Consider the following 122,693-nt stretch of genomic DNA (forward strand, 5'->3'; position numbering starts at 1 on the left):
TAATGAACATTCCATGTATATGTGTGGCTTTGTATTAATGCCTAGCTCTGTGTGGTGGAGTTCAATGATTCGTGTTTTTACGTGCATAGCCCCCAGCCTCACACCTGGCCTGGCAGGAGCTTTGGTCCCACCCCTCCTCCTCTGGTTCCTCGATTAAACCCACCAGCTCCACCCCTCTACACCCAAAAGAGGGAGGGACAGCACAAGACTCCCTCTGGGTTCTTCAATCACATAAACAGAGCTCTCTGGTCTGAATGAGACCTGTTGCCTACATTCAAACACAGTTTCGAGAGAGGATGTACAATATGTGGATGTATGGTGCAGATGGCCTGGACGATGAAGGCATAAATTAGCCTGTGCAAGGAAGGGAGATCCCCCATTGTTCCGATGAATTGCACACACACACACACACACACACACACACACACACACACGCGCACACACACATACGCATGCACATGCACACAAGCCCTCTGAGTCTGGCTCAAGCAGGAAGATCACACACACTCTGTCACAGCCTCTCAGATCAGGCTGCCCAGAGCTTCCTGTAATCCCTCCTCTGTAACATTAATTATAAACTGGTGCTTTGTGCCCCGCGGACCAACCGTGACTTTCCCAGGACAATTAAAGTTACTCAGTAGAAGAAGGGGGATTGGGTAGAAAAGGAGGGAAAGGGGATCAGGGAGTGAGTCAGGGGATTTGACTAGAGTTGCGTCTAAGGGTGCTGAAATAAGGCAATGGGTGAGATGAGAGTGGGAGTTTGGGGCTGGGCGTACAGGATGTCTAACTTCAGTCAGAGCAGGGATAAGTCATAGGCACTGGAGCTTTTATATTGTTCTGTAAGTGAGGTTTTTAGCATAAGCTTCGGCCCAAAAGTCGAGGGTTGAACAGGGTAGGGTCTGGGTGGGCAAATGCCTGGCCGGGGTGGGTGCGGATTAACTGCTATCTCAGGGTAGCAATTGGCCGATGTGTGGGAAACATGACCTTGTTTTCCTTCTTCACCCCATTAATTAATTAATTGTATTAATTAATTTAATAAAAATGTATCCAAACACCTTTTTAGTTTACTGCTTCTCATCAAAATGTATTTTTTTTCCTTTGTGACCTTCAGTTGCTTCTTTAGCTACCACGCCAAAATGACTGCACAGTACAGCACTGTCCCTGGGGGCCTGCGGTAATTGCCTGAATATCTGTCCCACTGGCCTCTGACCTTTAACAGGCCTCTGAATCACTAAATCCTGTTTGACTGTTTTTTTACTTCCTGCCAAGCGTGACTTGCTCTGCTGAGGATACCTGTGCTGGGCTGTGCTGGCCTACAACAAGTGGGAGGAAAAAAACCATACAGCAAGCAGACAAATAGAGAAAATACCTCTATTCAGAGTGTGTGGTTAACCAAACTGTGTCCCTGCCCTGCCCTTTGCCTTCTGCATAGCCCTGAGAGGACTTTGTTTCTGCAACTTACTGTGCAAAAAGCAAACCCTTTCAAGTTGCTCCTGATCTGTTTGCAACAAGAGGGTTGATTTCCAGATAAGTGGAGGCATGCTAGTTATCAGGCCAGCCAGTGAAGTGGTTCATTTGACAGATGTTGTTATCCCAAATGGATCTGATAGGCTGCTGTTTAATCCTGTTAAAGCACCTTGCTTCAGGACATGCGCCCAGCTTCCTCAGTAACGCCCTTTCTCTGAACCCTTGACCCCTCGCTGAGTTAAACTACTCTGATTCATATTCAATGGAAGCATTCTGTACCAAAATGGGTAAAAACAGCTCATCAGACTAACTGGAAGAATCCCCTTCACCAACGTGTTTCGGTGTAGGCCATTCGCCAAGGAGCGTTACTTGAGTCTGTTGCTGAGTTGTTTTATTCACATTTGGTCCTTTGCTACTTGAGCAGCTAGCTGGCTGGTGAAGTACCTACAGCACGCAAGAAAGGATAAGGTGGTGATGAGCATATAAAGCATTATTTTTTTCTTTTCTGTTTGCATTATATCTCATATTTGCCATTATTGTTGACATTTTTATTATTTCACCATAATCACAATCTTTATATAACTTTAAGTGAATTTACTTGCCATATCTTACCTGTAGTTCACCCACACTGTAGTTACTAGAAAAATAAAAGTGTCGGGTTAGTTGGTTTTGACAATAGAAACACCTGCTCCAGAACTGAGAGGTTACAGATTCAGTCCTGTGATGATGTCCTGTGTGTTCTTTTGAAAAGTCGTCTCTGACTTTATCATCCCCAGGACAATTTCCTACCGGTCACTCCCCTGCACATCCCTTCTAGGTTTCTTAAATACACTCGACACTTTTACATTACACTTACATCTCACTTGTTTATAGTCCTGTTATCTGTTAGTTTCTGCTCTTTATTTTATATGTCACTTTATTTTTTTATTTCACTTTATTTTATATTTTACTCTAAATTTTAATATGTTTCTACTTTTTGCACTGTGTTAATTGTTTAATGTTATACACCACCCGCAATTTCAAGTCCCTTATATGTGCAACATACCTTGGCAATAAACAGTTCTGATTCTGATTCTGAAGTGGGACATTGTAACGATGACCTCGCTTGTCTGTATGGATGTTCAAAATTATAAAATGGAAAGCAAAAATGTGAACGACCACACAATGAAGTCAGAGGACAATGCAGTAGGTTGAGGAAGCGTGCCACAGGCAGAATAGCTGCATAACAACAGATGAGAATATCATCTTACTTGGCTAAAGAGAGCAAGGACAGGTATTGCCTCTGTCCACAGAAATATTTTAGAATTGTAAACAAGGCCATGGCATAATATTACCGCTTTCTTCTTTGCTTTTGTTTACATACCCTAGATACTTTGCAAGAAGGGGAGAATGGTGTTTTTGTGTTTTTCTCCTTTACATCCAGAGAAAAGGCTTGTGGTCATTGTTGTTCTTGATTATTATTATTTTTGACCTGTTGGGATTAAAGCAGTGCGTCTCCTAAGTAACAGCTGAGTGTTTATGTTTGCCTCCAAGGACTCCATGCAGTTCTACATAGGATAAAAATTAAAGGAACAGTCCACCCCAAAAGGAAAATGCAACACTGTTCTCACCTCAATCTCACCTGAGCCACTGAACCTGCAGAGAGTTAAGTCAGGTCACACTGAAATCTATATCCTGCTGCATTTGATTGTCCTGTGAAGTTTGATTGTGTTTGAGTGGAGTTTCAACAGAGAAGATAATGACTGACGGTCTCCTACATAATGCTATCAGCCTTTCAAAAAGTTATACATGTTGACGCAGTCAGTTTACTTTAGCCCAGCATGTGATGCATTTAGGTGGAATAAAAGGAATGTGTTATCCAATATGGATTAAGTTGAGTGGAAAGGTGGATGGGGTGGATAGAGGTAGTCAGCACAGTGTGGCTCTGTTGAATGAATAACGATTATGTACACTAGATATCATTCTCTTCATTGTTAGCCCACTCTGTGAAGAAAGTAGCACCTAATGGCCCTTGAGGAGCTGTGGTGAGCAAACCAGCCCTTTTTAAATCACGGAAATTAACACTGCAGCCTTCACTTGACTCCAGCCCAACCACTTACATGTCAATGGCCTTTCCCATAATCCTTTGCCCAGTGGTGGCTGCGTGCAGGCTTGAGTGGGTGGAGAATAGAAACTGATTTCTGAAACCAGTGTGATGCTGAGAACTGTAGCCAGCAGGCCTGCAATCTTACAGCGGCAGCAGTAAGCTCATCTCGTCGTTGAAAGCTGAAGCTCTCTGATGAGGAACAATGGAGCCCGAGATGGGTGTGGCAGTAGGGGAGGTTAGGGGGCAGATAGGGTGTTAAAGTGACTGAAACTATGGCAGAGAGGGAGGGCAGCAAGGTGAAACCTGGAATGTGGTGGCGATGAGGTCACACCTGTGTGTGTGTGTGTGTGTGTGTGTGTGTGTGTGTGTGTGTGTGTGTGTGTGTGTGTGTGTGTGTGTGTGTGTGTGTGTGTGTCTGAGAGAAACCTTAGAGAGGATTCGGTTCACAGCGCCTTGAGGCCTCATCAGTAGTGATGTCATGGGAAACCATTACAAAGCCTGTGTTTGTAAACTTCCTCCATTTCCTTGTAGAAATCTTAGGGCCACATGAAAGACTCAGTTTTGAACTTCTGAATAAAAACACAACATTTCTGAGGACAATCTACTGTAACATTACCGGACCTGAGTAAAAAAAAAAAACTGAGCGCAAAAGTACTCCAACATGGACTTTTCCTTTGATGTCTCTTCCTCTTCGTCTCAGTCTCCCTCTCGTCTTCATTACTTATCATTTCTCTCGACCATAAACATTGAGAACTGATCCCTGTTGCTATCCTGCGGGAACACGGGGCCCCTTTCTGTGCAGCGTGGTGAAAACGGATCAACTTGGAGGAGCTGGGAACTTGAAAGGAAGGAGCTAACTACAGGGGATAAACACATTCCTCTGCAACCCGGCCTGCCACCATTGCTGCCACTGCCGCTAGCCGGTGGCAGTGCAGGGGAGCTTGCAGCAAGAAGCATTGTTGCCTCAAAGCGAGGTGGAGGGAGGCAGCTGAATATCCCTGAGCTCCCTCAGATCTCACAGGCAGCAAGCAGCACTTGACCTTTCCAGCACTAAAGGAATATGACAGCCGTGAAGCCGACAGAGAGAATGGGGAGAGAGGCAAAAGGGGGGGGAGTGAGAAGCAAGAGACAAAAGCCACACAAAGTACAGGCTGCCACCAAAACAGTTAGTTTGCAATCAGCGTCAGTCATCCCTCTTGTCGGGACAGTTTGATTTTCACTTTTCAAATGAGGCGTTTATTTTTGGCCTGATAACAGGGCTGGCTAAATTGAAATTGGCAGCTTGACAATCTACAGATAATAGTCATCTACGCAGGAGATTATGTGAACAGCTCTTTCTTCCACTTTACTTGGGCCCCCATCCTCTCTCTCCTGTCGAAGACGAGAAAAGAGGAAACAAGGGAGGGAGAGCAAAAGGGCTAATCTTAGTCACAATAAGAGGAGGCTGAGAAGGCAAAAAAGGACCTAAAAATGAAGGGGAGGAGAGAGAAAAGGGGGCACAGGGAGTAAAAAATAGAGTAATGTCCCGGTGATCAGGAGGAGGGCTGGAGGGGCAGTGAGGTGGGGTGGGGGTGTACAGGAGAGGTGAGGATAGAGAGAGAAAAGGAGGGAAGGAGGGAATTTCTTTAATGTTTCTGGCAGTGAACCAGCTGAGGTCTCAAGGTTATCCTGGCTTTGCAAACTCCCACGGGAAAGGTGGAGTGCTGAGGGCCGAAGGGGGGGAGACGAGGGCTTGAGGTGGAAGAAAGGAGGGAGAGATGGCTGCCCTTTTTCTCCAGGAGGGAGGCTAATGCTCTGGGGGAGAGTAATCCTCTGGGCCCTCTTGTCTGATAAGGTTGGTCTTGGCCCAGGTAGGAGGCTCTGGGGCCTCCCGGGCATCCTCGCACACAACTTTGCACGGGAATAAAAACGTGTAATTATTACTCAAGCCATTAGTTATAGTCATATAGTGATAAGAGTGTAATACCCCATTGATTCCCATAGTAAATCTCATTCTTCCCTAAAGGGAGGTCAGAGGTCAGGGGCAGCTATAGAACAGCTGGATCCAGTAGGAGTTCAGCACCTTGCTCCAGGACACACGTTTTGTCAGGTTCATGCCAGGTGTCAAGCAAGGCCCTGCTCTACTTAACAATATGCTGCTGTGTTGATTTATTTATTTATGAGTATGTATTTGTTGTAACATCAGGCTTACCTCCTTCCTCCATATCTCTTTTCAGGACTTTCGTACACCTGGACATCTTGCCAATGCACATTTAACTTCTTCTTCAACCAGCAATTGCGACAAGACCGTCCACTCTAATTTCCTCAAACACCGCCACTGGAATTTGAAACAACTGTTAGGGAAAACAAATGTGTTTCAGTTCTTTCATTGTTACTATAACCCGTCACATTTCCAAAGTATTTAAACTAATCACCTTTATGCAAATGTGAGTGAACCCTGAATTTGACGTTTTATCCTGGGTATGATGATAGGGGGATCAGTGACTGCATGAGAGAGATCTGCATCGATACTCTGCATGTGTTTGTTTACACTAAAGTAGGCCTATTAGAGATAATGATTCACAGCATTGAGCTGTCAGTTTAAGGAGCTGTGTGTGTGTGTGTGTGTGTGTGTGTGTGTGTGTGTGTGTGTGTGTGTGTGTGTGTGTGTGCCTGCCTCTTCAAAGGCTGTCCTTTTTATCTACAGTCAACAAACAGCCTCCTCAGGAGGAAATGGGGAGGCTTCGTGCACCTGTAATTCAAATGTCCCAGTGCTCGAGAGTAAACAAGCAACACTCACAGATTCTCCCCCACTTAGTTTTATGTGGACCCGACGGTTAATGGGCAGAAAAAGAAAAGGGCAGACCTGTTCAAAGGCTCAAAGAAAGTTTGTGTAAATCTGAGAACTGGCTTTGAGAGAAATTGAAAATCATTTTCTCAAGATCAGTCCTGTTTGGCCAATGATTCTGCTCTTAGCAGCTAATAGTAAATACATAGTAACCCATTCATATTTAGCCAAAGAACCAGAACCTGTAGATACCTCATCAAACTTGGGTTTATGAAATGTAACTATATGGCGGTGCAAATAGGGAACATCTGACCCAAATCTGACGCGTCATTATCTTTTATCTTTCTTGTAATTCAACAGTTTGAGCTCTGCATACAAATATGTCTACAGTCAGAACTTCCAGTAAATGGTGGTTGCACTGCATTTGCATGAGTGGCCCTCACCCACACCCGCACCACCACCAGCAGCAGAAGCAGCCGTATTCCCAGTTTGCTCTAGCCTCAGGCAGGCTAACTAGAGACCCAGGCCAACTCGCTGGTGCTCTCCCCAACCGCTTCCTCTCCACCGCTGCTGGGTTTGACTCACCGTGACCTCTGACCTTCGGCGCTACACCGCCTCCCCCACACATGCAAATATCGCCGGTCTGCTCCAGGAGGCATCAGAGAAAAGGAGAGGGTCGGATGGAGGGGAGGAAGAGAGACTAGGAGGAGTGACGTGGAGATGGATGGAAGCTAGCGGGGTGGTGTTGGTGGTGGGGGGGGGGCGAGCAAGAGGGAGACAGAGCAAAGGAGAGAGAGACCCCTAAAGGAAGTGTGAGCGTCTTGGTCTCTGAAGTGAAGGGGGGCAGTGGCAGCTGCCTGGGGAAGCTCCCGTCTGCAGCCCAGCACTGAGGCCTTAAAACATTTCTCTCTCTGTTTAAGCCAGCCAAAACGGACCCCTGCGCGCTCTGTCTGCGAGGCTTATAGTGACCCATGCTGATCTTTGTGTGTGTGTGTGTGTGTGTGTGTGTGTGTGCATCTGTGCATGTGTGTGTGTGTGAGAGAGAAGAGAGAGAGAGAGAGAGAGAGAGAGAGAGAGAGAGAGAGAGAGAGAGAGAGAGAGAGAGAGAGAGAGAGAGAGAGAGAGAGAGAGAGAAAGAAAGCGTGAGTACATTCACTGTACTTATTGTTTTCCTTGCTCCCAGGCTGCTCCAGGCACCTCAGTGTGTGTGTGTGTGTGTGTGTGTGTGTGTGTGTGTGTGTGTGTGTGTGTGTGTGAGAGGGGAGGTAAACGATGTGTGCGGCTGTATCTGGAGAGCCTCCAAACCCCCTCATCTCCTCTCCTCTCTCCTCCTTCTGTTCTCTCTGCTTGGAGGATCTGTCAGTTCTCCTTCTCTCTCTTTGTCCCTGCTTTGATCCTGCTCTCCAAGCCTTGGCTGGCCTCGCTAACAGCAGCTGAGCACAGGTCCTACTCCACTCCCACTAATAACACACATTCATGCCACGCTGGGATGATGCATGTGCGCACACATACTCACACACACACACACACACACACACACACACACACACACACACACACACACACACACACACACATAAACGCTCTCATTTGTTGTTCCACTTACTCCCCCTCTTTGCTCTCACACACTCCAAAATCTGTAACGGCTCTGCTATCATTCAGTGCTTTTCTGTAAGTTGTCAGAGCTTATCACTTTCATACAACCCTCTCTCTGCTGTAACCCTGTGCTCACACTATGAGCAACTTGGGTGATGGGTCACTCTACTCTGACTGATTGTGGGTAGTGCAAGAGCCTCTAAACGCAGCCGTATAGTGGATTCTGGTAGATACAGTATATTTTTCACAGGCAAATGTAGGCCGATGTAGTTAGCCGATTTTAATAAATCTTCATCAGGTTCTTGCATTGTTTTAAGATTTTTGTTTAATTATTTTTGAAGATGCATGGCAAAGGTTTTCAATACAAACTTACATATTTTGATATGTTCGAGGTCTTTCTCCAAAAAGCATTTTGTTTTCATCAAGGCCAACTTTGATGCATTTCATAAATCATTTGCAAAGCCTGTTATTGTCTGATTAGAAATATGCATTGTTAACAATAGTTTGTAATCGCCATCTTCTCTTTTCTTCTCTTGCATTTTCTTTGGAGAGCATCACTACCAACGACAGTTACAGAAATCAGCGGAAATATATATAATTGCCCACCTGTGCAGGTTTTGTGTATGTGCATCCTGGTGTTCATGACAATAGCAAACACATACTTCAGAGACTCAATAATCAAAACAGTGTAGCCTAAAACCTCTACACAGAGTAGTTTGACAAAAACAAAAATATGAACTCAAATGTCACATTACATAGTCGTCCTCGCCTGATATTGCAGTCTCACACCATATTTGACCACCTGTTATGATGAGACCAAAGTTCCATACTTGGCTCATCTCTATGACAACTGAGCCAACTCTTCATCGGCCGAGGAAGAGTGTAAGCTTCGTAAAAAGCTAGACCTTCAGGTAAGATTACTTTGGAAACAGTAGTTTGCAGTTCACACAGAACAGAACCTTCAAGCCGGATCATTTGAAATTCAAAATACACAACACATGCAACTATTCACCAGCATCTTCACTTCTGCAGCATGTCATGTAAAAGTTGTCTAGAACGGGGAATCTTTGACTGTTTGTAATGAGCTTCTTATGCAGTTTGCAGTTTCCAAGCAGAGCTGCAAAGTTCATACGCTGTTGACACGCAGTGCACACATTGGCCTCTCAGCTCTGTAGGAAATGAAAGGATGTCTGGTGACTTGTTGACCATGCTAATCACAGTGTGAACTGTTGGATAAGTCGAGTCAGTCAACCACAGTGTGGCAGGCTCTTGGGAAAGCAGGCTGCGTCAACACAGTGCCACCCTCAGTTTGGCAGCGGCAGCCACATGACACCTCAAGGCTGGCCTTGATACATCCTGTCTGACTGCCTGCCTACTTCCCACTCTTTTTTGCCAGCCTGTAATGAAGCTCTAAATGCCAGCAAAGGCATTTAAGCCTCGACCCCACCCCCCTGAACACGCATACACACACACAACAACCGTGTCACCCTTGTGGCACCAGCAGCGCCCGTTGGCAGCAGCTCTGTTCACCAATGGCTTACACATTAAGGCATGAGCAGTGGGTGACAGCCGGCCAGATTGTTTTGTGAGCGGAATATCTCACACTTTCACACACACTTTAGCCCCACAATCTCCCTGCCTAATTGCATTATTGCTGCATTATTGCAGTGTGTTGAGGTCCATGGTCGAGGGGCCTCAATAAAGATATGAGTCCTGGGAAAGACTGGGAGCGGTGGACTGAAAAAAGAGGAAGAGGGAGATAAAAGGAGGAGGGAGGTAAGGAGGGGCACTATAAAAAGAGAGATAAAAAGAAGAGAGGATAAGATCAAGAGGGATGGGGTTGGTGTAGGGACAGAGGAGGGTGGTCACAGGTAAAAAAAAAAGAGTGAGGACAGTGTGTCCAAAATAAAAGATGCAAAATAATCATGCTTGTTTGTTTTCCTGTCTGCAGGCCAGACAATTTACTTTGTTATCAGTAAAGTATCTCCAAACACCATGTGATCAAAAGCCTTTACAACAGAGAGCTGTGTTCGTTGTTAGTCAGCCTGTTTCCCACAGATTTCTTGCGATAGAGGAGTTGAGACATAGCAACAGGTAACACTCCGGGGACCGACGGCAGCCAGGTGCACCTGATAAACTTGCAGGGAGAAGGGAGGGACCGACAGACCCAGGTCTCTGTGACTCAGTTCACCGCCAGAGACCTCTTGCAACATGAGCGTGAGAAAGTCATTCAGGCGGTGAGCGTTTCAAAACCAACACTGCTTCACATCACTACATTTGTTTTGGAACTCTGTCAGTGCCATTGTGCAGGTAAAATGACTCAGGTGTGCAGTGCACAACAATGAGACATGTTAGTGATGTGTTTGACAGAGGCAGCGTCGTTGTGCATGAAGGATATTTAGGATTATAACTGGTTTAGGCACATGTACAGACCAAACTTCCTCATGCCAAAAGCAAAGTTTGCAATTACACCCAAGACACTTGTGTGGTTTCACCGATGTCTTCACATGCCAGTTAATAATTCTGACATCATATCTGGAGACCTCATTTTAACCAGCCATATAACAAGATCTCATCTGTCTTTTGAGACTTAAATATTGTCGATATGAACTAAGCTATTGTCGATAAATCAACAATAGCTTAAAAGTGGTGTGGCAACATGAGAATAAAATGTTTGCAGCAAATAAATGCTTTATCCCTCTGATACCATAATGCATCACGCCTGCGTGCTGATGGTGGGGATGTCATATAGTTTTCAGACATTGTAATATACAGCTGCATGCTCAAGTGCAGGCTTTCAGACAACTCAAACCCATCTCCGCGCCTCTCGCATGTTCAGCTGAGGATCTGGAGCCCCGTGCAGCTCAGCGCTGCTTATCAAATTCACGATCTTGCGGCCAGGCGCCGGCGACGCCCCGCAGATCCAGGCGGCAAGCCGGCGAGAGGAGCGCCTTCCCCTGGTCGCCTGCGCGCCACGTGTCGCGGTCTCTGCAGCAGCTGGAGGTGTGTGAGCTCAGTGGAGAGCCGTGCTTTGAGCTCCTTACACTCAAAAATATAGTAGGTCCTAATGGATTGCTTTTCCCGATCACATCCTATCAACACATTGGCGTATTTGTCAATTAAAGTCTCCAGAATTGAACGTGGTTCATGGTGTTTTCTTACTTTTATTCGGGAATTATTCCACCGGGAGAAAATAAGCGTGTGTGTTTGTTTCTCAAAAATAGAATATAGGTTTAGTTAACGATATAGTTTGAATCAGTCAACTTCAGTACTTTGTTCGTGGCGAAGTGTTCTTTTTTCTGAAATTAGTACTAGTTGGGTAAAATGATAATGGAGGAAGCAATGTGATTATCACCTCACTTTTCAAACTTTAAATACCCACAGGACTCCTAAACACAGTGTATATTAGTCAGACAGCGCACGTTAATATAAACTTCCTGTTTGTGAAATCAGTCGCACAACCTGGGAAGCTGCTGTCCGTCAATAAACGGTACATGACGCAGTTTTGATCCCCGCTTTTTCTTTTCTCTGCACCGCTCGTCTGCTCTTGCGTCTCTCCAAATGCAATAAAGATAATGAAACGAAATTATGACCTGAAATCTAAAAAAGCCTTGAACGCTGTGGGGCGACCAAAGGCGGGGAGGAGGAGGAGGTGGAGGAGAAGGAGAAGGAGGAGGAGGAGGCAGCGGTCTGATCGTGTGAGCTCTCCGGGCTCAGAAATATCTCTGCTCTGGCTCACATTCCGATAAGGGAGCCCGCTCCAGCTCTCTCTGTAGGCGTGGTTTTCCCAGGCTTTTAAAACAGCAGCTGCTATTTACCTTCCCCTCTAATGTAAACCACCGCCGCCGCCACATACCCTCCCCTCACCCCTCCACCCTCCCCCTTGGCCCGGCGGCCCCCCGGCAGCCCGGCGGCCAAACCTCCAACCACCGCGCTCATAAAACATCCTGGCACGTGCTCCACATTCACAACACCGACAGATGATTAAATGCCAAAATTTGTACCACAAAGTTAGTGGTAAATAGCATGGAAATGGAGTGTGCGCATTTAATGTGATTTCCTTCTCTGAGGGAAGGCTGAATTAGCATTACTCCATTGGATATGATGGTTGTGTTGAAGGCTGTGTGTATCTGAGTTTGTCACATCTTGTGGTTTTGAGTTGTCATCTAAACTTGTTTCTTTTACTAATGGCATTATAGCCGAACAGCAACTGTCTGTGAAGTTTGTTAGAAAAGAAAAGAAAACTGGTCCCTCCTGTGCCTCCATGCCACATGACTGAAACTCTGATTGTCAGATAGCCTACCACTTCCTACTGGTGGTTTTTAAACGGTACAGAAGTAGAACTTTCTTTTTTTCTTTCAATTTAGGACACCTACATTCTACAAGAGTTAGAGGGCAACTTTGTGTGGACAGGCCAAAACATAATCGGCTCCAGTTGGTTTGATTGTGGGTGTAAGAGTGTTATTATAATTTGTATTATTATATATTATTGTGTATAGTATTCATAACACCTACTATTTTTTGTATCATAATGTTATTATGTTCTCTGCTGTTATCGCTTGTCTGGGAGATAAAAGGTCCGTGTGCCCGCTCCTGGTGGCGGTGCCAGTCAGCGGCTCCACTGTTAATATGTAAACGGTACGATGATTGAAGACTGCAGGCAGTTTCCCCGGCTGTGCCCTGAACCCGGGCCTCGCGCCATTGGCCGCCAGCTCTTGCGGCCAAACAACCAATGGGAGGGCGCCGACCACGAGCCGTCCTCCCTTGGGCCGCGTGTCCCTCGCCCTGATTGGTGGAAAGTTACTGTGGGAAAGAAAGTTTGGGAAGTTTCACACGAGCCGTTCGCGTGCAGGGCGAGATATAAATACAAGCCACACGCGGAGCGACCAACAGAGACTCTGCATCCGCTCGTGATAGCTGCCGCTGCTGCTGCGCGTCGCTCAAACGGATTTTAACTTGATACGCCACATATCTCAGGATTGTTTTGAGGGAGAGCGGACTTTTGAATATCGCAAACTGAAAATATTCATCATCCTTTTTCCTACACCACTGGATCGTAATTTGCTGTGGTTTTGTTGGATATTTCCGATAAGAAAATGCCTGCCGATATGATGGAAAAAACTTCATCCTCTCCGGTCGCTGCAACCCCGGCAAGCATGAACACAACTCCAGATAAACCCAAGACAGCATCTGAGCACAGAAAGGTTGGTATAATATTCATCTTTAAAAAAGCAAAATGTTTGATTTTGGGCAACATTTTCCTTAGTTCCTCATCCAATACGAGGATTTTCACTTTTACGCATGAATCAAAGAGAAATTTAATAGTTAACGTACATTTTTTTTATTTTTAGTCATCCAAGCCAATAATGGAAAAGAGGAGAAGAGCCAGAATCAACGAGAGCTTGGGGCAGCTGAAAACTCTCATCCTGGATGCACTCAAAAAAGATGTAAGTACTCACTTAGCGCCTTGGTTATTAATAGATTTAAAAACAGACCCTGTCACACGCTGAAAAAGTGAGCGCGTAATTCTAACCATGTGTGTTTTCCGTCCTCTCAGAGCTCCAGACACTCTAAACTGGAGAAGGCGGACATCCTGGAGATGACGGTAAAGCATCTCCGGAACCTCCAGAGGGCTCAGATGACCGGTAAGTCGCATTTTCCGGACTAATCTGTGTCATGGCTGTGCGTTTTAAAACATATCTGGGCTGGTCTAATAATCGTGTTTAAAGACCCCTGTCTAAATCTTACACATTTTACACATTTTTCAAATAAAACATATCCTGAGTTAAATATACTTGTCTGTTTTCTCTGCAGCTGCCCTGAACACCGACCCCACCGTCTTAGGAAAATATCGTGCCGGTTTCAGCGAGTGCATGAATGAAGTCACCCGGTTCCTGTCCACCTGCGAAGGCGTCAACACCGAGGTCAGAACGCGGCTCCTCGGCCATCTGGCCAGCTGCATGACCCAGATCAACGCGATGAACTACCCCAGTCAGCATCAACACCAGCACCAGCTCCCCTCCACCGCCGGACCAACCCACCCCTCCTTCGGCCAGTCCATGCAGATCCCCAGCTCATCCCCGCAGGTCCTGCCCATGAACCCGGTGTCCTGTAAAGGAGGCTCATCGCCGGTTAATTTACCATCAGACGCCACCAAAGTGTACGGCGGTTTCCAGATCGTGCCTGCTACAGACGGACAGTTTGCATTCCTCATACCTAACGCGGCTTTTGCGCCAAACGGCCCTGTTATCCCCGTTTACGCCAATAACGTCGGCACGCCGGTTCCTCTACCGGCTGCGGTTTCCCCCGGAGCCCCGTCAGGCAACACGGACTCAGTGTGGCGACCCTGGTGAGAAGTTGGAAAGGGCCACGAAGACTTTAAAATGACACTTAATAGTTCTCTCTTTGTTCAATGTTAGAAAGTTGTTTTGAACCTGTTTTTTTTTCTCGTAAAATGGAAAGAGAATGCACTATATTTGTACAGCTATAACAAGGGAGTAAAGTTCATATTGAAATGAGATTTGTATTGTGGAAGTCCGTTCACTGCATTTTTTTTATATATTTGAGTTGTCTTTTTTTACTGTGTGATGCCAAAGATATGTTCAATGCTCTTATGATGTTCTTCGTTTTGGAAGACAAATAAATTTGTAAAGATATTGAAAAACATGCGCTTGAGTTGTTTGTTGGGGAAACTAAATAAGATCGTATTATTAATGCTTAAAACTGCAAATAATACAAATTTCCACCTGTTTATCCATCTTATTTGGACCTTAAAATATAGTACGTTGTCTGTGTGTAGAAGCAAAACTGAGCAGTAGAACACATTCACCTTTTTGGTTACACTATTTGTTATGTGATCACTTTGAGTGTGCTGTTTACACACAAAATCAACAAGTGTTTTGTTGGATAGAAAATGTAGTAACACAGAAAAATACAGAAAAGGAAGTATTGCTGGGTGTAAGAGACTCCTCTGCAGTAATGTTGATGGTTCAATCTCTGCAACAACCAGTGTGCTATTTATTAAGAGAGGCACACTTCTTTCTAAAGTGTCTTTGAGCAAAAACAGTGTTCGTGCTCAGTAACTGTAAGTCACACTGGACCAGACTGTCAGTAACTGTTGTTATTCTATTAGCTCAATAATTGAGTCAGGAAGGAGACTGTAGCTCTTTAATTCACCATGCAAAAGAGTTAGACTATCTAGTGCTGATAGTCAGCAGTTTCACAACTTCTGGTGGAAACTTTGGAGTCTTACAGAGGCCACTTACGCCATCTAGCAGTGCAGAAGTGCATTGCAGTGTTATTGGTATTTGTTTGTTCAACGAGTGGAGTATGAATGGCTGCTGTGGTTGAGCTTCTTAGATGAAAAAGAGCAAAGCATTTGGATTATTTAAGAAATGGTTATGGAAAAAGGAAAATAATTGAATTATTACTCGCTAAGTCAAGACACAGGAGCCTTTTGTTGGAGAGGCTTAGGTATCATCTATGAGTAAAATGTGCTTCTCCGAGCAGCCGTATCAGAATTTGATAAAAACATGTCACTTGAATCTTTGTTGTTACATGTTTTGAAACTATTTCATCAGGACATGAAGCTAAATGGCCACTCATCAATGATCAACTCAAAAGTTGGAAATTATTTATTGAACTCACAATTTGAAGCAATTAAGCTAAAAATGCTAGAAACTCATCTTAATGAGGATTTCTGCTGATCAGTCAGCTTTAACATCGCCAACAGCATTAATCTCCTGACAGTATGAAGCACAGAGGAGCCTCCGGCTGTGTCTTTAATCAGAGCTGAGGGAGTTCCTTGATGCCAGGGGATGGTGGGTTGACAGCAGAAGGACACGTTAAACACCTAGCCACTGAGCCATGTGGTAGCGCTCTGCTCTGCCCAGGTGTGTGTGCCCCCTCCAGCTATCCGAGTGTGGCCGTTCTTTGAAGGGGGTGTGTGTGGGAAGGGGGGTGCAGGTGTTTGCAATTATCAGTGTGCTAAGAGGCACAAAGTGTGGATAAGTGCCATCATTTTGAATTTCCATCACACCTTTTTACGGGGGGCCATGCATCCCTGTTTGATTGAAGCCATGTGTGTGCTCGCGCCTGTGCGTGCATCCGTCTTGTGCGTGCGTGTTTGTGCAGGGTGTTGGGTGAGGACATGCCTGGCCAAAGGGCACAGTGGGTGAGGTAGTGGAGAGTTAAGTGTGGGGGGGGGGGGGGGTGTTCAAGGAAAGGCCTACCACACAGGATAACAGTCGGTCTCCTGTGAGCCAGAGCTTCTCCACACAAATACGCACAGTCGCACACACACCTACACAAAACGTTCCCACAGCATTCCAGCTGTGCTCGGACCAGTGTCGAGCTTCCTGCCCCGAGCCCCAGGGCCACAGCTGGACGCGGGACGTCTGGGAGGCACGTGGTGTGACCCGGACGACACCCAGCTGCTGAGCCCTCCCACCCCACCTCACAGCCTTTCCCCCCTCTTCCGCCCTTCCTCCCCTCCACCGCCACGCACCCACCAACATCTTCAGTGGTCTCTTCCCCTCTGGAGAAAAGCTTTACGAGCCTCTCCAATTACCCAGTGCAGTGGCCGAGCTGCCGGAGTGACCGCACACATGTCACAACACGACCGGGGGGTTAGCTGCCATGCGTGTCCATTAACTTTTCCCACACTCCGCGTGCATGCAGAGAGCAAAAGGAGGGAAAAAAAGCCCCTCTGCTTCCTCCTTGGCTCCCTAAGTGCTACCATATGGTCCACTCTCTCCCTCTCTCTCTCATGGTTCCTCTTTCTCTCTCTCCCTCTCTCTCGGCCCGTCACTGGGGCTGTCTTTGATTGCAGCCCAGACAAGCGAGAGCTTTATGATTTAAGCCCAGGGCTTGCTGTACCAAGCCCTGGACTCATTTCGAAGCCAAACTCCTCTCCCTCTCCCTCCCCTCTTCATCCCCCCTCCTCCTGCAGTTGCAGGGGAAGGCTGGTTTCTGGCAGGAAATGAATAGCTCCCAGATGAGCGCAGGAACCTGAGAGGTCGTGAGAAAGAGGCGAACCCCCCTCCGCAGGCCCGGCCTGCTGCCAGCCGCCGGGGGAATGTGGGAGAGCGCCTCTCTGACACACGCATCAACCCCTCTGCCCTCCACCACACCGCCTGACTGACTGACTGCCTGCCTCTGCGCTGGGCGCTGAGCCTGGAAATAGACTGATAGACAGGGCAACCGCCACCGAGCCCGGCAGCACGGCTCGTCAGCCAGCCAGCAGAGCAGCCAGGCAGGGAAAGGGAAAGCTGTGGGAGGGAGAGAGAAGTGTTGGATCTGTGTGGGCGGAAGTGGATCGGTATGTATATGCAATCTGAATCCTGATCCAAGCATACAATACAATGGAAAGTTAGATTTTTAAGCTCAGTGTATGTTAGACTCATGTATGACCCTGACTGGGTATTTACGCATATTTTCTGCAGAGAAATACACATGCATACATACTCACTCATATGCTTCCCTCCTTCTGTCCCAGAGGCTTACACTCATTCCAGAGTATACACTCACTCAGACAGGTGTTCCTTGTCAGGAGCAAAGGGTTTTTCCCTTTGGTTCCCTGTGTGTTGAACTAACATTTATTCCTCCTGAGGTTGACACTGTTATGGTTGGACGTGGTCAGAAGTTTAGCTACAGCTGTCAAGGCGTATTTTAGGATATTTTAAAATCATTGTTCTGCATCAGTGTGACATGTGGAGATCAACTAATTACAGACTCAAGGCCAGACATTTTATTTTTGCCAAGTGCAAGAAATGCACATGGTTCTGTCAATTGGCTCAGAGACATAACAGCTAATGTAGAGCAGTGGTTCCCAACATTTTTGGCTTCTGACCCCTTAAAATTACACAATATCTATTTCTGACCCGCAACACTGGTTATGGCCTTAGTTAGGGGATGGGTCGTGAGCAGTGCAACCAACACTTCACCTGATATGTAAGCATAGATTTTTTTTCTCACTACCTGCATGTAAGGTTGTAGCTATTGATCAGATTCATATAAAGGTAATGAACAGCAATGTACTACTTGGCTCACCAATTCATAAAAGCTACCGGAGTCAGGGAGCTTGAATTATGTGTACTTGCATACAAAAGGGCATCCAAGTCTCATGGACCCGATCTCCACTCCATTATTTTTAGTCTATTACTCATGTGAGTTGTTCTGTCCTCTGTCTGCAGTGCACCCTGTGACTCGGTACCCATCTAACTCTACATGGTGTACCCTTCTTACGCTTCCACCTCCCGGTCTCCGTATCTTTCTCTCTCACACTCTGTCTTTGTCTCTCAAACACTCAGATTGTGCGGGGCTCCTATGGTAACCTGTGGGCCTAGTAAACACACAAATCCCAGCAGTGTGCGTGCCCACTTTCCTTGGCTCACCCTGCATGGCAACAAAAACCCCACCAGAGGCTCCCACCACCAGTCCATTCAAATGTCAGCCACCTCGTTTGAAGTCGCAGACTGCTATGTAAATCCACAGTGTTTCTCACCAGCCCAGCCTCTCACACACACTCAAAAACAAGAACTCTAGCAAAGGTGGTCCTGTGATGCTGGATTATTGTTTCTTTTATGGTCTCCAGCCTTTAGAAGCAGTCTTTTTCATCCCTATAGCCCATCCTCCCAGTTTTAGTTCGTAAACATGTTTTTGGTGTATGGTCACAGGGCATGGTGACTTGAGGAGAGCAGGACATGGCAACCATACGATGCCGTCAGTTACAAAGTTGGCACATCCCCCAAATCTGGGTTGTGACAGAGATGACCCCTTCACACTGCGCCTTTGTATGACCTGTCCTCCAGTTTCTCTGGAACCCAGGGCCAATTGAGTGGGAGGGTTTCCCCCCTCAGAGACCATCACAACAAACAAATAGACCAGGCAAACAAGTTCCCACCACACCAACGTCCAAACAACTGCCAACGGTGACAGTTTGGTTGCTTTTGATATCACACAAAGAGGTTCTTCATGAAGCACTTCTGAGCCTCTTTCCCAACTTCAGGGTCAGGGCCCCCAAGAGTTGAACTGGAAAAACTGGAAAGATTATGATAAACAATACACCAATAATTTGAAATGTGTAAAATGTAAGTACACATAGGATATTAATGTTAAATATTGTTTCTTGTGAGTTACTCAATGCGTGCTTTAACATTGGTGGAGTTGGGTAAGCTCAGCTAATTCAGCCATGTCGTTTTGCGGGTCCTAAAGAGCCAAAATTGAATGAATGAATAATGCAATACATATCTATTACCAAATTTAAATGTTTGAATTGTGCATAGTAGTCATGTAGCTTATTCTGTAGTGATATGAAGATGTCCACCCCATGACAGTATAACGCAGCTGTCCTGAAAACCACGTATCACCAAAATGTCAACTTTTCTCAAAAAACCACTGAGTTTTCAAATGTTTTTTTTAGCTTAAGACATGGAAGAATTGTCTCACTCTATGTAGGAATAGTTCATACATTCTTCAGTTTCTGAAAAATTTTAAATTACCAAATTTTGGGACATGTTTTTCACTGGACAGCGATGGTGCTGCGTTGACCAAAAAGAATGGTTGCTGTTTCTATTGTCAGTCTCGACAAGAAAGTCAAAGGTCAGGGTCAGCTACAGTTTACGTGATCTTTTCTTATGCATACAATAACACTATGCAGCCTGAATCTGGTTATGTTCCTTATGTGTGTTTTCATATGACAGGATGTTGAGAAGATTTACTTAGGCTGTATATCGTGCTGCCGTCTGTGTGTGTTTCTGTGAGTGTTTGTGTGTGTGTGTGTGTGTGCGTGTGGGGGTGAGAAAGAGAGAGAGAAGTTACAGTACCTGCTCTGAGTTCATCTGCAATATATCTTCATGTATGTGTGTGAGCATGCTTGCAGCTTACCAGCCACTACTTTCACATTACAGCATCATTTTGCGTGGGGTTCGGCCTCTCTTTGCACATGCGAGCGAGGCTGTGATCAATTAACGTGGCCTAGGGAGACTTGTGAAGTCCAGCAGGAGAGCGAAACACACCCCTAACACACTCAACTTACACACTTGTTTGGCTGTATGATCTACGAGCTCTGCCCTCGCGTGGCTGGTTTTATTTTCCTGCTTTTAACAGCCCCTCTGCGGAGGCTTGGGCCCCTCTGAGATGAAGGGAAAGAGAAACCAGATTTTTTGACCCTTGAATACATCAAACAAGTCCGGATGTCCAGCTCTTTTTCACTCTGATGGAGCTGGGATGGAGTCAGCGAGTTTGATGTCAGTGAATCAAAACACTGGCCATTGTTATTGTAAAGTCATGAAGATGGTGTTAATGATGTAATGTTAATGTCAAGGCCACACACACAGGAGATACAGTGGAGGGAGGTGTCTGCACAGAAACTGATGGATTAAAGTCTTGACTGTGCAAACAGTTTTGTTTGTGTTCTTTGATTTAATGGCTCACATTTAATGGCAGTATGCTCTGAAAGAAGAAACTCGAATGAGAAGTCCTGCGGAGAAACTTGTTGTGATGTGTTTGATTGTTGGGTGTGTGCAGCTTTGCAGACAGATGTATTACAGTCTACTGTGTTTCCATACATACGTTTTCATCACTCAGTCATTCGTTTCAGGTACTTTTGCGTTTTGCATTGCGTTGACGTTTTATTTCCTTCCAAATAAATTTAAATATCACAGGTCATTTGACTCAACATGCACACTATGTTACATTATTTCTGAATGTAATTAGTTATGGTAATATAAATTATCAATGAATATGCATACTATACATATAAAACAAATCTAATGGAACTTAACAGTGAGGTAGGAGAAACATATGTAGAGCATGCACATATACTGTATTTTTTCAGTCTCCGTCCATAGATTAAATTGTATAATATGTCCATAAATAGTGAATAATCCAATGCAAAACTCAAAGATATTCAGTTTTCTATCAAATCATCATATCCTCACCTTCTAGTTGGAACCCCCCAATTGCTAGGCATTTTTCTTGAGAAATATATGGAATTGTCAAATTAGTATCTAATAAGTAGCTAATTTCTGTGATTTGACTAATCCACTAAACAACTATTTTATATAGTTTTGATGCACACGTTTCCATTTAATTACCCACTTGCAAAATGTAGACAACTTAAGATAGACTTGTCAACTTTTTTCTGGAAATAAAAGTGTATGATTTTTCCAGAAAGTTGCTCTTTCGGCTTGATTGCAGGGATAGCATTAATTGCTGACCTAAATAAGGCAACATGAAAGGGTTTGCTCTATTATATCCAGGATTTTTAAGAAGCCAAGTTGAGTACCATAACATGGGAATAAAACAACAGACAACACAGACAAAACACCTGAAGAGGCTCTTAAGGGGCATTGACTACACATTCTTCAGCTCTTATGTAATTGCTGATCATTAATTGTTGATTTCTACAAACCCTTTGCCCTTTTCGTTGTTATTTGTTTTTCATCTATTCTGTATATATGTTCACATTTATCCAGAGAGAAATTCAAAACATCACACTTCAAACCAGCAACTTTTTTTAGCGATTCTCCACCCCTCAATTTCACCCAAGGATCCTTCTGGTCCAGTTTTCTCATTTGTTTCTCTCGGCTTGTTTTATTGTTGGCATTTGTTCCCCCTGCACTAAGTGTTTCAGCACTGAGATACATTGCATCATGTCGGTGCTCAGACACATGAAATGGCATTATCCCACCTCCCTCTGCTCCGTCCACGCAAAAGCAGCCTAAACTGTGACGTGGACCAGCAGTTAATCCTCTTTCCCTTTTTGGAGCCAGTGGCGGGAGCTGCAGAGGAGCTGGCCGCAGAGATACGACCACGAGAGGCCGTAGACACAAAGCAAGCCGTGTGTGTGTGTGAGTGAGTGTGTGTGAGTGTGTGTAATTGTTTGAGGGTGTGCACAATAAAAGAGTTTGTTTATGTCACTTAGAGTGTGTGAGTGTGTGATGGCGTATGTGTTTGTGTGTCATTGCTTGTGTTGTCTCTGCCTTCCCAACACGCTGACAAAGCCTAAGTGTGGGTTTATTCGAGGCTGAGTGTGTTTTTCTAAGCGTGTGTTCGATGCCGCCCACCTCGTTTGTCTCTGTAACTTCACCTTTGTGGAGTTTATTCTTAAACACTCCCACTAGACACTGTTATCTCAGCTCCGGTTTGCATCATGAATGAGACAAATGCATGTGTGTGTGTTGGGGTACTGGCAAGCTTGTCATGGGCATGTAAACCCCCGTTACTCTGGGAAATGAGTCCAATGTGATTATCCCTGAAGCTGTAAAGTAGCCACCTAGAGTGGGCAGAGGAACTGAGACCTCGGAAGAATACGTAACATGTTTCTGATGGTATTGTCTTGGGTGGTCAAATACATAAAGCCTCTGGTTCTCTTTGTTTTCCTCAGTTGCAGCAGTTGTAAGGGAGGCAGCAGTGTGTCATTCCTGAGAGCTAAGATAAGTCATTGAATGAAAAAGATGACTGACTGAGTAAGACAGCATGGCAACTATGCATTATAGGGGAGCTTGTCTGACTTCTGCCACCAACATTCAGTGCCAATGCAGGATCTAGTGTGCCCTTTAATTTGTGTCACAATCAAACATGTTTAACCGTAACCACAATTTTCCCACCTTGTTTATGTGTCCAAGCCTAACAAAACTTAAGCCATACTTTATTTGCCATAACCACCATCTTTCCCAAACATTAACCGTACCGTTAGCAGGTAGAGGATGTTAAAAATTGACTGCAATCATCAGCTGTGTGAAATAGTCCAATATGCCCCTCTCTGGCGATACAGATGTTTTATCACAGATATCCCACCCAAGATCTTACCATTTTGGTATGAAACATTTACCCCCATAAAGTAGGTGGCTGTAAATGTAGTTGTTATAAGTACTGACTTTGTCCCAAACATATTTTCACTAACACATACAAACAGCCTGTTAAGCTGTCTTTGACCATGCTGGTTTGAGGAGTTTCAATAGCTTTGTTCAGTGTTCCTTTAAAACGTGATGTCTTGGCATTTGGGCAAAAGTTTCCTTTTTTTCCCACTATCAAAGGGGCTCCATCTTACCAGCATTTTCTGCAGGTGTGGTGAGACCAAAATCAGAAGTTGAAAGGTTAAAATTGTCACAGAGGATCGGCGGTTCGATCCCCAGCTCCACTAGTCCATGTCGATGTGTCCTTGGGCAAGACACTTAAAAGAGCTCAAATTGCTCCCGAAGGCTGTGCCTGTGGTGTATGAATGGGTATGAACGGGTATGAATGGTAGTTAGTCCTGATGGGCAGGTGGCACCTTACATGGTAGCCACTGCCATCAGTGGATGAATGGATGCGAATGGGTGAATGTCATGAAGTGTTAAAGCGCTTTGAGGGGTATGCTATGCAAGTACAAGTACATTTACAATTTATCATATTTAAAGTATACAACTGGAAAATGTGATGATATAATTTCTTCTAAATGAAAAGACATCAAGCAATTGTCTTCATTTTGATGTGAAGTAATTGCAACTGCAATTTACCACTTTAGGGAGAAAAAACAGTCAAGCTGCATATTCAGTCACAATAAAGTATGAAAGTATAAATATGCCATTTGCAATGTGGGCAGATGCACCAACACTTCTGAACGACTATTGCAGTGCTATATTTATGTTGTCAGCTGATAACATTCTGCTCCTTTTAAGCATAAGAGCTGCTTTTTTTCAATTTCATTTGTCCCGTGCTTAATTGGTCCCTTATGGTCTGCTGCTTTCTTTCTTAGAATAGACATATTGTCTGAAGACCTGTGTTGAAACCTTCAGAATCATCATAGGCTAATTACTCTGTCTCTGTGAGCACTGAGTGGTAGAGCTGTCATAGATCTACGGAATCAGATGATTTACATTATCCACTAATCTAAAGCTGGCATGTTCGCTTCCTCCTTAACCCGGCCAATAGGCATTAGTGTGATTAGCGTGTGGCATCCTCGGCTGTCGGGGGCTGACGATTTGTTCTGAAGATCACAAAATCTATCTCTCTCACACACACCCACACACATGCATACATCATCTCTGATTTTCCCACATGCTCCACAGATCCAGCCACCAGTTGCAGGGCGCTCTCTCTTTCCCGCTGCAGCGCTGGCTGCATGCGACCCTCCACAGACGATATCAGGGTAATTGACAGTGACTGGAAATATGCAGCATCATTGAGCCCTGACCCGTGTGACTAACAGGGTTAGGGCCTCCCCCCTTCGAGACCGACCCTTCCTCCAAAGCCATCAGTGATTTTCAATTTGTGTTAAAGCTCCCTTTGAGGGGCCCCCAGGGGCCCGATTTGATTAACATATTTTATGGCGAGGCCCTTGCTTCAGGCCCAGTATTAATAATAGTCAGAGCCCATTATGGCTGACTATGTGACGACAGTGACAGTGAGGCCTGACAGTGGTTCCTGAACGCCTCTTTAGTGAAGCAGCGAAGTGACTGGTCTTTAATGGGACGGGGATTGCTGATTTTTGGGAGGCCTCTGTGAGTTTCGCAGTTTTGCTGAAGGCTCGGCCATGCCAGCTTGAGGCTAATCAGAAGTGATTCATGTAAGCGAGTCACAATGCTGTATTGGATTGAATTTGTTTCATCTACGGTTCTCTCCATCACTTATCAGCGGAATGAACCGCACCGCAAATAAATGGAGGGTAGACAATAGATGGCATTTGTAAGGGCACTTTTCCCACAGTCCTATCTGTCATGAAAATGGACACACACTGACACAAGGACAAAGCGACAGACAGTCGCACACTCGAACCCGACTTCCGAGAGTGTCTACAGTAAGGACATTCCTGCGCTCCACACGCCTCGATCATTGTCTGCTGCAGCCGTACAGCAACAAAAGAGACGTCCTCTCTGCCTCCTCTGCCTCAATGCCACGGAGCAGTTAAATGTTACCCCATAAATGAGACTCCTCTCCCCTCAGTTTTTATAGCTGGTTGATGGAATCTGTATGTATGAGGAGCCCTTTTCACTGTCTCCTGTTAAAAACCCCAAAGTCCTTCAATAAATTCTTCCATGACACAGTTTATTTCAATAGGCTGGCACAAAGGAGAACCCCTGTAAATCAATGCTTTTGTTTAAAAAAAAAAAAATACTCCCTAATATCATTCAGCAGCAGTTAGTCTTGTGATACTCATGCTGAAACTGTAAGATAGAAACCTATAGAAAACAACAAGATAACCCTTTTCTCTGTTTTAATTTCCCTCACACGAAGACAGACACATAAGCAGCCTTTTGAAAGGAGACTGTATAGGTTCTCATATATGGGGGCAGCGAGGGAGAAATTGGCAAAAGCTTAAGTTTCGCCCTGGGCCTGTAATGGTTTGTAAGAATGTAAAGCCCATGACAAAAGCGACTACCAGGAGAAACAGGGAACAGGTGGTCATCGCTGCGTCCCCCAGCCTTGGCCCACAGACATGAAATCAGCCGAGAGGTTTAGATTTCAGTGATAAAGACCCTGAGGTTTGTTTGCTCTTTATGTCTGCAAAGATGTGTGAAAAGATTTCAGACCTCTAACCCCTCCCCATGTCTCCCACCAGCCTTGGAGCTGGGAATAAGAGGTTAAGGATTCCAGTGCACAGGAAATCGTCTGTCGCCGCTCGTTTGGGAGCGACAGATTGGATACGTGGGTTGACGACGAGGCCTTGACTTCTGTTTTTCTTTGTTTCTGTGGTGTTATGAGATCTTAAGGCTGTGCTTCGGAGGAAATGAATAAACAATCAAACCTTGTGGTATGTAGTTGAAACGCAGGCATACAATATAAAAAGATGAGATTATCTTAATCATCAGCATGGCAGATTAATTCCAGGTCCAAGTAGTAAAATACCTACTCTGCAAGTACAGACGTCCAATTCAACTGAAGAACATTTAGTATGTTGAATATATTCCCAGTGGGATAAGGCCTTGTAGTTACATTTTTACTTACAATCTCTTGATGACTCCAGGAGAACATGTTGATGGGACAAGAATCTCTCGTAAAATGATAAATCACTCATGCAAAAGTTTTCTGTAGAAGTGTCACTAGACACAGGAAAACAAGGTATCTTGTAGGATTCTGTAGGTCTTAGTTTCATTACATTACAGTCATTTAGCAGACGCTTTTATCCAAAGCAACTTACAATTCAGTATCTACACACCGTAGACACAGCTACAGGAGCAATTTTGGGGTTAAGTGTCTTACTCAAGGACACATTGACTAGCAAAGCAGAGCAGAACCAGGGAGCGAACCGCCGACCCTCTGATTGAAAGGTGGCCCTGCTCTCCACTTAGCCACAGTCACCCGTGCTATCCAGTAGCTATCTATACACCGTAGGCGCAGCTATGGGAGCAATTTTTGGGGTTAAGTGTCTTGCTCAAGGACACATTGACATGAGACTAGTGGATCTAGTGGACTAGTGGATCGAACCTCTGACCCTCTGATTGAAAGACAGCCCTGCTCTCCACTTAGCCACGGTAGTTTCAGCATCTCAAGGCTTATTGATACTGGGGAGCATTGCAAGCTCCCAAGAAAATGTTGTAATGCAAAGTTTTGACCTACTTCATCAAAATTCAGCATCAGTGTGCAGACAAGCCCTGCTTTGCCTTAGCTTGCTCGTCCTGCGACTGTACTGGGGTTGGTGTGAACACTGGCTACTTCTTTTCCAAAAAACATTCCATCCGTACAGCATGTACATCCAACAAATGCCAGTATCCATTCCTGCAATACTGATGAACCACTTTCTTACTTTTTAGTGATTTTTTATGTTGTGTGGTGCATTGACTATCTCTCTAATTATTACATGGTCATGTTTTATATGCAATTTGATATTTAATACTTGGGGGTACACTTAATCGACACATGTATGAAATAATAAGAAATAAATTGAAACGCTAATTTATTCTACAGGATAGGTGATGGATATATGGTGGTAAGCTGCTGTAAAATTAGCAGAGAGAGTAAACGAATAGTTAAATGATAAATTAATCTGAATGGAGAAGTAATTACACCTCAATTCCTTCACATACAAGCTGAGACGGGCTGATTTGCCAGCCAGGGGGCCATGCAGTGTTTAACTGTGCATGTGTTTGACTTTCAGTGTGTGTGTAAGTGTGTAGCCATGTGTGTCCTCTCCTTATCTATTTCCATCTGTGTGTGTGTGTGTGTGTGTGTGTGTGTGTGTGTGTGTGTGTGTGTGTGTGTGTGCACTTTAGAGTTGTTGTAACCATAGGGGCATGATGACAGACAAGTGGAGGGGAGGGCATGCTGGATAATCAGGCAGCAGGCAGCTTTCAGGTGTGGGATAAAGTTGAGGTGGGGTGGAGAGGATGTGGGGGGGAGCATACGGGAATTTTGTGGGTTGGGTGTGTGTGTGTGTGTGTAGCCGAGTTCCGCTTGGGTGAGCTTCAAGAATGCCCATGTGGATCCTGGCAGTGAAAGAAGAAGCTCCTTTCATCACGAGTAGCTCGGTGCCCCAAACCCCAGCCCATTTTTTTCTGCTCTGTCTTCCAATGACCCTCCACCCCCTCCCCATGTATTCCTCCTGCGCACTTCCTCCATTATTTGCAGGAAACATTTTTAAAAAGAATAAATGAATGCAGGCTTTCAAGCAAATTCCCAATCCGCCTCATCCTACTTTTTTTCTTTTACCTCTCTCTCTCTCCCGCGTGCTATCTTCTCTACCCCTTCCCTCCCTCCGTCTTCTTTGTAGCGTGGGAGCTGTCAGTGGCGTTTGCTCTGACACACACTCAGGGCCCCGGCAGCAGGCAGGTCCCTGTGCCTTAAAGGGCAGCAGCTAATTAGCCATAATGGCTTCCATTTTGTCCCGGCCTTGTGTCATGCCTTTGATGCCGTGATTGGAAGCACTCAGGGGGGAATACCAGACAATTTTCCATGTCTGATTTGTTTGAAGGGGAAGTGGGTGTGATAACAATGATGTCACGGCAAAAGAGAAACCATGTTAGTGTTTTCCCACTGAGTGTTATGGACTTGTATGTCCTTGTATCTTAAAGTAGGTAATTACTTCTCACACAGTAATGGAAGGTTTGTTTCCCTTTCTGTTGTAAAGAAGTTCATATTGAGACTGTTTGAGGCAAAGAAACAAAGTGTGATTGTACAAGTGGCTTATACATGGTGTCCAAGGATTTTAGGCTCTTTGATCAGATTCCCAGGGTCATTTAGAATCTTAATGTGTTAACTGCCAAGTTATGGAACATTTTGAGTTTTCTAACAATGCCCATCCATCTTTTCTAAACTAAAACAAATGAACTATTTCTAAAAATTCAACCCTTGCAATGAACATATATTTTTCAAGGACTTAATACGCTGTTGGAATGCTTTGAAAATACAGAGATTTATGAGTTTTGAGGATGAGTTTTACATGTTCATACATGTTCAGATTGTATGTTTCAGAACCTTTGTGATCAAATGTTCCTTAATTTTCCTCACTGGAAAGCATCACACACCTGAATACCATGCTTGGGACCATCCTGCAGGTTGAGGGGTGACATCTACTAACCTTGGCAACTTACACTTAAACCCCGCAAGTATCCCTTGCTGTCACCCCCCTGCCTCCTCTGCCCCCCCATGGATCAGGTTGACTGGTGAACTATAGAGGCAGAACCCTTTGAACCTCCTCAACACACACATGCACACACACAAAAGACAAACGCACATAAACACAAGAAGATACACACCACTGAGGCGCTAATGGTGCTTGAAGCCCAGTGCAGCACAGCTCTCCCTGGGAGAAAGAGCAAGAGAGAGAGATGAAGGGAACAAGGGGAGGAGAGGCGGGGAGCGTCAGGTTCCCCCTCGGCATCTCCAAAATAGGTTTATCTCTGCCAGGGAGGTGTCTCTTTGTGTCGCCACGCCTGGGACTGAAGAGGGAGAGGATGCAGGCAGCCAGGGAAGAGAGACAAGAACAGGCAGAGGGTGAGAGAAAAAGAGAGCCTTCACTGGGATGGGACCACCTGCGTCGCCTCCTTTGCTGGGAGATTATGCGGGCACACAAAGCGATGCTGGGAGGAGGGCAGGGGCACCGGGGGAGCCCGGCGTCAGGAGAGTGAGCAGCGTGGAAAGTGGAGCTGGCGTGTGTGCCAGGGGTCTGCCACATACTGTACCAGCAACCCTCCAAACCTCCCCACAACTGCCTCCCATAGGTTCATGTCTCTCAGGATACCTCCATTCCTCCTCCTTGTCCTCCCCCAGTCTCTGCCATATTGTTAAAACAGTGTCCGATGTGGCTGTCGCTCGCTCACAAATCAATTCACTTCTCATGCAAATATTATAACAACTTTATGTATAGATGAAAAAAGTGGACACACAAATGTTTAAATCTAATGAGTATTCATATTATATATTATATTATAAGCCTGTTTGGTACATTTTAAACAATTAACCTTCATTTGTCAAATCCTTCAATTTACATCAAGATGCTGATTATTGAACGCCAAAGCAAACCTTGCTGTGTGGTTTGGATTAACACATTCACTTGTATCAGTCTTGATTAAAAAAGTAAACAAATTAATACATATAAAGGTATTTCTTTTTGTTTTGGTGTTTTTAATCAAGCAATAAATGAAGGGTATTAGCAATTAAATTAGTGGATGTATTTTTCGCAAACACTGCAGCAGTTATTGAGTCCTCAGCCTACCGTACTCTCTTAATTAAAGAAATACACTGAAAGAAAACACTGATTCCTGAACATTCATGTGGTTTGAATCTTAATTTGTGAAAAAGTTTTCTCTCCATGCTGTATTTAACACCTTATCTATTCTGGCTCCTCATGAGTCGCTGTGGGCTGTTTGCATGAAACAGAAAGCAGAAAATTCCGACATGTATGCTTTATAATTATGTGGGAATGAATAAACTCAGCACTGACAGTGTGGAGTTGCTACATATGCAGATTTTCTGCAGCTTTCATGTCTCACTAGTGGATTTCACACCTTTCTGCTGCTGCTCTTTCCCCCCATCTTTTCTATCACTTACTGCAGATGCCCTTACAAAGTACGTACTTTCTCATATATCTCTAGCTATATGAGCGAGTACGTACTTTCTCATATATCTCTAGCTATATGAGCGAGTACGTACTTTCTCATATATCTCTAGCTATATGAGCTAGTACGTACTTTCTCATATATCTCTAGCTATATGAGCTAGTACATACTTTTCTTATATATCCGCTCCGCAGAGGATTGTGGGTCAGAATAGCAAGTTATTAGCAAATATACAAGTTGCGACCGGATGCAGTAGTACCTGGTATTTTTGGAATGCTGCATTTGACATACTATGTATCGGGACATGCTAAATATTTTTCTGGTATACTAAATACTATAGTAGTAGTATTGGAACACACAGTATATACTTTTTGAACCTCAACTTGAAGCTTACAGACACCTGAACCCAAATTTATTTTCATATAGTGTCCATTTTTGACCTTTGACCCTTTGACCAGTTAAGTGCTTTTGTAGATTCATTTTTTCAAAATCATTTTGGTCTGCTGAGAACAGAATCCCACCCTGAACGGATGAGTGTAATCCCATTTTTGTTATTGTGTCATTGGCCAAAATCCAGAATCTGATTATACTTTGCACGATAGTGTTTTTTGTTATAGCAGGTAGATTTCATTTGAATGGCCTAATCTGGATTATTGAGAAAAACGATATACAATAATACAACCAGGCACAATAGAAAACCTGAATACTTTGTGCACAGTATTTGTATTATTGTCATTGTCATGTTTTACAAAAAAACAAGTAAATTGCATTGTCAGCACAAAGTAAAGAAGTAAGGTCTTTCCCACTGCCTTTGTAAGATTTGTTTTTCAATTACTTTCCTCATATAACTGCAATTCATCCATCACTGTACTCGGTGAAGTTGATATATTGTAGATAAACTACCACGGCTCCTCCTCCCCAGTGTCTGGGATAGTCCCCCAGCTGTGAACCGAGGTCCCCAGAGTGGATGTTACCATCAATGATTGGTCAGTCCCCATTGTTTCAGGCACTGTCATTGGTCAAGATTAATAGCTGCTTCTGGTTAATTATTCCAGGCCTGGGTATTGGTCTGGAGCTGAACCTCAACTAACCCCTAACTCTTCCATCAACGTACAATGACTTTATTTGGAGTTCCCCATTCACTGCAGCCAGCCTTTAAATCTAATAATTGCCGAGTTCCTTTTGTCTTTTTGCTGATGCGGGCTATTAGCGGAGCAGCGAGACCGTCTTGGGCCAGGTCTGGACCACGTCAGTTTTGACGAAGCTATTCTGTTAAAGTCCTGCCCCCCATGTTGTCACCCTTCTTTCCCTTTCTAAGAGGTCTCTGAAGAACCCGCAGACATCAGCAAATTCTTAGCCCAAGGTGAAGAAGGGAACAGAAGGAGAGTGAGAACAGAGGAGGACCGACCACAGAGGCAACCTGTGCTTCTCAAGGTCTGCCTGAATGGGTGTTTTTAGGTATTCATTGTGGCCCTCTCTTTCACCCGCTCTCTATTCTTCAAAGTGCTGGCGGAGCCTGGCTTGGCGTGGGTCTAAGCTTGCATCCTTCCCAGCAAGAGCTCTGCGGGCCACACTGATGTTCTAATCATAACCCGGCGGCAGCAGCTTTGTGTGGAGCGTTGGGAGAACTGAGGACTGGCTTCCTGCCGCTCACAATCCCTTTGTCCCACTGGAAGGTGCCGCGGCCAGGATTAAAACCGGCAACAATAGAGGTCACCCCAAAAATCTCTCTCGCGCGCGTGCGCACGCGCTCTCTGGTGCGTCTGGAGGGAGAACTGGGGGGTAACAGCATGAAGTTTTCACTAGATTTATTGTAAACATTCAAGTGATTTTATTACCCAAAGCAACTTATGGAGGGTGAGGGAATAAGTGATGGCTGGCTTGACCCTTGAGACGAGGTTACAAGTCAATCAAACCAAAGTGGATATGTGGTTGTGTGTTTGTTTATGAGCAGATTGGTCTGTGTTAATGTGTCTGCAGTCGTGTGCATATGTTACTCCTTGAGCTGCATCAGAAGATAATTATTGTTATATAAGTATTGAAGTAATAATCCTGTGACATTTTCATATAATTAAACACCCATTTTGTAAGATCCCTTTAATGATGTCGCACAGCAATTATTCTGTCTGTACAGTCATGAGAACATTTTCCGAACAGAATCTTGCAGGTAACCACTTTAACGTGGCATTACATTGCAGTGACACGGACTAATTTCTGCGTCTGTGCAGGAGCTTCAGACAACCAAGTGACTTGAAAACCTGTGGAGAATACTACTGTTCTCCACCCACGCTGTCTCTAGTTTATCCACAGAGACTCACAGAGATGTCACAAAAACATCAGGGGAAACAACCCATGATGACATGATTACATTTGCAGTAGTCAACCTACTCTTTAGGGAGATAACAAGAAGACAAAGTTCATTGTAGAATATATGGTCGAATACAATCAATATGATAAAAAAACACAGTTGGATATGTTTTTGGAAAATAACAGGAACACATTACAATATAATTCAAGTCAACACCAGAAACAATTCCTAAAAAGTAATCACTGAGTCTATCAAAGCCTCTTTGAGGCAGAAGGGGTACTATTTATTGCAGCATTTGATTGTAAGATGTCATGGTTGTTGAGGTTATTATGTTGAACCGTTGCATTAGCCATCAGTCACTGATAATTGTTGAAGGATAAACTGCATACAATCTCAAAGTGTACACTCTGTAGAGAGTGTTGTATTTCTTCAGTTGAAGTTAAAACTTAGAATAATCTGAACTCAAGTGTAATGAAATTGAACCAGTGCCCCTAATGACACATGAGTCAGTTATCTTTATAGTTTGTGCTAGTTTTCAATCAGCTCCTCTGTGAAACGCGTGTGCAGTAGTCGTCTCCCGTGACACTGACGAAGTGTCAGATCATAATGATGACCCTGAGGATGAGCCCACATTCCTCTCCCCAGCACGCTCCCTCTCTCTCACATCTCCACCATGCAGACCCCCAGCCATCATGTAATAAATGTTCAGTGCCATAATCAATTTGCAATGCTTGGGGAGCATCTCTCTTGATATAGCCTGTAAAAAAAAAAAGGGAAAGAGAGAGAGAAAAGGATGACACAGAACACAGAGGACAAGAGGGGTCCCTGTGAATGTGTCGAGAGCGCGAGGCGAAGAAGAGGGAACCGGGGGGTCTATTAGAGAAAAGACTTCCCGTGGCGTAAATAGTATTCATGGATGACAGAGTGGTCATGGGGGATAGACGAGGGTCTTCTTCTCTGTGGAGCTCGAGCTGACTCATTCTCCGCCTGGCTTTTCTTCCTGACGCGGCTCGCCAAGGGGCTCCATTGTGCCTTAGCAGCAGGTAGCAATGGAGTGGCAGGTCAACTTTCGGGCCAACATAACTGCCCCCTTCTCCCGCTGACCCCTGCTGTTTGTTTCTGTGTGCAAGTGTGAAAGCGTAATATTATACATGTGTGTGAGAGGAATTCACTGCGAAACATAAATTTATATATATATAATTTTTAGATAAACGATTACTACTACATCTTTGGCACATATTCTTAGTGTGGTCTTGTTTATGAACCCTTTGAATCTCATCTTTTGATGTACCACACTTACTTTATTTTGTGTGAGCCATTAAAAAAACAACACAAATCTAGTTAAGGTTTTATTTGAATTTGTAACAATGATTCCTCGAAAAGCAGAAAGACATTTTTTGATGACTCTTGCTCCCACTGCACACCTTTGACCCACAGCAGCCGTAGCTTTCATATTGTAGGTTTACTAACCGATCGGAAGCTACTTATCCCAGACTATTTTCTCTCTCTCCCCATGGTAACTCAAACAGTTTTCCCAGTGGGTGGTTCGCTCGGCCACGGGGCTGCAGAATGGAGTTGCCCACGTAGCGCGCAGCCTAATCGAATAACCGCCCCAGCATGGCGCCCAGCGTGAGTGTCGTCCCCAGAGGGGAGCTTGACCGGAGGCTGCAGGTACTTTTCATTGCCGCCTGGCAGACCAGCTCCTTTCCCCAGCGTCCTGCTGCTAAAAATTTGTCGGCCCCCTCTGGGTTTCTTTTCTGGGAGTGTCAGCTGTGGGGCCCCTGATGGGAGATTTGTTGATATGATAACTCGATTAGACTACAGAATGGATGACATGGTGGCAGCGAGCCAGTCAGCAGCACACAGGGAGGTGTTGACTTCTCTCCTTAACCTCAGGAGCCCTGCGCTCAGCACCTGCCCTCAGCTAATCAGCCTCACTGCCCAGTGTGGTGGCCGGAGGAAAGGTTGAGGTCAGTGCCTGGTTAGATGTGAATGATGGTCCACACTGACATTGGCCTACAGCCCCTTTAGCCTCAGGATATCTAAAAACGTTCCCTCAGGGTAGGCATCTGAAACATCGGAGGTGTCTCTTGACCTCCATTGAAATATCCTGAGCAGAAGCAGACAGCCATTCAATAAACTTTCTATTTTGGCCAATATTGTAAGTGGTTACAGTTGTAATTGTCTGTCATGTGAGGTAGGCCTCTGTGATTGCATTACCACTGGTATGTAAAAGGATGCACAGTTTCTAGTTGAGCTCACTGTAGAAGTCATATACAGTAATTACGTGTAAAAATAGTTCTACATTCTATCATTCATAATAGCAGGTCTCTGCAGAGGAGTCTTGTGATCTTGTTCAGCATGTCATCTTTCTACAATGCTGTTAACAACCACAGTTCAGCTACATTTCACAGTTGAAATCAGATGGTCTAAAATTCTCCAGGGTTTCATTAGCTGGGATCGCAGGGGTCGTAAAACTTTCCTCACAGGTTTTCTTTCAGATGCACAATACCTTCTCTGTATCTCCTCCAGGTTATTTGCTACAAGGTGCACTGGGGCCACTCAAGTCAATTAAGTTCACATCTCCACTTTGGCCAAACAAGGGATTGTGGCGATATGAGGAGCGCTAAAGACCAACACGATCCTCCCCTTCCCAGCCCAGGCATTGAGGAGCAGCAAAAAGGACACCAAACAAAGGGCGGCCCCTCTGTGTCTCAATGACTCCTCTCTTTGTTGCCTTCTTGGGCCCCATAAAGTAAGAGGGACGCTCTTGTTTGCCCAGGAGGTGGTTTAATGGCCCCGGGTAGAACAATGGCGCCACATTCAAGCCATCCAGAGGGGCTCATTATATGGGGCCGTCCCAAAGCGCAAGGTCCCTGGACGTTCCCAGTGGAGCGCTGGGTGAATGGTGGCGATGGGCGGGGCGGGCCAGGGAGGGCATACAGGGGGGAGAATAGAGACCATTGAGGTGACAAGCAGGTTCCATCTGCCCCCAGTGCCTCCTCACCTTGCATCACGACAGCTAGGGGCCTCTCCATGCACAAAGGGCAAATTTAGTGTGTCGGGCTGGCTTAAAACGCTCACTTTGGAAGAGACCATTGAGGGAAATATCAACACTGTAGACCACGGACCGGTGCATTCAGCCTCTCCTGCCCCCTTCCCATTGACAGAGTTCCTTTTTCTTTCATTCCCTTTCTCCTTTTGGCTCCATTCAAGTCCCACTTCTCTCATCTCCCAAACTCTTCAGTCCAGGCCATTTTTCCCATACCTTGCAAAGGGGCGGATGACAAGAATTAAGTTAGTTCTGGCCCGGCCCAAAGGTTTTGTCCTCTCTGAGCTGTGGCAGGTAACTGTGGCCATGATGAGATGGATCATCAATCACCAGCCAATCCTCTCTGATGATGTGACACAGGCAACAAGGACCCCAGAGGTCAACAGACGCCACTAATAGATAATAGTTTGTGGTCGATCACTAACTCTGTTTCTGAATGTTGGTGTGTGTGGAGAGGTTTGTAAAGTGATGGCATGCAATTCTTGCAAACTCATAGTGCTCTGAAACCTATTCTTCTTCTTTCTAGGTTTGTCACAATTCCAGTCAATTTCAGGTTTCATGACTCACACTGATGCTTTTTATATTGGAGATGTAGAAGGCCATTAACATCAAGTGGTTATATCATGTGACATAAATAGACCGATCTTTGAATTTTCATCAGGTCAAACCTGCCTTGTGCTAAACATGATGTTCTTCAAACACTTCCAATAAATGTATTTTTAGACATAATAATGTAATGAAATAATGTAAAAACACAATTTGTGTTTGGTTCAGAACTGTGATTAAATTTAGAACTTTGTTTAAACTTTTCAAAACGGCTGGCTTCAAAAATCATCAAATTGCTTTTATTGCCATGCAGGTTTATTAGTTCAGTTTCCTCTAACAAGCTTCACAGGTAAACATCTTCATGTTCAGACCACACAAAATATGTGGAGTGTGAGTGAGTGAAAATCTCCCATAAAACAGGAAGTTTGATTTAACACATAAGAAAAGTTTTTGCTTTACACACATTTGCATGTGGAAGCTGCTCATGTCTTCTATTTATAGTAACTCAGCATATGGGGGGTAAAGAGCCCAAGGGCATCCTGATGGTAGTTAATGAGGAAGAGTAGAGTTTTCTGTCTCATCTTTTTCATAAACAGTCCAGAGATAGAAACTACAGACCTTCTGGTCACACCTCTACATCTTAAACAGCTGCCACAGGCCACTGCTACAGAGTTGGTAAATAAAGTTGTTTGTAGAACGACTAAGAACTACAAAAGTAGTTGCTCTTTTTTGAAAACTGAATGTGAACAATCACCTTTAAATATTCAGATCAAGGAGACAAAACTTAACTCAAAAATATAACTCATTTGTTGAAATAATTGATATTTATTGAGGAGTTTCATTGAAAAACAAAAATCTAAATAAATGTCACCAGGAAGAATCTAACTCTTTCAACAGTCATATATTGTCTTAATTTGATGTGTCAAGAAACTTCTATAATTGTCTGCTTTCATTGATTGTGAAGATTTAAATTTTCGACTGTTCAAATTAGGTTGACCCTTACGCCTAGTTTTCTGATGCTTCTGTGAATTCGAGCGCATTATCTAATCTCTCATCAGCAATGACACTGTCCAGCAGTGGCTCTCAGACACATATAAAGTTTATTCAATGTTGATTTTTTCATGGGCCTTTTAACGATGAAAATGATGATTAAGCGCTCTGAAATAACTTTCTCAGGACCCTTCAGGTTAAGGCCATGGGAACAGAGATTGCAAAGGCATCGACACAATCGTCCATGTCTAAGAGCATATGCCTGGGCCTGAGAAATGCTCTGTCTTTGCGGCCTGTCTGAGGGACAAGGCCTTCATGGTCAACACACCAGTCCCAGCCTTATAGTCTCCAGGACCGCATCTCCCAGACACCCCGCTGGGCATTTAGCAGCTAGCCCTGGAGCTCCCACTGGGCAAGCTCAGCAGGGGCTGTAGACGGCGGGCAGGCTCCCTGGGGGCCAGATTGCACCCATTTTGCGCCAGGCTTTTGTGTATATGTCTACATATGTGCATGTGTTCTAAAATCTACATCTCTCCACATATACTTAAGAATATATGTGTGAGTGGGTATCTGTGGGTTTTCCCTATTAGGCCCCATGAGTCTGAGTGGGAGGAAGAAGTTTTCCACCAGATGCCTTTGCTCCCAGAACTCTTAGCGGGGTGCCGGTGAAGTCCCGCTGGGCCCCCACAGCAGGAACATACATCTCGCCGCAGGGGACGGCCATCAGCCCTAATGATGAGTCACATCAGTCTTCCTCTCAGTCTGGCCTGACATGCCCAAGTGTCTTGGTCATGGTGGCATATCCATGGCGAAAGAATGCGTATGGTAGGGGTGCTTTATCAAGCCCTGTGGGAACCTGTGTTCACGCTCAGCGGTGGAGAGCATTTAAAGACTGTTCAGCGCTGTTGGTGCAGTTTACTCGCTTGGCGGGAGGTTATGATCTTATTTCCCTCCGCGTGGTTTCCTTCCTGTCTGCAATTGTGTAATTAACTTTTTTTTATTTACTTCTCAATCATTGTATTAAAATAACCTGATTTAGAATGTTATTCATAGCATTGTGGCTGCTTGCAAACTATGAATCAGTAGTCATACCTCTGGTGGTTTGAGCAGAACTTTCAGGGTCTTGTAGCTTAACCAAAAATACAGAAGTACTGATGTAAGGAGGGATAAAACAGCCTGGAGGTTCGGTGTTGAGTTTTAGTTTCAGTAAGCCACATGAAGAAAACGGGCAAAACAGGGTGGCAGGTGTACTTTGAAATCGCCTACGAAGGCGACGCAGTCTTCGGGCCCAGAACAAAAGCGTCTGTTTTTGTTTTTTCAGCGATGATACCAGCAAGACTTCCAAAAAGGAGAGTAGGACATCAGAGGTCACTCTGTTCTGCCTCGCTAGCACACATCTCCCCCACTTTGCTTTCAACATCTCCATCACTGGGAGCTATCCGCTGCTGCCGATTATATAATGACAAGAATTTTACTTCTGGAGCTTAAAGCACATCAGAAAAAATGAAACAAACAGAGGAGAGAGATGGAGGAGCAGAGGGAGGAAAACAGAATAAAAAGACAACGGCCCATGCCTGGCCATGGATGACTCCAGAGGTTGTTTTTGCATGAAAGACTGCTTTTCTCTCTCTCTCTCTCTCTCTCTCTCTCTCTCTCTCTCTCTCTCTCTCTCTCTCTTTCTCTCTTTCTTTGTCTATGTCTCTCTCTTCCTTTCTTGCTTGCTGTGGGGAGAGCGAGTGATGCTTTGCTTGCCTCCAGCCAGGAGGTAAAACTGAACTGCAGAGCCAGGCTGCCAAATGATGAAAGACTCTGGCATCCAGGGATGCTGTGAGCCTGGACCAAGAGCTCAGAGCGAGAGAAAATGCTCGCTTTTCAACTTAACACTTTTTTCCTACTACATTTCTTCTCTCTCGCTTTTTTTGGTGTCGGTTTTTCCATCATCAGGGCGAGCAATTTCTCTTCTTTTTTATGAGCGCTTGCGCCGCAGCCTTGGAGCAAGAGCTCCTCGTGGGAGACGGGTGGATGGATGGAAGTAGTGAGGAGGAGGAGGAGGAGGAGGAGGAGGAGGGCAAAAAGATGGGCAGAGAATTGAGTGTTTCCGTGTGTGTGTATGTGTGTGTGAATTGTAGTCTAAGCGTGGGTGTGCAGGTTTTTTGTTTTGTTTTTTCTATCAATGCTTCCATACCTGACACCCCAATCCCATGTTTGAACACAGTAATCTACAGAACTGAAATAAAAAAGTCTTTAGTTTTTCCCAAAATTTTATTTCCACATCATCCCAACATTCATAATAATAGCTTTTGAATTAATGTTTTCCCAAAATACACAAGAGGTACCCTGGTTAAATAACATGTCTTTCCCCTAATTCTTCTTTCCAAAAGGTTTTATTTACAGGATTCTGAAAAATGTCATTCAGAAATACAAACACTGTTACAAAGATTTCTTGTATTAATTTGATTTGCAGCCCGAACACACTAAACATATCTGTCATTTGTCTGTTGTAATTTCAACTTGTTTTATGTTTTTGAGTTCTATTGGATTCATTGTTGTCTCACCTGCAGTTCACGACAGGTGATTTCACCTCTCTGAAGTTCTCCTAGTTGCCTCGTGTTTCTTTGAAACCTCACATATCAGTCTTCAAGACAAAATGCCTCAAGCTTGCATTTAACCTAATATCACTCACTTTTACAACAATGGACAACAGCAGCACAACAAACTGCCTCTGTGCACAAACTGGTAACTGACAAATAGCCCCTTTTTTGCATCTAAAATTCACACTATGTGAAGCATTCTTCCTTCTTGGTGTGAGACATTTAGTGGCCCCTCAGATAGACTCGCGTGTGTTTATTTCAGAGACTGTGTGTTTGTACACCGTGGCTGAATTCAACCACAAACACAGTGGAATCCTCTGATTCTCAGGTCAGGCTGCGAGCGCCATGCCAACACTCTGGTTCCCGACCATAATCCTGTCTCAAACAGAGGGGATATGTGATGCAAGGTGTCAGCAACACCATCAAGATTGTATTTTTCTGTCTTTACAGTAAAGCTACTCCCTTCAAAATTCCAGCCAGGGGTGTAATCCTCCATCTTACACCATTCCCTCTATTCATCACACTTCATTTTTCATCCCTGTGTGAAGAAGGGAAGGTGAGGAAACTGGAGGAAAGACTTGTCTGTGTTTGTATGTGCAACAAAGAGACTGTCGCCCGCAACACAATCACAGAGGGAGTTAGAGAAGAAAACAGTATGTCTATGTGTGTATGTGTGTGTATGTGTGTGACTGTATCTGCCAATGTAGACACAGACTCACACCGTCTGTATAGTCTGTGATTAAGGCTGTCTGTGTCTACAGCTCCATCAATATACTGTACGATTCCTCATTGTGATTTAGTCAACCACCCTTGTTCATGTACGCATGTAGAACAGTAAGCTGTGTGCGTGTGTGTGTGTGTGTGTGTGTGTGTGTGTGTGTGTGTGTGTGTGTGTGTGTGCGTGTGTGTTTGTGTGTGTGTGTGTGTGTGTGTGTGTGTGTGTGTGTGTGTGTGTGTGTGTGTGTGTGTGTGTGCGTACGTACATGCGTGGGTGTGTGAGTGTGTGTGAATCTGGTGCACGCATAAAAAGAAGAAAGCTCCAAGCAGTGGCCAGAGTCCAGATCTAAAACAAAATCAGTTTCATATGTGGAGGCTGTGTGTGTGCTTCTTGAGGGGGGGTGGGGGGTTGTAACCTGGGCCTGTTTATGTACCACACTATGTCTGTGGGGAGGCCTTAAATTGGAGCCATGCTGCAGGGGATTAGGCCTGCACTACACAAAATATCCATCTTAACAAGACTTGTAACCAGTCTGTGGAACTAATTCTATTATATACAAGTCTGTCAGTAGTAGTGAGAGCAATGTAGTTTCAAATATAGATTTGAATAAGTAGTTTACAATAATAACCAAAAAAAATACATTTAACCACAATTCAATTTATTTAAGAATGATGTACTGATTATAAAGTTACTCCTATAAGAAGTACTCTGGTTTTGTCTGAATCATGTCAGGTGTCAGAAATCTGATTTTTAATATACTGAATGTTGTAGACCAGAACAGGTTTTACTGTAAACCTGGAAAGAAAAATACTCTAAATTATAAATCTGATCAGACTTCTTCCACTGTAAAAAAGGTTAATTTAAGGATATTGGGTCACGGTAGTAGTGCTGGTAGCGTGAGGTCCAACCCGTAACAACAAAGCAACTTTATGTCACATGACGTCTCTCTCATGTTTTTCCACAGCTTTCCTGCTGCACTCAACTTAAACCTAAAAATTGCTCTCAAAATTACGCTTATTATTTTCGGTGGGTGAGGTCTTAGACTTGGATCGGTCATAGGGACATAAGTAGTGGTGGTAGGTTCAAATAATGTGTTCGTGGGATTGGGAAACCGGCAGCCAGTCACCCAGCCATCCAGCAGAAGCCAAGAAGGATCAGTGCAGTCCTCCATGTGTGGCGGATGTTTTCCACAAGCAAAGCAGCCAGCTTGGCCGCAGCTGTCCAAACCGCAGGCCCTGGGAGAAGATGAGGAGGAGGAGGGAGGGCTGGGGAAGGAGGAAGGAGGCTCAGGGGGGCAGTGGGGAGGGTGGCGGGCTTGGCAAAGGTCAGACAGGCTGAGGCGGCCGGGAGTGTGGGAACTGTCCGGGAAGGCATGTGCGAAATGCTCCGAGACGAGGTATCATCTTACAGCCAGACCGCCTGAGGGAAAGTGCTGTGTGCCTGCATGTGTAAGTGTGTGTGTGTGTGTGTGTGTGTGTGTGTGTGTGTGTGTGTGTGTGTGTGTGTGTATGTGTGTGTGTGTGTGTGTGTGTGTGCGCTTGCTTATGCCTGCTGCATGCCTCTGTGTGTTGTGTGAGTGTGTGTGTACATTTTGGAGGCTACCGTGACTCTTGGGGGAAAAAAGGGTGAGCATTTTTGATATGAAAAGATAGGGAGTGAGGGAAGGAAAAATGGACTCAAGCATGGAGAGAGAAGGAAATAACTCTGTACCCCCCCTATTGCACACACACAACTGTGAACATTCCTGCTGTTGAATAGGGTTGTCTTTGAGTGCAAGTCATGTCAGCACTAAAGACTGTGTACAGAGGTATGTAGCACATGTGTGTAACATGATTTCATGTCAGGGGAGCACTGACAATCTTAACCGCCCCATCACTGGGAAATTAGCCTGCTGCACCATTAATATTGTTGTGGTTCGGTGGAGTAATGTATGGCGTGTGCTGCTAAACCGTGTGTATGTTATAAATTGCTGTGGAGAGTCTCAGTGAGCTCCTCAAAGCTGGGGCAGTCAGATTCCCTCACGTTTTGGGGGAAACTAGCTTCATAATGATCCCTGTTTGTCTGCATGCTGAGACACACTGATGGTTTTAATGAAACGCAGACATCCTCAGTTGAACTTTAGTTGCACTCAAAGATGGGATGAGAACTTTCCACACACGAATGCACGTGTACACACACCCTGGCCGTGGTAGACTTGCAAGCCTGGCTTGACTTGGCTGAGCGTCAGACTCACAACGAGCAGGTGAGTCTGATGGGACTGAATCTGGTGCACAAAATCTGGTGAACAAAGCGAGTCCCCCCCCCCCTCCCTTCCTCATGTGCCTGATCTTCTTAGAAAAACTCAAAAACAGCCAAACAAACCCACATTCAGCTGGATGGTGTTTCATACATACATACCATCTAAACTTTGTGTGTGTGTGTCTTACTGTCATAATCGTAAGTGTGTGTGTACCGCAAAATCCCACCTTTTTCTGCTCCTCCTCCTCCCATCTTTCACCAGGCCAGGCCTTTGAAGAAGACTAATCCGAGTTATTTGCTTTCCCATGCTTGTGTCAGGTCCCGCTCTGAATTGACTGGAAAATACCCTCTAGTCTGCCGGCCGCTCCCTCTGTCCCTGATTAATCCGAATAGGATGTGGCCAATGGGCGTACATAAAGCAGTCTGAATGGTGGGTAAATATGATCTCACCGCCGTCTTTTTATCCACAAGGCAACACTCTCACTGTTCCTCAAAAACCTTTATGTAGCCTGACATCCATTCAGGGCTTGTTGCATTCAGCCTGGCTCAATGAGAGGTCTCCAAAGAGCACCATGCTCACAATGGGGCCCAGTTCATTACAGTAAATAACAGTGGCAGCCGTCGCATTGTTTCTGCAATGCAAGTTGATTAAGAACACTTAAATAGGTCATTGTTTTAGTCCCCTCTCTTCCTCTCTGGGTGGGGAACCGAAAACGGACCCCGGTGTCCCCCCCCCCCCCCCCTTCAGCCCTCGGGAAAAAGGAGGGGAGCAGCTTGAGAGAAGGAGGCTTTAAGCTGTTCCACGGGGAGAAAGGTGAGGCCTGATGAGGACTGCTGGGAGAGCAAAAGAGAAAGTTGTGTTGGTTAACAAGTGTGTATGTGGCCTGTTTGAAACGAGGGAGAAAGTATGTGTGTGGGAATCGGCTGCATCTGCTATCCAAATGTATTGAATGTGTGCAGATGCAACATGTGGCAGCAAGATTATTTGTGTCTACATGTTTCAGTGACATGCATGCACATTTATGTACACCAATGTCCTATATTACTGCACAAGACATCTCTTTCATGTATGTTTGCATGTGTAGTTTCTGTGGATGTTTCTCAGACAGCCAATCTTTCCCAGTGTAGTTCCCCGGCGTTACGCACGAGTCATCCCTCTCCCACAGTCACGCGATGGCCGTTTGTGGGCGCCTGCCAAGGCCTCTGCGGCCTCCACAAAGCTGTGCAGCGTTTTCCGTTCCCAGGGGCCCTTGGAACTCCAGCCTGGCCTCAGCGCACCGTGTTTATGTCCTGTGTAATTGCAGGCCTCAGTCTGAGCAGGAGGCCAGCGTCTGTCAAAATAGCCATGTGTTCCCTTCAAGCAACGCCTAAATCACATCAACTCCCGCAGTCAGACCGCGTTTCCCACAACCCCCTGCCTGACGAGGCTGGAGGCCCCCAGGCCTGCTGATTGGATAAGAGGGAAATGGAAATGGAATTCCACTATAAGCCATACAACTACCTCTCATGCACACCAAAACTATAGCTACAGCAGCCTAGTAAGCCAGAACACTTTCACACACACACACACAGACACACGTTTTATGCACAAAAATCCGAACACATTATTTCTCTTTCATAGCCCCCAACCAGCCATGGGCCCCCGTGTTTGGTCCCACACCTTGAGCAGGCAGCCGTGAAATGGGGCCCTGTCTGGGAACTGTTGGCAGGCCTGATGGAAACAGCAAAAGCGTGGTCCTCGTTAGCTGGGATGACGCTAGCTAGCCTGTCGTCTCTGGGGGGCATGCTTGGCTGCTGCTGCTGCTACTGCCAGGAGGCTGAGAGAGGAAAGGTGAAACATAACCAGCTCTGGGGCCAAAGATTGAATCAGAGGCAGCTGTGAGCCAATTACATCTCCATAAACCAATTATTAAATGGCTAGTTAATAAGTTGATCTGACCCCAGACAACACCTCGTTCTCTTGTTACAGTATCAGCAGCTATGACAACAGCCACTGACCCCCAGGTCACCCAACCCACTGACCTATTCTGACCAGGGAGGCCTGACCACATACTTCTCCTGACCTCCAACGCGTCTCTCTCCTCCCACCCTCTTTCTTTTCCCCTGTTGGGAAACAGGGGCAGATCAAGGGGTGGGTGGGGTGATGGGTGGGATGGTGACAGGAGAATATAAGGAGAGGGGAAAATTCCTGAGTGCTTGAATCTCTTCACATCCACCCTGGAATCAGGGAATCCAGCTCACATTCTGCCCACACAAACCCAGCCCCTGTGACACTCCTGGAATGCTGAAGCTTTTTTTTTCTTCACCAATTTAGGTAATTACCGCAGCGGTCACGGTGCTCAGAACAGAGACCGTGACCCTGGGCGGTGCACAGTGACAGCCCATGTTGCTGAGGCGGCGCTCTGCTTTGTGCTGCCGAAAACAAACCTGCCGACAAATTCATCACTGACTTCTCTGCAGCAGCCCATATTTGGTGGCTATAATGCCTGCCAACTGGTGTATTGTGTCGCACCAGGGATACCAAACATTCCCATGGAGTGTGTTGGAAAAATGATGGCGCACCATTGATTGTGTTTTAAGGGAAATATTTAAGCCAGCCCTTCATTTGCAGTTGCTTACTTAATGCTTATATTCAAGGCAGGCACAAGTCACAGGAAGTTGGAATCCATTTATCCTTATTTTGCTTCTCTGGAGGGATTCTTATTTGGGTTGCTGGTTGTTGCAGATGTTTGGCACCTAATATCCATATAGAATAGGGACCCTCCCTAGCTTCTTGTTGACTCAGGATTGCTCTAATAATTTCACCCCTTTCTGACAGTTAATGGACCCACAATAGCAAATGAGCCAATAGCCAACACATGAAATGGCGGCCATGAATCTGGTGTAGCAGGTTAATGAAACAACTGTACAAATTAAGCTAAGTCGGGGGAAACTCACAATAGCACATTTGCTTATAATTTCTAATCTATTATTGAGATTCCATTTGTGATTGTAGAAAAGAGTATCCTTGAAAATGTCTTCTTATGTGTGTGATGCAATCTAAATTCAAATGGGATTTTAAAACTCTTATGAGTTTTGAACTTTGCCTAAAGTAACGTCATTCCAATGACTTTGGTGTTCAAAGTCATTCAAAAGCAAACACTGTTCAGGAAGTGTTCGCTGACCTTGTATAATCCACATATAGTGGCTGAACATATTCTGTGGTTGTTTTTGCCTCCAGGTATGAACTGCCAGCAGTTAGAGCTATCTCTCACATCTTTGCTGTGTCACCAAGTACTAAATAAGCAAGATTGTTTCTTGTTTTAGTTTTTTTGAAGACAGCTGATGTCTTGTTTTTCTACCCAGTAAGACCAGTTCATATTTGGATTAAATTAAATGAAGTGCAACATCAAGAACTAAAGACAATCAGTGAATTCTGTGCATACATGGGAAATTAACATTACTACACAATGACAACATTTCATTACATGTTTGCCATCTACAGAGCAAAAAGTGGATGAAGATAATACATATATAGCCATTTTGCTCAGGCACTTAGTACAGTGTCCAGACTGTATTGTTAAAAGCATACTTTTGAAGCAGGTTGGACGTAAACTCTGATATCACCCTTACATCCAGTGGCACTGACTTAAACCTTATATTGGCCTTGACAACAGCCATCTATAATAATCTTCAAAGGCATGGTGGTGGTATGTCTGGAGTCCAACGCACGCTCATGCCCCCGACCCTGCGCGGGTCTCACAACACTCCATCTGTGTGGGGTTCAGTTTGCACCGTGTCCAGTAAAGATCTTGTTTCACTGCAGGTGTTCCATCAAAGTGCTTGCTGGTGCACTGCTCGACACCACGTTAAATGCCTGACTGGCTGCAAAGAGCCAGCCAGTGATTAGACTGCACGCGTGTGCCGGGGCCCGATGATGGGGCCCACCGCTGTAGCACATCTGAGCCTTTTGGCCAGAGGAGTCATCCAGAGGATTCACTCAGACTCCTTAAGGGTCCTCCTCCATCCTCCTTCCTCTCCTCCTCTTCCTTTTTGTTCCCCAGTGCTTGTAATTGAAAATGTATTTATTGCAGGGCCAGAGGCTGGACTGGGGAGGCGCTGCAGCTTATGAAGATGTGGCTGAGGTGAGGGCTGCAGGGTTTGGCTCCTCTTCAGCACCACCAACTCACCCACACAGTCAATTTATTTTTCTCCCTCTCTTTTTTGGCTGCTTTCTTTGTTTACTGCTCCCTCACATACTTCTCCCTTCTCCTCTCTGTTTGCTTGTCCTTTCTTTTAGCATCTTGCCTTTCATTTTTGCCCTCCTGTCGCTTTTTATCCTTTGTCTCTCTTTATCATACTTGATTTGGCGTGTATAAGGTCCATTTCAAATGCAAATTTGATTTGATTGATAGAAGTTGTGTGCTGCCAATAGCAATTTGTTCAAAGGAAAGTTTTGTCCACTTTAAATCCAGTTTTGCTTTTTTCAGGCTTGTTGAGGTTAAATACATGAACTCCACCAAAAAGCAGGCTGAATATGTCTGCCATGTGATTTGGGTCGTTTACAGAATGAACTGTAAAATTTGCTGTGAAGAAAAATGTGTTTAATTTCTGTTAATGTTGTTTGATTTGATTATTTCAGAGGACTTGAGATTTGTTTCATAAAATGTGTGTTCTTTGTTGTACATTTTAAAAGCAAAATATAAAATATATTGTACAAAAATATATGTTGTACAAAAATTACCTCTTGACATTTATATAAGCTGAACAACCAAACAGAGAACCCTTAATTAATATATAAGAGTATGTTAACTTGTATTAACGAGTGTCAGAAAAACAGCAGTGAGAGTTAGAGGAAAATCTATTAAAATCTATTTTCAAAAAGAAAATACTGGTGCAGGAAGTGACTTTGTAATGTATTGGTCAGATACATTTGATGGACATATTTTTGTCAAGTCTTAATCCACTTATGTCAATATCTTCATCTTAAAAAGTACAGAGGATTCTGAAAATTTCTCACCTCACTGCTTAGGACAGTACAACAACTTTTGGATCACACAGGTTTTCAAAAGTATTTGTGAAAAACCTTACAGGCAGATTGACAGCGTGACAAAAATGGAAATATTAGGGTTGTTTATGGTGAATGCCTTGTTTCTGGTCCCCCCCTGTGTAACTAGACAGTGATCTCTGTTAGCCTGAGCACTCTACTTTTCTGCTCCCCTTTAGACTGCAAGACAAAAATGGCCTCAGTAGACCCCTTGAGGGGCCCTCATAGAGTCCCCCTCTCATTCCCAGGTCTGGCTCGTTGGGGAGCACAGAGCATCCACTGGGCCCCACAGCTTTATCAGACCTGTGGACAGGGAGGAGGGAGGGGAGTGGGGGTGAGGAGAGGTGAATGAGGTGCTGTGAACTTTCTCCCCCAAATCCTCTTTGTGTTTGTGCAGGCACTAGATAGAAAGACATAACCTGAAACATATGTCATGGGTTTTGGTTCAGTGTCTACAGATTATGCTGCCCACAGCCCTGTTTCTTTTTGAATTTTTGCCAGGATGGTAAAATATCTCAAATAGTATTTGACACTAGCAGCATCCTCCTCCTTTTCAGTTGTTCGGTAAACTCTGATTCATAATGTTTATGGCTTTTGAGTTCAAGCCTTTGTTTCGTTGTTATTGTAGTGAGTTTGATAAAATTAGTATAGGATGGTTGAGCTTTCTGTTTAAACGGCTGGGGTTTACCTGGGTCAAATGAAAAAAAGCAACTGCAATGAAAGGTGTCCTCTAAACTCACTAATGCCCATTTTTTTCTTCCAAGTGATGAAAAAAGTGATTTTCTATCTCTATTTCGGTTAAATTACAGATATAATTTTAATTTTATTCTAAGAAAATCTGAAAGGATGTCCTCCAGGATTTGCACTTATTTCTACCTGTGTGGTCAGCACCAGGAAAGACCACAGGGCATCTTTAGTATACACTATTACCTCTTCTCCCTACATCATAAGATGGCATGAAAATTTCTGAGAGGAAGGTTGTAAGATGTGTCCCTTTTCTGAAGAGGCTCTTGGAGGGCGGATGTGCGGGATGGCGAGAGCGTGCCTTGAAATCACCCACAAAGAGATTCAAGGCACCGTAGCCTTTGGCTGGGGATGGTTATCACTGACATCTGCTGCCACTGCCTCCAAGACATGCTGGCTGAAACACCAGCACTCCTGGAATCTGTCAAACTGTCAGCTGCAACAGGAAAATAAATAGAAGGGAGAGATGGAGTTATAGTAAAGAACCTTGGCTCACTGAAAAACTCACCCCTGCGAATGGCTGATTGGTAGCTGGCCTGGGGTACGCATCTTGGCAGGCAGCAGCATGACAATGGCGTTTCTGAAATAAGATAGAGAGCCTGAGCTACGGTGAAATGGTGGCGGTTAGCATTGTCTTCGTAGCGATTCTTTGACTTCCCTATGACAAATCCCAGTAACACAGACACTTGGCAGACCAAAGTGGGCCACTTTGTGCTATAGAGGGCCCTGCACATGAGAAGCCAAAAAGAACCTTTAAAAACGAAGCAAGATGTAATGCAGCTTTTTTATGCTCATTCTGGGCCTGTGATAGCTGCAGTGGCATGGATTTGTATCCCAGCTACACTGAAAGGGCTGCTGAATTGGATGGAGCTTTAAAGTGAAGCAAGAAAGCTCTGGAAAATCGGCCCTCAAAGGCACATTTCAACTGGAAAGCGTTTCTTTTAAGCTGTCACTCCTTGGTAGTTGACAATCCTATTATGGCACCAACTCATTGTAATTAAGAGGGAGAAGAGATATATGGGCAAAAACACATTCATCGGACCATCTAAGATACAAAGAACTTTGTTGTTCTGTGTTTGTGGGCAAACGCAGTGCGGAGCAGCCAGATCACCCTATTTGCATTGACATGTGAGTGATGCAAACGGTATCCAGAAGCCAATTTTTCTTTCTCTCTCTCTCTGTCCCTCCATCCCTTCTCTTGCGGGCACCGCTTTAAAAGGACGTAATGGAAAATAGGTTTTATGGCTTTTCTTCTCTCCCGTTTTTAGAGGTCAGAGAAATGGAGCCTTCAAAAGAAAATCCTGAGGAGGTAACGATCCCTCACCTCATCAACTCTTCTGCTAAAGTCTAAATATGCTTTGCACTGAAATTGCGCCCAAAGCCATATATAAAGCGGCTGGGAAAGGATTGTGACCGGCAAGTCCATATACTGCCATTTATTTGCCTGATAATAAAAGGATTGTATTTCTTTCTTCTTCACCCTCTGCACAATGGGCAGCTTTTGAAGCAGGAACAAATGATAGAGTGGCATCAGCTACCATTGTAGTAAAAGAGTCCTAGAATTTAGGACCGATGACAGTAATACAAAGCCCCCTGTGCATTGTAGGTAAGAGGTGTACACGTGGCTATTTGGCAAGTGGCTGCTCTCTCTGGGGGCAATGAAGCCTGACCTTTGAACTCTCTTTTACTGACATGCTCCCACATAGCAATGGTTGCTATTTAAAATAGCCTAGATCTTATTAATTAAACCTTTAAATTGATAAATTGTGCTCAATAATATTTTTGTCTGTGTTTTGCTTTTTATTTACCACATACATATCTAGGGCTTGTAAGGTAAGGGGTCAAGTCTAGTATGTGTCTTTGCATCTGATACTCCCTTTTACCTCTTTGATCTCCATTCTCTGCCCCTTCTCTATGGACCTGTCTTGTGTTACAAATGAAGGTGCTGAGAGGGTCAAAATATCAAGGGCCAGACTGCTGACATACAAATACGTAGAGATACTCCTTCAGTGCTTCTCCACACCTCCAGCAGCTGTGTTTTAGGGCCATCACTCATCCTCCAAGAGCTCGTCTATAGAGACTCTGCAGCTGTCTCACAAATCCCCTCAACATCATGATTGTTCAGTGGAGAATTATCCGTTTTATCTTAATTTCAGGGCTTTCAAATATATTTAAATCACTTTTTGTTTGTTTTTTTGGCAGTGACTAACATGGGCTTTCTGGATCTGGTGATTATTCTCCTTTTGAATGTGTGAAATAATGTATGTAAACAAAAACCTATTGACAATTTCAATATGTGATTGAATTTCTATCTTAATTCTACAGGCAGACGCAGATGATGTTGCCTTATCCTTTCTTCGTAGAGCAACTCTGTCTCCTATAAATTATGTTTATATGTTAATTTGATTTGCCAATTATGTTTTGACAGTAATCACTTCCATGGATTATGTTCAGTGGCATTGCGGGCATTGTGGGAGACATTATATCACAAAGACTACATGTTTGAATATGTAGTATGCACATGTGTAACTTGTCAAGAAAAATAAACATAACTGGGAGCAGTTGGTGTGGTCAGGGCATGCCATTTGAAGAATTTGAGTGTTGTTTATGATACTGGTGAGACAATTATATACAATCCAGGAATTAATGCGTCTAAAGGCTTATCAGATGCTAAACACTACACAACTTGCAATACTCACAGACAGGATTTTACAACTCAAAACTACAAAAATATGTTGTTCACATTCCAAAGTAATCTACCAGCAATATGCGCTTACCTGCATCTGCATTTTTTTTACGCAGGACTGCTGTTGGTCTGAACGCACTCTAGTCTCGTATAAACACAACCAGTTGAGATCTATTACTCCTAATGACCTGCAGTATTAGGTTATCAGCAGTAGTGTGTTATGGCATACACTAAGAGACACACATTCAACCCTTGCCAACCCATCCATCACTAGTCTTATACAGTGGAAAACGCTGTATATAGCTATAGCAATAGTGATCACATCTGTCCAGGTGACATTTAAATGTTTATTACATGAATATGAAGTAATCAAACAGACAGCTGCGCTAATTACAGAATTATATCATCTGTTTTCAAAAAAGGTAAAGCTGTTTCAAATGGTTTTCAAGTAACTGTATTGTTACTCAGCAACAGCCTGCTTTAGAAGGCATTGCGTGACCGGGCATTTTCAATCCACTTGACAAGGGCAGCTTCAACCACGGGCGCTTTGCCCGTTTGTTTTCTGCCTCCATCACCAGCAGCCGTGACTGTTTCCTGTTTGTTGAATACACTACAAAAGGTATCCTGAGGAACACAGAGTTTCCTGCTGCATCTCATTGGCTTGTTTTCAACAGTTTTTCATAAATTTCGAGGAGATTACATTTTTCAGTGAGATAAAACTGCCTCAGGAAACCGCTGGAGGCACTCTGGTTACCATGAGGCAAAGGAAGTAAAGTGAAAAAGTGGAATTACTGTAGTTTGACATTATTTAACCATAAGTTAATGACCCAAAATAAACAATGTGAGCAGACTACTTGATATACTGTAAGTGAATTATTCAAACAGCATTTGAATAGGAATGATTCTGTCCCATGCTTTTTTACCCATATAAGCAGTTGATCATTGTAACCGTGATCACTATAATCGGTCTCCACTTTACCTACCATAATGGTCTTATAACTTAACCAACCTTCTGGGCCAATCACAGCTCTCCGGCCTATAATCCTCAAGTGTCACGAGTGTGCTGCTGTATGGAGGCCCACAATTTCTAGCAGCAGCCCTGCACGCGTACATACGCTCGCATTTAAAAAACATAAACACACAGGTAGTATTTCTCACCAGGAGGCAAGCTGGCTCAGCTCCCCCTCTGTGCCTGTGAGCTTGTCTCGAGTGATTTACATTGTGTGTGAAAGAGGGCGGTTGGCTGTGTCTTAATGCAGAGCACCGTGAGGGAGGGAGAAGTAGCCCGTAATGAATTGGTGTTAATGAGCTGTTAACTCTGCTCTGGCCCAAAGCACCACAGTAACCCCTGCTGCTTGGCTTTCAAGACAATACAAATATATATACAATCTCACTTCCACGCACACCTACACACAGTGGAACGCATACGTTTGCTGAGAAAGACATATTTCAGCACAAACACCGGTCGTCCAAGTGCATATACAGACGTCACGTCACCCATAGGTTCTCTCACTCACTCGTACACATGTTCTCTGTCACGGGTGTGTATGTATGTGTGTGTGTGTGTGTGTGTGTGTGTGTGTGTGTGTGTGTGTGTGTGTGTGTGCATGCATGCACACATACTTTCACAAGCACACATGCACACATGCACACACACACTCTCCATCCCAACACATATTCAGTCAATCAGCCTCTCACTCCCAGGCTAAACGGGCCCCTGGCTCAGAGGCAGTAAATCTTCCTCATGCTGACATGTACTTGTGGATGGCGTACACCCAGCCGAGCTGCTGAGCAGATCAGAGTCAAATAACATTTGCAAATGATTCCCAGTGTTTGTTTTTCCCTAATGGAGCGCCAGGTGGATGGGGTTTACCATATTTCACATAAGGTCAAGTGTCAGACACCAGCAGAAAAGTATTTTGACTGTATTTTCAAGTCATTTCCTGTGTTCCACTAACATTTCTAGCACTCATATTGTCCTATGTTGTAAACTCAGGATTTCTACTTACATGCAATGCTACAGAATTTATGCTTTACTATTTGTGAGGTCCCATTTTTTTCTGCAACGTGTTTCAGGTTGTACTGGATCAACCACTCTCTTAACTTATCATTTAAAGGACATTGTTTCCAAAATGACTGTCACTAATGTCCAACTGTTGTTGACCTGAATCCATGGATTCATCATCAGGATTTCTATTAATGCCACGGTTTTACTGATTCTATACTTAAAGGTCCACTTAACATTGGGCTTTTTGTTGTAAACTGCCAGCTGCCTGCACAGCATAAAACTACATTAAGTGTTCCATCTTTCTTCTCCCTAGTCAATGTTTGTTGGCCTTGACCAGTGCTTATGATATTTTCATAAAAATACCTTATGATGACATGCTATCTTGTAAAGCCTGAGGCACTTTGGGAAACTAATAAAACTTTCTCTTTGTTGAGCCAATTCGTCATAGAAGTGCATCTACTGCATGTTGATACAGTTAATACAACTTTATGTGTGACATCATCAGAATTGCAGTGTACCATTAGTTGCCTGTATTCCTCTGCACAAACACAATTAAGATCGCTCCGCGTTTTCCTCCGTATATAAATGAGAGTGAGCTGGTGGCTGTTGAGGCAGGATCCCAGCCTGCTCTCTGCCAGGAGGACAAAGGCGCTCTCTCTGTACCCGCACAACACTGACTGAGAGCAAATCGTCCCAGAGCTGATGCTGAGCCAGATAAGCCTGCTCTACCCTTCCTCACACTGTCCCTCTCTCTCTCTCACGCACACATATACACACATATTCAGTCTTGACATCCGCTGCATGCTTCTGCTGTGAGAAATAGGGAAAAAAGGGAGATCTGGTTGCAGTGTTTCACTCACCTGAGAGTGTGTGTGTTTGTGGTTTTGTGTGTGTATGTGAGTACATTCTACTGTTCTGAGTGTGCATGTCTACGTACAAATGAATGCCCCCACTGCAAGCCTGTTGGAGGTAAGAGGCCAATTAATAGAGGATGCTGTTAAGTGATTTTAGAGGCATCATGGAGATTTAGGGGAAGGAAGAAAGATGGCTGCCCGCAAGATGGTTTGATAGTCCCTGACAGCGCTGACGCTTTATAGCTAACAGCTGGTCCAGGTGTTAGCCTGAGCACACATACACACACACATGCACGTACACAGCGTCTGCCTCATTAAGGTCGGCCCTAACAGGAGGGCTTCTTTGCGGTTTAGAATTGAGTCAGACGCAGTGTGTATTTTCAGCCTGTCTGAACACACATTAAACTGCTAGCTGCTTGCCTGGAAGGGGAGGAAGAGAGGAAACGAAGGAGAGATTGGCTTGGTTGTCATGCTCAGGCATTCAAATTGCCATTTGTTGTGGCATATAAAATACTCCAAGGAACAACTGGCACGTTTATAGTTTCTCTTCCCAACGCTAGGCAGAGTTTTATAGTCTGATGTTTATAGTCATCACGACCACCAAATTTGTGTTGTTGTGTAAGTGACCTTTTACGGTGCTGTCTTTATTTTCTCCTTTCTTCCCAAACCTGTGTGTATTACATTAGCATGAGCATTGACCAGGCTTTTACTATGCAGTGTTTAACACATGCTGCGGTTTGAGGAAGTCCACACCTTGAAGTCCCTGGATATTTAAAGTGGGAGGGGATTGCTGCTGTGTCATGTAAAGAAAATGGATTTATTTGTTTTCTGGTTTTGTAAAATGAAAAAATCCCAGTGAGTCATTTTAATGAAACACGTATTAGATTTGTATTAGGGGCACCTCATCAGCAAACCCTTCCTCTATGATTGTAGTAATTATGTGTGTTTGTGAATGTGCGTGCGCTTGGGGGAGATCTCCACATGCAATGATTGTAATTTGGCAATAAGTAGCTTTACCAACGAGGGGAAGGGGGCGGGGTGCTGGAAATAAAGAGCACCATGGGGGAAGGAATACAAGAGATTATCAGTTTGGAGGGTGCTGCTTCGCCTCTTCTCCTCACCCCCCGCCACGGATCTCTCTCTCCTTCAGCGAAGCCAACATTCACTTCAGGTCAGCCATACCTAATGTTGCTGGACCTTTACTGGCACAGGGTTACAGAACAAAGGTGCACCCTCCATTCATGTTGTCCACTCTCTTACCAGGTCTGCTAATGAACATTACAGACCGGTTCACTGAGAAGCTAAAGATGCTCACCACTGGTATTCACTCCCCCCGTGGTGTCCCAGGAGGACGACCATCCTCAAAGAAAGTGCTTTCTTTTACAGGCCTTTCACTTCTTGGAGTGTCCATCTTCTTATCATGCATGTAACAGGAAATGGGATGTCTCGCGTCAACGGTGTTACTCTGTCATTGTGTGTGTGTGAGTGTGTGTTTGTTTCATGTGCCACTGATCTGATGTTTTTTTCTTTGGGAACAGAGAAAGCTGAATGGAGACACTTTTTTTTTTCAATCTTCATTACTAGTGCATGTTGCAAAATTAGATGCTTGTGGCAGCTTTTATTCACTCATCTGAGACTAATGTTACAGTTTGGCATATTCGCTGCCACATGTTTCTCTGTATGAAAGTGACAGTGAGAAGAGGGCACAAGAAAAGTGCAATTTCTTTTCCATTTTCTAAAAAGCTACAGCCCATATTGCATTTAAATTAAGATGCATAGGATAGGATACGTCCTGATATTCCTCTGTTCAGCAGGATAATCATTGTCACCACTTATATTCACCATTCTTGAATTATTGTCTAGTGCTAGGACAATAACGAGTAAGATAAAAATCATTCAGGCTGTGAAAAGTCATTCAGCACCTCTGATAGTACAGATACTGACTCTACGAACCAAACATAAGCGCTCTCTGTCTGCTCAGACACCCACAAAACGTGTGCTTTGATCTCTGCATGAATGTGTCTATTTGTGTCACTTCTAAAACTTTTGACAGGAAGTCCGACCAGGGTTATACATTTGTTGAGGCAATGAGTTTTCGGGATGTGGTTTTTCTGGAGAATTTAGATCTCAGATGATACAGTTAGCCACAGACTGTCTTTGTTTGTCATTAGCCCTTTTTCTTTGATGGTTTTTGAATGTTATGTGTTTTTGCTTTCAGATGTGAAACTCATCCTAACCAAGTTGAAAGCCGTAAATGACATCACACTATTATGATAATCTGACCAAAGACACGAAGAGACAGCAGAAGTATGCAACTGATGGATCAGCATGCAGTGGCATTATGGTCCTGATATTTTTCATTGCTTTTGTACATTTTGGCAGCAAAAAATACATGCTGTCGAAGTTTAAACACAGGCTCGTCTCCCAATATGTAACTGCGTGTGTGGGCGTGTGTGTCTGGATGCAGTATATAGAGGGGAAGCATGGTGCAGACATGCAGGAACATGACACAGTTCCTCCAGCGTATCCTCTCAAACCACAGTGAAGCAGCATTAATGATAAGCACCTGGATTCCCACAAGCTCTCAGTTAGGCCCAATTGGCGGTAACTGATAAATTGGAATGAGTGGAGTTAGACTGTAGGGCCCAGTGAATGAACCCTTTTCACATCAGGATGCAAAAGGGAGAGATGAAGAGATCCTTTATACTGGCAGTGTGTTCACATGAGAGGAGACCACACGCTTGAAAGAGAATGAGATAGAAAAAGAGAGAGAGGGACAGTGTCTTTCCCAGACAGCCCATGAGAATCCAATACACTCCCACGCGTCTAGGCTTGTGTGTGGCCGCTGCACACACACACACACACACACACACACACGCTACACGCCACATGTGTCCGTGTTCATCCCCTCTTCGTAACATCAACCCTTCGCTCTCTCAATCCGGGCCACACTTCCCGCCGACTTTGATGCGTTTTTTTGCTCGATGTTGTACGACAATAATCTTTTTCACCCCTCCAAAAGAGTGGGCCATAGGAAGAAAGGCCCTGCTCTCGAGGCTTTGCTTCATCTTTTGCTCCGGCTCTCCAGCGAGACAAAATCGCTTCGCTGGCACCACAGTGCGGTTCAACTGCAGCTGAAAAGAGACGGAGACCAAATCCCTCTCATACACAACAAAACAACACTGTAGCCTTTTCAGTGTGACTGCCCGCAAGGAAAGGGTCCTTTCTGTTCGTGGAGGACACAGTGTCTATCTATCTATCCACTCCCCACAGATGTTGACACTGTTTGTTGCGGGTTAAGATGCCCTCTAAAGACCATTGTTTCCCTTGAATCTTCTCTGTTATTGAGTTTTTCCTCTCTTTCTAGGCGAGGGCCGGAGGTAGAGAGGGGAGAAAGCGGTGAAAGACCTCTGGATGGCAGTCAGCGCTCCGGGGGGCCTTTCTGCCCAGAGAGACCCCGGCAATGGGCTTCATTGTGGGTAGCAGCAGGCAGCCACCAAGGACTATATGCTGGAAGTATTGTGTTTCTGGATAGACCCGAGTCCCTCTCCAGAACAGGGGCAAAGGTTAGCCCCCCTGTGGGCTGCTCCATACCTGCCCTGCCCTGTCTCCCCCTTCCACTCTCATAGGCCCGCGGAGACACAGCTACATACAATGGAAACCAGTCAACACACTATTAAGGAGACTCTTAAGATTGAGAGGTAGCAGAGCGGAGAGACTAATTCAGTGCGCTCTCCACTTTTCGATGAATAGCTAATTCGATTAATGGGTCCATGAGAGGGAATAATGAGCAAGGCAGGTCAGAGGCTCCTCTCTGCAGATTACAAGTCCACGTCTCAGCACTTCAGCAGGATTAAAATCTTATCACAAACTCAAAACAAAAGCTTTTGATGACATCTCAGCTATCACCGTTATTGATGCGGGTATGAGTCATGAGGGGGTGTATGCGTCTATGTGTGTGTGTGCGGGTGACGATGTGACTATGTGGATGTGTAAGTAAGTGCATTTTTAAAGACAACTGGACGGTGAAAGAGCATGTCAAACATTTGAATCTGTACTGAGCCAGATCTCGCCCTTATCGCCTTATCTTGACACCCTTGTGCATCCAAGGAATGCTTGCTCTCATGCCTCCATGCACCGTCAGAAAATGTAATCGGCAGCGCAACCCCTATACAGTCTTAAACAATTGCCCTGTATTTTTGTAGGCTGTTATATATGTTCATATATGAATTAACCAGTTTCTATACCTATTTGTCAGCTGAGACCTCCCAAGGATAAGCGGATATTGCTAATGGATGGATATATCTATCTAACTCTGGCTGTGAAATTGCTATTCATGAAAATACAACAAAACACTCTTGTTCACATGGGAGCATTTTAAACTTTTATGGCACATTTTATTGCTGCTAGAATTTTGAAAAGCTGTGTAACACCTTCATTTTGATCACTTTCATTCAACGTTTCTTTTTACCCATTTCTTCTTAGCAGTTCAGATTTATCTGATGGTTTTATTAGTTGTTAACACACTTGAATGGCTCCGCAGGGTTAGGGAAGCTGCATAACAGTGAAAGTGCTCTTTTCTGGACACAGAGTCATTTAGCTATGGTACCAATGTGCAATGTTTATGACCCAGGATTCATGCTGGTACTCATCACTGATTGGTGCTGTCAGTGGTGATGTATGAGTGTGAAGGGGCATCTCTGACCTCAGATTAACAGTACATTAACCCTCTCCCTAGGCGAGGCCAGCGTGCCTCTTAAATCCTGACCCCCTGTCCCCTCACACCACCACAGGGGGTTCGCAGTCACTGCTCTCCGTTAGAAATTCTGCAAGATGCCACATTGTGTTCCCTCTCGACTATTGTGTGCAGCACTAAATAATGTGCCGTCTACGTCCTCCAGTTCTCATGCTTACTTCCAGGGAATGTCCATTGCTGCAGGGCTGGAGTTGTAGTGTCCAGTTTGAGTGTCATCCCAGAGGGGAGCTTGACCACGAGCTGCAGGTAGCTTTCATGGCCGCCTGGCAGTGTCCCCCAGTGTCCTGCTGCTAGAAATTTGTTGTTCCCCTCCGGGTGTCTTTTTTGGAGTGTCAGCCGTGGGCCCCTGATGGGAGATTTGTTGATATGATAACTCGATTAGGCTCCAGGATGGATGACATTTTGGCAGAGAGCCAGTCAGCAGCACCCAGGGAGTCACTGACTCGTCTCCTTAACCTCTCCTCAGGAGGCAACAATTAGTGGTAGTAATTGGTGAATTAGCAGTGTTGCTACAAGTATTCTCTACTTCCTTCTCACTCTCCGTGGGATGCGGGTTGACTAGAAGCCGAGCAGCTGAAGACTTCAGCACCTTCTTCATTCAACAGTTCTGCCTCAGTGCATACATTTCTTTGCATTTCATGGAATTATTTCTCTCACTGTGTGCCTCTGAAAACACAACGTTACTGTCCAAATATTTTGTTGCTGAAGGGAAGATTGGTCATGGGGACTGCTTTTTCTTATTTCTCACGGACGCCATTCTTTATGTGGCTCCCTGCCTGCAGTTCAAAAGAGATAATTCGATTAATGCAGCCAAGGTCTGCATTTCAAAACCTGGCCTTTTCGTCAGAGAGATTTGCATCATAAAACTCTGCCCATAGCTGATGGTTCTCTAACGTTTTTATGCTTTTAAAATGTTAAGATGGCAAACTGAAATATACATTCACTTTCAAATAAGGCCATTACTTCGTCTCCATTGTTGTCTCATGGTAATATGTCATAACTGCACAATATTCATAACAATGTCAGTTCATTACAAAATACAAAGGCAGAATCTGTTGGCATTTGTAGATGCGGTGTAGGTGTTACCTTTAAGTCGTGTTCCCTGAATGATGACAGGAAATGACTATTACTTCAAAGTTCGGATGGAAACAGAAAGAATGTTTCTCAGTTATACAATTGATGTGATTTTCCATTTGGCCAATGAAAAGCTGCCAAATTCTAACATGAATGTCACTTTGGCCATGGTTTGTGCGTGCCATTCCCAGAGTACAATCAGAGATAAATAACAGTAGTATTTAATTTAAATGTGTTGGTTTACCGGTATTCAAGTATATTTTACTCAGTCAGGATTCTTATTTTGATGATTACTCAAAATAAACTACAATAGATGTGAAAATATGAAGTTTGAAATGCATCCTGGTAGATAATTTCATTTGATTTCTTATTATTACATTACATTTGACTGATTCACAAAGTAAATACTTTCAAAGCCCCAAACAAGAGTACACACAACTCAAATAATAATAACTGAAATCTAGTAAATCTGTACAATTATCTACTAACATTTGTGATTAGATTTTAATCTAATTCTGATGAATTCCCTCAGCGTTTAGTTTTTTTGTGTTTTGCTGTTCTTTGCGAGACCAGAAAGATCTTACAGGCCCCTTTCAACTTAATTACCTCGCATCATCTTCCACTCGGGTCTGTGGAGCTTGTCAACTCTGGTGACCTCTGACCTGTCATGCATTGTATGTTTAGCCTGATGTATTCAAGGTGTTACCATCTGTGCCGTGCCCCCCTATCCCTAGTCTCTCTCTGAGGACAAGTCCTCTGTGTCCAGGCCCACTGGGCTGGAAAAGTTGCTTACAGTGGACTGTTTGTTTGGCTTTGTAAATGTCTCAGCCCTGGAGAAAGGATGGAGAGAAGAGAAGCAGGGCTCCTGGAGGACACTTGTGTTTTCTATTTTTTTTTCTCTCTTTTTGGTTAACAGTGCTCCAGAGGGCTGTGAGTCTCTGCACCTACGAGTTAACTTGTTACCCTGTGACCTCTGACACTATGTGTACCTAAACAGAACAATAGCTGTTTCCAAACTTTACGTGTGCTTGTTTGTGTGTGTGGTATATGAACTGCCTCAACAACCAATATATTTCAAAGCGGAAAGACCAGTGGTGGTCAGAAACTCTAATTGACTCCAATTTTATTCATTACAGTAAATTAATACATGTTATGAATTCAAAATAATCTAAAAACACACATTTTCATGCTTTAGTCACATTTTGTATTACATAAAAAAACAGATCAGTAGTGTATGCTGATTTATCATGTAAAATATACAGCAATCTTTTTTAAATAAAAAAATGTGCTTTTAAAGGAGCATGGGTCTCTTTTACTGGATCAACACCAACGAGAGATGATCAAAAATAATGAAAAAATGTAAATGCTAAAAAGTATAAAAACAAGAAAGAATATACGGATACACTTTTGAGGTAATCTAATAGGTTTTAAATATGTTTCAGAAACCCAAGTCCGACCGACAGAGAAGCCTGTAGTCCGTTGATTGACATTTAAGTGTTTTTAAAGATCAACAGTTGATGGCAACATCTTGTAACATCTTGTAACAAAGAAGTTACAAGAGGTTGCAACACATATTCACAATGATGTATCTGTACATTGAATGTTTAGCTTGTTGTAGCACCTAAATTAACATCTGAATATGTGAAACGGACTGAATTAGTAATCACTAGTTTATGGATTCATCTGGTCAGCTCAGTGAGTGTCAGTAGTGGAAGAAGTATTCCGATATTACACTGAAGTAAAAGTAGCACTACAACACTATAAAAATACTCCAATGCATGTTAAAGTCCTGGCTGTTCTGTAAAGCATCAAGAGTAAAATGTCCTTGTGAAGAAGCACATTTATGTTGTGACTGGTTGAGGCTTAGACATTTCCAACTACTTTCTATATCAATGGATGGTTTCATCAAACATTTATATTAAATCTTAATCTACAAACTAACTGCAGCTGTCAGTTCAATGGAGTGGAGTGGAAGTTTAAAGTAGCATTAAATAAAAGTACAGTACTCAAATAAAGTATGATGCATACCTATCGTAATAAAAACTATAGTATAGTAGGAGTAGTGGGATTAATAAAGTATCTATCTATCTATCTAAGTACTTACTTTCCACCACTGGGATGTTTCTAGTGTAGCCTCTAACTGGGTCATTCTCCAAGTTAACAGTGGTGCTTATTGTGTGAGTGGGTCTGTCAACCACAGGGCCCTACTGCACGGTGTGGTGACTTTACTCAGACTCAGTGGGAGCACCGGATGTCAGAGGATCTTGTCAAAGGTTCCAGAATTTAGAGTCGCACCGCCAGCAGGTGCACAAGTGCAAATCCGCCACTGTCATTCATTTTCCAGCCCTTTGCATGCCTGAAGTTTCCACAAGCAGCCGCAGCTTTCACTGTGTCAATCCTGCTGACGTGTGACTGACGCTCGAGGTCAACTGTTAATTGAGAACCATCTTTTGAAGGAAATTTCAGTAACCTCTGCGTGGTTTGAATAATTTCAGACGACAAGTGTACAAATCAACAGCTCAACCAGCTAACCCATGTCCCAAAGCTTTAATGGATGGCTTTGTGGCATCCACCCACACACACACACACACACACACATACACACACACACACACACACACACACACACACACACACACACACACACACACACACACACACAAGACGATCTCTGTGAGTGATTCTTTAGTAATAGACATTACAAACCAGATGAGTTGGCCCAGACCCTGAGCTTTGTTTTGAAATGCTGATAGTGAGTGAATATTTTGTTCCTCTCTCGCATCCATTGAGTCTTACAGTGCACTGTGGTATTGGTGATGTATTTGATAACATGCAGTACATGATGCCTCTTGGGAGGCAGTACTAGGGACTTGGTATGGTTTGACTGAAAGTATCAGAGGAGACGAGTAAAAAATATCACTCTAGGTGGGAAGACACTGCCATCTAGTGGGAAAAAGTCTGCATACACTTTTACTGCTGAAAAGCTTGGGCAGACTTTTCTGGAAACATTATGTCAACTGTGACAGGTTATACTGGAGAATCAAATGAAACATGTGCATCAATAATTTAAAGGGATTCATACAAATACATTTCACTCTTTGTAGCCCAAAACCTATTTCTTAATGTTTACTTTAACACCCCAATTTACTTGAATTACTTATGAAGGGGTTTAACCATGACTGTGCTTAATTTAAGGGTTTACATATATGAATAGAATATATCATAATTTAAAAAATGTTGAAGCATTAAATTCAGTTAGTTTTCTGCCCCCATTATCTATAGTTGCACACAAGTTAGCCTTTGAGATTTTAACTAGCAGCAATTGTGAAACTGTGAAAGCAGTAATGGACAACACATTCAGTGGTAGTGACTGCAAAATCAGAAAGGGATTTCATAAACATGAGTTAGACCAATGTTATTAAAAATGAAATAGTACACTGATTCTCAAAGGTGGAAAGTGTTAAATGAACAGCTGTTAACCTCACTGTAGCTTAATCTAACAGCAAATTAAAATGTTGCATTAGGAACACATTAGCAGAAGGTCAAATTATCACAAAGTTTCCAGGAATAAACTCTCTCCATAATTCTTCTTATAGGCTACTAAAGTCCCCTCTTGTGGAAGAACTTAATAATTGCGTGCATGTGTAAGCAATTCGGTACATACGTACAGTATGTAACGTGACATGAAGGAGAGCAGTGCAGATGATCTGTTGCAGCAATAACCATTTTAAACAATATATCTCGTACATAGATCATTTTTTCTCATGTTGCCTGCTGACCATAATGGCATCCCCCCAACATTTTAACACGCCCCTCCCCACACTGATTCCCTTATCTACAGTATGCGTGTGTGTGTTTGCTTATTTCGCCATGGCAAAAAGTGGGAAACGTAATAAGGTGTAGAGGAGTAACAGAGGAGCACAGTCTGATCTACGGCAGCGCTGGCCCAATCACACAGCACTCTAATTAACAAACAATGGGACAGGCTAAAGGCTCCCTCTCTCTCACACATTCATAATACATCAGTCCACAGTGGTTCATATTATGGACAGTAGGTCAAATCGGAACTTTTACTACTTCCAATTGTCAACAAGTAAATGTGTTGACACGTGTCAGTTCTAGTACCGAATAATAACATATAGGCCACCTGACTCAGAACTGAGACAAAAAGTCATGGCTTAAGCTTTCATAGTCTTTTTTGGTGTATTTCTTTGTATTGCTGTTTCCTGTCAATAACAGGTATTGCAGATAATGTATATATTCTTGCTGTATGAGTATTGTTTTTTATTACCCACTCTATACCCACTTTATTTCCCCTTTTCTCTCTGGTTTTCTATTGTCTATTAGTGTAAGTATATAGTTTGTGTTGTACAGCAGCTCTCTTGCTAATTATATGTCGGTCAAACTCCCTATTGGTTTGTCTTGACTTCTTATCTGCTTATCTGCACTTAACTTCTTGTCATGGTCTTTTCTAGGTAAATGCTCTGCGGGTGTGTCTGGAGGAGAAGCAGTTCCTGACCAATAAGACCAGACAACTGCAGGACCTGACCGATAAAAAAAGCACACTAACAGGAGAGATCAGACACATGAAGGACATGCTGGATGTCGAGGAGAGAAAGGTGAATGTCCTGCCGAAGAAGGTAAGTGAGTCCAGAGGTTGCTGGGAGTGACATACCCACAAAGAATTATCACCCGATAACATTGTGTTTTCAGCCAGTTTATAGTTGGGATTAGGGTTGGTTATACAAGACAAAGAAAAGAAAAAAAAACTCTGTCAATCTATTCCTTTTCTGCACTACATTTCCCAGGAAAAACTAGTGCTCATTGAATTAAATCACTTCTATGCGGTAACAAAGAAGTCTTGATATTTGATCATTGGTCGGTTTCTTGACTGTCACCACATCACTTTACCCAGTTAACCAGCCATATTAATGACTTTTAGAAAGGTTAGCTATTTAGACAGGGCTTGTGGCCACCTGAGGTGGACATGGTGGCAATTCCTCTATAGACCAAATACACACATATAAAGGTCCCCTCAACTTCCTTGTTTCCTATCATGTCCTCAAATCTGCCCACATGAGGGAGCCTGAATGTTCGTGTTGTTCTGATAATTGTAGTCTACATATAACATTGAATCTAAATGCATTTATTTGGTCTCAATTACAAAATATGAATGTTTTCAAAAACACATAAAACAAATAAAATGCATAAAATGTAGTTGTGATTTATCAAAGATATACCTCTTTGAAAAGGCTGATTAACCTAATCAGGATAAAATGAGGTGATGCAAAAATAGCAGTAAAAATGATCAGAATTCACTTTTCTTGTGATTTATAGATCTGTGATATAACTGCTCTACAGCTCACCACAAGTCTCTTGAGCCACTTCCATCATGATATGTAGTTCTAAGTTCTTAGTTCTAAGTTCTATGCATCACATTACAAGCAGTAATTCTCTCTCAGACTCTCCACTTCATACAAGTCATTTGGAATTTTAGTTTTAAATCATCTCAAACAAGCTTGATAAAGGATTTGTGTGGGTCAGATATATTGTATCATATTGTAGAATACATTACCAACTGTAAACATAAATAATTGATTTCTAAATGAACAAATGATGGTGTGTCTGAAAGGTGATATAATCCTGCAGTTTGATTACCTTTCCACAATCTTCACTAACGTTACTTTACTACTAAGCAATATTTTATGAGCGTCAGCTGTTTGTCAGTTTCAGCTGTACTTTCTCAGTGTAATGCTAACATTACCCAGAGATAACAGAGAGATACAGATACAGAATGGCTCAAAACTTAGTGGTGATGACTCTCTAAATAATAACTATAAAATAATAAGAGTTAGAGGATCCCCGATAGCCAAGTGGTTATTGCAGGTTTTACCCTTATGAAGCAGATATTTTCCTGTCTGCCTCTGTACTATCAGCTTTCCAATAAAGGCAGAATGGCAACAAAAAAAATAATAAAAATAATGATATCCTGTTTTTAAGTCTTTATCAGATGACACTTTATCTAAGCAACTTTTTCTTCATATTACATTCAGAGGTTGCTGCATATATTTGCGGATATTTATAAAAAGAGATATTTTTCATCTACACTACCACTCCACCTCTTTCTCAATTACAAACACACACATAATATAGTAGCAATACTGTTATTAGCAAGGTCAGTCAAACAATTAGCAATATCATATCAAGGAATCTGAATGATTTAAGTTTTGTAAGAATAGTGAAAAGAAAAAAGATTATGTGGTGTTCTCATTTTCAGGAATTTCCCTTAAGAAGTGTCATAATGCCAGAAACCTGTTCTAATGTCTCAGTTTACAAAGGCACATGGATACATTCTTCAACCATCATTAACTGCAAACTCACTCCCACTACAAGCAGCTCCTGAAATATCGGATTTAATGCTTTTCTTTCATTTTGGGACTCAAGACAATAAAACTATGACATTTTAAAGTCTATGTAGATTTTACTGCATGAAGTCAATGTCATCCTTCATATCAGTGATATGAATATGAGCTGATGTTAATGCTTTACTGTATGCATATTATATCTTCTACATGATAAATGTAAAACTTTAACTTTTTTTGCAAGATTGAAGGAAGATGAACTGTTTTTATGTTGTTGGGTTTTTTTCAGTTTATTTTCACTGCATCTTATACTCTGTTTTACTTTTCTATTTTTGTTTGATATTGAGTTAAAACTGTCAACATTCTAGGCTTGATTTGCATGATAAGTTTATCATATATATATATATATATATATATATATACATAATATGTATATATTAGTATAGTAATATATAGTAAGTATAGTAGTATATATATATATATATATACCCTGCTCAAAAAAATTAAAGGAACAATCTTTTATCAGGGTATGGCATGAATTCAATTGCACTTCTCTGATAATGATGTGGTCAGGTAAGTAGCAGAGGGGGTTGTTAATCAGTTTCAGCTGCATTGGTGTTGATAGAATTAACGCACTAGAGGGGCAACAATGAGATGTCCCTCTACTCTAGGAGAGCTGGACAGGACCGTAGAAGGTCCTCAACCCATCAGCAGGACCGATATCTGCTGCTTTGTGCAAGAAGGAACAGGTTGAGCACTGCCCGAGCCCTGCAGAATGACCTCCAGCAGGCCACTGGTGTGAATGTCTCTGCCCAAACAATCAGAAACAGACTTCATGAGGGTGGTTTCAGGGCGCGGCGTCCTGTAGTGTGCCTTGTGCTCACTGCCCAGCACCGTGGAGCTTGATTGGCATTTGCTATAGAACACCAGAATTGACATGTCCGCCACTGGCACCCTGTGCTTTTCACAGATGAGAGCAGGTTCACCCTGAGCACCTGTGATAGACATGTAAGGGTCTGGAGAAGCCAAGGAGAATGCTATGCTGCCTGCAACATCGTTCAGCATGACCGGTTTGGTGGTGAGTCAGTGATGGTCTGGGGAGGCATATCCATGGAGGGACGCACAGATCTCTACAGGCTAGAGAACGGCAGTCTGACTGCCATTAGGTATCGGGATGAAATCCTTGAACCCATGGTCAGACCCTACACTGGTGCAGTAGGTCCCGGGTTCCTCCTACAATGCCCGGCCTCATGTGGCAAGAGTATGCAGGCAGTACCTGGAGGATGAAGGAACTGATACAATTGAATGGCGCTCACGATCTCCTGACCTTAACCCGATAGAACACCTCTGGGACATTATGTTTCGGTCCATCAGACACCGCCAGGTTGCTCCTCAGACTTTACAGGAGCTCACTGATGCACTTAGACAGATCTGGGAGGACATCCCACAAGACACCATCCGTCATCTCATTAGGAGCATGCCGCGACGTTGTCAAGCATGCATACAAGCACGTGGGGGCTACACAAGATATTGAGAAGCATTTTGAGATGCAGAAATTGAATTTTGGCAAAATGGACTAGTCTGCCACATAATTTTTTCACTTTGATTTTCAGGGTGTCTATAAAATGAAGCCCTCTGTAGGCTGAAACTTTTATTTCCATCAAAAGATGTGGTATCCTTTCGTTCCTAAGACATTGAACTGTCCATATCAGTATAGATATCCAACCTAATTTTTTTTCACATTGAGATCTGATGTGTTTTCAAAGTGTTCCTTTAATTTTTTTGAGCAGTGTATATATATATATATATATATATATATATAGTAATACAGATAAGTTGTGTAGTACTTTAGTATTTCCCCCGCATATGACCAACACTCCCTAATCTTACAGCCTTTGTGAAGAGACAAAACCTGACTGAAATGTAATACCCACTATTCCAGGTCTGGCTCACTGTGTGTTGTTAAAAACTATGGCATTCTAATGTTTCTTCACCTTCTCCAATGCTGCATTTAATTTTGTACTCACCATGACAAAGAGGACAGCTTGTTTTGGGGCGCTGCAGTTCAAAAGGTGGACCATAGTTGGTATTGGTAACTTGCTTTTATTGTTGCTTATTGGAACCATATGTGTTGGTAAGCTATTTACACTGTAAAATTAATTACAAAACAATTTCAAACGTTTTTGTGCTGTTTGACAGTGTTGTGTGTCATACTGACTTTCTATGATAACACCAGTACAATTATAGTCATTCTACAGTTAAATGTATTTGCATTGTTCACCATATTTGACAATAATGTAAGAAAACTGTTTCTAAAAGTGCCGCGATGACCATGAAGTGTTAAAGGGAAACCAGCCATTTGAAATTTATATATATTTCTAAGTCAAACAAGACAAGTTGTGTTTTGCGAAAGCGAGCGTAACAGCAGTTATCAACACATCCAATTAATGCCAAGCTATCTATGGCCAAACACAGCTTTGACTGACATGGAACAAGCTATTATCTCTCTTCTAAAAGAAACATGTTCTTTGAAATGGAGAGCACAAAATGAAGTGGTAGCACACAAGTTGGGATATAGAAAAGAGGGAAAAGTTAATTTTATGGCACTAAAATTCTTGAACTGCAATGATCACAATATACACGTTTATTTGTAAGACAGACATTGTTGTTTATTTTAAGCTGCGTACTGTATCCGTAAGTACCTTCACTGCTATATTCTTCTTATCAGTGTGTTCCTTTTTTCTCATCGGAATTTTCGAATTTCGAATCTTTAATGTTTCAATCATGGCAGTTTACAATGAAAACTAATAGGATTAGAGATGCTGCAATGGTATTCTGCTGGTTTAACCTTTACCAAACAAAATGTCTCAGGTTCTCAGGGGGAGTCTAGGTCGGGTAGAGGAGCCGCCTCCAGGTCATCTGAGGATCAACCACTCCTACAGACTCCACATGACACTAACATGACAGAAAACAATGTCAGAAGAAGAAGAAGCAGCTCTCCCTACACTGACACGGAGAAATCTGTTTTGCCTCCAAAGTTTCTGAATGCGACTCATCTTTCTTCTCTTAGAGATCTGGTGTCAGACAAGAAAATCACAGGTTGCGATTCTTTACCAAACCTCTTCACTCAAATCAAAACAGCATGATGAAATTTAAAAAAAAATATCTGTCAACTGAAGACAAGTTGACCTGGACAGAGTTCTTTTAGCAAACACTTTGTCTTGTTGTTTGTTTCCCTTTGCTCCAGTGTCAGATGGGTACAGAGCAAAAACATCTGCAATATTTAGCATTTAAAAAGATCATTCTGCACTAGTGTTTGTCTAATTTAAAACTTGTGTTTGTTTGAGAAAGTCAGTGAATCATATCAGCTCTAGCAGTGATTAAATAAAAGCCGCATTTGTTAGGAAAATTCACTGAATCAAAAGCACTTTAACAGTCCACTCTCTAGGTCGAAACATTGCACTACAGCTGTAAAGCCTTTGGCGGTGGGACAGACGGTGCACCATTTTCAACCACAAGATGGCAGCAAAAGCATGAAAAAAAGAAAGATGTGAAGCTTGAGGGATTTTTTATTAAACCAGTCAGATAGAGAGAAATGTTGTTGAACAGGTGCAGACACTAAAAGATAGCAACTGTGACCATAAAGAGAAAAGAAGACAGGAGGAAGCAGAGTGTGTAGTCAGCCATTAGGAGCTTTACCACAACTCACACATCCCTCTATCATTGGTCACTAAAGATCTTCATCATTTTTCTTTTTCTTTGTTGTATATGCTCGTGATTTATTCATAATGGAAAGGACTTTGTGTTGCTGTAAGTATGAAATGTGGTCTGACTTTGAAACTCTGGGATATACAGTATTAAGTTAAATATTAATGTATTTACTTTTCAGAAATGAATCAATCTTACTGGTCAAATTACTGAAGAATTAGATTTTTAAAAAAATAGTGAAATAGTGAACATCCTCCAGCCTACCAGAGACAAAATTACTGGTTGATATCTGATATTTGATTAATGACCAAAATCACCAATATACTAGTCAGTCTAATATATCCCAGATAGCAACAATTATTTAGCCCAGGTCTGAATACATACGCTCAAAACAGTTGTTCCTGTAATTTTTTTGGCACATGCAAACTAACACTATTTCAATTGATGACAAAAAGCTCGTAGTTATATTATCACTATAAAGCAATTCATTGAGAACTTCTCTCTTTTGTAATGCAGTTTGCTTAGCTCTCTGTGTCTCTCTCAACGGTCCAAGTGAGCTTCTTGATCCTCAGCTCCTCCTTCACCTGAACAAAGAGGTCAGTAAGTTATTTAACACACTTAAATAATTGGAAATGCATAGAAATGGGAATTGTGTTCTTTAAAATGTTAAAATGTAAAAAGTATTGTGATTTCAGAGAGAGCTGCTATACAGCTTTCCCTTGTTGTAAAAAAATATATGTGGTGTATGTAGTTTGGAGGGATTGTACAAAGTTATGTCGTTATTGGTAAAGATTAAAAAGAATATCAATATCAAGAAGCGAAGCGGTAACCCCTGTCAGTCAGTTGGACTGTAGGCTAATGACATGAGAAACTGTTTGAAGAAAAGCCAACAACAAACACAACGCCCAGCTAATCAAAGTTCAGCAAGTCTAAAGGCCAAAGGCCCAAACCTCTGTGTTGGCTTTGATCAGATTTTATGGTTTCATCATTTATTCATAAGTAAACAATGAGTCAATCCCACACAGACTGAGTAGATGAAGTACTTTTATTTTGAAGTCATTGAATTTCAATTCATGAACTCAGTAGCAAATCAGACAAACAGCAGATTGTAATTAAAGTCATGGGTGGATTAGAGGATTAGAGTCTCAAGAACTCAGCCTGCTGATGTAGTGGGGGTTTAAGGGTGAATGGCATTTTTGATTTTACAAAGAAGTCAAAGTTGACTGCTAATTGAACATTTTGAAGTTAGTGCTTATGACTGTTCTCTCTTTGTTTCTTCTGTTCTATGAAAAGCCAGGAATGTACAACATTGGAAGGAAGGCAGGACTCTTTTCAATGAGAATAGTGGGAATAAAGAGAGTGATCTCCGCACCCTGATTTCATCACCTAAACTCTATCCCACAATCTCTTGGATTATTTATGAGAAATAATTTTTGTAAACAACTCTTTCTTCTTTGTTGTTATATGATATTTAATGTGAGTTTAACTTAAAATCAATGTTCAAAGTGTTTTGTTGATATTTTACATTCTTTTTAATGCGTGACTGCGTTAATATACATACGCCTATTGTTGATACATTTCTTGCTATTTAAACATCTTGACACCTTTTTATATTTGACCTTTTTACTTTTTGTTTTCTGTCACCCAAACATAAACAAACAAGCAGTCTAGGTTTTGATGCTTCATTATAGAAGTATATGTTTAATATTTCATTAATATTTATATATGTTTTTGGTCAATTACTTTTACTTAATTTAAAGAAAGCACATCTTTTTGTTCTTAATAATTTTGTAAAGTACCTTGTCCATACCACATATGTCCTTTTTCCAGCTACTTGTTTACCTTGAGAAGTTCCATTTTTTTATGTAATTCTCAGGATCCAAAAAAGATATAATTAAGTCCCTAGGAGTATTTTATGTTTTTTCAGGTATCTCACTTTCCTGAATACGTATTTTATTGTGTGTAAAATATCTGACAAGCTAGCTTTGTATCTTTTTTTTTTGGTGAGTTTTACTAACTCTCTCATAAGGGGCGGGGGATCCCCAAGATTTTCAATTTGGACTTTTTCTGTCTCACTTGCAAATAAGTGATTACTAGAGAAAACATTTGTACTTTCTATATTTGTAAAATAAACCCCTACATTTTCGTTATGCATTTGGTTGAAAACTACTTTTCAAAAAAAGCTTTATATTGTGTTTATTCATCCAATCAAGTTTAACTTAATTATCTTGAAAAAAGCCGATGTTAATGTGTACGGTCACGACTGTTGGCCCCGCCCACCAAATGGACCAGCCAATAGACATCGACGCTGAGTCTTTATGCCCGCCCTCCCTACCACGGTTCTTGGTGACCGTGAAGAAGTTTTCCATAGGAGGGTGGTAGTGGATGGCTTGACAGAGCGTTGTAAATAAAACGGATCCGCGCAGACGTACTAGCGCAAGGATGGCAGCCTTCATTGAGCCCACGCTGCCCGAGGAGGAGAGGGAGTTTCAGAAGATTATAGCTTTGATCGGAGGTAAAGAGCGGATTTATTTGGTGAGTGATACCTGTACAAGTAAAGAGGTCGACGGGGATGACGCTGGAATATTGCAGGAGTTCATCCGTGAAATGTTCGCCAACAGCAGCCTGGCGAACAGCAAAGGACAGACCCAAACCTCTCCGCCAAGCAGTCACGGCGAGACTGTCAGTTTGAACCCCATTTGCGGCAAGCCAGAGACTGTTAAAAGCAATGAAATGCTTTTGACAGCGAGGCCCAAGGATTTGGATTTGAGAGCCTGTCCGGGGGAAGAGGACGGGGACGAGGCGAAAAAGCCAACGCGCGATAGCAATGCTCAGAGAACAGCAACAATGAGGGCGAACATGTACAGCCCAAAGCGAACCATAGACTCTCCTATCATCATATTCATCTTCAGACAGACATTCATCAGCAAACAATCCAACGAACTGTGCTTAAAAGAGACACTGAAGGACGTAAAGGCACGCACGAAACGTGCCAGACACGCCCGACCAGCTCTGATTGGATTAATTCGCACTAGACAGGAGAGCGCTGAGACGCACCAGTGTGCGCAACTGCTAGAGCGCCTGATCCGCTCAGTGTTCCACAAACAGTCACCAGAGACTATATGGGTCGGCAGTTTCATCCCGAAGACAGAGGCCAAAATGCTCAGCATCAAGAAAAACGCCTGCAAAGTTATATACTCATCTCAAACAGCAGGTGTAATAACATACATCATCCACGTTCTTTTGAGTTTTACACTGCAGGAATATTACTTGCTTACTGCAAGTGTAGGCTTTACTATAATGTAAATCGTTTTATCTCGTTTGCTCAAGCACACGTCAGCAGCGTAGATCTGTCAACTTGGAGTTTGAACCGTGGTGTGTTTAACCAGGCCACCATGCAGATTTGATGATGCATAACATATTAGATTGCCAAAATTAAGAACTACAGATTTTGACACGTTTAAAAACACATTAAAGGGAAGACTACTGTACAGATATATCACAAGCCTACAACTCATTTACATAATTACTACTGATTAATTTAGAATAAACTGAAGTGACTAAATGAATATGATAGGTGTTGATATCATAGTAGACACATTTACTTATGATAAGACCATTGTAAGCTCAGTAATGAGCACTGCAGTGTGAGAATAGTTGGCAAACACTGTAGTGATTTGTGTTAGTGCACTCCACTATGTAGGTCAATCCACGAGATTCACATTTTTCTTCTCAGGCATGGCTGTAAAGGCCCGGTAACAAAAGGAGCATTCATGAAACAATCAGACCCTTAGATAAGCTGCCAAATTGTTAAACGCTCATTATTGCCTTTCAGATAATACCGGGGATAGAGGGAACCAGCTTTTCTGGCCATTCCAATGTTTGTTCTGGGCTCAGAGAAGAGGCCAGGCCACCAACTCCTCAACCGGCAGGCAAAGAGGTAGCAGTATCGTTCCAAAGTTCAGTTAGACTGAGCTATAAAGGCATTTCCATTTCCACAGGATTCTTTCAACTCGTCTTTTCTTCATCCAATTTATACACCAATTTAGTTCAGGGATGCAGGGGACTGGAGCCTAACCCAAAGCACTACATGGGCAAAAGGCATGGCTACAGGTTGTCAGTCTATCACGTGGCCAACGGCTAACCAAAGACATTAGCAAATTTACTCATCATGGGCTTGTCTTTGGATCAGATTGTATGCAGTGAGGATCAACAAAACAAAAGTATTTTGCATTTCAGTAAAACACTGTCTAACCTTTTTCAGAAATTTAAGAAATATTTTTGCTCTCACTAACACTGTCTGCCCATCTTCAAGTGGTAATGTACAATTGGGAAAAATAAAACCTGATGAGGCCAGTTGGGAAAAAAATGGATGCAACAAAAAGTCAATTGAAAGACTTACAACAGAATTACTTCTGTAATCCATTAGCCATCAGATTGATCATGCACACAACAGAGTTATTGAGCCATGACAGACACCTTGTTTCAAAACAAATATAGGGAGCACATATATACTTAAATTCCACTGCAGCCAAATTGTATCATATTGAGTTCACAGTTAGTAACAATGTTTTCATGTTGTTTTTTCAGGTGACACTGGAAGTAAAGAGGAAGGCATCCCTCTGAAAATCCGTTTGTTGTCTGCTGGACCTCATGTGAATGGAGAGTCAGCTGGAGGAGACAGCTGATCTCATGACACATGGCCTACAGACATATCACTGCAGACAATCCTGTTTTAACTGTGAAGAAAGGGTTAGCTTCGTGGTGCTACAGAGCCTTACTACATGTTACAGTGTTTCTTCATAGTGTTCAATATTCCCACTGCTGAGCTATCATGATTCTTGTCAAAATATAAAGTCAAATCTGTCCTGCTGATTTACACATCGTCTCTGATGCAGAATGCTAAAAGTTATTTAATGTGTATGCTTGGGCTGACTCAAGTAACTGTTATTCAGTCATATGAACTGTATCGCAACATTTAACACCAGTTTTGAGGTCTACAGAGAGATTTGTCTGTTATTTAAGTACATGTTGAAACCACCGTATGGCTAGTTTAAAGCAAAAGCTTATGGCAAAAGTAGGCCTACCCCATTAACATGATGCATAGAACAGGGCTGGATTGCCAACTGGTCCTTAAAACTCCTGTGGTTTCAAAATGCTTATTGAGTGTTATTTGGAATATACATCACCAAAGCACAACATCAACAATCACAATAAGTGTCTTAAGTGAGGTCCTGCTTCATTAATAGAGACCAAGCAGCTTATTTTTTCCACTGAGGTGCCTCAGAAGGTCAATCCAGCGATGATGAAGTGCTGTGAATCTTTTCTCCTTTTTCATGTTAATTTATTAGAATGATGTGCCTTAGATGAGTGCTAATGACAAAAGCAATATCTGCAATAGAAGTGGATGAAACTACTTTTCACTTTTTATGTATTTATGTAGCCTATTAATTTGTAAATAAACACATATAAGCTTTTGTGAGTGTGCAGCTCTCTTTATATGGACATTCACTGTCAATTCTTTCCAACAAAGTGTGGGAAATTTGGTTAAAAACTATCAATTCCTTAATTAACATGTTATATGTATTATTACTGAAATGACAATCACATTGTACCTTTGGTTTCTGTAAACCTATCATGGAGGTAGGTCATGGATCCATGTATAAAGAGAACGTAGATTCACAATGGACCACCTAACGTTACTTCTTCTTCTACTATGTTGATTTTATGGCAGACATAGCGCAAATGTCTCCACTCTCAACTTGGCCACCTCCCCAAACAAGATCTGTCTATCTTCTGAATACAGCATGCAGTGAAGCATCACTCGCAGAAGCGTCTCATCACATTCATTACAATTCCCATCCTGTTACCAACAGCAGTCATCTCTACAGCCTTCCGTGCCAAAAAGCAAACTGATAGACCCTTTTTGAAAAAGCCAGTCCATAAATCAAATATTTTCAACTACTCTATCTCCATATTTTTTTCCATAAGTGCGATGGACATTTGTACGATAGTATTCTATATTCTTTGAGTCCTACGTATTGATCAGACCCAGGGGGGTACAATGGATAATTCTATATATCTGCGTTTTAATCAGGCGTAAAAGAGGCCAGCCAACGCTGAGGTCCTCTTTGAGGGGACTTGCGGCATTGGACAAAAAGAAGGTAGCAGAGTCTGCGATTGTCCCCACTGTTGTGAATTTTCAGATACGACAAATCTTTTATTTTCGTTATCTCGGCGAAAAATTGTGCGGAATTCCACTGTTGAATAAGGATCGTGGGGCTGAGGAGGGAAAAAAGAGCCAATCATGATAACATCTGCCGGTAAGTCGTAGAAAGTGCTTTTATTTTGCTAGCTGCTACTTTAGCTAGCCGCCATTGATTTAGCTGAGTCACACGGCTAATGTAGCAGTTGTCAGTCAGTCGTTAACCGGCGATAGCTTGTAAACCCACTATCAGGAGTGAAGAACACCTCGAAATGTGACTTTGCTAAATCTAGGGGACGGTTTTGATTACGGCAAGGCTGTTTTAAATAGTGTAATTCGCAATACGTTATCGTAACGTCGATGCTAACAGCCAAGTCATCAGTAGCATTGCACTGTACAGGATCTTAGCTCTTCAGCTCTGATGATAAGATGTTTATGTTTTTATATACAGGAACGTTTTTCATGTTGAAAATAATTCTCAAAGAATTATAATATTAAACGTTTGATCAAATGCACCTGACATGTTATGATTATGGATACATACTGTATTTGAACCTAATAATGTGCTAATAGTTTTTGTTTTTCTCCTCTTCCTTTCCTAGCTGGAATTATTTCCCTCCTTGATGAGGAGGAGCCACAACTCAAGGTAAGATCTGGTTTGAGAGTGCCTGAAGATGGCATCTCCCATACAGAGATGATGCAATGTCAGATCATATCATGTCAAACAGAAGTAAAGAGATTACATGTCAGTGTGTTTTTTACTTATTTGTAAAAGCACACATTTTAGGACACTGGCTTTCCATGGAAGGTCTCACCAAGAGCCATTAATAAAGCTCTCATCTAATTTAAATGTATTAATGTACGGTATATCAGATTAAAGAGTGGCTCCTGGAGGTTTCTTTAGATGTTTGGAGTGTGGCATATTGTTCTCTATGTACTTAAAAGGGGGCACATACTGCATCATGGATAATAAAGAGTTTTAGTGATCTGTCTGTCCTCCACCTGCATTAATTGGTTTGACTTCCAATGCATGATGGGTCAGGAAAAAACAGGTTAACGCGGCAACATGTCTTGTTCCCATTGCAGGAGTTTGCTCTGCAGAAGCTAGATGCCATTGTGAATGACTTCTGGGCTGAGATTTCAGGATCTGTAGATAAAATGTAAGTATTACTATTGATAAGCAATGGACACTATAACCCTATCTGACATACGAATGTTACATCAGGCAGCATTAACTTCGACTCTTAGTTTTATTCTTTCTATGTCTTCAGTTGGGAGAAAGATCTAGAAATCTATCTTGACACACTAAATGCACAGGGTGCAATGTGCCTCATAATCACAAGTAGTTTACTGAATATTCTTATAGAGCTTATGAAGCAGATCTCGGCATCCTTTTTCATTTGGTTTTCTTCTTGATTTGATTTGCTGGTATAAACTGCTCTGTGGGACAGAGAATATATAATTTTGAAGTGATAATTTACACTCAATAGTTTTACAAAAAGATCTCTTTTTGGTCAAGATTTTCGGCATTATGTAACCATCTGTTGTCTACTCCCAGCGAGGTCCTGTATGAGGATGAGACATTTCGGAGCAGATCATTTGCTGCCCTGGTGGCCTCTAAGGTTTTCTACCACCTCGGAGCCTTTGAGGAGTCTCTGAACTATGCTCTCGGTGCTGGAGATCTCTTCAATGTCACAGATGATTCAGAATATGTGGAGACCATCATTGGTGAGTTATCAAACAAAAACACACGATCATTTACTTCACTGCCATTTCTGTTGTTTGTATACTGCTGTAACCCTCATACTATAGGCAGTGTGAATTAAATAACATAAAGGGGAAAAACAAACCTCCAGCTTTCTGGTAGGAAAAGCCAATGAATGACATATGGAATAAGATTTTGACTTTTAACTGCTTCATTTAATTCGGGAGTAAAATGGACGCCCTCTGTTTGTTTGCTGCTAGCCAAATGCATCGACCACTACACCAAGCTGCGGGTGGAGAATGCAGAGCTGCCAGAGGATGAGGAGAAGAAAAGCATTGACCCCCGCCTTGAGGGCATTGTCAACAAAATGTTCCTGCGTTGCCTCGATGATCACAAGTACAAGCAGGCCATTGGCATTGCCCTGGAGACCAGGCGACTTGACATGTTTGAGAAGACCATCTTAGAATCGGTACGTCCCTGCTGTTATGATTTGAGATTAGGAATACTCTACTGCTAGCTTTAACGCTCACCAAGATAGCCCTAAGTCTTGTCCAAGAGTCTAGCAGACTTTGCATAATAATGCCCCAAAACTTTGATAGAGATAATGAGAATCACTTTATTGAAATACAGTAAATGTGTCACATTGACATATTTCACAGTACAGGACGGTGATTTTGATCACTGCTGTTGATTGTACATAATGATTTTTTCCTTTTCATTAAACAGGTTAATCATTTTTGTTTTGCTTCTCTCGTCATGCAGAGTGATGTGAGTGGCCTCCTTGCCTACAGCCTGAAGGTGTGCATGTCCCTAATGCAGAACAAGAAGTTCCGCAACGAGGTGCTGCGGGTGCTCGTCAAGCTCTACATGAACTTGGAGAAGCCTGATTTCATCAATGTCTGTCAGGTAACAATCAGATCCTCAAATGTACATTATGCATAATTTCCCTGACCAACTTCTCAGTGTGATAAATACATAAAAAGATATGTGACTAATAGTTTCTGTTCAATCACCATTTAGTATAAGATATCTGATTGAATTAATCCAATACAAACCCTGATTTTTAAAGATGCTTTTCAGAACACAGTTTCCTTGTGTCTTGTCTGGACATTTTAACATGATCTATTAAACATTCTATTTTTAAACTAATTTAATACTTTAATTGCTTGTATTGTTTAATGTAGGTTTGAATATTTACTCTGCTGATGCTCCTATAATATACACTCAGTTGCCAATTTATTAGGTCCACCTAGCTAAAACTAATGCAGTCTAATAAAACAGTCCTGGAATAATTCCCAATAAACCAGCAACTGAGTGTAGTTTAACTTGAGTTCAGCTTTATACTCAAGATGGCATCTTATATCTTTGTTTAAGCTTACCAGCATTAGCGTCGAGTCACACCTACAGCTATTGATGTGCTCCAATTGGAAGCAATATTTTATACAGATTAAATGCATTTCTCTACTTTTCATGGAATTAGATTTTCCAAAAAGGGAGTCCGAGTCTAAAAATCCCCCTCTAATCCCCCTTTCTCCTCACCTCTCTAGTGCCTGATATTCCTGGATGACCCGCAGGCTGTGAGTGACATCCTAGAGAAGCTAGTGAAGGAGGACAACCTGCTGATGGCCTATCAGATCTGCTTTGATCTGTATGAGAGCGCCAGCCAGCAGTTCCTCTCCTCCGTCATCCAGAACTTGCGCACAGTTGGAACACCTATCCCGTCAGTCCCCGGCTCCACAAATACAGGCACTGTGCCCACACCAGACAAAGACAGGTGGGCAGGGAAATACAACAAGGAAACACTAATACCTGGGCTGAAGCACGGTGACATGTTCAAAAAGGCTTAGGGATTTTTCACTGCTTACGGTTTTGATTTAAGCTTTGTTTAGGCTTTCTTTGAGGCTATGAGTTGCTAGGAAAGTAACCAAAACTTCAACATTTATAAGCATGGCAGGAAAAGATTCATCTCAGTCTGCAAGTCCTAAGGCACTGCGTAGAACTTACCAGTAGGAGGGTTCAATGCGCACGTTCAGATTCAGAGAGTCAGAATATTTAGATGCCCTACAAGCTTTGTTTCTTTGGTGTGCATCTGCTTTATACCTGCCAAAAATAACCTAACTAAGGAAGTTAACATTTCTTTGTGTTACAGTGATGCAATGGAGACCGATGAGAAGGCAGGCAGCTCCCCTGCTGGAAAGCCTGTAGAAACGGTACGCTCTTTGGATCGTTTTGTGCTGTAGCACTCTTTTCATACCAGTTGCTGTTAATTTTTCTGTGTCTAAATAGAGCTACTTTGGTTTGGTTGACGGCTCACCGTATTGCTTCTCCGTGTTACTGTAGAAAGATGAGCCCAAAGACCAGAATGCCAAGATGATCAAAATCCTTAGCGGGGAGATGGCCATCGAGCTGCACTTGCAGTTCCTAATCCGAAATAACAACACAGATCTAATGATCCTCAAAAACACAAAGGTAATGTAGGCTAGCAACAAGATGAATGGCTTAGAGAACACAAATGGAAAAAGCTATTGTTTAAATAGACAAACTGCAGCTTCCTCCTGACTTTTTTGTTTATTTTTTTTCTCCGTCACTCCAGGATGCAGTTCGAAATTCGGTGTGTCACACAGCCACAGTAATAGCCAACTCCTTCATGCATACGGGAACCACAAGTGACCAGTTCCTCAGGTAAGTGTGCTAGCAGAACTGAAATGTATATTTCATAGATTGCACATATAAATATAGAGAAACATACTTATTCAAAGTGACATTTGACCAATGATTTTGTTTGACCATGTAGAGAAAACTTGGAATGGCTTGCAAGAGCCACCAACTGGGCAAAGTTCACAGCCACAGCAAGTCTGGGTGTCATCCACAAGGTAAAACTACATCACTATGATGATAATCTACAGCAAATTTAAATGAATTCCATTCCAGATTTAAATTTGAACATAACATGCTGTGTTTTTCAGGGCCATGAGAAGGAGGCTCTCCAGTTAATGGCGACCTACTTGCCCAAAGACACCTCCCCTGGCTCGGCTTACCAGGAGGGAGGAGGCTTGTATGCTCTGGGACTCATTCATGCCAACCATGGGGGAGACATCATTGACTACCTGCTCAGTCAGCTCAAGAACGCCAGCAATGATGTTAGTTTTTTTGACGTTTACTTTGAATGCTGGTTCTTTTTCAATTATATACTAGAATATTACGAACAAAGTTATTGCTGAAAGAAGGGAAATGTGTTGTTTTTTTTACTTTGTCATCAAATAAGACATTTTGTCTCTGAAAAGTATAATTCTTTAGAATCAAAACGCCTCAGCTAGAAGTTTGTAGCCGAGATCAGCAGCTACTTTAAGTCACTGTTTCAGATGCTTCATTTATGTGTTCCATCTCTCATGGTCTGTTTTTCTTCTTCTGTTTCACAGATTGTCCGTCATGGTGGCGCTCTTGGTCTTGGCTTGGCAGCGTTGGGAACAGCCAGACAGGATGTTTACGACCTTCTCAAGTCCAACCTGTACCAGGATGATGCTGTTACTGGTGCGTACTGAAATGCAGGGTGGCAAACCAGTTTTTGGTCCTGACCACTCTGCTTACTAAACATAATCCTTTCAACCAAAAAGACAAAAATCATTAGTATTATGATTCGGGTTTGGCTAAACAAATATAGAAAACAAAGTGTATATTACGGTATGAATATTAATTGACCAATGTCTCTGATATGCAGTACTGTTAAATATCATTTAGTTCTGTACGCTAGTAACCATATGTTAATGAACTAAAGGATAAAAGAAAAGAAAAGAAGCCATGCTGATAACATCGTGTAACCCCTCAGGTGAAGCTGCAGGCCTGGCTCTGGGTCTGGTCATGCTGGGCTCCAAGTCAGCCCAGGCCATCGAGGACATGGTGGGCTATGCTCAGGAGACGCAGCACGAGAAGATCTTGCGTGGTCTGGCTGTGGGAATTGCCATGGTCATGTACGGACGCATGGAGGAGGCGGATACCCTCATTGAAAGCCTCTGTAGAGACAAGGTAGGGCTGCCAGAAAGCATATCAAGGATCATTTATTGTTCTAAAGCAACACAGGGATGCACAGTGGAATTCAGTTGTAGCCCATTGGTAATACAATAAACACATGACAAACAAAACAAAAACAGTGGGACATTCCTGTAGTGCATTTTTGATTTTACAGAAGCTACAAAAACACGTACACCATGGAATCAGAGTTTTATTTTCCAACAATAAAGATTGAAGTGCTTTTGTTTTTGTGGCATTGGTGCAGTTTATGCATATAGTGACACAGTACATATGGATTGACACAAGCTTGATAAATCCAGAGAGAGGATATGAGGACTGAATGAAAAAGATCATTCTTGCTAGATCATTGCTCTTCATAAAACCTTCCGATGCAATGTTTAGTTCCAATGTTTGATGTATTGAGTCCTGTATGTACCCCTATAACCCCGGGTTATGTGCGTATTTCATGTCACGCGTGAGGCTGCGTGAGTGCCATGAATCCTTCTATACGAGCTAGATGTGCCTAATAACTCAAACTTTGTTGATCGTAGTTGTGACTCCATCCACAAAGTTTCAAAGCTCTGCTTTCCTTCACTGTCCATGATAGGACCCCATCCTACGGCGCTCTGGTATGTACACAGTGGGCATGGCCTACTGCGGCTCCGGTAACAACAAGGCCATCCGACGCCTGCTACATGTCGCAGTAAGTGTTTCTGTTTGGCCCTCTTAACAACAAATTATTTCACAGAGTAGAAGACGGGTTTATCATTTTGGCTGTGAAGCGATGCCAAAAGCTGCAGGGCTGCACAACTGTGGCTGGCATCTTGATTCAAATTAGTGTAATATGGTGATTAGGATTGTTTTAACTAATCCATACTAGGCTCTATTGGGAGTGAAATTTTCTAAAACCATGTGATTCAGCTTTAACATGGCACATCAGGGGTTTCCTGTTTGTGCCTGAATTCACTGTGAGGTTAACAATGTAACTTGAACGTGAAAAAACATTGTTATGACTTTAAAGTGAATTTATGTATATGTCATTCATTGGGCTTTCAGTGCAAATGCAACATACTTCTGGGGTGTGGACAACTTGTTGTCCTGTAGGTGGCACCTTATACAAGCTAAAATGATTACATGGTGTGATAGAGGAGCGCATTTCTCATACCGTGAACTGAAAGGGATCTCCATCATTAAAGTTAGCTAGTTAATTGCAGGATTTGATGAGTCTCTGTATCATCTTTGGTTACTTGAGTTCTTTCATTCCTTTACTTAAGGTGAGTGATGTGAATGATGATGTCCGAAGGGCTGCTGTCGAGTCCATTGGCTTCATCTTGTTCAGGTAAGGACCAGACTTATTTACTCGAGCTCTAAACACTCCTTTCCTCACATAGAGGACCTTCTCTTAGAAGTAGCATTGTGCAATTTGGAGACACGGTACTGCTTTTTTTATAAACCATTGCATCTTGCTTCTGTTGGGCTCCTTTTTTAGTTTTGATACTCCTGAAGAGATGCAGTTGAATATTAACACCGTCTCTACGGTGTGATAGGAGAATTAAGAGGACATTGTTGTGTGGGATTTACAATGACTCCCTGGTATTCATGGAAGGTATTCCCAAGTCAGAGGAAGCTGGACGTACTGTCACTGTCACACGTTCTCTTCCCAGGCTATTTATAGTGATTTATCACTCTGACACAGCTCTGGTCTCCAACAGAGCGCCTAGCCGATGCACAAATATCAGGGTGTACATTTTAAGCCCAAAAAAGGCTATGTGATATTCTGCGTGATCAATTGGCTGCTAGATAAACTTTGTGTAAATCTTCAGTGTGTTTAGAAAGACTTCTCAACCAGAACAATTCGGTTCTGCAATTTCCTAATGGCTGAAGGAGAACACCCTCCGCTCCCCCGACATGTACATCAGCACACACAAACGTCCGCTTAAGTTCTTTTGTCTCTTTTCTTACAAAGGGACGTTCGTTAACAATGAGCCTGGGTCGGTCTATTACCTAGACTCTAGGTAATAATAAAACAGTGACACACTCCAAACTGTCATACCAAGCTTGTGGAACCTTATCCAAATCTCTATTTTATTAACTCTGTTTCTTTTATGTTGTTTAAACTATTATTTATTTGGATTACTCCGTATTGTGGCTTACAAAAATGCTAAAAACGGCTGCTGTTAAGCATAAAGGGACTGTGAAAGTAATGCTAAGTACACTGTATCACACTTTTCTTAGTTGCAAGTATTCTGGTATTTACTATTTGCTGATCTTAAAAAAAAAAAAAAAAATCACATACTGTTGAAATAAAGAAGCATAAGAATGTAGAAATCGACAGTAAAAGAAGAACAATTTTTTCAGTTTTCTTTCAGAACAGCAACACAGAAAATATCTTGTTGAACACATTGAGGTTTCTATTTCATCTGGATTTTGTTCTTTAGTATTTACATTCTTTTATTTGGAAAACTTCTAACATGTCAAAACATCAGCCTGCAATACACATACAAGAGTGCTTCTCAAAGGTCCAGCAAATACAATAAGTATAATTTCAGGAGTGCAATGTACTTTGTGTGTCTGTTGCAGAAAAGATTTGAACGGTAGAGTTAAGTTTGTCTTAACAAAATATAAGCAAGTGGTCTGAGATGGTTAACAGCATATTCAAATAGCCCAACGAGGATCAGCATAGGAAAACATTTTATGTCTGCACAGAGAAGTTAAAGGTTGTCATTATGTCTTCATTCCTAAGGTGTTTGTCTGGCGGCCAGAAGTTTGATCTTTCATAGACGAGGATGTACTCCTGTGTTCTCCTGTTCTAGTGTACCTGTTACAGGTCATCACAAGGTTTTATAACGTTTGAAAACTCAAACTTTCTTCTGGTACACTATGCGCTGTCTTTGAGAATTCACATTATTCATTTGACCAGCGTTATAAGACATATTTCTGACCATATAATAGTGAGTTTGACTTATGTGTGTTTCTGAAATTATCATAATTGATAATGTGGCCTTTTCTTTTACAGTAAGGACTGGCGTTAAACTACTTGTCAATCAAATTGAGAGTAACAGCATATTCAGAATCATGCATTTTGAATGTTCGTTGTAGGGCTAGCCTTAATCTTTAAAGAGATAAAAAAAAGGTCACACCATAAATATGATCCATTTTAAAGTGCTCCCTTTTATTCAATTGTGTGGTATTTCTATACACAGCTAACATGTTCTTCCTGCTTACCACCTTCGTATTCAGTCAGAAGCATTGTGTCTAGCAAAACACCGCTGGATGACTGTACAGGTGCTTGCCGGCTCCTCAGTGGACTTTGGTAGCTAACTGCTCCAATGCCGTTCTTCATTCCACGCTTCATGAACAGTTTAGAGTTTTCTGCCACGGAAGATCTGAATGAAATCCGTGTAAGGGTCCGATCCGTGTTTGATGCACTCGGGTGCCTTCCTGGACCGTGACTAGCAGAGGTTTTGTAATTACAGGTCATGTAACGCGTGAACGCTTGCCTGAAAGTTTTGTTGAATAGGGTGTAGACCAACGGGTTGATGCCCGATGACACATAACCCACCCAAACAAAGATCTCCATGAGGCGGGCTATTACATGAACATCACAGCTGGTGCACAGCACAGAGGTGATATTGGTGATGAAAAAGGGGCACCACATGACTACGAACAGGAGGAAGACGATGCCGAGCACCTTTGAGGCGCGCTGCTCATTGCTTAGAGTCTGCATTGACTTCTTGCCCATTGTCGACATTCTCCGAAAGGATATTTCATCTCTCGTAGGAGAGTTTGTTGTGTCCGCATATGTTTTTTCTTGCATCCTGGGAAGTCTGCTGTCCAGATTGTGAAGTTGCTCTGCTTGAGGTGGAGTCGCAGCCTGTTCTCTTTGAAAGACTGTGGAGACTGTTGGGTAGCTAAAGCGCTGAGTCACCTTTGACCTGAGCAAATACACCTTTTTGCGCAACACCTGGACCGTAAGCAGGTAGATGACCATCATGATGGTCAGCGGGATGAAGAATGCCGCCAAGGAGCCAAACATGATGAACTTGTGGAAGGTGTCCGTTTTCAGAATGCATGTGTGGTTACTGTTGAAGGTGATGTTGTTGGGAAGATGGTGGTTCTTAAGCCCCTTAATCGGAATTGGGATTGCAATACCTGGAAAATGACAAGATCAGTTAGTATACAAATATTGATGGTCTATTTTTTTTTATTTTTTTTTTTTTTGTAATATTGATGAATTATCTGAGGGAAAGACATTCCTGTGTTTAACTTTAATTATGCGTATGATGGTAGTCGTATAAATAAACAAAAGATTCATGTTTAATTAAAGGACAGTTTTTGGAATAACCAGGCATGTTCTGATTGGAGGATTTCCTTTTGTGTTTTAAAAACCAAGTAAACCAGTCATCCATGGCTTGCTATGATCCTCCTTAATACAAGCAACAGTAGAATAGTTTTTTCTCTGACTGTATGGTGCTGAGTTGAAGTGCTGCTCACTTCATTCCATGTGATCTTCTGGCTTTGGACATTAAATGAAGCTCAAATTTAAATCAAATCCATCAGCCAAACGGAGTGCATTTAGTGGACCGAGTACTGGACATGGAGCATTGAGCAGTGATGCCTCAGTGGATTCGGGCACATTTTTACACTCTAGTGTTGAACTTAATGGACAGAAGCTACGTGTTGCATTCTTAAAGCACTAAAGCACTGTTTCACCTAGGGACACATGTCATTTGCTTTGGATGCACAAGGCACATTGCCCTTTGGACAAACTCCAGTTTCTCTTGAATTTTGACTGGGTTGTACCTTAAAGACTGGTTTCATCACTTACTGATACAGTGTGAGAATACTGTCCCATCCCTCAACCACCCCACCTCCTAAACATATACACTGCAACTTGCTGTTTTATACAGTATCTACTTTTATTGCATCTGGCAAATATTTCTTTGTCTTTTAACCAGGTCTGCTATTTATATTAAGTCAAGAAATCCGACTGTTCCTGAGAAATGACTAATCAAAGTAAAGACTCCTGCAGAGTTGTAAAAGTTAAGGAAATCTGAGTTGTTATGCTTACAAATCGATATGAGCCACACCAGTGCAATCTTCACCATGGCTTTGGCTCTCGATTTATACTGGCTATGTTGGATTGGCTTCTTGATGGCAATGTAGCGATCCAGTGAAATGGCGCATAGGTGCATGATGGATGCGGTGGAAAAGAGCACATCGAGGAAAAGCCAAATAGGGCAGAGGGGCTCCGGAAGAGGCCAGTCAGAGTCTAAAGAGAAGATGAGAAGGAAATTAGTTCATCACTCTCCACAATAAGCTGTCTTTTTTTTTTTTTTTTTTTTTTTGTACATCACTTATCTGTGGTTGTGTCTGTACGATGTACTTGTGTGGTATAGTTTCATTCCAAAAATACTTTGGTCCACCAGTTATGGGAGATGTACCACAACGGCATGGGATTAGAAGTAGCACTCATGCAAAAGATTGGTGTTTGTTTATCTCTGTGAGGAATGACTTTACTGGAAAAAGGAGGGTTCACTGACTGTTTATGGAGCTAAAAGCTCTTTATGTAGATGGGCCGCAGACTATGCTCAACAGTAGTGTTTATTTTCAGTTCCAGGCATAAAATTGGCAAGTAATTGTTCTGGCATTTGTCCTGTCACACATTGACATTATCGGAAATATTCCTTGGCATAATTATCTTTTGGTATGCCACCCTCCCCTTCTTTTCCTTAGTCACAATTGGATATTTTGAGTCATAGTTTTGATTAGGTTTCATCTGGAAGGCTTAGCCATTGACAAATATTTGTCACAACACGTACTAAAGATATACTTTGAGATGTGTTTAGTCCCATGCCGAATTCAATAAACAGTGATGCAAAGTCCAAGTAACTGTACAAGAGTGATATTTATATTTGTTTAATTGGATTAAGAAACTTTAAATCTGTAACCTCTTGGTTAGCCCTCTGCAATGGGCCAGCACTAGGTTCTTAATGTTTTTACATTGTGAACATACAGTAAGGAAAAGAGTTTCCTTTTGAAAATGTAAGATTATTTCACAGAGGGCATTAGATCTCTGATTACACAAGGCCGTGGTCAGTACATAGCAATTCATCTTATTGCTTTGTTGTTGTTGGTTTACAAAACTCATCTGCGGTTATTTAATTCTATTGTATTCAGTATGTGTATTGGCTGGGTTTTTTTTGTACATAGATGATTGTCTGCTGAAACTGTATGCTGTGGTATTATTATTTGTGGCTTGTGTTTAATGAACCAAAACTCATTGCCTTATAAACATAAAGCAACACATAACAGAAAAAGCATCTGGCACAGAGAATGGAGAGGTAGAAAAAATGTATAATTAATATGGTGTGCATGAATGCTTTCACACCTTTTACTGCACTTATTCTCAACCTAAGAATTAGGTTGTTTTTTTCATCTGGGTGTGAGACAAACCATTTGATCCCAATGTGGACAGCATGTAGACAGATTTATTACAAGTAGAGATGCAATAGTAGATGAACCGCATTGATCCTTATTCATGTAGATGAAAGCAGCACCTGTGAGCAGACTTGTGAAGGCCTTTCAGAGCAACAGTTCTCATGCAAAATATGATTTTTCTTTTAGACTACAGATAGCCCTTCGTCACGCTATACTCCACTGCTATCTGTGAGAGACATCATTATGATCCTCCTGTTGAATTAATGGGGACCTTGGCCATAGCTCAGTGTTTTGCAGTTGAGTTAATGCGTAGAGAATAGAAGTCTGAATCGGTTCCATTGCAGCTGTATTTACACAGCACTGTCACAGGAATTAAAATAAAACAGTTTTTATTTCTATGGGTAATGATCACAGAGACCAGTAGTTCTGTGCAACTGCCACCAAAGCACTGCCAGAGGAAGTAGCATGTTTATTTTCCATTATCTCTCGTTATATTTCATCTAGAATAATTTGTTTAGCGATAGTCAAGATTGTATCTAGTGTTGCTCACAAACTATTTTTATCCTCCTGTGCTACCCGTAAGTATGCTTGCCTGTTTTCCTTTGTAGAATATTAAGATTAAGAAAGGTTAACTACACATTTTCAATGAAATGAGGGACTTTCTTTGTCAAATGTCCCCCCACAGACACTCTTCAGACTCACTTTAAATCATTGCTGTCCTTTTCTAGTAATGGTTTATGGGTGTTCTAGGTCTTCAAGGGTAATGTCATTTATCATTTCATTAGAATGTTGCCAAGAAATGTATCAAGGAGATGTTTTTCCAGGAAGGGTCAAGTATTTATTGCTATTTTGCGGTACAGGTTTGTTTCAAAGATAAGACCCCGTTCTTAACTTACCGTAGAGAACAGTAAGGAGGGCAACGGGCATCACGAGGAGTCCCACCAACAGATCAGCCACAGCAAGCGACATTAGAAAGTAGTTAGTGGCGTTCTGCAGCTTTCTTTCAAGTGACACGGCGAGAATGACCAGGATGTTCCCTCCAATAGTGGGGACTATGACCATGACGATGAGCAGGGCAGCCCATTTCAGCTTAACCTCGGCTTCTTCTCCAGACTGTGAGCCGTTGGCCTTGAGCGCAGCTGCGACTGCTTGAGACATGGTGCTGCAGAGGGCACAGCGGGCCTTGGCGCGGGTCGGGGCTCTGATCCTTCTGGTGTTGGACACTCGGTCAGCATGGTCACTGTGTCCCTCAGGACGCAGTGTGGGGCGTGACGGCTCGGGGTCAATGCACAGGATGCTTCATCCCTTTTGCACTGTACGAACCAATAGAAGTAGCTCAAAATCAGTAGAGGATCCACTATTTGGAGGGAATGAAAAAAAACAGGTTTCCACTTCAAACTCCAATGCTGGCAACAATCCCGACACGATTAGTACTTCCGCAGCGAGATGTTAGCGGGGGTCCTCACTTTCCCAGGGAGTTGATGCTCTTGTCATCCGCTGTGCCACTTAAAAGATCAAACAGGTTTGTTAAAGGAACAGCAGTACCTTGTTACCCGCTTGCTTTGATTTGTCTGAGTAATGGTATAATGAGATGTTTATCGTAACGGATGAGGAGGGTCTTCTTTACCATAATGTGGAAACAGTAATGGTCGCCACACTCCACTTCTTTCTCAATATTTGGAAACAAGTTGGAAAATATATGGAAAAATTCCATAAAGCTTTTTGCAATTTCTGTTTATTTTTTAACAAAAAAAATGATTCTTTAAGTCTATAGAAACATGTTTCTATACATACATATAAGTTAAAAATAATGCAATCATTGTTTTTATAAAACTAGTACTATAATGTGAGATATTGAATTTTGCCAGTTTTTTTATGTATAAAAACGGATATTAAAAATCTCCATGAAGCTTTAAATTCAAGGTACACTGCTTGCATCACTCTTTACTTAAGTCTACAAAGATGTGCACACAAATGGCCGTTGAAGCGTTGACGAAGAATTAAACTTGATCTATAATTAAAAGAAAACACTGTCAGTTAGCATAAAAATGATTTTGCTTGGTTTCTTACCTGCTCCTGATTAACATCTGATGTTCATTTAAATCCTTGTCGATGTCGAGTAACTCCTCGAGTATTTTTCCGTGCCGCTACGTGTTCACTTTCATAAACACTAAAGCAATATTTAGTTCTCGGAGAACGGTGCAGCTTGAGGCCCGATGCATTTCAATCTCCGTAGCCTTCTCACTTTAATACCTTTTTTAAGGTCCCCCTATCTCGCCTTTACATTTCCTCCCTCCCCAAAATATAAACGTGACGGAGAATGCCCTCTCTCAGCGGTAAAACCTAAATCTGTCTCTGTCTGAAGCAGTCCATGGTGTGGAATTTGTTTTTCTTCCACATGTTGGAGGAACCCCCAGTCTTGCTTCGCATCACCGACCGCGATCATTGGTTTAAAACTTTCAGATGGTGTGGCTCCTCCGTCTCTCTCCCATTCCCACTCGCTGCATCTCGTTCACAGCCTGCGATCAGCCCGCACACTCTCCCGTCTAGTTCGCTCTCTCACTCCTCCCTCCCCTCTATCTAGCTTGTGAGTCGGACTCTGTATAAAACAGATGAATGTCTTGGTGCTGGCAGTGTGCCAGAGGTTCTGGGAGGTAATTTCCCTCAACACAGCCGTCCCACTGTTTATATTTGTCACTTTCTGTTCTCTCCTCCATTTGAAGCGAGCAGTGGTGGGGGGGTGTAGTAGTGGTGTATTGGAAGAAGCCCTCTTGTGTTGTAAGGTGCTTGAAAATTGTACTTGTACCCCTTAGCGTTTTTTTTTTATTTATTTCATCCAGCATGAGCTCATTAAGCTCGGGGAAGTCATTTAAACACCTATCACATCTTCCTGATGATTACTTTTGAAATTTAGACCCTATTTGTTTTTCCTCCTGATCTTTCAAAATGTGTTCTCAATGTTTTGCTTTTCAAAGCAGATGCAAAATGTTAAAAGATGTTGTAATAAAATATCCCTGGAGTTTACAGTAACCAGATGATGATTCTCAAGAAAATGTGTGAAATACTGCCAATAACTCCCCACATAGATCTGTGTACCCTAAGGTCTCCCAGGAAAGAGCCGGCCACAGAACAAATGCTTTAGTAGAAACATGCCTCCTGCTTTGCTTATGGTGCTAATGCCCCATTCGACGGTAATTCCTACATGGGCTCCTTTTGTTCACCCATTTCAAATGTGTTTAGTATGTTCAGTCCCAGGAGTTCCTACTGTAGCTCTAATGTCTGTCAGAAAAAGGCGAGTGCATGTCTAACTTTTGATCGCTTTAAGCTGACCCGGTGTGATTACTGGGGAAAAATGACCCAGCCCACCTCCACAGTTTCTTGATACAGATTCTTTTCATAATGCAAGGTACAGCGAAAATTGGGCTGCTAGCAGTATGCTGACATCTGCTCACACCACATCAAATGCATGACACACAGGCACATTTTTGAATGAAAACCAATCTTGCTGACTCAGATTGCAACCTTATTTGACAGATCTACACTTTCCACACTTTCAAACTGCTGTAGCAATCAGCACTTGTTGTTGTTGTTGTTGTTGTGACATTTTAGTAGTAATATGTTCTTTTGTAAATCTGCAAATTGTTGTGATTTTAAAAAATGGTTCCGTTGTTGATACTTACAGGGCTTCGCTCTTGTTTCTCTTGTTTTTTTGTTTTTAAATTGAATTCTAAAAGCCATGCAGCCTCTTTGCTTTGTTAATACAACATTGTCCAGGTACTTTCACAATGTATTTGGGTGACTGGTTGTAACCGACAGGAAGCCAGCTCATGAGATCTGCATTAGTTACTGGAACAATCACATTTCATGTGGCAGAATCACATTTCATGTGTCAAAATCGACCTATAATTTGTTTAGCTAAGCTTTATTCCTGCTTTTTTTTTTTTGCCTACCTCTCAATGTGTGTGTGTGTTACTTCCCAGGGCAGAGGGAGTTATTAGGTTGCAGCTGTATCAGCCTCTGTCACTCACCATTATACATGTGAGGCATGCACATATAAGCATACAGTCCATTAACCAGTCAAGTAAAAGCCTGGAGCATTTTTGTAACCTTTTTAAGTAAATATTTCTAAATTGGCTCGTATGACCAATAAATTACAGGAGCAACACTGTACACTGCTGAAGGGTTGATTGTCATGGTGTATGAAATGGTTACTCGTTTCCAAAGGATACATTTTGGATTTTGTGAGATTTAAATGTCCACAGCAGGCCGAGTGTGCTTGCAAGCCTTTTGCAAGAGTTACATGTAATCCGTTTTAATTATCTTTTCTCTTCTCACCTCTTTGAGTTTTCAAGTAGTTCAGTTCGTTGTGAGGTTTTTAAATCCATTACACATTATGAGGATGTTTCAGTTGGGCTTGAAATATGCATTGCTATATTGCCCTTTCAAACTAAACAAATGCTGGATATTGATTTCTTCTTTCCATCCGAGTTCTTCCATTTTGCCAGGTGTTGAAGGTAATAAGCTTATCTTTTACTTTGAAAGGGCTGAGAAGGATTTAGAATGAACTATTTGAAAAACCCACTGCAAAGTTTTTTGCAAATTGTGGTTCAAGCTGCTGTAGTCAGCTAAAAAATGACTTTAACTTTTGATAGCCCACTTTTTCATCCTATAATTAACATACCCAACACCCAAAATCATAAATTTGTCTCCGAGGGTTTTACAGTCTGGTCCGTATCATAGTATTGATTGAAGAGCATCATCAGACTACCAAACTAGAATAAACTAGCCTCAACGGTGGAATTGAAAGATGATCTAGATCTCCCAATAATTGCCATTTGTGATCTTGATTATCCCGTAGAGCTTTTAATTCCAAACAGAGTAGTGGAGCTAATACATGGAGAACATGCCACTACAGTATATCGATGTACAGGAATCTATTGAGCCTATTTATTGGTTCAAATCAATGGAGGCTTAACCCAAATCCTAGTATTTTCTGTTTCCCCTCCTTATTGTACATTTAGGCAATGCTATTAATGGTGTGATGAATGGAGACAGAGGGACTCGATCGTCTTAGTCACCTTCTCTTCTTTCACTATTTAGGGGGCAATAAATTGTAGCTGTAGCCATTGCAATAATGTTTTTGTTTTATACTGTTTCTTAACTTGCGTTTGAAGTTTTATTTGGTTCGGTCTAATAAAATCTGAGCCAGTAATAGCAGCTATGCTAGAAGTCCTTTCATTTAGCTTATGAACTGACAAATGTATTAACCAGTTACTTATTTATTTCAGTATTCATTTAATAGTTTTCTCTGTCATTTACTGTTTTTATCCGTTTTAATTGCATCATTAAGCAAAAAACAAAACCAGCTGTTTTAGAAGCTGAGGGCCAACTATAGCCGGGTGATTTAGCCTCGGTTCTTTTTCTTCCTTTTATTGGATCAATGAGTGTTTAGTTACGTGTAAGAAACTACAGCAGCCTCCTCAGTGGGAGGGAAGTGTTATTGGGTCAGTTCATACAATGTGACATTTTAGTGAATTGTGGAAAGTAAAACCACAGAGATTATGTGGCTGGCTTCTTGACTGGATTTACAAAACTCTTTGTTCTTATCTTTTCTTATTTTTAGTAATAATGGCTTGTAATTACAACCAGTCTGATTCACTCATGATGGCTGTTTGAGACGGACCAAACCTTTCTGTGAACTTCAAAGGCACTGAGTAATATTAACAATCCGCACATCTGTGAGGCCAAGGCAGCGCTGATGTTATCAACGTCTCCATTCATGAGCAAATTGTCATAACTTTCTTGGTTATAAAACGGATTGCCTCATCCTTTTACCTCTTTATTCCAAGTTAAATATCTGTTGGACCAATTAAAAAATACCCACAACACTAAATATTACTATATAATCTCGTAAATCTTTTTGTTGAGATCAGGAGACCACCATATGATGATGCTTGGCAAAGTTGGCGTTTACACCTGGTGACCTAAATCTAATGCAACAAGTCTCTACATTGGTTTTCATCACCAAGGCGATGCATGTATGTGGCATATACTGATTGCAGAGTGTCTGATTGTGACTGGAGAGCAAACAGCATAGTTGGCCTCTCATTTAGACCTCATCAAGTTCACTTTACATTACGGTCATTTAGCAGACGCTTTTATCCAAAGCAACTTACAGTATTCACCCAGATTGACGAATAATTGTGCATGTTCTCTGCAACCCTTTGACCCACAATGCTTTTGTAATGTAGTCAACATGTTAAGTCTTTTGCTTAAGTTACTCATGTATATGCTTTTGGTTTTTTTAACTACACAATTTTTTGTAATGAACATTTGGAAAAAAATAAATGTAGACCACTCCTTTGCACATTTTAACCAACATCCACAAAAAAAGTTTATAATGTATAAGAGGTGGCAAGAAATCATTTAGACCCACAACATTTTCAGTTACGTAATTCTTAAGTATGGTTTGAATCACTGATTTTATTCTCCTTATTTCACTACAATGAATAAGGACTTGGAGAGTTTTCTGAGTCATAAATCAAATCCCCACATTTCATATCCATGCTGTTCCACTTTTCTCTCTTCTCTACACTTTGTCTAATAACAGGGAGTCTCTAGATGCAAAATGCACCTGTGGCTTAAACATTTGTATCTGGTATTTAGTCCTTAGCCCTTTGTGCCATGTTGTACAAATACCACCATATTGGTGCAAATACCATCCTTTTGATAGATGGCCAAAACAAGCATTCCCCATCATCTCAAGATGTCTACAGTTGTTATGGTTCATGTGGCTGTTTTGTTCAAGACCTCTAAGGAACTTAAGTCCTGAACTTTAGTCCTGTACTTAAGTGCAATTTTAAGATTCTTGTACGTTGAGTGTTTCCATTTTATGTAACTTTATACTTCTAGTCCACTACATCTCAGAGGAAAATATTGTACTTTTAATTCACTACATTTATTTGTCAGTATTAGTTACTACTTTGCAAATTCAGATTCTTAATGATAAATATGTATCAACTAAGAAATTCTAAATTATTATAAAGAAGTATATAGCCTAATTATTAAGTATATAAACTAGTTAAAGTTAGCTTCACCTTTACCAGCAGCAACATCACAGTGATGGGAATATTAAATGTGCAAGATTTGGAGCATTGCCTGTCGACGTTTAGGTTGATCATGAATCTCTGATGGGATAAAATAGACCTGTGGTCTTGGTCCTTAATGGAAAAACACTGGCATAGTTTGTAAAAAGCTTCCTGCACACATGTGCCAAACAAACAATAGTTGTGATTTCAGAAATTGATTGCAACACCTATACTTGTTAGTGACATTTTCCTCAACCTCCATTTGAAAAGAGCAAATGAATTCTTCGGGCTCTTTTTCTTAACTCTGTGTCGTTTAACAGTTAACTTCAATTGCCTCTTCTTGACTCTCTTAATTTCTTTCCGTCTCTCTTAAGGACCCCTGAGCAGTGTCCCAGTGTGGTGTCTCTTTTGTCTGAGAGCTACAACCCACATGTGCGCTGTGGGGCTGCCATGGCCCTGGGTATCTGCTGTGCTGGGACAGGCAACAAGGTGAGTGCCTCCCCCTTAACTTAAAAATTTTCTCTCATAGTGGTGAACTGCTGCAAACTAAAAGCAGTGTTCAAACATAAAAGCTTACCAGGAAGCATAGGAATTTTGCTGTCTGAACTATTTGTGGACTTTCAATGTGAAACATGCAACTGTGTTTGACGTAACACAAATATATTAAAAGAGGGGAAAAAGAAATGAAGGCCTGTTTCAAAATAAAGGCCTGGCGACTGAGAATAGAAGTCTCATGCTCCAGCTCTCATTAAAGATACCATATAAGAGTGAATCATATTTACCAAACCTTGCCACACAAATGGTTTCAGATATAAATAATGAGTTCTCATATAATAAGATGTCTGCACAAGAGCTCATTCCGGTTGGAATATTCTTGCGTATAAGAATGGCTTAGATAGCCTTTTTTCCTCACCACAAAGGCGACATTGGCCCTGCTGTCGTCATTCATCCGATGTGCTTTCTTTGTGTCATGGCGTAAGATGTGCGTCACTGATGCAAAGACCATCTATGCTGCACAAAGGGTTGTCCTTAAAGCCACTGCAGAAGGTGCTGTGAAAAAGTAAATTTTCTCTTGTCAGATGTAATGATGCCACCAGAACAAATGTTGCTTTACTAAAATTGATTGTGTGTAATGTTGTTGCTCAAAATACACGCTGTTATTATCCTAAGATGATCCTACAAGACCGTCATCTTCTTTTCAACCTCATCTGGTTCAGGACAATTTTCAAATCATGCCACAGTTTGATCAAAGACCATTATCTTAATTACTCTATATAGTGATTCAAAAGTATAAAGTAAGCAGCTACTTGGAATCTTTTGACATTAGCTTTGATTTCCATGGAATATCAGCACTGAGGAGCTCATAAATTGTGGAACGGTCTCGGTAGATTTGTTGATAAAATAGTCCAAATTGGCTCACAGTCACAAGGCTGTAACCTGTCATCGCATTTTGGGTTCATTGGAGTCCGAAAAGGAGAGTGAAGAAGACAGAAGTCGGGGTGCTGCCAGTTCCTGAGTTGTCTAACTATGTGGGCTGATCAGTCTCAGGTGGCAGAGCCGAAGCAGAGTCACGGCTCATTGCGTCCTGAGCCTTGAAGCACTAAAGTGAATGTTTTTGGACCAGATTGGGTCGAGACATGCTACAGCTGATCAGCTCCAAAGCACCGCTGCTTGGTTTTCCCAGATTAAGACCTCTAGCACATTAGGTCCTTGGTGAGAATAATGATGTTGTGGCAAGAGAAGTGGGTCACCTATTAAGAGGGAGCACATTCCTTTGCCATCATTTATACACCTTGGGATGTTTTTTCTTTTTACTTTATAAGTAAAAGAAAAAACTGCACATGAAAGCGGTTTGACCTTTTTCTTTGTTTTGCTACTTTTGTGCCATAATGAAAATCTTAAATACTGTTCAGCTTGTTTAGTGAATTGGCTGGAAGCATTTTTTATATAAATATGCATGAAAATGGAAATTGTGTGTTCGGCACTGTTCCATTTATTTACACAACCTTCTAGCCAGTTTTTAGCAGAACTGAATTGAATCTAATTTAAAGTTCAGCTCACTCTGAGGCGAGAGCCTGAAGAAAACAGTCCACCACTGTACATGGATTAAGAGGATCTTAAGCAAACCACATTGTGTGTCTTCCTGCTCAGCTGATTGGGTCTGACAGTAAATACTCTCAATTAAACCCCTTGACAACCTATCAGGAACAGGATGTGGTCGACTTGTGTTGGCTTTGCGCTCCAACTTATCATCCTGGTACACGGCTGTCTCAGCCAGCTGAGCCCAGAGCACAGATGAAACATGGTTTATTTTACCTCCGCTGTCATCGTCCCAGTTTGTTTCTCTTTCCTCTGCGGAGCTGACGCCTCCCTCTGAGTCTGCTGGTGTGGGTTACAGCCATTACTGCTCAGCTGAGGACAGAACGGAGTTTAGAAATAAAAGAAGGAAAGAGGTGGGCCTCCCTCATGTTTACGTTAACAGTGATCATTGGAGGAAACTGAAAAAAGGCGGGGCCTCTCGCAACTCAGTTTTCCTGGGCAACCCGATATGGATGACACTAATTTTATTAATGTGTGTCTCTTTGCCACTGTTGATAACACATTTTCCTGTATTCAAACAAAAGGGTTCCTATTGCTCTGATCTGCTCAGTTGGAAATGGCAAAATATAAAATGTTTTGGAGTGAAATACATAGAATTAAGAAGTTTGTAGCAGCCTGTCCATCATTGTACATGGGAAATTCATTTGATTGAATCATTGTTTATTTACATCAAAGATCAACTTTTTCCACTCCAAATCATTTTTAATATGATGAGCCATTCATTGCGTCCCAATTTGGAAGTGGGTTACATATGGCAGTAGATGATTGATTACAAGCCCCATAAGGGTTGGGCAGCTTGTAAATAGGCAATTACTGAAAGTACACTTGATTTTAAACCAGATTACCAACTTTTCTGCTCTGCCTTTTATCTCCACAGGAGGCGATCAATCTGCTTGAGCCGATGACTAATGACCCAGTGAATTATGTGAGACAGGGCGCCCTCATTGCCTCTGCCCTCATCATGATCCAGCAGTCCGAAGTCACCTGTCCCAAGGTAAGATCCAAAACGTTTGTGTTTTGCTGGTTTTTTTGGCAACACTTTAGCCAGCCGTCATGACAGCCAGGTGAAGAGACCTCTTTCATAGTTCTAGCAGACCTTTACTCAGCAGTAGCTTTGGTCTGGAAGAGTTCCTCCTGTTTTAAAGAGTGAGGAGAAAGAAAAGAGGAAGACTTGACTAAAAGCAGAAGGCATCAGATGTCCGTGTCATGGAAGGCTGGAGAGTGACTAGTCCTGGTATAACTGCACACACTCGCCCTTGGAGCACCTCATTCGTTGTCATAGACAGTTAAGATTTGCCAGACACATTTTCAAAGACTCATCTGCACAGCAACAGTCCTTAAAGCTCAAGGCGGTATGCAGGATTGTGCAAGAGGCAGGGTTTTCTTTCTTTTTTTTCAAACAGTGGAATGTCGGATGGCATTATATCCATGACTGTTTATTTCAAAGTTCCTCTCTTTGTAATTTCCAACTTGTAGACAGAGGTCTCGGGCCTCTTGTTTTAGAGTGGTAAATTGGCCCAATTTGACTGGTAACTACGCAGCACAGTGTTAACTCAAGGTTTCACCATGGTTCTCGAAATCTGCTGTTAGTGCCGGGACTCCCAGGTATTACACCATCATCATGGGCGTGGCAATGCTGATGTGGCTTTGGTCTGAATATTGTGCTGACAGAAGTTTGAATATAGCTGTCACAGGCTGTAATGCGATTTGTGAAACTTATCTTCCCCTTAATTTAAAGAGCCTCTAACAAGGAGTCACAGAATTCAACAGACTTGCATTTCTTTAAATTGAGAGCCAATGCTGTAAATTAATGTCATATAACATGTTAAAACTCTTCTGGAGTCAACATTTTTATTTGAACAAATAAAATGTATTCGGTCATTGGTGTCACACCATCAGTTCTGTGATGTACGTTAACATGTGTCGTCCCCGTCCCCCCCCACCCCACACACACTATTTTAGGTTAACCAATTCAGGCAGCTTTATGCGAAGGTGATCAATGACAAGCATGATGACGTCATGGCCAAGTTTGGAGCCATCCTGGCTCAGGGAATCCTCGATGCAGGTGAGTCTCAAAACACGCGGGCACCTGACATATTTCGCTGTTCATACCGGCTGGTGGTAGGGAGGGGTCATGATTTTTGAATACTCATTCATTTGTAAAAAATCAAGTAGTTTATGTATCGTCTTGAAAACGTGGCATGTTCATTTCCACTCCTTTCCATCGGAGTGGGTGCTTGGCGTCCCCGTAATTTGTAACATAATGACATTTCTGTTTTGGCCGGTACCCGAAGCCCAGGTATCTGTATCGGGACTGAAAAAGTTTGAACGGTGCATCCAACAATTTGCTCATAATAAACTCTTAATTCATAGAGTTAGATTTGACAATGTGCTGGCAATCTTTGAATAATGATCAAATAGTTCCCAGTGATTATCGAGTAGTATTTTTGTCTATAATGCTCATCCCTAGCTGGTAGTTGGGAATATAGTCTGTTCGAGACACCAGCTTGATCTCACCAGTAGGCGATGGATGTTTCCATGTCTGCCACTGAGCAGGAGATCAAACCAGTATGTGGTCCCACTTCCCTCTGTGCCCTCAATCCTCAGGAGGGATACCAAATGACCCACATTCTTAATTACACTGTAAAACAAGTGAAGTAACCCTCTCTGGTTGACCACCCGTGCACTGTGTCTCTGGAACAGATCATGCTAAGGTGCATTAGCACCTGGCGCTCCTACCTCTCAGCTCCGCTCTGCTCTCAGCCACATGGCCTGTTGGTCTCCCACTGGTGATTGCTGTTTGTCTGATGGTCTCTGTGTTTGTATGTATGTGCGAGTGTTTGTGGACACAAGCGTGCGTGCGTGTGTGTGTGTGGTCCTAGAGAGCTGCACATCATCACGTGAAGAGCTGCACACTCGTGTACACACAGAGCACCCCCATATTCACATGTATACACAAACCCTCAATGCAGGCTGCAGCAGAAATCCATTTTCTAGCACTAACATAAAACCCTTGTGTGCTAAGCCAGAAAGAAACCAGCTCTGTTTACACACTGCTGTCAAAATACACTATCTGGTGTTGCAACTTACACAAAGTGAAGTCTATCTCAAGTATTTGCAGCGTTACTTGAAAGGATAAGTGCAGTGTATGTGTTTTATTTATTTTTTTGATGATGTGATTCATGAATGTTTTTCATCAGCCATATAATTGCTTCTTAATTAGCTCCGCCCCTCCTGGAGCATGATTTGATGTTTTTTTTTGTTCTGAGCAGGTTAGCCGTCTTGATGATGGAAAGGATCTCAATCGCATATCAAATCGGGCAAATTAATCGTGATAAAGTCAGCAGACACGCCAAGATGACCCTGCGTGAGAAAACCCTGACCACTGGTTTCATTTTTCACACAGCAGACACACTCCCCACTCCCTCGACTTGTCATGCCAAACTCGTAATTCTCAGTACAATTCAGTGTGAAGCTCACAGTTTAAACACATTCATGCAAGAAAACGCCACTCCTCCTGTTTTAGTGTCAGACACGCTCAAGCTTGTGTGTCGTGAATGTTTTCAGTATTCTGGTTCTTCTACGGGGTTAGGCGATTTTTGAGGTGCTCGGGTAATTGTGTTTAATTTGACGGGCGGAAGTGATTGGAGGTCGGTTTCATGATCACTGGTGCTAATTTCCCAGGAAATGTCACACTCTTTTTCTCACCCCTACATGTTCGTCCCCCATTTATAGACTTTCCCTCAGTCATTGTAACGGTACATGAATGTGAGGGAAAAAAAACCACTGTCTTCTGTTTGACTGGATTTGGTTGGTTTCACCTTCTTTTTTTTTTTGAAAGCGACACAGCGAGCACGTTGCTTGTTGAATTTGTCATATAACACCTCATGAGGAATCACTCCTATCCCCGTGCCTCCCTCACTAACTTCTTGGAATGAAAATTGGCCCACCAAACTTGGAGTTGGCAAAAACAGTGGGGGGGGGGATGGGATGCTGCTAGTCAAGTGCTCTCAACCTCTTTAAGTTTTTAAGAGACTCTTAAGCACCCAGTCGTGGTGCAGCAAGCCGACCTCGTGGCTCATTCTGGCCAATGTTCAATCCGTGGGACTGGAACGGTTTCAACACCAGTTCAGATGTCAAGATAAGGCCGCAGAGCTCAAAGCACAAAGACAGCAGATGATTTAACTGGTATTGTCTGGGGAAGATCTAATTTTTGGTTGGACGGGCTACTCCCTAGTAACCTACCTTCCTTTTTAAAGGAAAGTATTTCTTTTGTTCGCTAAAGAAATGACAGATTCATCCTGGTTGCCTCCTACCGTCTCTTCCTCCCTTTGTCTTCCCTTCTGCAGTCCCTCCTTACTGTTTGTTCCAGAAAGGCCACGAGAGGTCTGTTACTCTTTGGTGCTGCTCCAAGGAGCACCCTTGACCCCTATTCATCACGCCCTTTTCGTTCCGCTCTGCAGACAAACTGATACCTAAGTTTCTATTTTGTCAAGCAGACACGTTCACCATGAATAACCACAGTGAGGCTTCAACTCTTAACCTTAAAGGGTAGATTTGGTATTTTTCAACCTGGACCCTATTTACCCATGTGATTGTGTCAATGTGGCTCGTTGGGGCAGCAATCTTTGAAGATGGTCCAGTATTGAACAAGAACGCACCCGCTAAACGGGCTGCTCAGATTGTTATTATGGATTTCTGACAACATAATGGAAAGAACAGACAAGTATGTTTTCTTCACCTTTCACTTGATCCAGTCTGTTTATTATTGTCTGAGCCTCATTCTGAAATCTTGCTTCACATTTACATCCTCGAAATCGGCTAAATAATCAGCGATGACATTGAACACTTTTCAAAACCTTTTGGGTCTCCAACTCTCACTCACATTTCCACCGTCTTCCGACAACAAGTCACACTCGTTAGCAAAAAGACCAGACCGAGGGAAAGTAGTAGATCTGTTGGCTCATTTCCATAATAAAGGTTGAGAAATGCTGAAGAAATCTATAATTGGTAGAGGCATCTGTTATTTTAAGGCAGCTGTCAAACCTCTTACGATGTAGCTCACATCTAATGATAATGAATGAAGTTTTTCTTTTTCTTTTTCTATGCAGGATGCAGTAGACAATGCATTCTTGGGTTTAATTGGCTCGCCAGTTTGTCCCTGTAATATTTTGCCGTGGGATCAACAGATCAGATAAATTGAAGTCAAAAGACGACCTCCTCAGGGTGGTGACCGTCCTGGTCTGTGCCCTCATTAACCTCCCACTCCTTCATCTTACCTTGTGCCAAGTTGACGTGGGTTTGTTTCACAATGAGTGATCAGTGTGAAGCTGTTTTAACGATTACATTCCCTTTTTTATTTGTTCTTTGTAGTTGCTCACAGCAATCTATAAACTGCCAGGTTATGTCGAGTGCTACTGATGCTAATCATGGATTGTGATGGCAGTAGTTTCACTCACAGCTCTCTTATAACCAAAAAAACGTTTATACCTGCAGTTAAATTGTCCTCTTATATCACCAGGCAGTCTGTAAATAATGTGGCAGCAAGTATGTTTTTATCTGAGATCACAAGCTAGCTTCTAGTATGTTCACTCTACATGTTCATGTGGGGAGGAACATGCTAGATTTTACAATTGAAGTAACATTTTTATATTGTACTGTAGTTAGGAAACACATATATATATATTATTGTCATATTCTAGTTACTTTGTATAACATTTGTTTTTAACTGGTGTGTCATCTGGTGAATGACCAATGTAATGTCAGTTTGTACCTGAAAGCCTCTCTCCCTCCTCTGTCGATCAGGTGGACGTAACGTGACCATCTCTCTGCAGTCCAGGACTGGTCACACTCACATGCCGTCACTGGTCGGCCTGCTGGTCTTCACCCAGTTCTGGTTCTGGTTCCCCCTCTCCCACTTCTTGTCATTGGCCTTCCAACCAACTGCTATAATCGGTCTCAACAAGGACCTCAAGGTACTGAAGTGGCTAGACTCGCTGTGATTTGGTGTGTTAGTAGGAGTGTGTGTGTGTGTGTGTGTGTGTGTGTGTGTGTGTGTGTGTGTGTGTGTGTGTGTGTGTGTGTGTGTGTGTGTGTGTGTGTGTGGTGGGGGGGGGGGGGTCTTTGGACTGAAACTATTTCGCTTCTTGCCTCGGTAACAACTGTCACCAGTCTCCCCATAAGCGAGGCCCTCCTGATTGTGATCCTGTTCTCACTGATACCAAAGGCATCACCGTGACATTGGAATCCTAAACAGGTGCTGTCAATGTGGGTGTAAATTAAGGGATATTACCCATCAAATGTCAGACACCAGAGACCCTTACACACTTTATTGTGTTGTGCAGCCCCAGCTTTACAAGGCCCTGGAGAATATAGTTGGTGTAAAGACCTAAATAATACACCAGGGATAGAGAGCAGAGGGGCGGTGGGGACAGCAGGGTTTAACAAACAGACTTTGTGCCAAAGGCTCGTCAGCACCTGTTTAACTACACAGCACGAGTCTCTGAAGTCTGGACGTGGAACATCCTCTTCATTTACAAGTTCTTTTTAGCGTCGATACACGAGAAGTCACTTCACTGCTTCTCTTTCTGCCTCCATACTACAGTGAAAAAGCTGAATTATTTGGTGATAACAAATAGGAAGTCCCTAGTCACGTACTGTATTGTGTGCTCTGTTGGATCAGAGGCTCTGTTGAGTCATTTACTTTCAGAACACTGTTAGGATTTGAAGGCTCACACTAAACAGAAGGCACCTGGTGCTGCTCTGGCCGGAGAACTTCTTTTATGTTTATCTCGGGAAAGTTGACGGACCACTTTTTCATTTTTACATTAAATTACGCCAGCAGCTAATAGGTGAAGGAGGATGTTGTAGTAAGTGTTTCTTTCTTTTGTCTATAAAGATAATATACAGATAAATGTAAATTTAACTTTCAAAACTAACTAAGCCGAGCTCTTTCCAGTGACAAGAGTGTAAAACGATTTGACTGATAACTACTTTTTAGATTTAACCCAAATTACACTGGCCGGCCACTAGAATCTAAAATCATAAAATCTGCATTGAACTACGACATTTGAGACGACACAAAGCTGCCAGGTTTTAGAGAAGGTTTTGACTCGAGTGGATCTGACGGGCAGATCGTGGTTAGCTCATGTTAATTTGCTAAACAGCTGCGCTTCTTCTCTCTTCCTGTTTAGATGCCCAAGGTGCAGTATCGCTCTAACTGTAAGCCCTCCACCTTCGCCTACCCACCAGCTCTGGAGGTTCCCAAGGAGAAAGAGAAGGAGAAGGTGAGAACGACAGATCGGCTTGTTTTCTTTTTCTCAAATTATTAGTTGCGCAAAGCCAACCTCACTTTGTATTGATTTGTGCATCATTTTTAACCCTCCCTCATCATTGTCTGGCCTATTTTTCTCACTTGCTTCATTTCACAATCGTAGTTCTCGGAGAACGTAATGAAAAGAGCGAGCAGCGTTTATTTTGTGGTTGACTAGTTCTGTGCATTTTAAGCCGTGTTTGTAGGTCTGGGTGTCTCTGGTATTGTCTTACATTGTGGAAACATCTCTGCTCTCTCTGTGCATGGCAGGTATCCACCGCTGTGCTCTCCATCACAGCCAAAGCCAAGAAGAAGGAGAAGGAAAAGAAAGAGAAGGAGGAGGAGAAGATGGAGGTGGTGAGTTGAAATGCACAGCCCTTGAAAAACTCTCTCTTCCCTCATTACTAAAACCCTTAATTTGTTTCCTTGTTTGTTTTCAATCACTCACAGCAACACTGCGGGGTGGTTGATTTAGTTGTGTTAATTTATTGAGAATGAAGGAGTAGAGTTTTATCTACTGTAACAGAGAGATTTACCCTAAAAGAACCCATTTTAAAGGTGGTCTGCCTAAATTCAAACAATTTGACGATTTCAAACCCTTCCATTGTATTTGAAGTACAGTTTTCAGTAATTTATTACATTGTTGGACTCCCAGACTGCTTTGAAGGTAGTGCGAGAGACCGTATAATATTCAGGTGTGTGCTCTGCAGTGCATTATGCCGGGATTATTTTTTACGACAGACCACATGGCAAAGCAGCCACAGCGTGTGTCCTGGTAGTGATGTTTTTAGTTTAAGCATTACATACCACACGTGTCTTTTCCAGACTGCAAACAGTGAAATTACACACTTCAGCGAACACCTGCTGGTATGCAGATAAAATCCTAAAAATCCAGGTACTTAATGGTATCTGAGGCAGTCTCTTTTGCTCTTTGACAAAACATACACACAGCTACCTTTTTAGTTCTTTTCACTCGCCCACACCCAGTGTGTTCACGGAGAGACTTCGGTGTAACGTTCAGTGGGATTTTCTGAACGTTTGATCCGCTCGGACACGCTACATCTCAGCTCCGGTGCTGAGAGACGAGCTTGGAAATGTCCAACCTCCACACAGCTCAGGTTTTTTAAAGGAGGAGGTATCCACTCACACTGAGGTCAGACGGTTCAAGCTGGCTTTGGTTTTGACCATTTTTGTTTATGTTTAGCTCATCTATTTTCCTTTAAAAATGTTGCCGTTTCCAGCAACTGAAATGTGAGGATTTGCTGATTTTCTTGACTTGGAATCAAATAAATGAAATGCCTTTTGGATTGTAAACTGTTGGTAAGACAAAACAAACAATTTCTAACAATCACTAACTCTGGAATTTTTTATACCTTTTTAGTATAATCTGATGTATTGTACGCAATCTATTTAGAAAATAATCAACTTATTAACCATTGTTGTAGCCCTAAAATACAGTTTTTTTTATTATTTGGAAATTCCAGATTGAGTGTGTATATAACATTTAATGGATACAAGGCTTAGGATAAGAATACTCAAGAAATTGACTGCTGATGGTTATAATAAAACAGTACAAGTAGTACTAATAATCAAGTATTTGCGGCTGCTTCTACAGGTCACACCTGAAGCCTCCCTTTAGAAACCGAGCCAGAGGAGAAAAGACAGCCTCAATATTTCAGAACATCTGCAGGAGATGATGTGGTTTGGTCTTGAGATACAAAAGTTGTTCTTTTTTTATTGTCAGCTCCCTTGGCACCTTCTGTCCTTCAGTGTCTTGTTAATGGGTCTCCAGTGTCTGCCTGATAGCCTTACAAATCACTGGCCATCAATAGCAGGACTGAATCACAACAGAAAGAGGGAGAAATATAATTTATTACTCAAAACTCCTCTGAACTGTCAAATAATGTCAAATGTATATTTCACAAATATATTCTGAATGTGGTGTGAGTATAGTAGGTATAAAAGTATCCCCTATGAAATATCTGAATTGATTTTATGTTTTAGGGTTTTTTTCTACATAAAAGACGTAGTATAATATACATAGCAGAAGACATAGTATAATATACATGCCAAAAGAGAGGTAAAAAATAAATGTGTGAAATGCCAGAAACAATCAGGGATAAGAACGGTACAGATAAAACACACACATTAAGAAAAATAATCACAGTAGTCCTGATGCAGAAAATGCTGCTTCTCTCTCACAGGAGGTCCAGGAGGCAGAGAAGGAAAAGGAGAAGGAAAAGGAGAAGGGGGAGAAGGAGAAGAAGGACGAGGAGAAGGAAAAGGAGAAAGAGAAGGAGAAAAAGAAAGAGGCGGAGCCAAACTTCCAGCTCTTGGAGAACCCGGCCAGGGTGATGCCGGCTCAGCTCAAAGTCCTCAACATGCCAGAGACCTGCCGCTACCAGCCCTTCAAACCGGTAACAACACACCTGTCTGCCTGCCTGCCTGTCTGTCTGAATGCTGTTCAAATGATTCAAGAGGCATTAGCAAAAAGTCTTAACAAGACTTTTACGAAGGAGAAATTACAAACGACAAAACTCTGCAAGAGTTTGGGCCAAAATTCACTTTTTCAATTGGTCTGTGTTTAATTCCGCCGGCCTTAACAAACCAAACTGACGATGACATTAGCGTTGATTGAAAGTGTGAAAGCACGCAATGTCTATTACCATTATTAATATCTGGCTCCGTTTTGTTGATATAAGGTAAATTGTAACCGTACAAATCCAGTGCTTGAGAAAGTTTACTGTGATAATGACACTTCTAAGACTTTTTTACGTACTAAACAACAATTACATTATATTTAAAAATGTAAAACTGTCAGAGAGGATTTTTTCCTTTTTAAAATAAATCCTTTAGATCAGGATCCAGCTTGTTGGGTGACTTGGAAACATCCAAGTCCAGAACCTCCCACCTCTTCAGGTCTATAAACCAGACGACTGCTGTAAATGTTGACAGTTTTCCGCAGTAAATGGCAGGAAGGCGTGCGGTCGTCCAATGAGAACTCACCCGAGTCCCGTTAAGAGGAAGTACTGTCTTACAACGTACGACGTCTCGCATCAATTGCCAAAAAGTTGTCTAACTTTTTGTAATGCTGCTTTCCCTTTTAAGGGTTTGTTTTTACATTCAATGGCGGGTTTAGGAAGTGAAAAGGTTTTACAGACTTATCTTGAAATCTGGTGAGTGTCTGGAGGCTTATTGAAACCCTATGATGTGGATCAACATGCGTTAATGTTTCCAGTCTTTGGGACTAATAGAGTTTAAATAGTAGGAACCTTACCTACATGATCTAGAGGGGGTAAAACTATCTTCCCAAACACAATATTTACTAACTACTTACTAAAGCTCACACAATACACTGAAAGGTTATTTAATTCACTCATTTTGCCCCGGACCCCCTGGAGGGTTGATCTGGCCCTGGGAATTAAAAAAAAAAAAAAAATGTTTGGTTCTTCCAGCAGGATTAGAGTACTGAGAGAGGACACATTTCTCTCTTTTAGTGCAACATCAGCTGCTTTCTGCTTGCTCATTGTAGTTAAACCAAACTGTAGCACCGAGTAAATGCTGAGCTCAGTTTCTTTCCAGCTGTTACGTAAGCATCAAGTTCCTCATCAACAGTGAAGAGTGAGATGTAAATAAATACAGTGCACTTTGAGTACAGGTACTTCAAACATGAATATCTTTTGAGTGTATCAACCAGTGATGGCACTCAACCCATTGGCTAAATGCTGTTGGCTGATTTTTATTTTTTTTTTCTCGTCTGTCACCAGCTCCACACAGGCGGGATCATCATCATGAAAGACACCAGTGAGGAAGAGGAGGACCTGGTGGAGCCCGTCTCGGCCCACGGTCCCAAGATTGAGGAGGAAGAGCAGGAACCAGAGGCACCAGAGCCCTTTGAGTACATCGACGAGTAGAAATGCTCTCGCAGCAAAGGTAACACACTGCCACATAGCGTTTTATTTGAAGTTATGTTATGTGATAACGCAGAACTCGGGTCTGTGCTGTTGTTTCCAAGTCTAACCCAGTTTTACTCGTCAGTGACTGAGGAACGTAAACACCCACTGGCATCTCCAAACCTTCACACCAGCTGCTTAATGGTTCCTGGCTGTGTGTGTTTGTGTTGGATCATCTCAGCTCGCCTCCACATGTCGGCGCTCGCTGTTGCGTGTGATGAAACCGATGAGGTGTCAATGACCAAATTAGGGCCTCGATGCACACTATGTCACCTCTTAATGAGGTTCAAGTGCTGTGACGGAGTAAACACGCCAGAGATCACTGTCGGGCTGACTTAGAGGCAGCAAAAGTGGTCAGTGACCGAGTGACCGAGTTTTTAGAGAAGGTCACATGCTTTGAAATGTGTTCAGTCGGTGCGTTTGAGTGAATCAAGCGCCCATATAGTGATGCTTCATACATGCAGGTGTTTTCTCTGAATCTACTTGATTTCTCTGTGTAGAGATTCTCTTGTTTTGCTGCACCTGTGTGGCTGTGCAGAGACATTAAAAGCCCAATTCTATGCTGATGTGTAGCTCACTGGTTCTCAAACGCAGCTGAAATGCAGAGTGTGTGGATTGTGGCGTTTGGGGAAAGAAACTGTGCTGTTCTTCAATTACAGTTTGCACCTTTTTTTTTTCCTCTCCTCAGGCATCTGAAGAAATGAGATGTCAGCATGTTGGTCCAGCGTCTCCCATCCATGCATCCATCTATTCATCCACCTACTACCTGCTTCCTCTTTTACACGTTTATTTCCTGTTCCGTCTCCTCATTTGCCAGACAGGGAATGTTTTACATCCTCAAATTGTATAATTTTTCTGTCCGTACAATAAAAAAAAAATGATATATATTGGAGGCTGTGGAGTGTGTGTTTATTTGAGTGGGTATTTTCACCAGGCGTGCAACGAGGGAATTTCTCTAATCCCCATACATTTAGACTGGTTTACATTTTCAGCACTCAGCAGCAGCTGCTTCAGTCTGTCTCTGTACAGTGAGCTGAGTCTACTGTATATACACTAAACTACTCTTGGGAGGGGGGGGTGAATAACGTTCCTGGTGCCTTGGAGGTCGAAAGTCATGAAAACTATAAACAATATGATGATGATGATGATGATGAACAATCCATTTAGGTGTGACAGTTTCTTTAAAATGTCTCTTTTCTTGATTTCAGTGACAGTAATGATAATTTATGTCCATTAAAAAAACTTGTTGATGAAGCTGTGATACATCAACACTTTCAATGCATTTAATTGAGTGAAAGTGGCTGTGTAGTATAACATTTTTTTTTTTTTTTTTTTAAGCACTTATTTTTTAACAAAGTTTTTTTATTTTGCTTAATTTAGGTCAGGGGTTCTCAACCTTTTGTAACTTAAGGCACACTTCTGTAAAAATAAATTCCCAAGACTACCTTTCCAAATATATGAGAAAGAAAACCATAAGACAAAAAAGGTAAAAACATCAAATAAACTGGGCTGTAAATGTATTTCTCCACTCGCACACGTCACTGCCTGCCATTATGAATCCAAATGTAATGCATTCACGCTCATATTTCCTCTCTACGCCCTTGGCCAGTACAAAAGTATTGGCTTTCACAAAGTTTGCTGCTTCAGTGTTTTTAGATATTTTTGTCCGATGTTACTGTGGTATACTGAAGTATAATTCCAAGCATTTCATAAGTGTCAAAGGCTTTTTTTGACAATTTACATTAAGTTTATGCAAAGAGTCAATATTTGCAGTGTTGACGAGAAGTTGCTCTCGGAGGATGTTTTGGTACCATTCTTTATTCATGGCTGTGTTCTAAGGCAACATTGTGAGTGAGCCCACTCCCTTGGCTGAGAAGCAACCCCACACATGATGGTCGCAGGATGCTTTACTGTTGGCATGACACAGGACTGATGGTAGCACTCACCTTTTCTTCTCCAGACAAACAGTCCTCAGCAGTCCTATCCCTGTACCTTATGCAGAATATCAAGTCTGTCCCTGATGTTTATCAGAATGATGGAGAGAAGTGGCTTCTTTGCTTTCCCTTCTTGACACCAGGCCATCCTCCAAAAGTCTTCGCCTCACTGTGTCTGCAGATGCACTCACACCTGCCTGCTGCCATTCCTGAGCAGGCTCTGCACTGGTGGTGCCCCGATCCCGCAGCTGAATCGACCTTAGGAGACGGTCCTGGCGCTTGCTGAACTTGTTGGGCGCCCTGAGGCCTTCTTCACAACAATTGAACCTCTCTCCTTGAAGTTCTTGATGATCCGATAAATGGTTGATTTAGGTGCAATCTTACTAGCAATTCATCTGATCACTCTTCATAACATTCTGGAGTATATGCAAATTGCCATCATAAAAACTGTGGCTGCAGACTTTGTGAAAAATAATATTTGTGTCATTCTCAAAACTTTTGGCCAAGGGTGTGCATGTTTTCTAGGTTTTATTGGTGCAGTGTTGTTTCCCACATCTTTTTTGAGTCCCTGCATCCGAGGCAAAAGTAGCTAGCTAACGGTAGCAAAACACGTGTTGGCTCCTTCACACGTGCACGAATGTGACAAGTGACCATCACCTACCAAGACGTAATTGCCATGAGAGTTTGCTTAAGACTTAGGCCCTAAGTATAACTCCATGCTAATGAGAAGATGCAAATTTGCTTCTCCACCGGGAGCAACATGACTTTTGGGCTCTTAACTTGCATGGGATGGAAGTGAATGAGAAATGAATGTTATTTTCACGCACATGTGACCTCCAGTCTCTACCTGAGGATGGGGCTTTATTGGCATGGTGATATTCAAATGTAGCTAGTCATTGAAATTATGCTTTATTTGAATTATGTTTATTATTTATATGAATTCTTGAACACATTTAGATATGACATTTTTTATTTAATTTAATCATTTGGCAGCCCACCACCTGATGGTGCTTTTCATTTTTCACAGCATACTATGCTATGACTTTTTCTGACATTCTTCGTGACATACTCCTTTAATTAAGATATACAATATTTGTATTACAATTTTCATGACATACGATGTCTTTTATTATATTTTGTAGGAGATACTGTGCTATCACTTTTTTATGGTATACATTTTTACGGCATTCTATTCTTTCTGACTTTTTGATTTCATTTGTATGACATACTGTTTTATATTTTATGGCATACCATACTATGACTTTGTTATGACTTATTTCATTATATTATAAAATCACGTTATTACTTTTTTGACATTCTAAACTATGAATTTTTTCCACACATTTTTTGCCATGCTACTCTGACTTTTTTTCATTAAATTTCATTATATTTCTTTGACTTTTTTAATGACTTTATTTCCACATAATAGTATAACCTTTTTATTTTTTTAACATACTATACTATGACGTTTTAATGAATTTTATGAACATGTTCTAAGGTTGTTGTTTTTTTACTTTTTAATGGCTTTTTTATGATTTTTTTCCGACATCCTATCCTATTAACTCTTTTTCACTATATTTTACTATCACTTCATGACTTTTAACATACAATACTATGACTTTTTTCATTATTTAATAAAATCAAGTTTTTTTACATGCTACTCTGACTTTTTCGTGAATTTAATCAGCATACTATGTGAGTTTTTCATTATTTAAAAAAAATCTCCTTTTTCACATTCTAAATTATGACTTTTTTTGAAGTTATGCTCCAATACTCAGACGATTTTATGACTTTTTTATGCCTTTTAGTGACAAACAATAGTATATATAAAAGTACTTTTCAATATTTATTTTGATATATTACACTTATGACTTTTTTCAACATGCTATCCCATGACTTTTTTTCATTACATTTTTCTTTCACTTTTTATGATTTTTTTTAACCTACTATATTATGACTTTTAATTATTTTGTTAAAACGTACTATAGTATAGTATATTTTTCATCATGCAATACTATATATTTTTCCGACATACAATACTGAGGTTTATACTACTTTTTTTGACATACTATACTATCCTATGATTTTTTTATGACTTAATTTGAAATACAATACTTTGACTTTCATCAATATATTAACTGTGGCTTTTTTATGACTTTTTCCGACACCCTGTTCACTTTTTTTTCACTATATTTTACTTTCACTTTTTCATGACTTTTTTTAACATACAATAGTATGACTTTTTATGACTTTCATCAACATGCTATACTTTGTTATAATTTTTTCATTATATTATAAAATCACTTTATTACTTTTTGACATTCTAAATTATGACTTTTTTCCAGACTTTTTTTCGACATGCTACACTCTGACTTTTTATTGATTTTTTGACATGCTATCTTATTCTTTTTATGTTTTTTTCGTGATACTTTACTATTACTACTTTTTTGACATTCTATACTATGACTTTTTTCCAGACATTTTTTTGACCTGCCATACTGTACATTTTCTAGACATAATATACTATGACTTTTTTAGACATTACTTTTTTCTTAACATATGTCATTATGTTATTCTATCAAATTATGAAATTGTTTTACTTACTATACTATGACTTTTTTATAACTTTCTTTCAACATAACATTTTAGGACTTTTTTCAACATCCTTTAATCCCTTTGACTTTTTATTGCTTCTTTCATGACATTGTTCGACATACAAAACAAGACCAAACGCCACTGAAAGTGGAGTTGAGAGGGAGGAGAGATGGCCGCTGCACTTAACGGGCGGACTGCAGGAGGACACAGGACTCAGGAGGAACGAGAGGAGGCGGACTCCGCTTACATCAGTGATGCTTGGTGCTCAAACATATTCAAAGTTGATGGACAATGTTTCCCTGATGTTGGCCCTATTCCCCAGAAAATAGTTTTCTTGCTGCTGTTTGTATTCCTCCCTATGCACAGGAACGTACTACTTTTTCTGTTTTGTTGTTTGTCATGTGTCTACTTGTTTAGTGATTGGGCTTGAACTGCATTTCGTTGTGCTACATAATGACAATAAATTATCCTTGACTCCCTATGACTTGTGACAAACTATCCTTAAATCAGGAGAGACTTCATTATAATTTAACATTAAGTTTTTACACATAAGATTATATTCTGCATAAGAATTGAATAGTGCAAAGTTGTTGCCGATTGGACTCCATCCTGAAGTAGGATAATAAAGGGGTAGTGATGCTGAGGTCAGATAAGGCAGAATCCCCCTGGAGTCCACTGGTGGAGGTGGTGATGAAGGGAGTTGCTGCAATCCGATGATGAAGGAGGAGCATGACTGTGATGCTGACTGGGATGGAGGAGGGTCGCATCCGATTGTGCTGCAATTACAACTGACAGCAGCACAGAGGAGGATATGTTTTAAAGTTTCACAGCACAGATGTGATTGGCTTAAGGAAACCATGCAGAACCAGGTTGGTCAACTTAAAGTAAATGCCCACAATCAGCTGACAGAGTAGTCACAGGCAGAGAGAGACTGAGAGGTTGTGAATGAAAAGGAGTGTAAAGAGAGTCTTCCTGACTGAACCTCCCTTAAGCTTCATTATGACTTTTTACATTTTTTTTTACTTTTCTACATGATTAAGTATGACTTTTTAATAATATTTTCAATGACATGCTATACAATGACTTTTTGTATGCCATTTTTTGTGACATACCATACTATGACTTTTTATGATTTTTTTGTATGACATACAATGCTCTGACTTTTTTATGCCAATTTTTTAAGCCATACTATACTATGATTTTTTTATTATATTTTTCACAGCATACTATAACATGACTTTTCCATGTTATACTTGATTATTACATTTGTACTACTTTTTTATTTTATATACTATAACTTTTTTTCATGATCTTTTTTAAGAAATACTATAGTATGATTTTTATATATGTTTAATGATATGCTATACGATTACTTTCACATGCCATTTTTTATGACTACTATGATTTTTTTTCATGACATTTTTTTCTTTTCCCTTCTGGTGTCCAATGTAATGACTTTTTAATGACTTTTATAATTTTCTTTATACTTTAACTTTCATCAATATATCATACTATGGGTTGTTTTATGACTTATTTCGACATCCTATCCTATTAATGTTTTTTAACAGACAATACTATGACTTTTGTATGACTTTAATCAACATGCCATGCTATGACTTTTTATGGTTTTTATGTTTTTCATTATGATTTTCTTCCACTTTTTAAAATTTTTTTGTTATACTATATTATGACTTTTTCATGATTTTTTGCAACATCCTATTATATGAAAACATACAATTCTATGACTTTGTTTTGACTATTGTCATTATATAATAAAATCACTTTTTTAACATACTATACTTTGACTTTCATCAACATATCATACTATCGCTTTTTTATGACTTTTTTCGACATCCTATCCTAGTAACTTTTTTTAACAGACAATACTTTGTTATGACTATTTTCATTATATTATAAAATCACTTTTTTATTATTTTTCTGACATTCTGACTTTTTTTCAACATGCAACATACAACTTTTTTTGTATATGCCATACTGTTAATTTTTTAGACATAATATACTATGACTTTTTTTTACATTTTGCATTATTTCTTTCTATCAAATTATGACATTTTTATAACTTTTTTTAAACATCCTTGAATCCCTTTGACTTTCTATGGATTCTTTCATGACTTTTTTTCGACATACTGTACTATGACTTTTTTATTACTTCTCTATATGACATTCAAAGACTTTTTATGATTTTTTTAAGAAATACTATAGTATGACTTTTTTGTAGTATTTTATATAACATGCCATACCATAACTTTTCATGCAGTTTTTTATGACATGCTATATTATGACTTTTTTACCACCATTTTTATAAAATACTTAACTATGACTTTTCTACGTAATCTTTTTTGACATACTATACTATAACTTCTGTGTTTTTTCTGTGCATTGTACACTATGACTATTCTTTATTACTTTTTTCATGACATACTTTTTAATGGAATACTCTTTCACTTACTTTAAGATTTTTTTAAAAATGTAATAACTTTAATCCAACTATCCATATCATATTTCTTTTTTGTGTTTTTTTGGACTTCAACTAAAGATCAAGTTTATCATCTTCAAGTGGCCAGTTTCCCCAACCTAAGTGTGATTATATTTGGAAAATTAAGCTTCATGTGGACAAGTAGTTTGGGAAAGGTTCATGAAATGATAACACAGGCAGTTGTTTTCTGCATGAAATGTGTTGGAATGCCACTTGTTTGATTTTTAATGTGTAAGACCGGTGGAAAAACGTCTTCACTTTGCAGTAAGTGGTCGTCAGAGATGATTTGCAGCTCGTCCACTTCCATCAATGAACCGTATGCACATTTTGGCCAAACATTTAGTCTAATCAACTCCTCCCTTCACATTCCCAGGTACTTGGTCATGGAGGACTGTTTGATAACTTTATAGACTCCTCAGTCTCTCTGTATATTTCCTCATCTCGGTTGTCTAGAACCAAATCCATCATCGTTATCACTCAGTGAGGTGGAGGAAGAAGCATCTGCTGTTTGACTGATGCAGAACTCCACGTCCGACTCTACATATCCTAAATATAGAGACTGTTGACTCCACAGCTGAGGGATGTAACTCTCTATTACAGGATTACATTCCTGAAGATGCTTTAAGGCCATGTAGTCTCCACAGGAGGGAATGTTTAGTTACATTGCAACCTCTCTCTCAATCTTTGTTTCCATCCTCTTTTCCAGCTAAGATGAGAAGAGGTCTGCTGAAGCATTCACTTCCCGTACATGCCGTTGAAGAGCGGGTGGGGTGTAGATATATATTAATCAGTCTGAGTGGAAAACATGCCTTTATACACAGCCACGTCTCATACTTTATGCTCACATTTTTGTGAGATGAAGTGGACTTCCTCCTCATACTTCTGTCTTGTAAACTAACATGCGATATGAATCAGTTATTCACCAAAGAACCTTGTAAAGCTCTCTGTTGTTCTCACACTCTCCTTACACCAAAACATATTTTTGGAGGTTTGTCTCGTCTATACTCTACTGTACTTCTACATTTAACATGGCAGTGCTTGATGTTTTGGTGCTCTTGGTGAAATTAGCTCAGGGCTCTGTTGTAGCCACGCTAGCTCTATTCATGGCAATGCCAGTCTGTCAGTCGACTCACCACTTTTGGCGGTCCAAACTGAAATATCTCAACAACGTTTGGCCTTTGTAGGGATCGAACTTGTGAACTTTTGCTTTCAAATTCGTAACTCAAACCTGAGCTTGGACTTGTGTTTTTTAGGAAATGTCAAAGAATTGTTGTAGCTCCAAATTCCCTAATAAGTAGGCCTACAACAGCGAAGCACCATAGAAGGCTAAAAGGGTCCCAGTCATGCCAGCCAAACTGTGGAGAGGAGATGGAGACGGGCAGCCAACCAGCAGCGACTAACGTCTGTCAGTAAACTGACAAACCAAACATCAAGAAATGGAGGAGGAAGAGGAGAAGGTTGATGGTTTGCGTGAGCAGACGGAGCATGTAGTCACCGTCTGTGGATGCAGCGGTGACTGTGTCGATGAAAGCATGGAGGGTTCAGCAGGGCGGTCAAAGCAAACAAATGGACCCACCAGAGAGCTCATTGGTCGGGTTAGTGAGAGTGTAGCCTTCGGAAAGGGTCGAAGTTGCTGAGAGTTTTTGGCTGGTAGCGAAGACCAACGAGTGATGCGCCGGTGGTCCATGATACAGCTCTGGACGGAGCAGACTGTTCTGTCTCCTCGGGATGGAAGTTCACGCTGAACAAACTGTGGTGAATTTTGGCCCCAGCGGCCTCCTGCTCGAAGGTTTCCTTAATTCTCTGACCGTGAAAAGATAGAGACCTCCTATGAGGAAGCAGCAGACTTTGAAGCAGCAAAGAGGAGAGTTGATACAAGCAGTTCCATTATGCTTACTTACTCTTTTTAGCCAGAGTTCATATGCCACAGGTTTGGTTTTGGTGAACTTTCATACTGCCTCATCTGTGTCCAAAAAGATGGAAATCACCAGTTGCTGGTCCTGCACAAAAAAACACTGAACAAGTGCTGAACCAAGTTGATTACTGGACTAGTTGACCACGCTTTATATGAAGCAAAATTGCTAATATTGGCTATTTCTAGCTTCTCAAATATGCAAATTAGAGCATGACTGACGCTGGATTTTTGGATTCTGGAGTGTTATATATCAGCCAATATTCGTCAATTCACGAACATATACATGATTTAGATTTTCTATACATCACTGATACAAAAACAGGCTGACAATATAAACCATGCTGATGTACTGTTTGAGCTTTTCTGAGGTTTTATTGCTTTTACCCTTTTAATTTCATCGTACATGTAATGATTATTTAATTATTAATTAATCTGCATGTTAATTTTTCAATGGATTAATCACGTGGTCCAGGAAATGTCAGAAAATGTCCCTATTACTCAGAGCTCAGGTTTACAAGTTCAAATTGCTTGTTTCTTTCCCGACCAACAGTACAAACCACAGATATTTTAAAGAAGCTAGGAAAAGTTGTCTGTTATTTTTGCTTGAAAAAAGTTTAAGATAAATACTGTATAATTAGTATAGTTGGTGAAAGGTCGCACCAGCAGGGATTGATTGCAACAGGTACACTCAGAAGCCACCTACCAGCCTCAGGAAGCACCCTGTCTCTCTCGGCCCCTGTGCACCCAGATAGGGCGACTGATGTCAAAACAGTCTGAAGAGTTATATAATGCTGTGTCGTCGCTGGCATCCGTTAGCAGCAGCTGGGCAGGACAAGTGTCAGGTCTAAGCACCGCATTTAATCACTGAATAACACTTCATTGATTTAATACCTTCTTGAAGCCTCTGAGCTCTGTGCTTGAATTCCACAGCTGGTGTGAGTTGTATGGACGCTTTCTGTTGGCTACATGGACTCGAGGAAACTCAAAGTTTGAAGATGGGATTTACTTTATTGATTCTATTTTTTATTTTGTCATGTCTTGACTGAATGCATTTGATTACAAATGTCCCTCTCCACTCAAACACGTAGGATCAATTCATCGTTATGTTTTGGTCTTTAAATGGAATTTGTTGACAGTAAGATAGTGCCTTGCACAAATGGTGTTCAGAGACAATAGGGTGGTTGTTTTCCTTCATGTTACTGGCTGCTCTAAGAAAACGATCCAGCATTTGTCTGTTTACAGACATTTATCTGGCCTTTGGGTTCCCACTGATCCAAATACAATAGGATAAGAGGAGCACTGGCTAAATGCTCCGTCAGTCTGAGAGGAGGTTTCCATCCTCTGGGTATCGGAACAGCTGGACACCAGACCTCCCCAGCTGGGGAAACCTGTTGGAAAGACTGACGGCTGACAGCTCACCATGGCGTGGAGCACTGCTCTCTGGGGAGGCTTCACTCAGAAATGAAATCTCCACAAAATGGAAAGAAAAAAAAATAGAGGCTCTGCCCATTCTGGTAACGCAGGCTGGAGACAAACTAAACAAGCACTAGTTTTGGAGAACGAAGCGTACTTCTACGTCCTAGTGAAGTTGGTGCATGGTACAACGCGTTACTGCACGTTGTCTAACACCTCAGCCACCACCACCTTTTTCCCCTCCTTGTCAGTGTGAGTGTGTTGGAGGATATTGTGGTATGAAAGTGTGTGCTCATAACACTGCGCCTATTCATGCCGTCTGTTCATTCATCATCAGCATTTAGAGAATACAAGCAGAACTGTTTGGATTCCCAGCACAAGGCCGCTCCAAAATATGAAACCTGAACCTTTCTGTTCAGTGCGAACACGGGCGGAGTAAATATTAGCCCTGATGGTTTGAAGATTTGGAGGCCAACGCTGTGCTGTTAGCAAAAATGCTTAAACAGAGCTGTGTTTCTGCCAGGATGAAGTCTTTTCTTTTAAAGACTGGAGTTTGAGAAAGACAAACTTTTCTCAGAGTTAGAGAAGAAAAAGAAACGGATGAAGTTCTGACTTGTTACGCTACGTGGAGGAAAGTAACTTCAAAGTATATTTACTCAAATATAAGTACTACTTAATACTTCTACTCCACTACATTTCATAAGCAACCAGAGTAACACATTACTTTCCAAATTCACTCCACCTCAACCAACTGCAATTGTAAAATGCTACAAACACATCAATCCATTAGCAATAATAATCTCATGATATAATTCATAGCAGCATAACACTCACAGGATGCATTGTTCTACAGTGAGTACTTTTACTTTTGATGCTTTTACATTAAGTACATTTTGATAATAATACTTGCGTAATTTTACTTAAAGGAACACTGTGTAGCATTTAGGAGGATCTATTGGGATGTTTCTTTAGTGTTTAGTTAATCGGCTGAAAATAAGAATTCAGTCACCGTAGTTCTTTATTTTACCAGATATGATTTTTTTTCTATTCTTACTGAACCAAACTCTTTCTGCCCTTTTAATTGTCGTGTTGAACCACTCTACAGCGTTTTGTTCTCCATGTAGAGAACATCATTTTTTTGCAAAATGATTTGCTGTTCATGTAGACCGCTAACAGCACACACACTCTGAAACGTGTCTGAATTATCTTGTGACCTTTTGATGGGGCTCCTTAATCAAACATTGAACAGAAATAATTTACACTGTACTTTCTCTTAAAAGATATTTAACATCAATGCAATTTGCTATATTTCTTCACCATCACTAAAAAGCAGCGATTGGGCAGAATAAAGGAGATCAGATGAGATCTGGACAGGTTCACTGCAAAAACTCGGTCTGCAAGACAGTAACTTGCAGTAATGATACAATTTTTCTGTAACTATAGTGTCAGTATACTGCAGTGAAACAAATCAAAAGTTGTCTCTTATTTCAAGAATATTCAGACTTGTTTTTTTGCATTGTAAGTAAGTGAAATGATCTCATCCAACTGGTATTTTTTTTTTTATTTGTTTGATGAAAGTAAGACCTCAGTCACCACTGGATTCGGTGACTTGTTAACATGAATATGGTCTGTTGTTTGGTCCCTGGCGGTCTGAGCGGCATTAATGGGGCTTGGCCCTTTCAGCGTTTGTTCACGTGGTGTTTTTATGGAGGGAAACGTCTCCAGTGGCGGCCCTTCATTTCTCCACAGGCAAGCAGACCACAGACTTCCTGGAAAAGGCCCGGCGGCCAATTCACTGAGCAAAGCCAGTGAGCTGGGCACAGCGGCCGGACCAGAAGGGCATCAGATGACTTTTAAATTCAGATCACAAACAATCTGGCATTTATAGATGGTAAGATAAGTACTTATGGAGTGCATGCATAGTGCTACAATCTTTAGAATCTTATTTTACTTGATAATTATTTTCTAACATACTAAAAGGAATTCACCTTTTTTATGTTTATGTATTTATTTGCATTTCTTCATCTTATAATTAGCATGTACAGTATGCCATGTTTCTACATGTGTTGATTTATTTTCTTACTACTGCACAGGTTTTCAACAAAATTGACAAATATCAATATCAGATACAAAATCCAGTATAAGAGGCTATAATTCAAAAGCAGAGTTTCTGATATAACTTCTAGATAGAAATGTGTGAAATGGTGTTTTTTTGTGAATCAAAACTGCTGAGACTTCCTCTTTCTGAAAGTTAAATGCAAATTTCAAAATGGTCACGTGGGAATAAAGTGAAAGTCTGTTGCCTTCGACCCTGCAGCCAGACAGTAAATCCACAGTCATTATGTTGTGTCTCTCTGCTTTCTCTTCATCCTTCTTTGTCACATCGACAGTTCACACACAATATTTTGTGAGATGTGAGAAAAACAAAACAAACCTCAATCACTATTGCAGAAGGTTGTTTTGTATGTTTAACATGAGCATGTCCAGAAGTATTGAGATGAATTATGATCGTCTTTCATTGTTAAAAAAGCAATGTGTTTTCAGGAACATTAGTTTGAAGCAGACTAAACACACACGCTGGCCTGCTGTACACACACACACACACACACACACACACACACACACACACACACACACACACACACACACACACACACACACACACACAGAGACGACTATAAGTCATTTGAAGTGGTGGCCACTACTGGCATGCATGCCTCTCATTTAACTAGCAGCAGAAATAAACACGCTGTAATTATTAAAGGTGGAATGGGATTGGGGAATATATCCACAGATGTGTATCAAGATTGGCACGGGGAGAAAATCATGATCTCGCCAGTGTACATTAATGAATGAAGCCTCTGTGTATTTAGAAAATATATTAATTTCTATCCCAGTTTGGGGTTAAACACAAAGTCTTGGCTGACTTTAACGATTAGTTTATTGTAGTGACTTAACAGGTGGAGTTATTAAAAATTATAAACTGCTATAAACTATAAACACAGAGAGCAGAAACACATCACAAATAAAATCCTAGTAGGATTTATGTGAGGCTTAAAATGAACTTCAGGTGAAGTCAGATAAAGTAAATAAATTAAAAACCAGAAGTAAACTCAGACTTACATACAGTTGCCTTTCAGGATCCGTAGCTGCATTTTCAGGCTGCAGAGGTCAAGAACTGTTTCCTCCAAATATGAAAGATTGAACACAGCCTTCCCCCTGCTGGACGGATTACACTGCAAAACTTAACCCAGTAAACCATAGTATGGAGGCCTGAAAAGTACAGCGGAGGAGGAAAACACAATGTGATGAGGTTGCAACAAGAAAATAAAAACAGCACAAACAAAAAATATATATATATACTCCTGTACACACTAAATATTCCCCAAATATTCAGTGAAAAGCCTCTGTGGACAATTCGGATTTCAATTTTAAACCACATTCAAGCATGCGTGTATAAATAGATAAAATTACTCACTCATCATAGGATGCCTGCATTGAAAGACATTTATAGTGTTTAACAAGTTGTTTCTCTGCAAATGTATTTGTTGTTGACAGATACATCTTCTGTGTTTGAAAATCCTTCAATCATATTTTAAAAAATCCAGATCCTGATTCTTGGTGTCTGTGACTTACATTAAAAGTATAATCATTGACTTACAATATCATTCAGCGTGATGTACAAAGGCAAAGGTAAAATAAACTGAAATTACATGTAATGAGCTACAAACACAGAGACGTAGAAATGACAGAGCCTCACTTGATGAAGTATTTTAGACACTTCATTGTAGCCGTATAACCATAAATTGGATAATTATATTGTTTTGCAAAAACCATAATGGAGCAATTCTGCAATACTTTTAATAGACCATGTGCACAATGACTGGCTGATGAATTACTGCTTTGCCTTGCTCTTGAAAAACTCAAATATGAGAGGAAATGCTGTGCCGTAGAGAAGATGTGGGACTCT

General features: G+C 41.8%; 4 protein-coding genes across 8 annotated transcripts; 3 read left to right on the top strand and 1 right to left on the bottom strand.

The window, feature by feature from the left end:
- Positions 1 to 12,808: 12,808 nt before the first annotated feature.
- her6 (hairy-related 6) lies at positions 12,809 to 14,582 on the top strand. Its single transcript, XM_068729229.1, has 4 exons — positions 12,809 to 13,120; positions 13,268 to 13,363; positions 13,474 to 13,561; positions 13,731 to 14,582. The coding sequence occupies exons 1-4, from the start codon at positions 13,013 to 13,015 to the stop codon at positions 14,267 to 14,269; spliced, it is 831 nt and encodes a 276-aa protein (XP_068585330.1). The 5' UTR covers positions 12,809 to 13,012; the 3' UTR covers positions 14,270 to 14,582.
- A 54,879-nt stretch (positions 14,583 to 69,461) lies between these two features.
- LOC137886680 (uncharacterized protein C2orf72) lies at positions 69,462 to 75,034 on the top strand. Of its 4 annotated transcripts, none has more exons than XR_011104990.1 (3): positions 69,462 to 69,659; positions 70,074 to 70,153; positions 73,393 to 73,479. XR_011104990.1 is itself a non-coding variant. In XM_068729240.1 (3 exons), exons 1-3 carry the CDS (start codon positions 72,000 to 72,002, stop codon positions 74,243 to 74,245), a joined length of 975 nt encoding a protein of 324 aa, XP_068585341.1. In that variant the 5' UTR covers positions 71,786 to 71,999; the 3' UTR covers positions 74,246 to 75,034. The 4 variants fall into 4 exon arrangements, 1 of the variants encoding a protein (XP_068585341.1); XR_011104989.1 differs by lacking the exon at positions 73,393 to 73,479 and adding an exon at positions 70,855 to 71,698 and having other exon boundaries at positions 69,465 to 69,659; XR_011104987.1 differs by lacking the exon at positions 73,393 to 73,479 and adding an exon at positions 70,851 to 71,698 and having other exon boundaries at positions 69,474 to 69,659.
- Positions 75,035 to 75,707: 673 nt separating this feature from the next.
- On the top strand, positions 75,708 to 109,259 carry psmd1 (proteasome 26S subunit, non-ATPase 1). The gene is made up of 25 exons (XM_068729265.1): positions 75,708 to 75,880; positions 76,365 to 76,408; positions 76,849 to 76,922; positions 77,321 to 77,490; positions 77,728 to 77,936; positions 78,230 to 78,373; positions 79,015 to 79,241; positions 79,617 to 79,677; positions 79,808 to 79,936; positions 80,061 to 80,149; positions 80,262 to 80,340; positions 80,434 to 80,607; positions 80,887 to 80,998; positions 81,294 to 81,490; positions 82,083 to 82,178; positions 82,750 to 82,814; positions 95,379 to 95,493; positions 97,982 to 98,098; positions 99,067 to 99,169; positions 102,910 to 103,079; positions 104,298 to 104,390; positions 104,687 to 104,773; positions 106,621 to 106,833; positions 108,184 to 108,349; positions 109,058 to 109,259. Exons 1-24 carry the CDS (start codon positions 75,865 to 75,867, stop codon positions 108,328 to 108,330), a joined length of 2,931 nt encoding a protein of 976 aa, XP_068585366.1. The 5' UTR covers positions 75,708 to 75,864; the 3' UTR covers positions 108,331 to 108,349; positions 109,058 to 109,259.
- Positions 84,033 to 95,939, bottom strand: htr2b (5-hydroxytryptamine (serotonin) receptor 2B, G protein-coupled). 2 transcript variants are annotated; one of them, XM_068729285.1, is made up of 4 exons: positions 95,918 to 95,939; positions 88,813 to 89,421; positions 86,547 to 86,747; positions 84,033 to 85,627 (listed from the first exon to the last, which is right to left on the bottom strand). In XM_068729285.1, the coding sequence occupies exons 2-4, from the start codon at positions 89,072 to 89,074 to the stop codon at positions 84,669 to 84,671; spliced, it is 1,422 nt and encodes a 473-aa protein (XP_068585386.1). In that variant the 5' UTR covers positions 89,075 to 89,421; positions 95,918 to 95,939; the 3' UTR covers positions 84,033 to 84,668. The 2 variants fall into 2 exon arrangements, with proteins under 2 accessions (XP_068585386.1, XP_068585378.1); XM_068729277.1 differs by lacking the exon at positions 95,918 to 95,939 and adding an exon at positions 89,987 to 90,467.
- Positions 109,260 to 122,693: the final 13,434 nt, after the last annotated feature.

This window comes from Cebidichthys violaceus, unplaced genomic scaffold (genome assembly GCF_023349555.1).
Source record: "Cebidichthys violaceus isolate CVI_PGR_0920_01 unplaced genomic scaffold, fCebVio1.0.p SCAF_101, whole genome shotgun sequence".
Classification (NCBI taxonomy): domain Eukaryota; kingdom Metazoa; phylum Chordata; class Actinopteri; order Perciformes; family Stichaeidae; genus Cebidichthys; species Cebidichthys violaceus.

Bases quoted from the DNA above. Each gene is read 5' to 3' on its own strand.
- htr2b (XM_068729285.1), bottom strand. From the start codon at position 89,074: ATGTCTCAAGCAGTCGCAGCTGCGCTCAAGGCCAACGGCTCACAGTCT. The intron at 86,748-88,812 runs GTAAGTTAAGAA...TCTTCTCTTTAG, and splicing joins CCTCCTTACTGTTCTCTACG to ACTCTGACTGGCCTCTTCCG. The intron at 85,628-86,546 runs GTAAGCATAACA...GTCATTTTCCAG, and splicing joins GGTGTGGCTCATATCGATTT to GTATTGCAATCCCAATTCCG.
- her6 (XM_068729229.1), top strand. From the start codon at position 13,013: ATGCCTGCCGATATGATGGAAAAAACTTCATCCTCTCCGGTCGCTGCA. The intron at 13,121-13,267 runs GTTGGTATAATA...TTTTATTTTTAG, and splicing joins CAGCATCTGAGCACAGAAAG to TCATCCAAGCCAATAATGGA. The intron at 13,364-13,473 runs GTAAGTACTCAC...CCGTCCTCTCAG, and splicing joins TGGATGCACTCAAAAAAGAT to AGCTCCAGACACTCTAAACT.
- LOC137886680 (XM_068729240.1), top strand. From the start codon at position 72,000: ATGGCAGCCTTCATTGAGCCCACGCTGCCCGAGGAGGAGAGGGAGTTT. The intron at 72,772-73,392 runs GTGTAATAACAT...ATTGCCTTTCAG, and splicing joins ATACTCATCTCAAACAGCAG to ATAATACCGGGGATAGAGGG. The intron at 73,498-74,147 runs GTAGCAGTATCG...TTGTTTTTTCAG, and splicing joins CTCAACCGGCAGGCAAAGAG to GTGACACTGGAAGTAAAGAG.
- psmd1 (XM_068729265.1), top strand. The intron at 77,937-78,229 runs GTACGTCCCTGC...CTCGTCATGCAG, and splicing joins AGAAGACCATCTTAGAATCG to AGTGATGTGAGTGGCCTCCT. The intron at 80,999-81,293 runs GTGCGTACTGAA...GTAACCCCTCAG, and splicing joins CCAGGATGATGCTGTTACTG to GTGAAGCTGCAGGCCTGGCT.